Below are 105,148 nucleotides of genomic sequence, written 5' to 3'. Positions count from 1 at the left end.
AAAGTTTTAAGACCGAGGACTCTACAAGGGCACTATGATTATTCTTCTACAGAGCATTGTTTTCCTGTGTTCCTACATAAGACCAAATTCCAGCATCACCTTCTTTGTGTTTACCTGCCAAAGAGGGAGTAAAAAAAGCCTCACTACATCAATCTCACCCCTTTGCTTGCTTGGTAGTCCTGATTTAAAGTCATGTCTCTGTTCCCTAATCCTACTGCACTTGGGAGGGAGGAAGTGAAGCTCAGTGAGGAGTGTGTAGAACTGCGGTTCCCTTCTCCAACCTCAGAAGCAGGACACAAGCATAAACAAAGCAAATAGCTCACTGTCAGGTGCTGAAGGAGTTTACCTTCTCCTGAGTTACATTCTCCTGAGCGGCGAATGCAGTGTGACCTGGTGAGCACAAAGACTAGCTACATACTGTGTGCAAGCATAATAACTCCTTAAATTCCTTCATATTCCTAGGAGAGGTCATTTGGGAAGTACTGTTTTAAGTGATGTTTCTTTATTTTCTGTACCATTGCAAAACTAAGCCTTTTCATTATTAAAACTCTGTGGGTGTTAATGGCTGTACAGACACCTAGCACAAAGTGGTTCCCGCCACAAAGAACTGCCCCATGGCTCATGCTGAAGATGGTGGGACCGCTTCTGCAGTCTTTCTTTTCACTGTGGTGAAGAAACCACTAGCAGTGGTTTTTATGTAAACAAGTCTCAGAAACAAAGATCATTACTCATGGATGTTGCTGTGATACTAGGATCGCATGGACCCTAGTCATTCATGGGAGTGCAATCCCTGAATGTACACTAGAGTTTCCTTCTGCAGCCCACAGGTAAACACAATTCCAGCACTCACACCAAAATATTCATTAAAACGCACCAATCTAATAGTATGTTCATTTGCTGAACCCTGAACAATACCCCATGCTGAAGTAGCGTAGCTGCGCCATATAATGTGGGTCATACTACTGATTTGGGGTTAAAGATTAGAGTGAACATCCATCCTATTTCTCTTCTTTCTACCAGGGTAAAGCTGTAACTACACACCCACCCACTCGTTCCGCACCTTCCTCCTCCCCATTACAGTGGTGCTGCTGGGTAAGTGCACAACCATAATTCCAGGTTTGAATTGTTTTGTGGTCCCAGAAGAATGACACCTATGTAAGGCAGACTAAATGATAACTTCTGATAGTCTAATAAAATGATAATGCTTCCTAATGCTTAGAGTCTACTTCCAGTCCAGCATTTAGGAGAAATTCCCATGGAGTTTAATAGGGAAGGACAAGCTTTCTATAGAATGCTTAGAACAACCCAGAGAGCACTGCAACAGGGATGTAATTCTCCATTCATAGCTATTAGATGATAAATTTCTATGGAATCTTACTGATTTTTTCCTTGTTCAATTCAATAAGACTTTGCCATAGGAAAAACTTGTGCTTTTACTGCAGCCTACACAGATACAAGGCAGAGTAAATCTGTATTGTTTAACAGGAAGTAAAATTGCTACTGTTCTGTTACATACAAGGTGGGAGGTCTCTGCTGCATAAATTCCAAGCACTGATACTCAACAAAAATCAGTTCATACTAAACACAGCTGGTTTCAAAGAAATATCACTATAAGCTAGGCTTAACTAACAGCAACCTAAAAGTACTCCATGGTATTCACAGAGGTCTCTCTAATAACTGTCAGCCTTGATTAGTATTTAAAAAAAAAAAAAGACAACTCTGAAAAAAACAGTGTGAAGTTACTGTACAAACACATAGGAAAGCCATGCTCATTTTAAGCTCCATTAGCAACACAAAGGGATAGAAGCTGATACTCCACTTGACACTAGCAGCAGTGCCAAGGCTTCCTCACATCAGAGGGTCCGGGGCTCCTGCCAGAGGGCCTGCCAGCAGGAAAACTGGTAGTGATGTTGTGCGAACAAGAAGAGCAAATAAATATTAAAAGCAGATACCAGGCCAGAAAAGCACATGAGGCTGTCCTTGTTCTTTGTGCAGCAAGAACTCTGAGACCAATATGCATTTCTCCTGTGTCGTGGAAATGTAATTTAGTCACTCTCCGTCCAGATACAACTGTTGCAATTACTGTGAGCAGTAATTATGTGGCGGAATCTTTGTCTGCGGGGCAGAGTCCTATGATTGCAAATTCATAATTTATAGGCAAGACACTTGAAGAGAGAGAAAAAATTGGTCTCAGAAAAATTTCTCAGCAGCACTGATCCTTACAGATGGTTTTTCCAACCAAAGACTGCCAGATCTATATACGCCTTAAGAAGACTTCCCTCTTTGTCCTATCTTCTCATCTCAGGACACCCCACACGTGCTAAAGTTTGTTTGCAGCCTTGCTTGCGAACAAAGGTGAGGAAGTGGGTGCTCCGGAGCCATCTGAGTAAGGTCAATGTCAACCACAGATTCTTATATACAATACAGGTCCCAGACAGCTTTCCAAAATGGTCCAAAGATGAGCGATGACTGGCAATCTGATTTACTATATATGTAAGATAAATATAATGAAAAGATGGTACATCGGTATTTCAGCACCTCCCAGCCTGGTGGGTGCTTCTAAACTGAATTTTAAACAGAACAGCATCCTTTCTTTTCCTATTGGCACATTGGAGGAAAAAACCCTTAGGATCCCATCGCTGTGTTTAGTTTTGTCTCCTCTCGAATTCAGTCCCTGGTTCTCATTTGTTCCTTCTCTGTTTCTTGTTTTGATTTTGAGTTTGGTTTGTTTGTGTTTTGTACAAACCAGTCATACAGAGAGAAATTGCTTTGTTTGATTCAATGTCTCTTGCTGTAGGCATGCTGCCTTTCTTCACTAAATTTGTATTTTGACTATCAATATTATTGATGGTCCCAGAGGTTTTTGTGCATGGAGTTCAGGGTATCTCACAACAGCAGATATCTCTTTTTCAAGTTCTATGTAAGAAGAAAGATGTGGGAAAAGATCATTTTCATATCATACAAAAAACAGATATTGCAAAATACATAATCAATATAATGAAAAAATGTAATTATGCCTGGTGTAGAGCTAAAATAGTGTAAACATGAGTGTGCAATGGAAATTAACATCATATCTCAGCAAAGAAACAGCAAATGTGATTCCCATAGTGCAGACATTAGGAAAATGGTGAGATGAAGCCTAAAATCATGAAATGAAGATGTCTTCAAGGGGAAACAGGGAGCACATCTCCAGTACAGACTAATCCTTGGCTCATCTAGCTAGTATCTCACAATGCTCATTTAAACCCTGAAGAAGGAAAGAACTGGTCACTCTTCCTTGTACCAGAAGTTTCTCTCCAGCAGACACAGAGTGGTTATTCCAGGGTTTTGGCAGGCAGTTCTGGCACAGAGCCATGCAGTGTTCATCTGGCGTTCTGACAAAAGACTTTAATTCTTCCTGTAGAGGGGTGATTAGCACTGCTCCTTCAGTTAATGTTACTGCAAATCTTTAACCTTTCTCACACAGAAAATGTAGCAAATCGCCTCCCCAAGCACCTATTCACCAGCCCAAGGTGCTGCAATTCCTGAAGTGAAATGCTGCTGCCAGAGTGTCTTGTAATGGCCATGAAAAGCTACTTCGGTAGCTTTAAGCAAAAGTAATTGTTCCAATCTTCATCTATATAAAACAGAAAATGGTGCAGGCCCAATCCTGATCTCAGGTGCATTTTGTTGAATCTGAAGGAACACTTCAATAGCTGTAAAAGGAAGGTAAACTGTAAGTGGTCAGTAGCCTGAACAGGGTTTTTACTGGGACTTCACACCAAGTCAATAAAGCTAACACAACAGTACTTTATTTCATTTAGGAGAAATATTAGTGGCCACAAACATTTATTTTTCATGCTTACAAATATTTCAGTAACAATACGCTTGAATAAAATACAAGCAAAAACAAGAAAAGGTTTCTCAGAAATCTTATTTCTGCTTTTGTGATAATTTTGTGTTGAACCCTAATTAAAAAAGAAAGAAAGAAAGAAAGAAAGAAAGAAAGAAAAATCTCTCCTTTGTTGCCATAGCAATAGATTCCCAGGGTGAAATTATATCATACTGCCTTTCTTCTAGGTTTCTGCTATCTGCAATCACCACCCACTCTCGTTCGTTACAGTCAATAATCAGCAAAACCTCCCCACCCCCAGCCTCTATTAATCTGCATGTTTTGGGGTGGAGAATGTAATAGTTATTGTTTTGACATGTGTAGAGAAGCCAAGTGAATTCTCAGTGTGCTGAGGAAGCACAGGGTGTGCTACCTGAAATGTTTCCAGTCAGGTCCCCTCTGACAATGCCTGTGAGCACCCGTCCCTCTGCAGTCCCCGTCTCGTCTCTTCTGCATATGCACTAACTGCTGGTGTCAGCTCTACAGCACTGCACTGTGTCTGTTTGGAGGGGTGGGAACAAGAACCTATGCTAGCCTGGCACTGCCAAAGCAATGTCAAATTTGAAGTAGAACCCTGATTTTCTTAGGTAAAGTACTATTGCATTAACTCAGTGGGTCACTTCTCCCTTGCACCACAGCAACTTCAAAATTGACACCTCCATAGCAGATCAGCAGGCCAAGAAGAGCTTGCAGAACACACATCACAGTCTGAACACTGGAACACAATGTAATCTAATTTAACAGGCTTGTACCAGGGGAGAAAAAAATAAATCCTGGCTTCCATGCAATTATTCTGAAACAGTGTTCAGTTATCATTCTCACACTGAGTATCTGGCCCCACATTTGGCTGTGTGGATATTTCTCCAAGGTTGGATTCACACATGGTTTTTTTAACAGTAAATCCCCAAGTCATAGTAAGAGGTAAAGTTAAAGAATTAATTTATATTAAATACTGACCTTGTTTAAGTTACCCTGATTCCATTACTTTTGGGGGATCAAACCAATTTATCATATTGATTCACACCAGCTGAAGAACTAGCCCTGGATAACTTTCTGACATTTAATATTACAGAATAGTTTTCACTTCATTTGGAATAGAGGTTAGTGTCCTTTAGTGTTTCTTAATGTTCTCACTACTCATAAAAAGCAATGCAGCTGCAGACTTAGCAAGAGCATTGAAGGGACATGAGTTTCCTCCATCCTCCTCCTCCAATTCCAGTCCTTTTCCATTACCATTGCTTTTGCTCCAGAGTCAGAGGTCCTGGCTGTATAGCTGAGACACCAACCCACCCACTTCCCTCACTTGGATTCAGAACTGCCTCTCCCCTTGAGCAATATTCACCAGATTTTAGTAGTAATTTTGTATATTTAATCTGAATTTCCTGGTATGTCTTTGTTGTTTCTTTCATGTATCCTGCCTATATTTTTCTCTCATTGGACAGCTTCTAAAATACTTTTGTTTTCTAAATATTGATGTGTACTGTTAAAAAAAAAAGTGCTTTAAAAGTGTTTTGCATAGTATTATGCATTAGACCTTTGCAGCAGCATGATAGCTGAAGGTCAAAAAAAAAAAAAACTGCATGGCAGAACTCTCTCTTTGATTGTTGGTCAAATTAGTTGCTAAATACCTGGTTTCAGGTATAAGATACATCATTGTTAATGCATGTCTTTGTTAATTCAGGAATAAGATATTTTTAGTGTTTACTTCCCATTTAGTAATTCTCTGTGGATACAATGGTATCTATTTAAGCAATAGGCATATAAATAAAGTATAATTTTTGTAATGTAGTTAGGAATGAAACATGTCTGAGAATACTAGAATAACATTCTGTATTTTAATGGTGGGCCCGTGCTACTCCCTATGTCTTGAAGTCACAAATCTGGATTTGAAAAGGAGTCACTTTATTTAAAAACATAAGTGACAATTTCACCCATCATTCATCAGGATGTTACATGCTTATATGCTAACCCAGCGGAGTGATTGCAAACTCTCCAGCCTGTAAGCAGTGGTTTACCCCACCAGACTAGGAGTTCACGATGTTGTGTCTAGCAGCTAGAACTCCAGATCTGCTTTGGTGAATCTCAGCTACAGATTCCTGAAAGAAGTTTTCGTCCTAATGGGGGACTGTGACAATCACTAATAAACAATATACTGTTTTTTGCAATACAGCAGTAGCCCCACTTGTCACGCTTATTCTATTTATAGTTGACAAACCTCTACGGTATTTGGAGAAGGAAGGTCCTTGACTCAGGATGTAAAATCCTACTGGGACTGTTGAGTGTGTAGGTATATGACCCCTGCTTTTCCTTTGAAAATTGCATAGAAAGAAAATAATCACTAGTACATATAACAAATAACCCATCATCCTAGAAGCTGAATTCATTAAGTCACTTGTTCAGCTTTATCTGTGATACAACAATAAATCAATTTAAGGGATAGAGCAGTAATTGAGAGATGCTGGGAAGAATTAATTAGGCTGAGAAAAATGGCTTCTGCCCTCCTTTTAACACACCTTGAATCACATGACAGGGAAGTGCTCACTGCTGGTCCTCAACACCACAGGTGCACTCTGTCTTACTTCAGAAATTATTTTTTTGCCCCAGAGTCCCGCCTTCACCATTTTTACTCCCAGCTTACCCCTAGCAAAGAGGTGCTATCAGATAAACTGTCATGACCCTCTGATCCTAGGCAGGTTGTTGTAGCCATCCATAGCAGGGTCGAACATGGTTAGGTTGTGTTACCTTGAGCTAACAATGCAGCTAGGGAAAATAAAGTGGGTGGGGAGGGCCAGGGAAACAAAATTCAGGAGGTGATGGCTTGGCATCACAGCCAGTACTCTAAATGCCAGATAAAGTTAGAGATCAACCTCAGAAATTGGAATTTCATTAGGACAGATTTTTTCCTATACCATAGGTAACTTAACTGACTGGAATACAGTACTTAAGCAATATGCAGTAAATCAGCTCACCAAGATTATGTGTCATTTACATAACAGAAGCCTCTTGTATTTTTTTTTCCATATCCTTTTTCTTGATGAATCCACCAGTTTACAAAAGTTTTGTTGTGCTTCTGCCTAGCTCTCTGCATGGCGCCCTCACACGTATACACACACACAAACACAAAAACACTCTGCAGTGTCAGAGTATGTCATGGGCAGTAGGCTGGCAAAGGAATCACACACAAAGGAAACTGAGTGCAAACTTTCAATTTCTCTCATCAGAAATTAGAGTACAATTGTTTCATTGCCTGCTGTAAGCAAGACAGGCAGATGGAATATATAAGCATAAGGCATGCCAAACATGATTATCTCCCTAACATCTAGATGACAATTCCATGCAACTCCTGTTTGTTGTACATTCATGCTTAGAGTTGTTTTCAGAAATGCCCAAATACACTGAGCAAATGCTGCAAAACGGTTAAACATACATCTTTTTTTGTATGACAATTATTTCACATGTAGGCATTTCATGAAGAGATGGAGAATGCTACTCTTTTAACACTCCATCTATAACTAGTCAGGGTGCCAGGCAGCTGATACATTCAGCCCATTTCATGATTTTTAAACTGCTGCCCTTGGTTCCCCACTATATTGAGGAACCTGGATCATATACTCCAACAAAAGAAATCTCCCACATTTTTACCTTTAAATATCACCTGCTATATCTGTTCTGTCAAGTCTTGCATTATGAGCTATTCTCCAACAAAAATTGTGACAGGCACATGCAAGCACCAGTGTGAAGATAGAGTTTTGGATCAGTGCACAGATTTTGAGATTCTCTTGGCAAATGTTCTTTCAAAATAGAAGACATAATAATGCTAGCTGTAGTAACGAGGTATTTAATGTGGACTCCACAGCAGTATATCTGTCATGCCATACCTACTGAGACAAGAAAAATCTGGGGCAGCATTAAAAGCATTAAATTAATTAAAAGCATTAATGGTTTTACATCCAGATTTTCACAGTGCATCCTCAAAGGAAAGAAACATCATCATGTAGGTGTCTTGGCTCATAAGAGCTGACAGAGGCACTCTTAGAGTCTAACTGGAATAAGAAGTTAAGTGTTAGGATAACATCTTTTTTCAGTCATCATCACTTATTTCAAGTCCAATACTGTGCAAGTCAGACAGATCCTAGAGACATTGTGCATGTACACTTTAGTCACGTTTAGCTGACATGAAAAGAAAAAATACTTTCTACCATTAAATACCATCCTTGGCTTTGGAGCTAAACCTCATGTGCAGCCTGCACTTCCAACGCCTTATCTGTAAAATGATTACGTTAAATACTACTCAGCATTTGTTTCTCAGGATAAGGTTATAACAACCATATTAGCATACTATGCCAAAGGAGTTTGAACCCACAGGTGGCTTTGGTAGGCAGTGAGCCAAGGCCAAGTGTCAGCAAGCACATTTCCCTTCTAACAGCTAACATCAGCAGGAAAGTGGTGAGAGAGGTTTGGCTGATTACGGCACCAAAAGATACCGCCACAGGCACTATCCTACCAACCTGTATCTGCCCTCCATGTGGCTTTCTCTAAAGCTGGTTCTTGTCTCTGATGAGAGCATTGAGTATCTATGCAGTATCTACTACCATAATTACTTAATACCTCACTGTTACAGAGATGTAGCAAAGGATAATTAAAGGAAACAATGTTGGCAAAGCATTGGGGAGCATTGAGTGAAAGTCATTAAATATATTTAATTAGCCTTCTTTTTTCTTCTGTATATATATACTTTGATATTTTTATTTGCCTTGTGACTGGGATTGTAGAGCCTTCCTTGGAAAAATAAAAGAAAAAATAAATTGGCTTGAAGACAGGACAGCAAGAGCCATTCATGCTGTCATCAATTACCCCTGGATACCTAGTGATCTGAGTAAATATGTTTTTGTTGTATCATGTATTACTGATAGGTCTGATGAACTTCTACATTTCAAAGCCTAGTGGCAGGAAATCCAATGCATATTGCACAAAATCTAATGCAAAGCTTATTGTTTTATTATAGCAAATGTTATAAAATATTATTATTATACATACATATCACAATACTGAGATGTCAATCAAGTTATAGTGCAATATACTGAAGAAATACGTCCTTCAATTTCCCTGTAAAATTCTTGAAGTAGCATGGGAATTATAAAGGATTTCCAGCAAGAACTTTCTTGATTTCTTTCTAATGTGGGTGTAGAATATACTTTGGTTTGACTGAAGAAAATTTACCAAACATTCAGTTACATATTTGGTTGGCTTTGTTTTTGTAGGAAATCAAAGTTTTTGAGCTCAAAATTAAAAAGCCAAAAAACCAAAGAACTTACTCATGCTACTTCAAAACATATATTTTTGCCCCATGGGATATGTAATCCTATATGTAACAAAAAGATATACTATTAAAAGTAATATTGTAACTAAATGTAACAAAAATTACCTTACTGAAATTACACATTAGCACAGTCTTTGTCAAAATGTTTTGACTTGAAGTAAACCTTCTTTTCAGAAGGAAACAGTTCTGCCAAAAATTTAATCATTTGCACTTTGTTATTCATTAAATAAACATACAATAACATGTATTTGCTATTTAGCCCTGATTTTGTTTAGTGATTATTCTTGGGTCATTTGTAAGAGGCTTTCATAATCATAGTTCAGCTTCAGGAAAAGACCCAGCCACTGTAGACATGAATTTTCCTTTTTCCATTAACAGCTTGCATACTCCAGTGGAGAAGAGCTTCCCTGTGGAGGCATCATCACAGAAGGAATGGCACACATCTTTGTAACACAGACTCTGTAAATGCTTTTCCCATTACTCCAGGCTTGGGCTTAGTTTCAGAAAGATGCTCAAATATATGCATTTAAGCAGTCAAGTAGTTAATCTACTATTCACTGGTCCAAGATAAGCATTCAATTAATCGACTTGCCAAATAGGGGCTTCACTGGGTTATGTACATGGAGTCCCTGATCAATAAGCAAATGAATTGACAGATCCTAGATTAGCTGTAAGTTTCTTTGAAGATGAAACACCTTTTCTTTTTTTTTTTATTCAGAAGAGTGATGTTGATAATGTTCTATGAACTTGATTTCTATGTGTCTTCCAAAATACAGCAATCAAATGAGTTTTTGCAATTTTAAACAAAATAGTGTTTTGTTTATTGATTGAAAGGCTAGAAAATTATTTTTCTAGCCTGCAAAATTTACTCTCCGCCACTTAGTTGAGTCTGGTTAGAGTGCTAAAAGTATTGCCCTGAGAAGCCACAGGTCCTACCTTTTCAGCAGCTTCAGGTCTTTGTGAGAGGAATTGACGTATTCAGTCTACTTTCTGAAGGATGCCTGACCTAATTGCAAAAGTTACCAGCACATCTGGAGCTCCTTTTGCGGGAAAAGTGCTTTGAGTTTACAAAAACTGAATGGCTCTGTGACACTAATGGTGGCCTTCCAATTCTGGTGTCGTCTCTGATGTCTTTGATGGATAAGGAAGAGCAACTTTCAGGGGCAGTACTAGACTGCCTTGTGAGAAATTAAAATAGGGATGAAAAACCTATGAATCAGCACAGAGAACATCACACACAGCCCAGGAAATTGCTTCTATAGTCACGTAGAAAACAAATGCTGGTCTCTTAAAGAGAAAACTATACACAGAAGAAATAATAGCCAGCCTAAGTAATTTATATTTCTTGCCATATTAGTGTCTTACGTTATTAGAAGAGACATCTTACCTGGATGTCAGAAACTAATCAGACAGTGATTTTGAAAAGCTTTATCCTGAATCAATACATTTAGTATTCCTTCTTGTCTGTTAACTTCACATAGAAAAGGAAAAGATTCAGGAGCAAAGTGGATGAAGAGTGCTACGAACCATTTGACTTGAAGAAACAATGTAGCTTTCTTTTCACTTAACATTGGTTGAGGATACAGATACTCTCTGCAGATTTGAATTTTTTATAATATTTGCTAATGAACAAAATGCTTTTCTACACAGAAGAATGTGTAAGAGGCACTTGACGTAGTAAGCTGACAGGCACAAATCACTCCTTTGAAAATACATTTGTTGTTATAAGTCTTGCTCCTGAGCCTCTTTCACATTGAAATAATTGGTATCACTCCTGATTTACAATGATGTAAGTAAGGAGTTAATCTCACTTTTATTATTTCTGTTCTATTAAAATAAGTGAAAAATACACATTAGCTTGAAATCCTGGAACCATGAAACCATAGAGATTTTGCTACTGAGTTTATTAGGGTTGGATTTCATCCATTCTGCTACTAAACCTGTAAGAGTAAACCACAACCACAATTGCTGTATTGCATTGGACAGAAATTTAAAATTATTTATCCCATTTACTACATGTATAATCCAATATAATTCTCATGAAAGTCTATGAGCATTTTGAAGGCATAGCAATAGCACTGGGTTTTCACCTAGGCTAAGTGTTCCCAGACTGCAAGATGAGTGCCAACAGGAATCAGCAAGCCCTTCAAAAGTTGACTGCATCATACACAATGAGCTGAGTATTCCCCTGCTTCATCTGGCAAACCTCTTCTTTTGTACCTGTGTACCATGGCACGGACATGCCATTCCGGCTGTCTTTACTGGAGTGGGCCATGACTCCTTCTCATGCATAAAAAATTGTGATGTGTTCTGTTGCTGCTGCCACAAGAATATTCGAACATAACTCTCAGGTCCACTGAAGGGCCTGAACAACAGAATTCAGGCATCCCAGACCTAGATGGACAGGTGACAGCTGCAAGTTTTCCCCCTTCAGATATGGTTATTAAATAAAAGGGAAAAGAGAAACAGTTTAAGCAATTAATTTTTCTGTTGTTCCTTTGCATCCTGGTAATTATCTCAGTTATAGTGTATTGATTCCAATGTGCACCTGCTTTACTTGAATCAATAGCAAAATTTCATTTGCTTCAATTGCTTCAGAAGCAGGCCTGGGACATAAGGAGTAATACTGAATTGCATGTATGAGCAATGCTTGCAATGCAAAAGACATAAAAGGTACAGAAAATTTTATTCTTGTATGAGGTCAGGACCACCATAAAATGTACCAAAACAAAGAAGTGAAAAACATCTGAAGATCAAGCAAGGCTAGAGTGCTGGAAATTCCATGGGCTGGCTACAGTGGTTGTCCTCATTTTCAACAAAGGAACGATCTCCAAAACCAAAATGAACTTCTGAACCCATATCCACTGTTTGTTAAAAGCCCTGAGCTGTGTTGAAAATCCAACAGCCTAAAGTGTGTGAGTCATAACTTTGAAAACCTGTTAGCAATAAATGTGTAGAAGATGGGCTAAATGAAAAGCAGAGCATCATACTCCTGCATGTCAGGCTATAAATGAAAGAGGGGTGCATAGTTCTTGATCTAAACTCAGCCTGAAGAGATGCCACCGTACTGCCCTCTTTGCAGGTGGCTTTATGTAACTTCACATCTAGTGATCCACCCAAATACTCTCCATTTTACAGATGACCTCAGTGGAGGCAAAAAAAAATTTTGATGCTTGCTCAAGGTCTGTGACTCACTCAGAAAATACTGGGGATTCTGTTCTTGTTGCCCTGTACCTGAAGAAGGCCGGGTTCTGTGAAGTGCTAAGTCAAGTAAGTGTAAAATCATATGAATGCATTCAAATTTTCACCTTAGATGAGCAATTCTTTTCCTGAGAGACCTCAAGAGTTCAAGTGGAACTTAAAAGCTGCCCTGTTACCTGACATCATGTACTCTTTCAAGACTGAAAAAAATGGATGGGAGGAAAATAGAGCAACCAGGAAAAAACTTGCCTCCAGAATGTAATCAGTACTCAAAGCTACAACTTGGCATGGGTCCAGTACACTACAGAAAACATCACACACTGAGAAAGCTGAGCCGGAGCAGCAATAGCAGCACATGCGAGGACAGGAAACGTTAACAAAAGCCAAATATAAGGTGTAACGCTCTGTTGGATGTATCTTGTATTTAAAAAAAAAAAAAAAAAGGCTCATTATTGTGGCCTGGTAAGCGAATACCTGCAAACGGCACGTAAGCGTTCGCTTTCTGAGGCGCCCGAGCGGCGGCAGCGGCCTCCGCTCGGTGTGCCCGGGGCGGGTGCCTGTGCCAGGCTGCACTGCCCTGATGAGCTCGCCACTGCTGGCGGCGGCCCGGGGGCTCCGGACGGGGCGGGAGCCAGCACTGCTTTTTCGCGGAGCAGGGTGCCGGCAGCGGGTGGGCGGATGGCAGCGGCCGCCAGCCCCTCGGCTGTCCCCGGCCCCAGCCCCCCTGCCCGGCGGTGCCGCGGGCTGCGGGAGGGCGCGGCCGGCCGGCGCGCACACAATGGCCGTATCGGGAGCCGCCCTCAGACCCGCGGTGGGCGGGTCCCGCCGCCGCCGGTTCCCGGGCCGTGCCGGGCGGGACGGCGCACCGGGGAGCCGGTCGGGCACACCTGGCCGGAGCGCCCGGCAGCGGCGGCGGCGGGGCAGTGGCGGGGCAGTGGCGGGGCAGTGGCGGGGCAGTGGCGGGGCAGTGGCGGGAGGCCGCGGCGAGGGGAGGGGGCGGCTCCTCATTGGCCGCGCCGCGGAGCCGCGAGGTGCCTGCGCGCCGGCCGGGAGCGGCCGCGGCGCTGTCGCCGCTTCCCAGGTCGCGGAGCGGCGGGAGTCGCAGCAGGAGCGGCGAGAGGGTGAGTGGGTGGCGCCGCGGGAGGGGTGAGCCGGTGCCGCCAGCCTCAGCCCAGCGGCGCCCAGGGGTCCTCCGCCTCGCCGAGGGTCAGGTGCGGGGATGCCGCGGGGATACTCCCCCTGCAGGCCCGGCGGCACGTCCTGGTTGACCGGGCAACGGAGCCACGGAGGAATGCGGCGAGCGGGCGGGCGGCTGGGCGCTGGCGGCCACCGCAGCAGCTGGGCGGCTGCCGCTACGGGGAAGGGGCGGGGGCGAGGGCCCCTTTCTTCTCCCGGCGCTCGGGCAGGGGCAGGGGCGGCGCCCTCCGGCCCGCGGGTGCCGCTTCCTCCGGGGGTAGGGAGGGCAGGGAGCGCCTCTGGCGTCGGGAGGCACCGCGGGCAGGGCATTCACCTCCGCGCTGCTCCGCAGGGCGCGCAGCCGCGCGCGGGGCGGCTCCGGGGCACTGGTGATGAGGGCGCCGAGCAGAGGCTGAAGCCGGCGGCGGGCGGCGACCATGACGGTGTTCCGGCAGGAGAACCTGGAGGAGCACTACGAGACGGGCGAGGACCTCGGCAGGTGGGTGCGGGGGGGGGAGCCGTGGCCGCTGAGCGCGGCGGGGCAAGGGACGAGAGCGGGCGCGCCCCTGCGTTGCCTCCACGTCTCCTAAGGTGCTCCTAAGGTACCTGAAGACGCGAAAGGGAGTTGGATTTGAAGTTACCGCGTTTGCCTTTTTAATACGGGTCTGATGGGGATTTTGGACCTCGACAGTTCCTAGCCGGTGCCTTCTAAGCTTGATGCCCGCCCGGGTGCTGTGCGGCGCGTACGGACGTCCCTGCTGCCACCGGGCAGCCGTGGCAGTGCGAGCCTTGCTGCTGTACAGGCGGGTGACTGGAAACGTGTTGGGTTTGAAGGAGAGAAGTTTGCGTTGTTAGTAGTGTGAAGGACTCCGTGTGCATTGCATGTTGGATTTTGATTTAATAACAAGATCAGAGAAGTGAGAGAAGCTCTGTATGTCATCGATAGTACTGTGGCGAAGACCACTGTCTGGGCATCAGTGTTGGACCTAGAAATCAGATCACGGGATGTGAGCAGAGCTCTGCAGATGCAGAGCTGCCTGCTTGAACCTTGATTCTTGAATGCTGTGTGGCTGTGCGCTCCTCCGAGCTCGCACTATTAGTCATGCCTTGTTTTTTTCGGTATTTTCCTTGTTTTAAACTATTACTTTAACGCCGAATTGTGTTACGTGCGATTTCTTTTCAGCTTCATTCGCCCATCTCTAAGGGGGAATCCAGTGAAGTTCTACCACACCAGTATGGCAGAATCCTTTTCTAGTGTTTGTCTTGGTGATTTCCAAGCTCAGGATCAAGCTATGTTAAATTAACATAGGACATTCAGTGCACACGTGCTCCGGTGTCTTCCTGTTCGTATATTTCCAGTGAAGGGTCCAGTCCTATCAAATGGTGTGAACAAGGTACTTGAATGGGCAGGTACTTAAAAATCCATCACTATTTCTTAAAGAACTCCCCTCCAAACCCAAAAAACACAACCCAACCCCCCCCAAAAATCCAACCCCACCATGACCACAACCAACGAAAAAGCCCCTCACATTGTAAGAAAGTTAATTGGACTGTATTTAAAATAAACTTCATCCCGTTTTTGTGCAAGCTTGTTGATGTGACTTGATGAATGTGTACTTTTATTTTCACAATAGTGTGCTGGGTTGACATTTTCATACATCTGGAATAACAGGCTGTGTAGGACAGTGAAGTCATATTAACTTACTGTACAACTTCACTGATGTGTTATGATGCTAAAGCATAAATTTATATTGTGTGGTCTAAACATTCTTTTGGGGGGGCACCTAAAATTAATTTATTTGACTTCCAGTCTTTTTGATGAGAACATGTAGTGTTTCAAAATTCAGGTTTACGTTTCTGGACTCTTAAAAGTAAAACCATTGTTGTGCTTACAGGTACTGATTTATACAAGAAAGTAAAGACACGGATATATTGATGGGTTTTTAAGGTTCTTCGGGGAGAAGACAATGTCACTATTCAAGTTCAGAAAGTGTTAAAAAAGATACTTCTCTTGTATTTATTTTAAAGAGAAAGCATCAATGCAAAGTTTGGTCCCCAGTACATGTTTATGACATAGAACAATTGCCCTTAGGCCAATTATCTAAGAAATGTTTAAATTTGTGGAGGTTTTTTCCAAACAAATGTGCTTTGGAAGTCCCGTGTTATCTCTGGTACACAGCACTGGAGACAAGGCATTTCATTTTTACAGTGTGGGAAGTGCAAACACTGAAAATGTTAGGTAGTAAAAGAACAACAAAAAACCAAAACACATAGTGTTGTAAATTAGTAGAATAATAGGTAATGGTGTTCACTTTAAAAGTGGTGTATTAATATGATACAGACAGGGTATTACAGTACTAATCATTCATCCTGATGCTATATAAACTGGGCATGCAGTCTGAACCTGTAATATTTTACAGCTTTTAAAGAATGTTAAAGTCTACTCTAGTTTTTTCTTGAAAAAAAAGTAAAGAAATATAAGAACCTTGTCAATTTTGTCTACTTTTGTGAGAAAATACCAGTGGATGGGAAAACACTGTGAAATGTTTGAGAAGGCTTTTGCTTTAAAAATGGAATACAGTTATTTAAAAGGGCCAAAGCTTTCACTTCAACATCATTTTAAGAGACCAGGACTATTCCACTGTTTTTAACTTATTTTTGAACTTAAATTTCTAGGGTTGCACAAAATACTTTTTTGTGAATCTGTCGTTTTCCATTCCTCTTTTATGCCTTAGATAGGTTTCTGACTGTTAGATTTGCATATAAATGTAGTTACCCCGAGGCTCAAAACTTAGAAAGTAGTGAATATTAAAAACACCTTTGACTTTAAAATTTCCTGTATTCATTAGGGAACCCAAATTGTAATTTAATACTTGAGCTAAGCAATGATGAAGATTAATTTTGCAAAATAAAGCTATTTTCCCCTTATGGAAGAATTCTTTTATTTTTCTCTTACTTAGCTGCAGGCATGAAGCAAACAAGGTGAATAAATTAACAGGCGAGTTTTTACTGACAAAGTTGTGTTCAAATAAAAGGATCCTGAAATTCCTTGGCCGCTTTGCCTTCTGAGAAAGCTCAGTGAAAATGCGAATATTCAAATATTTTAATAATCTTCACTATTTTCCCTTGTAAATTTTTCAAGTCTTTATTACCATTATAATACTTCTGGCATAGAATAAAAAAATTCATTTGAATAAGAAAGGTGTTTTGAAGAAAGCAAATGGGCTATGTAAGTGAAATTTATGATTGAAAGTAATAAAGGAGGTTTAAGTATTGCTTAGCATAAAATCTAGAGTTGTGGGAAACAAGGAGAAGAGAATATGATGTGTCCGGGCTACAAAAAAAAGCATTTTCTACTTTTTTGGTATTTCACAGTGCTTTCGCAGAAGAAGTAATAAACGATCTTTGTCCTTTTACTGAACTGTTTAATTCCATTCTTTGGTTTGTTTTCATTTATGCCTGGGGAGAATAAGAAAAAAGAAACTTGGGATGGTGAATGATGACAGGATCACCCTTATTTATTTTTCTTGCCCGTATGTGATTTCTTCCAACATGTTTGTGGCTGTTCAGGTTGCTTTATCTTAACCTTTTGTACGAAAGCGGTCTTGTGAGACTTATGGATCCAATGCTGTCTTTAGAACATATAAGAAAATTGTGCTGTTGATTAGTGTATGGTACATTGCATACACTTTTTTTTTCATCTTATAAATTTGAAATGATACGTATTATTACTTGCACTGGTCAGATGCAGGCTATCTACAGATGTGTTACATAATCATCTCACCATGATATTTCAAGGAGTGGTAAATGTTATCACAGAAGAGCAAAAAAATTACTAAAGCTATTTTGTCATTTTAATTCTGCGTGCAGTTTCAGGTGGAGTGACTGTGCATTTTAAATACCCTGTTTCAGCGCTTTCACTTCAGTCTGCCCAAAAGGCAGGAGTTCAAGTTGATCAGTTTTAATAACCTCACCATGGTGATAAAGCAAGTAAAGATCTTGAAACCACACCAAACTATTAAAAATATTTTTTTAATCTCCTGTGAACTGGCCTTGGGAATTCATACAGTATTGTGAGAAATGTAGTGTTGCTTAAATAATTTTAGGGAGAGGTACCCAATCAAAGCTATGGTATAGATATATACCGTGTTCGTCTATGTGGATTGAAAGGATTTATTTTCTGTTTTTACAGACAGCTCCTTCTTCCTTCAGCCCTTACTACCACACTTTCCTTTTAGTTGTTTTATTTTCTTTTAAACTTCCATGTGCTTTCTAAAAGAGATGCAGGCTGTTGAAATTAAATTTTGGAATTAAAGAAAAGTATTTGCATTTCACTCTGATTTGTAATTTTTAGATTCTTGTTGATTCAGAAAGTAGGAAGAGGTATCTTAACAGTTTTGAACGTCAAGCTTGTTTGGACCTGTTGGGCTCACTAGGGAAACATTTGCACCTTGTTGAATGAAAGCTACAATGAATTTTTTTTTTTTGCCATTTTTGAAGACTGCTCTGCTTCTGCTTGGGTACCTTACTAAACAGGGAAGTTAGTAGTAAAAAGCAGTGAGTTAACCCTGCTGTCTACTGTACCTAGTTGCTTTATCAGTTGTGAGAGAAAAATGCATAGAAGATGTTGCTGAAGGTGTTGATAAGAGAGAACAGAGCTTTGTGCAGATGTGTGTTTACATTCTGGAAAACGTTCTTTTATGTTTCAGAGTTGAGTGAAAAGGGATTTTTTTTTTTAATTTTTTCCCAGATGCTGGAAAATTATTCCCATAGTAAGCAGGGAGCATGTAGGCTGAACATGCATACTTACCCACATATATATAAATATACACATCTGTATTTATGCATGTATGTACTTTTGATTATTCACATACCAGTTTTCAGTAACAGTGCTTTTTACAAGTGCGGAGGCTGTCCATCATCTACCCAAACACTGTAACCTTAACTACATTGCAATTCTGTATTGGGAAGAAAGTAAAAACATGGGAGGGGAGGGAACCAAACAAATTGAATGGCGGCTAGAATTTGACCTTCATGACACTTTTCAGGCTTGACAACCTAAGCTAATCTTGCTAACTAGCCAGTGTGCTAAAATTATGTGAGTATTGTCAGGCTCTGTTGTGAGATGTACAGAATGTTAAACTCCTTTGAGGTGATACTTCTTTTTAAAATGGTCACATTTAAAACCCATGACAACCATCTTTACTAATATTATAGTATAACATTTTTTCCTATGAATTATCAGATTAGAAATAATACGGAGGGAAGGAGAAATGTGAAAAGTATTTTATGTAAGCTATAAAAATTTTAACTGTGGTACACTGGAATTTCCAGTTTCAGTTTCCTTGGATATTCTTGCTGTAACCTTATTTCTATTACCCCATTAAAAGGCACGTGTTAACCTTCCTTCTCATACAGCAGTTGAATGGTTAAGCTCTGTAGAGACAGAAGGTGCAGACCTCTGCAGTGCCATTTCCTGTGTTATTCTTACAGACACAGTGATAAATACTGCAAGTGTGTGATTCACTGTTTTTATAACTACTTTGTGCAAATTCCAGTAGAACATGATTATTAATTAAATTGAGTGGACTATATGAGTTTTTCAGGGACAAGGACCTTGAAAAGAACTCTAGAAATGTTGGCCCCAAAGCTGCTGTTTGACTGGGAAACATGGTTGATTGGTGTTCTTGTGTGCTCTTTTATTTTTATTTGGAGAATTAAAAATTGTGAAATTCAAATTACAGCAAAGAATCAGTTCAAATTACTGTACTGTTTGTGAACCACATACATGTTTTATCAGTCTTGTTAACTCTCAGAGGAGAATTTGGTTATTCTGTGCTTGTCTGCAAGTCCTGGCCTTGGTGGTTGCATGGGTACTGAAAAGGAAGATTTCTTAGCTGGAAAACATGTTTGAAAAAGTAGGCGTCTCAAGTCACTTTACCTCCCTCAAAATGCCTTCTTTTCACAAATGCATGATAACCTAAAAGCTGGTGATGGCACAGGCTGCAAGAGACTGTTTACCATACAGTGCCAGTGTTGACAATTGCTGATGTGTCGAGAGGCTGGCTTCATGAAAAGCACAGGAAGTGCTGATGCTTTTTTAGGTATAACTTGGTCCTGCTTATTTTATTTCTCACTCTGAGAGAGAATAATGACTGCTTTGTACGTCTTTTAAAACATGGTGTAATAAAAACTACAGCTTGCTCATTATTCTGTGCTTTCCATTTAAATGCACAAATCTTTGTAAATCTAAGCTCATCAGGAAGCAGATAAAAATGCTCATCTGATTTTTTTTTCTGGCCAGGCTCAGTGATCAGTACCAGAGTAGGTATGTTAGGGGTGTGCTGAAACTTTGATTCTGTCTTTTCAGGCTTTCTTTTTTTGTTATTTTGTGTTTGTGGGGGTTTTTTGGTGTTTGTTTTTTTTCCTCCCCATTATCTCCCTTAAGGATATTTGAGTATGTTAGTTTCTCTGCTGGAGCTATGCATACCGAACAGAAGTTGACCCCTTTAGCCTAGGAAAAGGGAGGCTGACACTGTGTTTTCATGAGAGCTTTGTGCCAAGCTCACACCGCACTGTCGGTGGCTGAAAGGACCAGTATCACTTTCCTCTCCTCTGTGTTTCTGTGTAGGTTGGGTTTTTTTGATGTACTGCTACTGTCAAAGGGAAGGAAAAAACCCACCTTATATCTAATTTATGGCAGCAGTACACTCTCAGATCAGCTGAAACCACTGTGAAATCTCAGCCTACATGGAGTTGTGATTGCCTCCATAAATCTACCTCAAGTTAAATATGCAGGAGGGACAGAGATAAAGAGTCACTCTTCCACAAAGGCAGAAGAACATAAACCAACAACAAGGAAGTTTAAGCTGGAAATTAGGAGAACTATGGGTGGTGCAATAGTTCTGTAATCTTCACAAATGATTGTTGCAGTTAGTCAGAGGTATTCAAATGTGTACCAGTTTTTTGGAGGAGATTGCATATATCTTGCGAGACTCTAGCTTAATGTCCAGATGTCCTTCTGTTTTTAACTGGCTTGGTTAGCATACCTGTGCAACTTGGTATGATTTTATATCCTGAAGAAAAGTTGCCAGTTAAAGCAGCTGCTCAGTAGCTTGTTTCCTGGGTGGTGGTGGCTTGTGTAGCAGTTCTGTCTCAAATAAGACTGTTATTCCTCAAACTGTATTTTGACCCCCACGCAGGAAAATAGGTGACACAAAGGAGGATTATCTGCCAAACCTGAAAAACGTTCACTGACTTGCCATGCAGTATAGTAAATCTTACCCATCATGAGTTCATGGCTAAGATAGCTGTCAGCTGAGAGAAGTGTGGACAAAGCCTAAAGATCTTCAAGCCTGAACTGTTTTGTTCATGTTTTGTTTATGTCATGCCAAGTGAACTTTGGCATGACATAAATGGTGTGAAATTTAGCAGAACTGGGCACAAAGGCCTGTGCCAAGGAGTCTAATACAATTGATGTTGTTAAACTCTGACATCTTATCATCTAGGAGGTGATACAGTAAGAGTGAAGCCTGCATATTTTGGTCAATTGCTCGTTGACGATCCTGTTTGTTTTTAATGCAGTTATAGGACAGCCTAATGCCAGAGATGAATTGTAGGAGCAGGTTTCTTCCCATATCCTGGTGCAAATCTTGCTCTGTCCTCCTTTACGTGATACTTGCAGCTCTTGTCCCTCAGTTTCAAAGCGATTGCTGCTGTTCTGTTATAAAATGAAGAAGACATGCTAAGCTAAGGTAGTGAAACTGTGGGGAGAAGCTTCCTAAGAAAGAAGACTAGCTTTGCACCACTAAGCTTGGAGTAGTATGATTTTTTTAATACACTGGAAGAATTAAAATGGTTGGTGAAACATAGAAACTTTATAAACTAAATGTATATTTACAGTATTGTAGTGGTTTTCTGTGGCTGGGTTTTGGTAGCGGAGGGTCTACAGGAGTGCCTTCTGTTAGAAGCTGCTAGAAACTTCCCCTGTCTCTTGGAACCAATGCCAGCCAGCTCCAGGATGGACTTCCTGCCGCTGGCCAAGGCCGAGCCAATCAGCAGTAATAGTAACGCCTCTGTGATAACATATTTAAGAATAGAAGATTGTTGAGCAGAAGAAATTCCAGCCAGGGAAGAGCTAAGTGAGAACATGGGAATAACAACGTAGACACCAAGATCAGTGCAGAAGGAGGGGCAGGAGGTGCTCCAGGCCCCTGCAGCCCGTGGTGCAGCCCATGGTGGAGCAGCTGTGCCCCTGCAGCCCATGGAGGACCATTGGGGTGCAGAAATCCACCTGCAGCCCATGGAGGAGCCCATGCTGGAGCAAGTGGATACATGAAAGAAGCTGTGATCCTGTGGCAGGCCCAAGATGGAGCAGAATCCTGCTGGAGACCTGCAGCCTGTGGAGAGGGAAGCCCATGCTGGACCAGGTTTTTTCCGGGTAGGACTTGTGACCCCTGTGGGGGACCCACAGTGGAGCAGCTCATTCATGAAGGACTGCACCCCATGGAGGAGTGACCCACAGGACAGTGGTTTGGGAAGAGCTGTTGCCCATGGGATGGACTCACATTGGAGAGGTCCATCAAGGCCTGTCTCCCGTGGAAGGGACCCCACAGGAGCAGGGGCAGGACTCCTCTCCCTGAGCAGCGGCAGAAACAACAACTGACCATAACCCCCATTCCCCGTCCCCCTGCACCGCTGGGGGGGAGGAGGGAGAACATGGAAGAAAGGAGGGGTGGGGGGAAGGTGTTTTTAAGACTGTTTTATTTCTCACTCTTTGGCTCTTATCTTGAGAGCAATAAATTTAAATAATATCCCCACTTTGAGTCTGTTTTGCCCATGAAGGTAATCAGTAAGTGACCTCTCCCAGCTGTTATCTCAATTCATGAATCCTTAGCTGTTTGTTTTTTTCCCTCTCCTCTATCCAGTTGCAGAGGGAGAGAGAGAGAGTGGCTTTAGTGGGTACCTGGTATCCAGCCAGACTCAACCCACTTCAAGTGTTCACAGAAGGTTCTGCAGGCTGGAAATTGAAAGGCTGCTTGCCTGAAGGAGAGTGACCTTACGGGACTTGTTGAAACAAAATCAATGTGAACAGGGAACCTAAACTGTATCAAGATTGAGTTTTTAAAATTAGAGGGAAGAATTGCATGATACTGTTCTGGAGAAGGAGAAAGCTGATAAGAGTACAGTCATTGTGCATATCTCAGATCAGTTTTAACTCTTTCAGAGTTTGCAGGCATATTGTAGTCTTTGAGGATGTTGTCCTGTTGTGCTAGAAGTGCTATATTTCTGGTGTGTTGGAGCTTGGTGGGTTTTTTTGGTTGTGGCACACACTGTTGTTGGGGTGAATGTCTTATAATATGTGCTTTTCACACAAATCCGGAATAGTTCATATGGTTTCGGATTGCTGTAAAACAGTGTGCTGATTAATCCACATGATGGTCTGCAACCTTATTCTGTTGGTTTGAGATGTTTTATTTCCTTCCCCTTATTCCTTCCTGTTTTTGCAATCTAATGTGCCAGACAATTTCCCCTTCAAGAGGCAATACTATTGAGGAGGAAGCATTGTTGCATGGCTGCAACGATGTGTGTGCCTTGACCAGCAGCAGGGTCCCTGCATTGCGGTGGTGGGCCACTCTACTAGAGCAAGTCTTCCCCAGTACCATCTGCTTGCAGGTGCAAATCTTTTATATGAATCTTAGATGGTCTTACTTGTGTTTAACTGAAAGAAAACAGCCTGAAAGAAAGCTGAAAGAAAAACAGCCTACTAAGTGGTCACAAACATACGAGGACATAACCAAAGCTTTGGAGAGTTCACAGTCAGTGTAAATTATAACTGTACATTAAGTGAATTTTTTGCTGAATTATGCATAGGAGTGAGCTTTTTGAAAGGAATAAAATTGCTTGTGGCAGTAGCATTCTGTCTGTGCACTTCTTGCTGCTAAAAGCCTGTAACTGAACTGGTGTACTGAAAATATTTTATTTCCACTGTGCCTTTATTTGTGAGCAATTAATACTATGTTTCTAAGTTTTCAAAGGTTACTTAAGGAACCTTGCTTTCTGTCTGGGATATAAATTGGCTTCTGTACTCTTGTACCTTTCCTCAGTCTTCTCTCAAGTATCAGTAAGTGGTTGTTTTAAGACTTGAGGTACTGGGTGGGTGTGCCTGTAGAAGTGTTTACTTAGACTACCTGCTTATGAGCTATGAGAACTGATAAGCAGAGAGACATTTTTCCAGGTCACATAGTCTGTTGGACCTATGGTATTCTGAAGTTGTTAGTTACAGAACAGAGAAAGGCTGCTCATTTTCTAAAATCTGGTGACTTTTAACTGTCTTGTGATTATAGAGAAGTGGTATGGATCGTTGTAGTGGGTTTGTGTAGCTAAATAACATTTCTTTTTCCGGGGAGGAAACTAGGATAAGTCACCTGACTCGAACAGGAAGATATTCCATACCATGTTACGTCAGCTAAAACATAAAAAGAGGAGGAAGAGGTAGCTCGCTCTCTTCTCTTCTGGGGTAGCTGTGTGGAGCGGTCGGGCAGTTCCATCAGGAGAGGAGATCATTGGTTGTGGGGAAGTATCTTTATTTTTAGTTCTTCTCTGCATGCATATTGCTTATAGTGTTTTCTATCTTTGTGTAAATATAAATAATCTTTCTTAGCAGCTCCGATCTAGTAGTTTTTCCCTTCCCTCTTTTCCCTCTCCCCCCCCACCACTTTCCTCTGGAGGGACTTGGGCACAGGCCCAGTGGATACCTAGTGTTCACCAAAAGTAAACAATAACAAATTTGGTGCTGAAACCCTGGAGGACTGCCAAGAAGGATTGTTTATATAAACAACTGCCTTACTTATCTGTTTTTGCTAACCTGGGAACATTTAACGTAAACATGGCTATATGCCCAGCTTTAGTGGCTGTGCCTGTACTTTTACTTAACACTTTTACTGGGATATGGAACTTATCCCCTAAAGGACCTACAGGGAGATAAAATCAATTTTTTTTCCCCTTCTTAATTTTGACATAGAGGGTCTTGTAATGAAGGCACTCACGATCCTTACTAATCCTTACCTGAGCTGTCTGGCTATTTTACTGCTTATAATCAATGCTCTTAAAACAGTGTGGGGAAGGTAGTGGTGTCTTTCTTGCCTTGTGTTAGAACAAAGCCAATTTCTAGAAAGAATTTACTGGGATGTTCTCTAAAGGGGCCAGTTCTTGGATGGCAAGGAATGTGAATGAATTTAGGCAGGTTCTTATTGTGTCTAACACCCCCTGTTGCTTGGGACTTCACACCAGAACAAGTATTCAACCCCAACAAACTGCCACATCATTTAATGGGAGGGTGCCTTGCCTACCCTGATCAAAACTAGCAACTTCTCACCCTATAGTGGGGCCTGGCCTGTGCGTATCGAGCTGCTGTTCAATACTCTAAAAAGACTATGACTGAGACAGGAACCCAAACTACGACATCTGAAGTCATTATTGCCCCTGTAGTGAAAAGGAAGACATGGATAAGGAGATCTACAGGACCTACAGGCCAACCTCTATGAAATTGGAAGGGAGAGATTTATTCGCAGTTTTTGGCTCCAGATCCTCTTTGCTGTGAGAGAAAGGTACCCGTTCAAGGAAGATCTAATGAGCTCCCCGAGAAGGTGGACTACTGCAGAGGAAGGTGTCCAGTACCTGCAGGAATTGCTCATGGTGGAAATGATTTACAGTGACCCAGATGATAAAAACTTCCTAACTCCAGAGCTTGTTCCTTGCATGCTGCCCATGTGGAGAAAAGTAATTCAAGGTGCCCCTGCATCGTATGTTAACTGCTTGTTAACAGTATACCATCCAAGGATGGATGAACCAACTGTGGACACAATGTGTGCCTGGATATGGAGTATAGCAGAAGATACGGAAGCCTCCTTACTCCCACAGGCCAGCCAGTTAGATTTCAGAGAGAGCTCCCATGTCTACCAACGGTGCACTCACACTGGGGAGAGGATGGAGAGGCTTTACAAGTGCCCTGAATGTGAGAATCGCCGCAGAGACAGCCCAAGAGATCTGTCTTGGTCTCCTTCTGTCCCACTCAGAAGGAAAGGAATCCCCCAAGAGCAGGCGATGTGGCGAGCTATGGTTCTTTCTGTGTGACCAAGGGGAACACATGAAGAAGTGGGATGGTGAACCTACCTATGAACTTGAAGCCTGGGTACAAGAATTGAGGGGGAAGAAACCTAGTAAGAAGGCTGTCCATTTAGTTGATGCAGAGGCCCCAGAAAGAGATCAGTGACCTCTGAGACACAGGAAGACCAAGATCAATTCCCATGATCCTGATGAGGGGACTTCTGATTGGGCAATGGAAAGATACCTGGTGTTCAGCCAAAGTAAGCAATATCAATCGTCTCATCTCTTCTTTCCTATCATCTCCTTTTTCTGAAGTTTTTAGACTCATTGAATATTGAAGAGTTGTCTACAACTTGAGAGGATTGGACTTCTTTGCTGAGATGGTACTTTGTAATCCTGTATTTCTAGATGAAACTAAGAGGGCCAATGTTTAAAACTTGAAATCATATGTACCCTTGGTGGTGTCTGTTATTTGGTAACATGCTTACTTTGCCCAGCTGTATAGGTATAACTGGGTGGAGCTAACTTTTATGTTAATTGACAATGTTGTATTCTATTCTGGCATGATTTACAATTAAGTTATTCTGCCAAGTATAATGCATGTTGAGGTGTGGGTTTTCCCCTTTATCCACAGGGGAAAATAGTCGGTGTCTTACTTGGGTCCAACAACTTTGAGGCCAAGAACTCAGCACTTACAATAACTTCATCAACAAAACTGGCAGTTTATTATTTTATAAGAAAAAAAAAGTTCGTGGGAGTCTTGAATTGTAACATTTTAGCCTTCTTTCAATACCTTTCTTCTTACTGACTCAGACTCCTTTATTGGGACACTTGGCTCCTGTTACCTTTAATGAGGGTGATGCAGATGTAATCCCAGAGACAGATATTTCAATTTGTCTCCTTCAGCTTTCTTTATCTTTTGGGAGTTTTATTTTGGTTTAGGGTTGTTTTTGGTTTTGGGGTTTGGGGGTTTTTTTTGGTGTGTGTGGTGGGGGTTTTGTTTTGTTATGGTTTTTTTCCCCCTTCAAACATAGACTTCAAACACTTTGGTATGGGAGTTTGAACTTCGTTGGTATATTGTCTGTCTGGCAGTATTTGCTCATCTCCATAGGCAGGGCCATCTGAATAGAATTGCCATTGATTCCCTGGGAAAGGAAAGCATGTCACAGAATGGCTTAGTTCCTTATGTATCACCTTTTCTCACTGCCTTTTATTTGAAAGGGCTTTCCGATACTATTTACTTCACATTCTTGCCTAAAAGAAGGATCTCTTTTCCTGGTTTTATTGCCAGTTATGACATTAACTGAAAAATAAATCATTCCAGATTCTATTTTACAAAGGTAGTCTACTTCTACTGCCTCTTTTGTTCCTCTAGAAAGAAACCTTTACATTACTGTTTCTTCCAAGGGTGTGTCAGTTCCTAGTCAGTGCTGCCCTTGCTGCCTGCCAGCCCACCTGGGTGTTTTTAGGGTGGCTAAGCCAGCCTAAAGCAAGGGTCAGTGAGTGAGATGGTCTTGTTTCTCACCTGCTGAGCTGCGTTCTCCTGCTGCTTCTCCACTGCTAGTGCTGGCACCATCTTGAGTGCAGCCTGGAAGTAGAAGGGGATTACAGATTGAGCTCCCTGAACTGGGTCACGTGGGCATGTCAGGGAAGGTTCAGTGCCAGCCACCAGTATAGGAGTTCATGGCCAGTGGGATGGGGAAGCCTCTGTTTGGGACAGATGCCGGCTCGGCCTACTGAACCACACTGTGTCCTCCATGCCAGTGCCATGCAGGTGTGACCAGCTGATTATGGAGTCATGGAAAAGCTGCTCTGAAATGGGAAGCAAAACCTGACTGTGATTAACCCTGGACAACAAGGCTGGTTACAGCACAGTCTGTTTTCCTGTGGCAGCAGCTGTAGGGTAGCCAGACAAGCCCTCCTTTGCACAGCTGTCAGAGGCACAACTAGGTGCCCAAGCTTGTATGTGGGAGTGAATAGTCGTGAATGAAAGCTGAAGATCTAGGGAAGCAGACAATTTGACTGTAAATAGTGGCTCATAAAACCATAATGTTTATGGAGGTTACTAAGGCACTTGTTATGAGATTTGTGACAAAAACCGCTTTGTTTATAATGCTGTGTTGTCTTAAAAAGCTGCCTTTAAGTCAAGAAAAAGCAGTATTTTCGCCACTGGTTTAAATCATATGTTTATAGCTTGGTGAGTTTCTTATGTATTTAGCTAAAACCAAATTATTAATTGAAGGAGAAAACCCAGAATTTTTCTACACAAAAAATTATTCCACTATCTTCTGCGGAGCATAAGCTTGAGGTTGTTTCTACTTGTGCACTCATACTGAAAGGTTAGTAATACCTGTGACTTTTATAGTGGTTCTTCATACATGGAAGAAATAGGAAGTAATGAAATACTGTGAAATCTCTTCCACACCTTTAATTTGTATCATTTCTTGGGAAAGCTGAGCCATAATCTGTTTGGGGCTTTGCAGTCCATCCTCACTTCTGCTTTCAGTGATTACGTTTCACCCTTTTTCTGGCAAGCGTTTGAATGTTACATACCCTATGACTTAAAACATTAAATGAGTTTTCAAGTATATGGAAAAAGCAGCATTTTCTTACATTAAACATTGTTTAATGTATCTGACAGGTGCAGCTGTGCTGCAAATATCATGCATTTGTGTGGTTTTATATGTGGCCATGTAACGTAGATATCTTCTGGAGTCAAAATCTGTGTAGGAATGCTGCTTTATAGACATAATGGTATTGCTCATTAAGATCATAGGTCATATGCTATAAAACAGGGAGTTTCTGAAAGGGTGAAATAAATCACCTTTTCATTGTGATGAAAGAGTGGATCACGTAAGTGAGAACTGATAAGAGTTGTCACTAAAGTCTTCCTCCTCACACTGAAGGACAAATACCCACTCAGGCATACTTCAGAACTCATTGCTAAAATGAGAAGCATGAAACTCAAAATACTTTTTATGAAATAGCAGCAAGAACAATCTTTAACATCACCAAAATCAAATGTTTGTTCTGCTCATATATTTTAGTTTTCACCCCAGGCTCCTGGTGTAAGATCTTCTGAGCAAGTGATGATTGAGCTTTTATATTCAGTTCTGAGTTAGATTTATGTCACATGTGTCTTTTAACATTTAGCTAGATTAACTTATGATTTAATGTTAATTGCTGAGCTGGTTTAAAAATTTCATGAAAAGTCCAAAAGAAGGGGAAAATTAATTACTAAACAGCAGTAGAAGCATTAATTACTAAAGAGCAGTAGAAGCATTAAGACTCTACCTCTGGTATTAAGTACTTGTATATCATGTCCTTTATTTATATGGATATGTACTTTGGCATTGATTCTTTTAAGTACCTGTATGTGTACATGTACTTTTTAATACTATACATGGTAGTCAGTGTGGTGCTTTTGCTGTTTACAAGTGCAAATACTTTGCTTTTCATATTATGATTTCTGAAAAGGCTTTAGCAGATGTACATGTATTCAGAACAAAGGGGTTTCTGCAAGCTCTAGCCCAGGCATTGTTAATAGGAAATGGCTGACATCCAGCTGCCTTGGAAGTTTTACAGCCATACACATTCCCCCGGCTTATACATTAAATACCACAACATTTCAGCATGGACTTCACATCGGTATTTTAAACTACCGTGTCTATGAGTAGACTTCTGTTAGAAGTATTTTCTTGAGTATTGCCTAGCTCTTTGCATTCTGTGGTTTGATAATTGGCTCTTGAGCTTTGCAATATGGCTTAATCTCATACTAAAAAGAAAAATTAAAAAAAGTTTGAACATACCATGGAGAAGACTGTTTAAAAACTAACTCTCAGGCTTTCAATCTGTCTGTATGATAGCTGTGCATTTATCTCACATTGAACTGTATTAGACAAAATTTAAGAGTGAAACATAATCATACGGTAAAACGAATTCTCAACAAGGAACCATGAAAAATATTTAATTTCCTGAGCAGTGAGAAGTTTTACAGCTCCTAAAATGCAGAAGTCACAGCACTTAGATATATGCTTTTCCTTACAGGGGAATAGCCAACAATGTGATTTTTTCATTTTCCCTGTTAATGTAATTGCTGTTCCTGCTAGGGAATAACTGGATTGGAGAGCAAAAAAATAGTGTCTGACCATTGCTCAGTCTTTTGTATAAAGTTTCAATGACGTTGATTACTTGCATTTTTTGTCTTATCTGCTGGCATAGTGACAGGCATGCATGTCTGGTGTTACCCAGACTGTACAAGTGAGTGCTGGGTAGATAATATGAAACTAAAGACAGAGCTGAATTGTTTATATACATACAGGAAGCAGGGCAGGTTTTGTCTATGCCTGTCAGTGTTTGCCTCTTACCCACCTATTCTAACCATTCAAAGCACTAGAAAAAGCAGGAAAGAGAATTTAGTCTTTGTTGGGCTACACTCAGAAAAATAATTCAGTCAACTTCTTATAGCAATCTGTAGAGCTCTTAGTATGCTTCTGTTTTGTATCTGCAGTAATTCATGGGTTTCCAGGAGGACAGAATCATCAAACCTTCAGGAATGCTTCCAGCTTTTTCAGTGTGCCTTTTTTTCTGAACATCTGCTGCCAACATAGACCCTGAGTACTTTTCTCATTAAAATTTGCATTCCAAAACCCAAATGTGAATATAATAAAAAGAATCTGACATCAGAATTTCAGCTTATGCAAGAGAGTCTGTTCTTAAAAAAAGAATTACAGAACTCTGTAAAAGCATGTAATCTCTTTGTTCTGGTTAACAGTAATGAAAATATACTTGTTTACCTGACAACTAAGCCACATCAATCCGTTGACAAAAGTATAATTTAGAATGAACAAGACAGTACCGGTGAGCACACTGATGCGAAGGAGTTCCTTTTTGGTGTTGTATACAGCTTGTAACTTGGAACAAAACTTTTTGTACACAGATGCCAGTTTTTCGGTGCCAAGAATGTTTCTTTCATACACTATAAACTTCTAACAGCAGTGCAACTCCTCTTTCTGGCAAGGGCTTCATATGTGCTTGAGAGTTAAATCCTTCTACTTCTTTTCTGCTTCATCTCCTCCCCCACATGCTTTCATTCCTTAACCTTCAGTTGCGCTAAACTAATTTTCAAGAGCACAGTTTGACCTAATTGCTTAGCAGAGTATGATCATGGAGAAATCTCATATATTGTCTGATAACCCTGTGGTCATAACTTCTTTAAAGTCATGTGCTCCTTTGAAAGACGACCACATTGATGGAAGGCAGGGCTCTGTGCTGGTGCTGTCTGTGGAGGATTTAGCTGCTGCAAGACTTTTCCTTTCTTTTTCTTTCATTGTCTGAAATACCATTGTCAGTGCTACCTTTTCTTCTTGAAAACCCATATCCTTCATGCTTCACAGCACTTTAGAAAGACAGAAACTCTCGAATCTGTGCTTGATTGAATCATGAATCCATACCTTCCCCAAATAAAATGTACCTAAGTGTGTGTTTCTGCACATTGTTCCTTAGAAGGCTTATGTGCAGGGATGGTGTACATTTGAAATGCTCTGATTTGGAAGCAGGTAACTAATAAGAGACCAGAAGACAAAGTAAAGCAGGAGACACAATGACAGCTATTAGCCCCCTAGTTCTGAAAATCTTCAAAGCACAGCGCGAAGCAAATGTGGGGGGAATGTGATTGGCTCATGCCAGCAGTGCCCTCCTTACCTGCACCTCGCTGCAAACCTTTCAATACTGGTGGTACTTTCCTACTAGCTTATCAGAGCCATCTCTAAAAAAAAACTGAAGCTGTATGCTGCTGCAGAGTGAATCCTTCACCTGTGTTAGCTGCTGTTGTTCATTACAGTGATGAATGTGGAGCTACACTATGAAGAGTCTCTTCTGGTTTAAGCTGTAAGAGTAACATAAATGAGAGTCAAGTGAAAAAGATGTTTTCTCTGACTCCTTTGTAAAGCAGATGGAAATTACTTTCGAGTGCCTTGTATATGTCTATCTGTACTAAAACAAGTCCCAAATTAAGTGGGGGTGCAGGACTTTTTCAAGCTTATGGAATAGCCTAGTGACAGGAAAATTCATTTGCTAAAAGAAGACCTTCACTGTCAAGTTGAAGTGTTTAAGGATTATTGAAGATGGTGATCTGCAAAGTATGGTGCAATGAAGAACATTGTTTCCTAGCTGCTGTTGGATTCATTAACTAGATAAAATAATTGTAAGCCATTAATTTTTATATTTTTCCTGGACAGTGATTGTAGCTCTGTGAGAGATTTCTCCATCGTTGTGTAAATCCTTCTGAATTCAAAGAAGGAGCTTTAAGTTGTATTGAATTGTATGTGAATTGTAGCACTTAATACTATCCTTTATGGTGTCATCTTGCCTGTGTTTTGCAGACAAAAGGAAATCTGAGGTGGGAGAACTCTTCTGACTGTCGCTTTCAGTTGAAAATTAATATGGAAACTATACTGATTTTTTTGCTTGCAACTTCCGGTATTAGCCAGTTTTTCTGTCTTATTTTGTTAAAAAAAAGTTAGGGACGAGAAGGTGACTGCACTTTTGAGTGTTACGTTACTGCATACCATGTGTTATCAAGGATGTCTTTTCAAATTAATATTATTCACTTCATGCAATTCTTTTGGTCTGTAATTTGTGCTGTGCAGTTTTATGGCCCACAGCCTTTGACCATATTACGTAAAGTACCCCTGTAGTAGGTGTTTTAGAGGTAATGAGAGGTAATGGCAAATGAGAATATATTTGAGAAGGAGCTTACTCACTTCTTTTCTTAAAAATAAGGGGAATGGAGGGAAAGAGGAAAAAGACTGTGCCCGTTTGTGGAGACATACAGGATGTATGGGGTTTGGGTTTCTGTGCTTGTTTTTTCTTCCATTTTTACCCCATAGACTGTACTGTAATTGACAGGTTTTGAGAGGTCTGGTGTTTAGTCAGCTGCATAAAATGACTTAATAATAAAGTTCTGTTCCTTTATTCAATTCTCTTGTTCATTTGGGGGATGACTATGAATTTTTAAAAGACTTTTAAGATGTTTAATTTGAACACAACTTTTTTCTGTCTACTAAGTTATGTTTTCTTTAGTAATGTTTGTGTGCTGGTGGTCCTTCATACTTTCTGTTAAACAGCCGACACAGAGAAAAAGAAGGATCTTTTGAAACAGTTTCCCAACTGCAGCTCGACCTGGAGCACTTCAAAAAGCAAGATAACATAATGTGATGCTCATTGAACTGAGAACTGAATCCATGCTTTAGGGAAAAGGAAAAACTGTATGGATATGGTTACTATCATCCTGTTGGTAGTTATAAAGTGCGCAAGAGTGTGTTTGGGTTGCAGGTACCTGCATAGAGATGGTAGTTAATGCACATTTATCAGATTCACCATGTAGCCTTATGGTGGCGTAAGAGCAGGTTTACTCTAGTTTTACAGTATATATTTGTAATGGCTTTGTCCTTGTATTGTGTGGAACAGCGTGCTTAGTTTATCAAAAGTGAAGAAGAGCTGCAAGTTTCAGGTGCTGCCTCGGGTGCTGGTCTTCACGTTATCTTTTCAATAGCTTCCCGGTATTTCAGGTTTGCACAGGGAGAGAGTGGTTAATCTTTGTAAAGCTCAATCCAGGTTCTTAAGTACATTTGACAGCTTGCTTATATGTGTAGCTTTGTTTAAATCGTGTTTTTCCTATTGTTCTCCTTTCTTCCTCCTTGTACTAAGTTTCAGTTGTTTCTGTACGCCATCAGAAGAAATGTATCACTGCCTTCTGGTCTGTCTTGGATGTTGTCTTTGCTTATATTTGGGTTTTGTCCTCTGCACTTTGGCAGCTAGTCAATCTCAACACAGTATTCACTTCCTGCTGCCTGTTGGATATTTTCCTTGACTTTATCTCCAAGTGTCAAAATGCACCGTGCTGTCATTAATCACTCAAAAAACAGACAAGTTGGAATTTTTCAGGATGTTTATAGTTATGAAAGGTTGGAAACCTCTTCAGTATTTTAGTCTGAAAGCATCTCCTTTGCCTGTGCTGTGCTCTTCGGCTTTCTGGTTCCAGCATCCTGACTGTATTATCTGCCTCAGAAAGTTGTCTTCTGTGGTAACAAGCTCACCTTGATACACTGTGAATTCTTGTCAGTTGACTTTTGTGGTTGCTTTTTTCTGAAAGCAGTCATAAATGTTGTTACCCAAAAGTTATTGTAATATAAAAAAAATTCCAAAAAATGCAAAACTTCAGCTTACAAATCAGTCACAAAACAACAGTGAAGCTGGGATCATTAGAATCACAAGACATCTTACAGTGAATTCTTATATCTATATTAATTTAAACATTGCTAATTATTATTATTCATCTCGGTTATTCGTATGTAACTGTGATGGAAAATTTAATTTCTCAGTAGCCATTTAGAATCTTCATTCTGAAAATTGGAAGGTAACTTTTTTTACATAGGGTAGCAAGATATTCAGGAAAGAATTAATTTAAATATCTTAACATTTTTCACATGCATGTGCTTTTGAGAGGTTTTTAAAGGTCAGTGTACTGTCTCTTCCTTGCCATTTGCAGTAGCTGCATTGCTTTTAACCAGTGCAGCTTTAGGTGTTTAGGATGAGCATTCCATTTTCATTTCTTTTTTAGGTTAGAGGAGGTTAGTCTGAATCTGAATGGAGAACTATTTCAGAGGTCGGGCTATAAGGTGCCCTTTTTATCTGTTCATAATGAAGCAACAGTTGAGTTAATCACTTTTTTTGTTTGGAGACACTAAAGTTTGTCTTTCATACAACTTCACTGTTGTCTGTGCAAGCCTTCCTGGGGAAGTTCCCGACCATCCAAGCTGCACATCAATACTTCCTGGGATAATGATGACACAATAAAGGGGTATCTTTATTATATTAGGCATTTCTATTGGATTGAAAGTTACAGGGACAGTTGTGGGTTTTGACCATTCTGCTCACTTGAAATGGCCTCTATATCCATTGCAAGGTGGCTCTTTTGCTTGTTTTGTGTGGAATTTGGGTGTAACTTGTCAGCAGTGAAAGCTGATGAAAATATTTGGAATTAACTTTGCACTTTTTAACATAGATAGTTTTGGTATTTCTTCTGGAAAGTAGTGTAACAAAGTGTAATCTTTTTAATTCTGTCTTCTCAACTTCATAATTTAGGGAGGAAATTTTCTGACTTGTTTTGTGTATTCTCTCTGTCTTAAATCAGTAAGCTTATATTTAATTTTAGATGATCCATCTCTGTAACTGCCTTGTATAAAAATCGAATTTAATACTTCCAAAATAGTATCCCAAATGTAGCAAAGTAGCTGTAATTTATTTCAGTTTTGTTTCTTAAAATGAAGTAATTAATTTTCTGAGGTTAGAAGAAACTAAGCACTGTGGAAAAGTACCAGAGCTTTTGACTGAACCCCACATATGTCCAAGTAAAACTCTCCTTAGTTACATCGTACTGCATGGCAAACAGCCTTATCTTTGTCTTTGGTGGAAATCTTAAAGGAAATGAAAGTTCAGAAAATTATGCTGCAAAACTACTAGTTGCTGAGAAGAAAAAAAAAAATTTCCTATCAATAATGAAAACAGGAAGTAGAAAAGGACAATTCTAGAAGTATATGCTGACACCCTATCTTGTTCAAAAGACAGGAAGTAGAAAAGAAGTTGAAACAATCTCTGGTATATTCATGTTCTGGTTTGCCTATCCTTATGGCATCTCTTCAGCCTCTTTTAGAGTACTGGCTTTCCAAGTCTAGCTGACTTGATGAAGCCTTTTTGCTCCAGCTATAGGAGGCATCATGCTTGCAGGCCTTTGCCCTGCTGGGGAACTTCAACACCCCGAAATCTGCTGCGAAATTAGCACAGCAAGCTGTAGGCAATCCAGGAGACTGCTGGAGGATAAGTTCTCGAGCCAGGCAATAGACAGCCCTACCAGAAGTGATGTGATACTGGATCTGATGATCACCAAGCTAACTGGGGACATAAGATTGGAGGCAGCCAGGGCTGAAGTGATCATGCACTGGTGGAATTTGCAGTCCTGAGGGATATGGGTCAGGTAAGGAGTAAAGTTAGGATCCTGAACTTTAGAAAAGCAAACGGCTATTTCTTCAGGGAGATCCTCTGAGATCCTATGGAAGACTGCCCTCAGGAACAGGGGAGTGGAAGAGAGCTGGTAGATCTTTAAGGAAGTCTTACAGAGAGCACAAGAGCTAGAAATACCCAAGAGCAAGAAATCAGGCAAGGAAGGAAAGAGACAGACTTGGTTGAGTAGGGACATGCTGGTCAAACTAAAGGGAAAGAAGCAAATGCATAGGCCATGGAAAGAAGGACAGTTGACCTGGGAAAGGCATAGAGATGAAGTTTTATTTTGTAGGGATAGGGTGAGGAAGGCCAAGGTGTGCCCTCCCCGATAAACAATTCTGGAAAACTGGTAACAATGAATGAGGAGAAGGCTGAGTTACTCAACAGCTTTTTTGCCTCAGTCTTCAATGGCAACCTCTCTTCTTAAACCTCTCAAGTAGATGAACAGCAGGATGAAGACTGAGGGAGCAAAGTCCCCCCCCACTTTAATAAAGATCAGATTCTGGACCACCTGAGGAACCTGCATGTACAAAAGTGTATAGGACCTGATGAGATGCATCCCAGAGTCTTGAGTGTCACTTGTGCTCATGTAATTGCAATGCCCCTGTACTTGCAGCTGTGAGAACGCTGTGTTTATGCTTAGATAGTTCTAGCAGTTGGCACCTACAGCCTGAGCAGGGCATGTTATCTTTCACTTTGTTGCCGCTTCAAGGCCTTCTGTCACCTAGTTTGATCGTATTATGTTCCCATGTCTGATAAATTCTCTTCTTTTAGCACCATGGTGAAATAGTTGTGTGCAGGGCTGATCTACAGCTGCACGGTAACTTTTCCCGTGGAGCTACTGCTGTGTTGCATCTTCTAAAGAGACCTGGATTGAGGAACCTTTGCTGGGAGGAGTTTATACTCACTGTGAAGTCAGCTTGTATTTGCATCCCTGACAAAGGATGTGTTTGGCTCTTTGAAGCAATGCCTGTACTTACCCTGTTTATTCTCAAGGAGAAGCCTGGGCCTACGCACATATTGGGATTTCATCTTGTTTACTCAAAGGTTCTTTGATGCGAAGTTTGAAAAAAGCTTTCTCTGATGCTGAAGTTTTTTGTTTTGTTTTGCTTTTTTTTAATTCCATGGTTTGAGAAAGCTTTCAAAAAGAGCAATAAATATCTTCAGTTGTACCTAGTGAGTGCATTGAGAATGAAAGTGAATTTAAGCCTGAAAGCTGTTTATAAAAAAGCTGAAACTCACTGTTGTTGTTGCCAAGATAATGAAAATTGATTCAGAAGCTTTTCTGACTCTGGGTGTGACTGTACAGCTTCAGACAGGAAGGTATTGAAGGATTCTCTGTTCCATTTGACAGATTTCTATGTCAAGCCTACAAGTTGACTTTTGACTGCCAACCCTGCAGTAGTTACTGTGCACTTGAGGCAGCTGAGCTCAGCTTCCTTTTTCTGTCACCATCAACACACTATCGCTTCTGCCAGCTAGACAGTTACACTTGACTAACACCTGTGCAAACTCATTAATTGCTAGAAAAAAATTCACTGGTGTCACTCTAGGAAACAGGAAGAGAGCAGTCCTTGTTTTCTGGCAATCTTTTTTTGTTTTGCCTCCAAAAACTCATTTTCCTTCTGGTACGTTGTCAGCATTCAGCCATGATAAAGCTGTGAGGACAAAGCAGCTCTTGCTGTGAATATGAACGAAACATCTGACCTGTGAGGGAAGGGGGACTTTGACACGTTGCTCTGCAGATGCAAACTTGGTTGCTGCCACATTTTCTGGACAGGCTACTAAGATCATGAGTGTCTTCCGTCAATTATTTTGTGACTGCCAAGGAGTATGCCACATGGTTGCTCGCACCCGGTCAGAATGGTTGTACTCTACAGGTTGCCATAACAAAACAGTCTTTCCTGCAGTGACAGCCAGTCCATCCTGAATGCTATTTGTACACCAGCACATTTACTTTCCTGACATGTTGTGAGGAGCTTCACTTCAAAGCGCAGAGCAGTCAAGAGCACTGTAAGAAACCAAGACATTGTGGAAGTCTGGTCTTACTTTCTTTGGGCAAATGGGGTTTGGTTTTTGACTCCATACTCTAAAACTACACAGCAATAAAGACATTCCCCCTGCTCTGGGAGGCGCCACCTGGCACCAGGGGCCATAGTCTCAAGAGGGTGGCATTGCCTGTGGAGTGCTGCCTGCTGGACACTTGGCTCTTGCTGGCCAAATGCTTTGTTGCATTCCTTGGTGCATGCTGGACTCTCAGCAGTTGCCCCAGCAGGAGGGAGTGATCCAGAGGTGGTACTGACCCCATCTGCAAGTTATCTCCCTTCCGTTATCAGAGGGGCTTGCCTCAAGGCTCCCAAGTCTGTCAGGGGTGGTCTGTAAGCTGGCTTCACCAGCTCCTCAGCAGTGCAGGAAAGAAACTATGATTTCTGGCATCCAGTGTTTCGGAACTTGGTGAAATTGACTAAGCAACTAAAATAATTTCAGAAATACAGTAGGGTAGAGGGATAGCAGGACTCTGGTTTGACTTTTGCGTACCGAACAACTGAGAAGCAGAAATACACAGTGGACTTGAAGCAGGTTACTGAGACATTATTAGCAGGGAGGTAGCCCTCCTAAAAAATACGAGGCTGTCGCTATGCTTCAAGGAGCCATGTTCAAGTGTTGACTTCCTAAGGAGCAGCTACTGCTGCCTTCTCTGACTGGGCATGACACTTTTATGGGAGGCAAAACAAGAAAATGCTACTTGTTCCACCCTGGCAGCACAGGTTTTCTTACCTGGTACAATAAATCCTTCTTAAAAGACCTCTTTCCCTAGAATAAAAAAGGACAATTAAAATTTGCTGTTCTTCATCAAACTATTTTGCAAGGTCATTTGTAGCAAATGCACTACCACATGGGTCTCTTTCTTTATTGTAGTTCCTCAATGACATTTCCGTGTGTAAAGAGCCAAGGAAAGCCCACGTCAGAGCAGTTTTTCTTTGTCTGACATTTTAACATGAAAAAGAAGAAAATAAAGCATGCGGTTGGGGGAGAGCACATTGCGCTGGCCTCCCTGAGACAATTGTATTAGCCTGAAAATCTGGTGGCTGGCAGTAGGAAAGACAGGCTGCTTACAGTTTCACTGGCAGAGGGGGTCCATGCAGAAAGCAATTGAGAGGCACATGGTCATCTGACATAGTGTTTTTATTAGGGATTCATGCTTCTGTGAAAGAAGCAATAGCAATCCCTGCTAAGAGAAACCTTGCTTCAGGTATTATTTCAAGTACATGCAACTTATGCAGATAAATGGTGCTTTATGACAGAAAAGAAGGAAAGAAATGCATGAGAGGCATTTGTGTTCTTTAGACGAAAATAAAATGCCTTTGTGAACTGGATTTGTAAGAAAAAATGCGGCAAAAATTAGTTACAGCTTTGCTTGCACTGCTGGAGCTGAGTCATTTCTATCTGTTTCCTTTGTCAAGAAGGCAAAAGATACAAGAAAAGTTAAGGAATCTGTACTGTTTAATATTTGAAGTCTTTGCTTGAGAAGTCTGTATCTGGAAAATCAAAGACCAAAGTAGGCCGTGACTTGTGAAGTGAAATATTTCAGGATTGTCTTTCATTCATTTTTGTGTGCAAAAGTATGAAGTAACTACAACAAATATATCTTCCATAAGGCAGACTGTCACTTGTGGGCAGTTTTTTTTTATTAGAATACCATATCATACAGAAACACCTGACCAAAACTTTCCAAAACCAGCTTCAGTGCAGAGTTAAAATCAACCAAAAGTCCTTTGTACCTTTCCAGCATGTCGAGACTACTCATACCTAAGCCTAGAAAAAGAGTTAATGCTTTTAGGAAGTGAATTTCTGTTTGAGGAAGTCACAGCAGCAAAGAGGGTGCAATAAAATACCTCTTGAAGAATGGAGAGGGAACTGATGTGCACAGAAAGTTCATTGGAAATACTGAAATGCCACTGGGTGACTGGTTCTGCTTTTTTTTTCCAGGGCCCTGCTCATCTTCAGTTTGGAGGTCCTTTGCTAGGGAGGTCCTAAGTAGAGGCAAGATGAGGAACTGAATATAGAGACTCATTGCTGATGGTAGCAATGAGGAAGAAGCTCAAATTTCCTACTTATATATACCTCTCAGGAGCAGAGCACAGCTGAGGGATGGACTTGGATACTGCTCTCTAGAGAGGTACTATGTTCTTGTTTGACAACTGTAATGAGAACACCAGCTTTCTGGAAAAATACACTTGTTGAAGCTCCATTTAGAAATTAATTTATGAATTCAAAAATGATTGCATATTTTGGAGCTGTGTTGAGACACTTCATTTCTCCACAAAGTGTCCCCAAGTTACCTCACTTGCTTTATCTCTGGTGTAGTGTAGCCATGGTATATAAAGCAAAAGCATGGAGAGTGTCAAGACTGGGTTATGTAAGACAGTTCCAATTCTGCAGTGCAAAAGTCTACAGAAGTGCCCCTTGATTAAAACTGTAATTTCCAAAGAGTTTCCTGTACTTTGTGCACTCCTTTTTTCTCAAACCTTGTAAAAGGGGAAGAAAGAATTTCAACTCTAGTTTGCAGTGACTGTTAAGCTGATGTCCCCATCAGAATAAAAACGCATGAACGTTTAGTCAAAACCAAAGCTAGAAAAAACCCCTCTGTTGTGACACAGAAGCTGAATTTTAGGAAACTACTCTTTTTAGCAATGCTGATATGGACTTGTAAATATTTTTTTCCCTTGTTTTAGTTGTATTTATTATCGCTGTTAATATTTATTGAGCATACTGCTTGCATTAAAAGCATCTGCATTGGTTACAACAGTCTCCAACCTTGTCTTCAGTGTAATCGTTTTCATAGCTTTCATAGAGATCATTGAAGTAGGCATGTGGACTTTGGACTGCTTCAAAATACTGACTTCTGAAGTCAGAAATCGAGGTGGCATTAGGTCAAAGCTTACACACAGGAGAGAATTTCTGTGCGCAGCATCCAGCTGCAGAAGTGAAGTGATTTATATAAAGTATAAAGCTAGAACATGAAGACACCTCTAGAAATCACTTAATCCATTTCTCTGCTTTAAAAGATCAACTCAGGTGCCTATAAAAATAAAAAAAGGTTAATGGTATTCTCTCCATAGCTGATGAGCCTCTAGACTCATTTTGAGTATAGAAAGCCGAAAAGCACACACATTTATTTCAGCACCGGGTGCATCGGAAAAAATCTCAAAGGATGCACCCCAAATCACAGGCTTCATAACTTTATACAGCTCTCTAATTGCAGATTCAAGGATTATCTCACCTGTTTGATTCCATTTTCCACTCACCCTATGCCCCCCTCGAATTGCTTTGCAGGTTGTAAAGTGACCCCTGGTGCCAGGCATCAGTCTCTTTCTTGCTGTGTTCTTCTCTTGATTCCTTGTTTCTGGCACAGTTTCCTGCCTTCTGGAATTGGTTCAAGTCCTAAACCCAGTCTTGTGGATTGCCTATTGCTGGCTTTTTCATGACGGATCAAAGTAAGTGCTTATAGGCAGAAAATGTGTTAAAAAACATGCAAGGAAGATTTGATGATTTTTGAGAGAAGGTGCATCCCACTAAGAATCTGGAACACAAATGGGTGGAATCCCAAGAGATGGTGGTAATGTTGCTATTTTATTTCAAGAAATGAAAGAGATCCAACAGATGAATAAGATGATGTGGCACTTATTTCTCATATTAATTTGATACAAGCTTTTTAACAATCTGCTCTTATTTCTCATTTAAGTTCTGAAAAAATTAGCTAATCAGCTCTCCAAAAACTTGATGTGTCCCCTCTTCTCGAATTCCATCTGGAAATCTAACTGGAAATTTCATTCCTGTTCCACAAGGAGCACTTATGCAAATAAAATGCGTGCTTAACCTGAGCCCATGTAATTATTCAGCAGTCATGCTCCTAATTTGCTGTCTCTAGTGCTGTACAATAACACTTTCAAATCCTACCAGAGGAAGAGAACACTGTGTTTTTAATGAAATGAATTGTTTTTGTTATTGGTGATTTTCATCTATTACTTTCACAAGTACACCGCGATTGTTTGTTAGCACAAAGTTCTAATACAACATATTTCTGTGTTAAACTAAACCAATATCAAAATAATAAAGAGCAGACATGTTCAGTTCAGCATATTTTAACATAAAGATGCATAGATTGAATTGTTACATCACAGGCTCTATGTCTCCTATAAGGGAGTTAGAGAGTTACGTTAGAGAGAGGAATTTGGCTAGAAATTGGTTTTATAAAAAGAAAAATAAAATGCTTGTCACTGTCTTTTTTCTCCCTTCCTCCAGCTATTAAATCTGTACTATGATCTCAGATTGGAGAGTATACAAATGCTACAGCCCTCTCTATCTTTGGAATAGCTTTTGAGAAAAATTTAAATGCTCCGAGTTAGAGCTACATGCATGCAGGAAGCCAAAGAAAAATTATTTTACTGTGTTTCTGAATAATTTTTCCTTTTAGTTCAGTTACGATGAGACTGTTGATACCGATGGAATAATTTGGTGTGGGAGAGAGAGGAGGTAAAAAAATCTAAAGCAAACCTAAAGGAATTATATTTACATCTTGGGTAGAATAGTGGATTATTATTAGCAAAGAGATGTGAAGCTTCATACATAGTAGAATTTATGTTGGCAAATACAGGAACTCAGATGGTTTGTACTTTAAATGAGGCAGTGCTTAAAATGAACTGGCCTAGACCCAAAAGCAAGTGGGTAGGTAAATGTCCAAGAATTTCCTACTGAAATACTATTGCCTAAGGAAAGGAATTATTTTTTTTAATATACATGTGACATGGGGAGGACATGGGGATCGGAAAGGCGGATAGTTTCTATATGGATGCTGGTTATACAGCAAGATTTGTAGATTAATCCTTCTACCAGTGTTCCAGATTGATTGGTAACCGCATGATGTGCCATCTGCCACTTAACTGATAAGTTAAACTTAGTCTTTGTTCATGTATGTTTTTACTTTTTATTTATTCCTTAAAGGACTTGCTACAAGTGTCCTTCAGCTATCTTAATAAAAGAGAGTAAATAACTTAGAAAGTAGTAGATTTATATTTGTAATGAGGTACGTAGAAGCTTCAAATTATTAACTTAGTTTACTGTTTATTCCTTTTTCGTAGATTATAATAAAGAATGTGTAAGACTGTGTGTGTTAGCTTGGACATGCTATGAATCCATACATCCATAGTTGAGAGCTTAATAGGTTCTGAAGAATTGTTTATGTCTACGTAATGAATTAACTCTGCTGAGCATTAAAGGTGCTGGGTAGGTGTGAATGTCATTTTTGAGATGCAGCACTCTGATTAATCCAGATCAGAAGCATAATTGTTAGGGTGGTTTGGAGGTTTTTTTCCAGTTATGTTTCTGGTATACTTTGCCATTTTATTGTGAGCTAGGTTACTTCAGCTGGGTAAGTTGGAAGGAAACCAAGTGTCATGCTCAGGCAGAAAGGGGGTGATTTGGAGAAGGGCATTTATCCTACTTTGTGGGGAGTATTGATTCATTTCTTTAGTAGAGCTTGAGGATGAGATCTGAGTACCTGGCCATCCCATTGGAGTCAGGTGAATGTGTAAAGACAAGGAAGAGAAGTAAAGAAGAGAGCAGGGGTGGAAGTAGTGAGGTGGAATTTGTAATTTTTTGCAAGTTTTGGACACAATGGCTTAAATGCCTAGATTTAGGTACAAGAGAAGGTGGACTTGGAAGTGCTGAGGCTGGAGATGAAGGTGGAGATCATAAAAATCCGGCTAAGTGAGGGAAATAAATGCACTGGACTATCAGTGCTGAAAATCACGAGAAGGAAACCTTTCAGTTGTATTAAAGGAGCACAGTGAATGGGATGAAGAGGGCTGAAGGTAGTAAACACCACAGATAAACAGCCTATGAAACCATGCAGCTTTTTCAAAAGTTAGTGTTTAAAAAAAGGTGAAAGGCAAGTGGTGTTTCACTAGTATTGCAGAACTTTGACCAAGAGAGACTATTAACTATACAGAAAAAAAAAAGTTACATATTTCATTGTCTCATCATTTTGCTACAGTAGGCCACCTGATGAGAGAGAATAAGGCTAGTGTATCCAATGTATTGTAACCAGGAAAACCAGTCACCATTGGAGTGAGAGTGAGTAGTGGAAGGTGGCACGCTCCAAACTCTTTTAACTTTTGGACTTGTCAGGTTTGTTGCCCCTGCCATTATTCTAATCAAGAGGTGCAGTAAACTCATCACATGGTTGCAGCCATATGTTTAAAGCGATAAAACATTTTATTCAAAGGTCTTCATTGGAAAGCAGACACGGTATTACGCTTAACAGATGGGAGCTATTTCCATGAATTTTCAAGTGCTTTCCAAAATAATTCCTTTGTATCAGTGTGAAAAGAGAAATCTACCCAGAGAAATGGTTTGAAGACTTCTGAGTGATTGCTTAAATCTTCTAATGTATCCATTGGCATTAAGTCTTAAACACTTAGATAACATTTTGTGTGAGATTGTTGTATCATGTCTTGATCATAAAGTAATGATTTCATGTGTGTTATTTTTAATGTCATAAAAAATTTGAAGACAACTTGGGAGAACAGAACTTAAATTCAGTTTACAGTTATCTAAATTGAGGGCAATTAAGCCATCGGAAGTTTTTATTGCCCTTAGAAAGGATGAAAAATCAGTAAAAATGTTAAGCTGAATTTAAGGCTAAGTAATTTAGTATATAGAAACACATGATTTAGGCAATACCTGAGGTTGAGCTTGAGGACTTAAAGCAGAGGTTTTAAGATGTATCTTTCTTGCAAAGCATTTTCTTCTGAGCAGGCAGCTTCCAAAGGGCTTAGTGAAATTTCTATTACATTATTGAGTCATCTGCCAATTTGAGTTTATGGGTATTAACTCTTCTTTAAAATCCAAGGTAAACTTCATTGTGTAATATTTTTTAACAATTATGAAATGCCTTCATAAGCCTTGACTGTCTCACAATTAAATTCTTTGTGTGCTGATTCAGTTTAGGTAATAAATATTTGTTGAAGTATTGTACATACAAAGATCCTTATTTGGTTTGTACAGAGCTTTCCATTCTTTGCTATAACTCCCATATTCTTCTTCCACATTATTTTGAACCAGTGGTATCTTTAAAGAGAGATAAATTTGAGTTCAGTGCAGATAAAGTCATCAGAGGTGATGTTCTTCATGTGATTTGTTTATATTACATTTGTGATACATGTTTCTGGTTTAATGCTTGGTTGTAATTTATTATCTTTACGCTTATTTTGGCAATTAAAATGGCCTTGAACATTAATAATGTTCATAGAATCACAGAATATGCTGAGTTGGAAGGCACCCAACAGGATCACGAAGTCCAACTCCTGACCCTGCACAGGACATCTCAAGAATCATTCCATGTGCCCGAGAGCATTGTCCAAACACTTCTTGGACTCCCATCAGGCTTGGTACTGTGACCACTTCCCTGGGGAGCCTGTCCCAGTGCCCAGCCACCCTCTGGGTGAGGAACTTCTTCCGTAATATGCAAACTAAATCTCCCCAAACTCAGCTTCATGCTGTTTCCTTGAGTCTTGTCACTGGTCACAAGAGTGAAGAGATTGGTTTTTGTCCCTCAGCTTCCCCTCATGAGGAAGTTGTAGACTGCAATGAGGTATCTCCTCAATCTTCTCCAGGCTGAACAAACCAAGTGACCTCAGCCATTCTTCTTAAGGCTTCCCCTCCAGACTCTTCACCATCCTCAAGGCCCTCCTTTGGATGCTCCCTAACAGCCTAATGTCTTTTTTATATTGTGGTTGAACAACATTTACTTGTTCCTATACTGTAATCTTCCTATCCTGTAATGGCAGGCTGAAGTAATATACTGTACTGTATACTGTCAGACTGAGAGAGTTGGGGCTGTTAAGCTTGGGGAAGAGAAGGCCCTGGAGGGACCTTTAGCAGCCTTTCAGTACCTGAAGGGGGGCCCTACAGGAAGGCTGGAGAGAGACTTTTCGCAAGGGCATGTAATGAAGGACAAGAGGAATGGCTTTAAGCTGAAAGAAGATAAGTTTAGATTAGGTATCAGGAAGAAGTACTTTACTCTGAGGGTGGCGAAGCACTGGAACAGGTTGTCCAGAGAAGCTGTGGATGCCCCTCACTGGAAGTGTTCAAGGCCAGGTTGGATGGGACTTCAGGCAAACCTGGTCTGGTGGAAGACATCCCTGCCCATGGCAGGGGCATTGGAACTGTATGATCTTTAAGCTCCCTTCCGACCCAAACCATTCTATGATTCTATTAATGTGTGGTGCATCGTGACTCAAGTACTTACCTAAACATCCCTCTAAAGTGGTGAAGCAAACCACAGTTCAGTCATGTCTAATCAAATATGAAAGATGTGGACTACATAAGGAAAATACAAATGATGCAAATGGCCTCTGTTTCAAATAGAACTTATGTCGCTGTTTGTTCAAGTGTTTTCATAATTGTTTTCACATTGAGTCACGTATTAAAGTATCTCTAACTTTTCATAATTCCTTCCACTCTTCTCCCCACTTCAAGGTCATACACCAAGTCTTAGGAATCACACAGAGCAGAACTATTTGCAGCTCCATAGGGAGAATAGGTGTAACGCAGTCAGAACACACTTCACTGAAATCCTGTTCGGTTTCGAGCCCTGAATTGAAACAAAACCATCCTTAAAGGGAAAAAATTCAAAGGTGCTCTCGTTGGATAAAAGAGAGGGCTGCACTCTCATCTGGTTACAAAGCAGCTGTACTTGGCAAGGGCTATGCATTAGCCTTCAGACAAAGTACATCAGCAGAATGCAAATATTGCAGGCTTTCTGACTCTTTTAATTTCTTTTTCAAGGTGCTATATTTCTAATTAAAACCCTTTTCAAGGACAGAAGCTCACTGCTTATGATAAAATATATCAGATATCTATTCATTTCATGATATAGTTCGTATAAAACAAACTAAAACCAAAATACCATCTATTCTTTTATCCTGTTTTTTACAACGCTTATAGTGATGTATAGAGAGATACTGTACATATTTATATGTACACAGAGAGTAGCTGAAACTTGTCTTTTGTTCCACTTCATAAAATTCAGTCTAATTATCATGAGATTACATTTTTTCTAAGCTTCTTGTTTCTAAATGCGAACAGTTCTTCAGTCATCTGCTGTTGATATTTACTGCCAAATCGCTGATACATAGGATCCACTTTCCATCATCTCTGCCTGATGGACTGTACTAGTTAATAAGTGCTTTTCACTTCACCAAATGTATGCACAGGTGTGTGCATACTCTCATGCTTCAACAGTTTAACTTGTTTGACATTAACTATATTGGAAAAACTTTATTGTTGTTCTCTGAGTAGAATAAGAAAATCCAAGCAGATCAACCCCTTTCCTTTCGGTGAGGGTGTTTTTAGGCACATGGAAAGGAGTACAGGTGTGCTTGGTCTTACTTTAAACATATAGGCACAATACAGTGGCTGTCTTTCTTCATCCCCTTTTCCATGAGCCAGCCAGAGCCATCTGATTAATCTGCTCATGCTTAACAGTAATTAGTGTACTGGGGGGCTATGTTCAATGAGATGTGTTCTTGACCCAATCTGTAAATGGATAAATGGTCTGTGCAGTGAGCCTTGGCAGTGGCTGTCACTTGTCTTTTTAAATGTGTGGCCCAGAAAGTGGCTGAATTCTATAATAAACATTAAAATACTTTGTAGCATAGTCTTCCACTCAGTGTTGGATACACTTGCATGTCTGTACACAGATGAAGTAGTAGTAGTCTTTTCATCTCTCTCTTTCCTTCCCCGACACCCCCTGCAATGTAATTATTCTCCTAAAATTTTTCATACACTACTTGTAGTAATATGAAGCACTTAAGAAATAATAATAAACGTAAACAATGTGTATCTTTCAGAGATACCTTACTTAGATCTGTCATAAAATTTTTTATCACGCTGTTACATCCTTCCTTAGGGCTAGTGGCTCCTCTAGGTTTCTAGGAAAACAGTGAAGAAAATCACTAGCTTAGTAAACGTCTAGAGAAGTCTGTTAGCAGCCTAATGAAATTGCGGAGATCTGCAGAGCAACAGAGACCTCAAATTTCATCAGTGTTATGTGCAGAGGTTGACAGCACAAGAGGATTTCTGCAGGAGATAAACACATAGCTAAAAGGCATGATGAGTAACCAAACCACAAAAGTATGAGGCACAAGCTTATAAAATGCTGGAGAAAAGAATATACTGGACAAATTCCCTGCTTCAATGTGTCTGTTTTCAGCTGTGATAGAGTTAGTTTTCTTCTTAGTAGCTGGTACGGTGCTGTGGTTTGGATTTAGTATGAGAATAACGTTGATAACACACTGATGTTTTAGTTGTTAAGTAGTGCTTACCCTGAGTCAAGGACTTTCCAGTTTCCCATGCTCTGTTTTGCAGTGAGCAGGTGAGGAAGCCATGAGGAAGCACAGCCAGGACAGCTGACCCAAACTGGCTGAAGGGATATTCCACACTATGCAATATCATGGGAGTTGGCCATAAGGGGAGGCCGGTCACTGCTGGGGGAGGGATTGGACGTTGGTCACTGTGTGCTGAGCAATTGTACTGTGCATCTCTTGTTTTCATTTGGTTTTATTTCTCTCTCTCTCCCTCTTCTTTTCATTGCTATTATTATTGTCTGGTGGTATTTTATTTTACTTCCTTACAGCTATTAAACTGTTTTTATCTCAACCAATGAGTTTTTACATTTTTTTCTGATTCTCCTCCCCATCTCACCATGGAGGGGCTGAGAAGTGAGTGAGGCAGGGGCTGCACGCTACTTGATTGCCATCAGGGGTTAAGCCACAACAGTGTAATTCTTTACATTCTGGTTCATCCTGCAATCTGACTTCAGTTGTATGAAGTTATGGTAGGTAGTTTAGTCTGTAAATATGCTTGAAAAGATAACGTAGACCACCTGCTTTTTATACTGTTTGAAACCTCAGATTCTGACTGCTTCCCATTGTCATCTGTTATCAGAGTACTTCTATTAATTTAATTAATAAGTTTACAGTTACACTATTCAAACTGTATTTCAGTAGGTAGGACAGTAGAAGTTTCAGTTGATCTATAGAGACAAAAAGGGTATTTGGTAATGCAATGTTTTTTTCTAACTGGAAATATTTTATATGGTAATAAGAGAGTTTATTTTGAAAGTTGGGGGGGGTTTTGCTTAAAATATTATATAAAAGAAGAGGTATTTTTTATATTTCAGATATTTTGGTAAAATAACTTTAAATATTTGATGTATTTACACTGAAGGATAAACAAACTTTTATGATCCCGTACACTGAGTCACTGTAGTGGAATTGGGGTACTTTGGGAACTTGGTAATTAGACACCAAAAGATATTGTAAGTTAGAAATTAGGAAAGGGAATTTAAAAGATGTGAAGTTTATAAGTGTATAAACATATCCGTGAATAACAGGGAACTGAGAAATTGGGAAATACCAGCTGTGAGTACATCTGTTTACTTTATAAATCTGTCTGATTTTCCCCTTTGCTTCCCCTTCCTTACTGTCCTTGCTCTTTTTATCTTTGTTGCCTTTCCAAGATATTTCTAAGGGAAAATTGCAGCTTCATTTTGACTCTGCACATGTTGGAAATGTACTGCACAATTGCCTAACACGTGTTACTCTCCTGCCTTTGTAGTTGCAGCACTACTTTTTATAGTTTCCTAGTCAAATTTAGTTGAGCCCTCATGTTTGCTTTTCTGTAGTAGTAGTACTTGAAAAAAGACAATTCCTAACAGTAATCTCTGTGGTACACCATCAGATTTCAGCTGGCTTATTCTCCTGCTTAGTCACTCATATATCATTTGAGGACTATTTTCTCTTTAGCTCAAATGCTAAAGAGAATTGACTCCTCTTTTGCCTTTTTTTCTTTAGGATTGTGTTTTTCATGTGTCTCCCAAAGTTACTAAGTATTGCTATGCTATGGCCACCATGCCCCTTCCTGTTACAAGATTTTATGCGCAGCTGAAAGCTTATGGTGTTTTATAAGCTTCAGGTGCTTGCAGCTCTTTCTTCTACCAGGAACATCCATGCTGTTCCTTCATGTTACCAAGGGGTCAAGTACTTCGAGTGCTGCCACTTGCACTCAGCTGTGGACTGTGAAAATGCGTTTCTCCACCATGAACAGAAAGCAGACAGTTGCACTAGCAAGTGAAAGTTGTATGTCTGTGTCAGCACTGAATATGTAAACTTGTTACTTACATTGAAAACTGATTTTTTAGAGCTGTTAAAAACAGAAAAATATGTATATAAATAAACTAATCATCTGTTCAGCATCCACGTGTCTTTCAGATACAGCTGTGATGTTCTAATGTTCGTGTTCTTTGCCATTTCTTTCCAAAGCTCTCCAGTGTTTGGAGGCTGGCAGCTAAAAAATTCTTCTGGCATTCTCTCAGCTTCTGTGCTAGAGAATTAAACATTGCAGGGCAAGGGAGGAGCACAAAAATGGTGAGCACAGTACTCCGACTTGCCAGCTTTCAGAGCCTAAAGAAATATGGTAGGAGCTTATCAGTTGGTCCTGCATTCATTCACTATCTGCCTGTACTGTTAAGTTGGCTGCACCATTAAAAATCTGATTTGGGAAAAGTGCCTTTATGTTCCCTAACATGTCCTCTGTGGGAAGAGATGTGCATGCACACTTAGAGAAACTACCTGACGAGATACCTTGCTTTAGGTTTCTTTATCTGTCAAGACAAATGAAGGTTTTTTTCTTGCGGGCATAATCCTAGTAGCTAGCACTAAAGCTGATATTCCATGAAACAGATTCTCTTTTGAGTGTGTTCTACATGAAATACAATTGCTTCCCAGTTTCATTGCTTGGAGTGCTCTATTAGCCTTTTAACCAAGACTTACCCCACTTTTGGAAGACCATAAAGATAGAGGAAGGAGGGCAAAAAGTTTGTCTCTAGTTTGGCTTTGCAGCTGAACTGAAGTTGTTATTTTAGAAGGTTTAGAAGGTAGAGAGCGACTTAATGTAGCTATGACTCTTCATGTTTTGTGGAATAGCCTTCCTTTTCTTTGCAAAAGACTTGGATACTGCTGCCTCACCAGCAGGTTTTGTGAAAGTTAACCTTATGAGCAGCCGTGGCTCAGATGCCTGCAGACACTGGTACATGGATAGCAGTGGGGACTGCAGAGCTGGCTAAGGTTAGGATGCTGCTGGGGCTGGAAATCCCCTGCTTGGTTGGCCTTCCCTGCAGCAGAAAGACAGAAAGTGTCCGCGGTATGCTAGTAAATGTTCTATTGGAGAAAACAAATCACTCTGTGGTTGAGTTGCAGTTTCTTTCACAGGCTAATATAATAGTATTATGTAAATCTCTTTCTGTTGGATTAGTGTAATTTTAAAAAGGAAAGTAGTTGAACAAATAGTGAAAGCAGTTGGATCTGTGTTTTCAGAGTTGTGTACTGAATACTAAATTTTTATAATAGAAAAAAAAAGTTGTCAGAAACATACCAAGACATCTTACTACTCTGATAGCAACATAATGACTTTTCTTTATTCCTATTTCCTTGGAAGTTGACCCATTGCCAACTTCCAAACTTTGTCTTTGGAATCCAGTCCTTAGAAGATGGCATGGAAATTTACGCCATTCTTGACCTATTGTGGCAATAAATACTAGAAAATTTGTTCTTGGGGGTTACTTGAGCACCTCTTTGTCCAGCTTGGACCTTGTTCAAGAGTTCTTGGGGCAAGAGTTTTACTCCTCACGGAAGGAACTATCTGGGAAGAGCTGGTGCAGACAGCTGGCATTGGGAAGAAATACAGGTCTGCCACCCTAATCACTGTGATCAACCTTGTGGAAAAAATGAAAAGACTTTTTTGTGTTTTCCTTTTGATTCTGAAACAACTTTCCTTATTTAAAACTCTCCTTAATTCATGCTAATGAGTAGTTGTTTTGTGATGCCACTAAGCCAGGACCAATAAAGGTTGACATATGGGTGCTTTATTGGTGCTTCCATCCCCTAACTGCATAACTTCTGCATATACATATATGTATTGTAAAGGAAGGACAACGTGTGTCATCTTATGGTATAAAGGGGATGCAGAATTGTCATGATTAGGTATGGGTTAGTACTTGTTCTGAAGCGGGTCTGAATGTGGATGTGGAGGTATGCCTAGTGTCCTAAAAAGAGTTGGTTTAGGATAGTAATTCAATGCTAGTTGAGTAAGAATTACAAGATCACAAAACAGATTACTGTTAACAGAAGTATTTTTTCTCATATCAAACTGTCATCCTGCTTTGCTGTTTAACCTGATTCTGCCATGTGGGACAAAAATTACATCAGATACTTTATGAAATGTGAATTTGTAATTTACTTTGGGGGGGGGCGGGGAGACTAGAGGGGGGGTTGGGGTAATTGTCTCCTAAAACTGCAGTCATTTTTTTACTCTATACACATTAAATCAAACCTACTTAAGAGGAACTTAAAAAACTAAAGGGCTTTTCTGGCTTTGAAGACACTGTATGAATGAATGCTGAATCTGAAACTGTAGAATCTGTGGGAGGATATTACTGGATATTCGATGAGTATTAGACTATACAGAGCTGACTTATAACAGCTTGTCACTGCAGTTCTACAGGGGAAAGCCCAGTAAATACCTTTGATTTACACAACCCCTCTGCTTTTAAAACAGGAGTTTAGAGAGAGTTGTAAAATGGTATGGCTTGGGGATCCTAGGCATGAAATAGCCCCTTTGATTGCAGCTTAAGTGTGATCTGCGTGTACAGCATTTAATAACAAACAACTGATTGTGCAGTTGTGTGCTGAATACCACAACAACAACAATAAGAAGGTTATTTGGTTTATAAGTGGCACTTACTCTAGATAGTTGTTAGTTGATAACCTTCTTACAATCTTGAGCAATGTCAAAGATTTTTGGAACCTCACATCCTATAAATGGTGGATAAGACCAATCTATAAAGTCATGTGCTTTTAAACAATGTATTGGTACTCTGATAATACTTCTATATTGAATTGTGATAGATCAGGACATCCTTCAAACATGTTGTGGATGAAGGAAAAAAGAAAAAGACTGAAAAAATAAATTGCATAGCTCAGAAGAGGAAAGAGATCTGCTTGTCTTATGTGGTCCCCTTTGTTTCAGTAGGTCAGCCTCGTGCTGTAACATCATAGTTGACCCATTGCCAAAATAAGATTAAACAGCCTTAGCCTTAAAGGCTTTGTAAGCATGAAGTGGGTTTGGGGAATGATGTAATTCAAATACGAGTAATACTATGGGAAAATCATCATGTCAATGAAACACCGACAACTCTTAATCCCCACCAACTTTTATAATTAAATCTTCTTGGATATCAAAATATTTTGTATGTTTGTGTAGTTCAGAGTTACCTTTTTACTTTTTTACTCCAGAGCTATTGTTAGAAGTAATTTTGGATTTAATATTTTGGGGTTGTGGTTGCTGAATTTGTTTAATTTGTATTGTGGGGATTTTGTTTTTTTAGGTGCAGGGAGGTTTCTGGTTTTATGTTGGAATTTTTTGGTTCTTTTCGGATTTTTTTTGTTGTTTGTTTTTCATAATGAAGCCGTGAGTTTTGCTAAATTTACAGGATAAGCATTGATAAGAAGGTAATTAGTCACTCAGCATTCAAGCCTATCGATGAGCAGAAACATTTTTCTTCCTCTGTCAGGCAGCTTAGACTTCTAGGCTGAAAGCCAGTCAGATGGTCAAAAGACAAACAGCAGCTTTTTTCTTCCTTGTGGTCCATGAGCTTCAGTACCTGTTCAGAGTTGTAATGATGCCTACGTCTGTCTACTGCTCAGCTTTGTTGTTTCTCTGAAACTGTGAACTTCCTGCAGAGCTGGCTGCTTTTTAAATAAAGCTTTATATCTCTCTGGAGGTGTGCATGCTGTGGGGAAGAGTGTGAGAACCACTGCTTTCTCACAGTAAACAAGGGCCAGAAAGACTGTGTTTTCACTTCTAAGCAGCAGTGCAAATACCTCTATTCTGACTGGCTATCCCACAGTGCAAAATTGCTCAGACCTTGGAGATCAAACTCAGAGGCGCTGTTGCAGGAAGATTTTTTGTGAAGTTGAATTGAACCAAGCAGAGAAGGCTGATGTACCTTAGGTTATCTTGTCTAGCTCTTTGCTGCCAGTTCAGGATGACACAGATATTCCTGAGGTCTATACCTTCTCTGCCAGTCAAATATGAATGTCTTAGGTGTCTAAGAGCATCTCTAATAACACTAGCAGACCAAGTCTGGGCAAGTGAAGCAGGTCTTCCAGCCTACATGTGATAGAGAAGAGGATATGATGAAGCGGGTCTTCCAGCCTACATGTGATAGAGAAGAGGATATGATGTGGTCTAAAGCATACCCTGTCCACTACGGTTTGCAATAATGTGTAGATCCCCCTATGGTAAATCTGACCCTTGACAACTTTGTGCAGAATTGCTGGGGGGTGGAATTTAAGGCAAGGATTTTTGTTGTGCAACATAACATCATCTCAGGTTCATGAACTGATTTGATTAAATAATGAATAATGAAACTTGAATGGTGATGGTAACATTGAAATAAAACCAATAAAACCTCAGCTTAAGACTGTTGATTGCTTCTCTTTGAGTTTACTTCTCTCATGCATGGCAACTGGTAGTGGCTTCTTTACAATCACTTTCTAGGAATTCATAGGGGTCAGCATAGAAATGATGTCATGAAAGGTGTAGCTTCGAGTGATTCCCACTTGGCAAATTGTCATTATGTGATGCCCTTTTTCTGGGTGATGCATCTTCCTAGAGATCTCTCTGTCAACTGTCATTAGTTAACCACTAATACAGGTTGGCTCCTCTTCTGGGTACTGGGTGCAATTATACATGCCTAAATGTTATACAGCTGTTCAGGTAGTCAAGCCTACTAGGGTCAGCTTTGACTTAACTGCTGCTCTAAGTCTGCTTTAGAGAACAGCACTTGCTCGGTTAACAGGGTAGGCTAACTTAAGAAAATTTTCTCATTATTATAATTCAGTAATTCTACCATTTCTTCGTATGGTATAAAAAACAAGAACAGAATTTCTAGAGAATCTTCTGCAAGAGATTAGGGAAACATAAGAGGAAAACTCAGCAGTATTAGAAATCCCGTTCTGGCTTTAGTTCAACTAGATTCCTGGAGATTTCTGATCTAAATCAATGTGTACATCTGGCAACAGCAGGCTTATACATCAGTGATAACATGCTGGAGTTAGAAACTACCTTGAGTTTCTTCTGGTTTGTAACAGAAACATAGGTTTTTGCTTCTCAGCATCTTGGTATTTTTCTTATCTTCAAAGTCATTATCCTTAACAACATGGTACAATAACTGTAATTATTGATATTACTGTATTTAGTCAGTGCTTTTGAAACTAAAAACCAAAGCTGTGTCATGAAATGCAGTGTTGTTTCAAAAACTTTTTAAAAAACAAACTTGAGGATAGAGTAAAGTGAATATTGACAGATCATATTGTAAGAAAGTAAAATTGTAAGAAACTAAAATTGTAAGAAACTAAGAACTTTCTCACTTGCAGAACACACACAAAAAAATCTTCAACATGCATATGGAAGGAGAAATCCAGAAAACATTCTTTTGCCCATTAATTCCCACTGCAAGTATTCGTCAAAAATCCAGTGATGCTCACAGATGTTGTCTTTTACTTACAGACATGCTGAAATGTGTACATTTGTGTGATATAAAAGCCATATCTTAACTTACCTTTTCTGCCTCTTCCAAGGTTTTTTTTTAAGTATTACTCTAGATAGCATAAAAAGCAGTAATATACTTTAGTCAAGCAGAGTTAACAGCTAGTTTTCCCCACCACAGTAAACAGAGGCGGCTCTTAACTCTAAATTTTCTTTAACCAAATATCCATTTTTTTATTTTTTTTTATTTTAGTGGGCAATTTGCTGTAGTGAAAAAATGCCGCGAGAAAAGTACTGGTCAGCAGTTTGCAGCTAAATTCATCAAAAAAAGGAGAACGAAATCCAGCCGGCGTGGAGTAAGCCGGGAAGATATTGAGCGAGAAGTTGGCATACTAAAAGAGATTCGACATCCTAATGTGATTACGCTTCATGATGTTTATGAGAACAAAACAGATGTCATTCTTATTCTGGAACTGTAAGTAGCGCTAGAGACCTATGGAGGCATAGCAGAATATTTCTTTCTTTGTTTTTTTAAAAACATATACTTTGAAAATTGTGTGATTTAATGGAAGTTCCTTATCGTCCCACAAGAAGATAGGTAATAACCTTAGAATTCTTTATTTCTAACTCAGTGTTGTAGCCTCCTGATTTCTACACGTATTTTTCACTCTAAATGCACTACAAGGTTTAAAAAAAAAAAAAAAGAAATCTGTGTATTTAGGATTTTTCTATGCTTATTACTTTAATCATTGTTGATGTTACGGATCCAGAAGAATACCCTGGAACTAAATAAACTAATTTGAAGATAAGACCGGAAGGAAATAGAGATTCTAAGTGGAGGTAGTTTTGCAAATTTTGCTGTGTTTTCATGTTGGTATAAAGTGGCCTCAGTTTTTTCTCTTTTTTTTTTTTAACCCACATTAAATAGAACAGAATTTTTCCAGTTCTGTCTTGTTGAAATGTGAACTGCACTCTCACATTGCTTCATATTGTCTTAGTTCCCGATTTTTCATTCAATGTCATTGCTAGATTGAGGTGAATATGTCAGGAGGGACTATTTCTGCATTTTTTCAAGTCTGCCTTCCAGTTCCTCATAGACTGCAAGTGTAGACCCAAGCATTATTCACCTTTAAGAGTTTCTGAATGCCTGCTGGTGGCATGTGCATGTCTTTACATAGGTTGAATGCCTGACACTGTATTATTGCCATACTTGCTCTGTATCAGTTAAATATGCTTGAGAGTAAGTATTTTGTGCAAGCAAAATATTTGGTACCAGAGTCTTGGGCAGCACTTGTGTCTTTTCCTTGTTCATGTGTTTTTTTCTTTTGTAGGTTATGTTTTCCTGTTTATTAGCTTTGTTAAATGGTATTTCTACTTACCTTGTAAAGATACTTCAGTGTTGTATGCTTTCAGTAGCATGTGTAGATTTGCAGTATAGATTTAAAAAGAAAACTGGTAGGTTCTTCTTTTCTATGGTATACGCATCCATGATGCTGCTTTTTTATGTTTATATAAACATATTTTTACACTTCTAGTTCAGCACATGATGGTTTGCTGTAATACTTATCATCTGGATTGGTTTTTCTAGTTCCAGAAGTATACGCTTCCATTAGTTTGTTACATCTGAATACTTTAAAGTATTTTTTTTAAAGCTAAATTATCCTGTATAAAGTAGAAATTCTTTATATTCTTGCTACTTTTGGTATTTGTTCAGAACTCTTTTAAGTGTGTTGTGCATACACAGCAAAATTAATGTGATGCTTCTTCCTCCCCCCCGGTTAATACTAACTCTCTCATTCTTTTGCTCTATAACCTTATTGTCAGTATATTATTCTGCATCACTTTTTGCTCTGTAATCTGTCCGGATGAGATCAGGCCCATGTCTGTACTTAAAAGCCATGAGGAATATTGGTAATTGTGGACAGTGGTAGGAGTGATGGGACTGTTCCACCCTCCCCACTTTGTACATGAAATAGGAGCTCTTTTGGCAGCAAGGTTGCTGTGTGTGTCAGTGTATACCCACTACTGTCTATTAAATAGAAGAAGATGTCGCTTCTGACAACCTGTGTTAGTATTTCATAAGCTTGATGGCATGAAGCTCAGCAAACTATTTACATTAAAATTTAGCTAATTATTTTGCCTAGTTAAAAATCCCTGTATTGTTTCAATTGGAGATTTTTTTTTTCCACTTTTCCAAACTGCTTTGTGAGTCTTTCAAGTTGAAGAAGTGCTATTTTGGATTTCACAAAGGTAATGCATTTATTTGTTTAGACAGTTGAAGAGGAAAAGATGAGGTTAGCAAACCCTTTGTAAACTGAATATACTAATTGCTACAAAGTTTTGTATCTCTCAAAATCACTGTGATATTATGTAAAGCTATTGAAAAGACAAGACTGTCATTCTAATCTTAGGCTTAGACACTTAAATATGTAATCTCTTTTCTCTAATGTTCTAAATTCATATTTTGCTTAGGGATCTACCCTCTTGACAGTCTTTTTTCTTACGGAAGAATTTCGTACAAACAGAAATAAAGCTGAAAGCTCATTATATAACCTGTTTTGCCATTCTCAGAATCCATCCTAAGTATCCCTTTCCCCTTCTAATTAGAACATCATATATTTCCTGGGAATTGTGTTCCTTTCTGGCTACAATATCGAGCCAGTATACCACATAAAGACACCATTTTGTATAACTGAGCTACTGCCACTGCCCTTTTGTTGCCAGATGTCAACATGCGCAGTCCCAGGGCAACAGGGTCTGTGGGCTATTCACTATTGATTTTAATTTCCTACTTTAGCAAGAGGTTTGCTGTATTGCAAACAGCCTTATAAACATTTAGAGTAGTCAGGGATGTTATCAAAATTCTGGGTCTTAGTAACAGGTGTCTCCTTCTGTGATTTAGAAATAACCTTTGAAATTCCCGCTCAATGGACTATTTCATCATCTTGAAAGGAATGTTACACATATTACATACAAACTGGAAGACAATGTCTTTTCATCATCTAACTTAAAATCTTAATAGTTTTCTTTTTTTTTGTTTTGTCACACAAATAAATGAATTAGTAGTACTTTTTTCTATCCAGCTGCAGCAATTAGAGTCTGTTGTATGTTAGCAATACTAAGCTACTTCTAGTGAGCTCTGCTGAAACCATCATTTTATCAGTCTTCGCAGACTAGGAAACACAGATATCTCTGCACAGTGATAATTATTTTCTTTCCTTTAGCATGTTTTGCACTTACTTGGTTCCCCTTTTGCCAGTCTGGGATGCATAATTTCTCTCTTCAATTTTGCGTTCCCTTGCACTTTATTATGTCTTTATTTAGACTGCAGACCTGCAAAATATACTCAGTTGGTGGTGCTTCGCAGGGCCTTCTTTATAGTTTCTTGGTGCAACACAAAGAAAAAATGCTTTCATCCTAAATTATATAGTAATTCCTTAGAATGTGCAAAAGCAATACAGCTGTTCTCACCTTTTAAAATGGCTTGATAGCAATAGCTGACTCCTTTCACTTGGAAGCTTTGGATGGAGTTAGGTATTCATATTTTTCTCTGCAAACAACATACCTTCGTTTCTGAATTTGAAATCTTAATGTAAGGTGATTGGCTCTTGTAGCGTGGTTCTGAGTGATAACTATCTGGTTTTAAAATTAAAAAAAAAATAGAAAGCTTTGAAAGCATTAGCTCAGAAAGAGAGGAATAACGTTAACGTACAAGTGATTATGCGTTAAATACTGGGATTTATGCTTTATTTAAAAACTTTCTATAAAACTTAGTCCTGTGCATCCCAGTGTCTCAGAGAGTGTTTCCACTTCATTGGTACCTTCATAATATTAGCCAAAACAGAACAGTGCAAGGAGACTATCATAGATCCCTGTATAAAAATTATGACAAAATCATGAGTTTCTTGTTGAAGAGTAAATAAAAGCAAATAATGATGAACTCTGAATTCCTCTTCTATCTTATTGGGGTGTTAATTTAACCTGATACACTGGAAGACAGTAATAGCTTGTTTTCCACAGAAGATTGAAATCTTCACGCTGTTTCTTTAATTTTCAGTTATCTTTTGGTAGAAACAGCTCTGAGATTTTTGTTAATTTTACCTGTAAGTAAATAAGACAGTTGTTTTTGAGTGGCTTTGCACTGAAATTTGAGAGGGGGATTAAATATTTGCTGCTTTCTGGGATGTATCAGCAGATTAGCAAACTGTGACACTAATCTGTAGGTCTTGTGCCACCGTTAGATTTCAAAATCCTAATTCCAGGCCCACAGACAGATGCACAGGGGATGTGTAGAAAGATAAGAACAAAGGCTTGACAGGGCTGAAAAGAAAGACACTAGAGCTGGTGTGACTCTGCCACACACTGAGCACATCTTGAGGGGAGAACTGATGTAATTCTTCTTTAATTTAGTTCATGTTGTTTTGAAATCTAAGCAAGATAAATGTTTCCTCAAGGGGTTTGGGCCTAGGTTTTGGGGCTTGTTTGTGGATTTTTAAATTCACTAGAAATCCTTAGATAATCATTAATTATAATTAAGGTGCTATTACATTAAAGCAATGTGATCATAGCATATGACCGAGTCATTACGAGGTGACCATGCTAACTTTGAAGGTTAATTGTTTCTAAGTTCCCTGAGCCGGTTTCCATAATGACTTCCTCTGAGATCTGATGATCAGTTCTGTTTTGTAGTTAGGAAAGCCTGGCAGCTTGCAAAAGCACTATCCAGAAATCCTATTTCCACAGGTGTGATGTATTTTCTTTCCCAGAGGGAGATATTTGAGTTGCAGTCACATCTGTCAGCCTTCCTTTTGGGAAGGCTGGGAAATGCTTTTACCACTATTGCATTTTATAAAAAAGAATGTAGTTGACCAAAAGCTTTAATTTACTTGTCTCGTTTCAGGAAAACTATCACTTCTGCCTAAAAGTACAAGTGAAACAACGCATAACAGCTTTGCTCTTAGTGAAAATGTTTATACAAAATATTTCTAAAAACATGTGCTCTGCTACTTGAAAACAATATAAGAGGTAGTCATGTTATAAACATGAAAATAGATTTACTCAGCCCTTATGACTTTCTCTGTTATAACATGGTCAATAATGTAACGTCCTTTAGGATTAAGATGTGACTGTCATAAAGCATAAATTCATATTTTATTGAGCAAGATATTTGAACAACCTATTATGACTGCAAAACTATTACTTAATTTAAATGTAAACAGAAAGGAACATTAAAAAAGTAACATTTTAAAGGAAAACAGTACGTGAAGATGAACAGATACAGCCATAAAGGAATTTAGCTGTGACTTGACTTGTAATCAAGCTTCTGTGTTAATCTGAAGGGGTATAGGTTGTTGTCCATCACCTTAGGGCATAGAAGAAGAGACTGGGAAACTGTTTGGTAATTCCTACCAGCAAACAGAGAAATTGAACAGTGAGGAGCTCTGTGCTTTCAGAGGATACCAGGTACAGATACTCCAAAGTGCTCTACAGGACTAAGCCGCAGTGCTTGGTGAACCTCTTGCCTCTGCTCCGTTTAGGAAGCCATCTTTATCCAGCCAGTGGTTGGGGCAACAGTCTTTAAGATGCTGGCTGCGTGTGCCCTTCTGTAGAGCCCCAAGGGCAGGCTGGGAGCAAGTTTCTGTGGCTCAGAAAACTTGTGGGTTGGTCTGGTTTCAGTCAGATTTCAGCAAGGTGTTTGTGCATCTGCAACCCCAAAGCTAACTTAGAAAGAAGACTCTGTTGTAATGGAGGTGGAAACAGTGTACTTCTTGGGAGAAGATGACATTCAAAAAGATCCGTGAAAGGGGCTGTTGTCTCTGCCACCTTCTTTAGATTAACACTGCTTCTGTGTGTGAGATGGGATATACACGGGTACAGTGGTGGAATGGGACTCTCTGCTTGGCTTCTGACTCCTCTTCTGAAGGTGACTATGGGTTAATAAAATGTGCAGAGTTTGTATATTATGGGACTGTGTTGACCTGGCTGAGGCACAGGACTAGACTGGAAAACTCAACAGCATTTTAGGAGGTTTGTAAAGACTGCAATAACTTACATAGCCAGTGTCTTTACTGGATTCTTATAACCCATTTCTTGATCTGCAATATCTGGAAATCCAGTCAAGATCATTTAGTTATTCTGGATATGCAATCTGATTAGGAAATCTCTAAAACCAGGCTCTGTTGATATATCTGAGAACACTGTAATTCCATGAATTAATTCTGGAAATTAAAGTTGTAACATATATGGAGTGTGGACCTGTATTAACACTCCGTGACTCGCTTGAAGTAATTGCCTTGCAGTGATACTATGGTTGTCTGTATACCTGTGATAGCACAGCTTAATATCAGACCTGCCAGAGTCAGCAAAAGGGTAGGGAAATAAGCAGTCTCCTGACAAGCAAGCTAAGAAACACAACCGCCATTACTGATCTCCCATGGGGATGTGGGTCGCAGCCCCTACATGGTGGGAAAAAGGGAGGTTGCCTGGAGCAGAGGGACCTTTCAGGGAAGCCAAGCTTTTCTGAGCATCCAGGTGAAGCTGCTTATGCATGCTAGTTTAACATTTTAGTCATCATTGCTATAGAAACCCTTTTCTCTTATGCCTTATGTCCCTACCAGTAAAAGTAAGCAGCAGGCTCAGCTAGATGCGCACTGTACTTGCCAGCAATGGCAGCACCCAGAGGGAGGACACGGGTTACTGAACTTGCCCCCCACCCCAATTCAGGAGTTACCAGCAGGAGAATTCACAGTGGCCCACTCTCTGAGGTCAGCCTGCATAGAGTCTCAACTGAGACACTAAGGGCAAGACGTGTAACATGAAGGGGCACACCAAAGTCCCATAGACCAGAGGTACTGGAACAAAGCTTTGAATGCTTACAGGCAGTCCCTCCTCACTCATCTACTCATTAAGCAAGGGCTGCCGAGTCACTTAGGGAGGCAATACTTAGGCAACAAAAGAAGCACGCAATATTTCAGAAAAATCTACTGCTTTTGCTAATGAACTTCCAGTTTAAAAAAAACAAACAAAAACAAAACAAAAAACCAACAAACAACATTTCAGGCCTTTTAGCTTCCTTGGCCCCAGCTTCAAGATTTGCAAGCACTAGGTATATTACCTGTGAAATACAGATAACATTTTATTTCATGCTATTATAAGGCTTATGATATAACCATTAAAGAAATGTCACAACAACTAACCTGTGGCAAAGACAGAAGGATAATATTCAGCAGTGCTGAAGAAAAGCTATATGTGATCTGATGCAATTAACTTCACAAATGTCATGTCTTTGATAAGTGTAAAAATGCATATACATCAAACTTGTAATGTCATGCAAACTTTTAGGGTATGAAATTGCACAAATCAGAATAATTGCAGATAAGAAGAAGCTGAAGAGGCTCTTTCCATTTTGCATAAATGCAGTTAAGTTTCTTTTACTAGCTATCTTGAAAAGATATAAACCTTGGGAATTGTATCTTTCTCTTGGGATCTAAAAGGGATGTGTGTAATCAGTGCTGATGTTCATAGGTGACTAATAAGTTTCACAGACTGCATTAAAATGCCAACAGGAGTAAGAGCAATCTTGACCAGCCATAAAACATGTCAATATCTGTGTGGCACTGTCACAGTCTGTTTGAGACTGCGGAGTGGACAGCAGGGTGCTTCGAGTTGGCATTGCTGCAAATGCCTGTCCTGAGTACTTCTCTTGTATCTGTGATGGCTGATGAAGGCTTTAGGCATCAGCTGTTTTAGGCACTTTTGCTGTTTAACTGGGTGGGCAATCTTCGTGAAAAGTAATCTGGATACAGTCTTTTGGTACAGTTTCCGAGGCTTTTCCTCGGCTGAGGATCCAGCTTTGCCGGTTTCCCAGACTGTGGCGGCTAGCTCAGTGCCAAACCGTGCTGAGTGCATAAAGATGCTGATGCCCGCGGCTGGGGCAGTAGCCACAGTGAGTCTGCCAGCTCCACGTGGCATGGGGAGCTCCAGTAAACTGCGTTCCAGTTTACATCCTCCTGGCAACTGCAGCAAGCATCCACTTGTAAATATGTGGAAGCAAGTTTCACATGATGCGTAAGTCCTTTAGTCCAGTAATTGGAAAGGAAGAGAAATGCCAGCACTGTGTCACCATCCAGTGCTGCGTTCAACATCACAAAGTGCTGCAGAGATACAGGCCTTAGCCTGAAAACATCTTCTTATTGTTTTCAGTCAGAAGCAAAGAATGAGAGAATATGCATGTGTGTCTGTTTGTAAGATGCTTCTGACCAGCCTCTCTAAAATAACAAGTTGTATTTAATCATTAGGAATTCCATTTTAATGTCTCTGCAACAAGAAAAAAATTATTGAAATGACCTCTCGTCCTTCCAGTCTATAATTCTTATATTTTAATGGCACTTCATTTCAATAATTGCTTTCATGCAGAAAATACTACAACACAAATAATATCCAAAACAATACTCTCATTATTGTCTAGGCAGTTCAATGACAGCTCCAAGAACTCATTAAAATGCACTTTTCATGCAATTTGCATTACAATAATGCAGATTAAGTCTCTTAAAAAGTAGACACGATAAAGAAGTCAAATATATTTCCAGAAATCTGCCCCAGCTGTTTAGCTGTTGTCACATGTGAATCCCATAATGTTTCATAATCAGAGCTTTAAATTGTGAATAAATTATTTTTTCCTTAGAGAAAAGCAATATAAATTAGGGTACACTTTTTGAATTTGTTTTCAATACAATGCAAAATATAGGGGGGTATTATGACCATCTTTGCAGTCTCTAAGACATTTCTAGAGAATAATTCTGCTTTTATAGATGGGGAAAACAGTTTCCCACAGTGGGAAGTCATCTCCTTATATGTCCTTAAACAGAGTTATTGTCTGTTATTTAAGAATAAGTGTACTTCCTGTTTTCTGTCACTTCAGTATCTCTTATGCTGTTGAGTGAGTCAACAGCTGCTTGTTTGAGCTGAGAAGAGGGTCATCTTCAGTTTGTTCCTCTCTCTTTCACATGCAAAATCTAGATGTGCTTCTGTACCCTCTCTTACCTCTTTTCTTTCTGTCTGTGCAGCTAGAACATGTGCTGGAAATAGTCTTAAGGGCTTTTCCTTGTAAAAAGCTGTGGTAATACAGCATAGGTACTGAATGTATACACTACTTCAAAGAATAGAATATATTTTGAAAGAATAGAATTTATTTTCAAAGATTTAAATGCTTTGAGGAGTTTAGAAACTGAATAGTAGAACAGCTGCCAGTAATTATTTCAAAGTAAGCTTTAAATTTTGTATTTTTGGATGAGGGTGTGGAAATCTGATGTTTTACTGATATGAGCTAATTCATGTTTTATTTTCTAGATAATGTCCCACTACATTAGTATGTTTTGAGTATACTTACTTCACATTTGATTTTATTCTTTTAAATGAGCATACAGAGAGGAGGGGTTTACTTAATTTAAATTTAAATACTGACAACCGTGTTTGTTTGTGTTTTTTAAACTTTTTTTGTCTGAAAATAAAACTCTTTTTAATGTATTCTTTTCAGGGAGAGGAAGGGGAGTTACTAACTATTTTGGGTATTGAATTAAGTAATTTTCATAATCTTTTCTGGTATTGACAGCCTTTAAAGTATATGGATCCTTTTTCAAGGCTGGTTTGAGAACAGCTATGCTAAAAGGAACTTGTTATTAAAACAAGCTTGTCAGTAACTCTGCTTCTGCTCTCCAAGGGTTGCAGGGGGAGAGCTCTTCGACTTCTTAGCTGAGAAAGAATCTCTCACGGAGGAAGAAGCCACAGAATTTCTCAAACAGATACTTAATGGCGTTCAGTATCTCCACTCTCTGCAAATCGCCCACTTTGATCTTAAGGTGTGTTGAGTTGATAAAAACTTCAACAGCTGTAAGCAACATCCGTTAAAATCCTCTGTAATGCTAGCCACAAATCAGCCATCATGCAGATCTCGGGCTAGCTTTGTTTTGCTAGCTTTGTTTTTATGTAGACAGAGAAAAGCTCAGCCATCGGAAAGAAGTTACTGAACTGTAAATAGTTCCCGTCTGTTTTTAATGTAAGATTCTTCAGGGGAAATGGCGGCTTCTGACGGAATTAAACTATTCTGAGAAAACAAACCTGAAATAAAAATGAGAACTATGATTTTTTTTTTTTGAATGAGAATGGGATCTAGATGAAACATTCTGAACAGGATGACTTTTTTAACTGATGGTTTTGGGGTTTTTTGTTTGCTGTTCATGTGAACATGTTCACATGAATGTTATTTATAGGCACTACATTGAAAATGTACATAGTTAAGTACGAAGATTTTTGTGGAGAAGACAGCAGATAATTTCCTCTTCTGGTTTTTTCCTTTTAGGGCTTTAATGTTTGTTTTCAGAAAAGCTCTTAAATGCATCCTTTTTGGTAATGAAAGTAGAGCTTTTTGTATCTAAACTCAGCTACTGCTTTTTAATGTTTCAGAATCTTTTCCTCTGTAAGATCTCTTTCAGAGGTAGGCAACTAAACTTCCCATGAAGTCTGCTGAAATTGGCAGTTATAGCTATAATAGGAAAAGGAGTCATGATATTACATTGAAGTGTAGTTCTGAAAGGGTTTGCAGTGTTTTGGGGGTGAGGTAGGGAAAGGAATGGATTTCAGGGTAAGTACACCTTTTCCAGTTTCCTCTACATTACCTCAGTAATATATTTGGTCTTTGTGTGACAGTCAGCAAGAGAAAAGAATTGTAAAGCTAGTAAGGAATATATTTCTTACAATGTGAAATGTGAATTTTTGCCAAGATGTTTGTAATAAAACAAGTCATCCTTACACTGGATACCAAAAATTTGTAAATTAAAAGAGGCAGCAAAAATTAAAATGTGCAGAACAATAAAAGTATGCAATAGAAATGCAAGGAGGAAGTGAAGAAAATTGCATTTGCACGTATCAGCTCCTGTGTTTGGGAAAGAGAGGCAAAAGAGTGACGAAGAAGAGTTGTCCTTAATGACTTCAGAAGTCCTTAACAATGTGAACAGAATGGATGTAGCTCCAGGACCTCTTCAGAGCACACCATCTTATGGACATGACAGGATATGGAGATTAAGTAGCTCGTTCTGTATGGTAGTTAAAGTGATGCAGTGTAGAAGCAGGCTCTGTTGCTGATAATATTGACATTTTATCTTTTTTGTTCTGGTTTTGCAAATCTTTGGTGTAAAGTAATCTAAAGTCCATATTTCAAAATAAGGTAGAAAAGACAGGACATCCTGCTCTTTTTCCTTTTTTGAAAGTATGTTGAGCCTTAAAATTTGGGAGCCAGACCACTCCAAAAGTTTCCCTGGGAGATCCAAAGGCAATAAGATGTACCTGCCTGACTGCTTATGTGGTGTGAAAGAAAACTCTTCCGGGGACTAATATAAACCTAGCCCGGTAACTAGGTCTTAGTTTCTTGCAAGCTCCCAACACTGCTAGAATGGCTGTAGGGAGGGGCTGTGGTCTTTACTGGAGATAGTGTGTTTCATTTAGGGTCAGTCCACATGAAAACTGCAACTGTGGTATGTACAAGAAGTAAAGTCATGGCTCTGTGGAAATCATAGCACTCCAGCATCAACACGAAGCCCTATTTTACCGTAGTTAATTTTTAGCATATGTTAGATCATAATAGGAAAAGACGGGATTTTTCTGAAGGTCTAAAGGAGGTAAAGAGAAGTGTTCAGTGCTGACAAATACTGATACCTATGTGTAATCTCTCTTTCTTTCCCCCTTCCTCCTTCTCAAAGCCTGAAAATATAATGTTGTTGGACAGGAATGTACCAAAGCCTCGAATCAAGATTATTGACTTTGGCTTAGCCCACAAAATTGACTTTGGAAATGAATTCAAAAATATCTTCGGAACGCCAGAGTTTGTTGGTGAGAAAACTGTTTTTTCTTCAAACTATTTTTTCTCAGTTTCTGAAGCAGAATTTGTGGCTTAGCTTGGCTTACTGATTTACAGATTATGTAATTTGTGTGTAGTTCATGACATTTTGAAATTTAAATAAGCAATGTGCAGCATTCGGTTTCAACTTAGACTTGCATTAAGGTGTTCATCTATCAGCATCTTAGCTTATTACCTGTGACATAGATAGGCTCAGAGTCAGACCTAGATCTGTTCTTTGGCTAGGTACTGATCTTCCTGCTTTTTCCTTTAGCTCCTGAAATAGTAAATTATGAACCTCTTGGTCTTGAAGCAGATATGTGGTAAGTTATTGGACCTTACCTGAAATAAATCTCTCATGGTTATTCTTATGTTCTAACCTTTTTTTTTCTCTCCTCTCTCTCTTTTCATCTGTTTCTCTCTCCTCTCCCACATCCTTTTTTTATTTGTTTTTCCTTCAATCCAGGAGCATTGGTGTAATAACTTATATTCTGTAAGTACCAAAATCTATGGGTGGTTCTTGTAAATGCTGTTGTTTTTTAATTCTGATTCTATGATCTGGGTTTTTGGTGGTGTCTGTACAAGTCAAGCCATTTTGATTGCACATTCTGATTCAAGTTGTATGATAATAAAACCTATAGTGTAATTATTGAAAGAATTGCCATTGATCAGCGTTGAGATAGCATTGGAAACTCTTCAAATCTGTAGGTGACTGTCCTACATCTTTATCTTGACCAGTATTCTTTGAAATTACAGCAAAGCTTTTTGCCCTGCTAGATCACATCTTCCTGAAAGCACGTTTGCAGCCTTAAAGCGGAAAATAGAAGTGTTCACTTCGTGCTGTTATTTGTTCTCAGAGGGTTGAAGCAGCAATGATACAATATGTAATGAGAGAAATGTTCTGCCTTTCTTGCAGTCTAAGTGGTGCATCTCCATTTCTTGGAGAAACCAAACAGGAAACATTAGCAAATGTGTCTGCTGTGAATTATGAATTTGAAGAAGAATTTTTCAGTAATACCAGTGCCCTAGCTAAAGATTTCATACGAAGACTTCTAGTCAAGGATCCAAAGTGAGTTGTTTTACATGCGTATGCACTTTTGCAGCATATGTATCTAGTATTTCAAATTACATGATATTTTGAGATGTTAGTTTAATGAACATAAGGCAGTATATATTTTTTACTGTCTGAACAGTTCTGTCTTTTATTGTCTTAAAGGAAGAGAATGACTATTCAAGACAGTTTGCTGCATCCTTGGATCAAGGTTAGCATGTAATTCATTCTCTGTCCTGGTTTTAATCATTCCTCATTTCATACTATGCATTCACTTTTCAAGTTCCTTAACAACGAAGATTGGCATAATTGTTTAATATAACTTACTGTTTTGGAAAGCTGTCTGTATGAAATCTAACACATGCAGAATGTGGGCTTCATTAATATATGCTCTGTGTAAGTTAGCAATAGGGAAGTAGTCCACCACTGAGTTTAAAAACGTGCTAAGGCAAAGAAGCTAACCTTCAGAGGACATTTTGTTGACAAAGATACATTCTCTGAATCCAGTCCAATGTCCTCTAATTTTTCATCTTCTAACCCCCTTATTTAGATTAGGGAAAAAAGAGCAGTCTCTCTCTTGTCCTTCCCCTTTAGACTGAAGAAAGCAATTGGTGGCCCACTTCTTCAGTGTTTCAGTGTTTGGTTTGGAGCAAGCGGTTGTGGTGCTACTGGGCTGAGAGGGAGAAAATGGCACCTATCATCCTTTTTAATGTGTATAGTAATATCTGGCAGTTAATTTTTTTAATTCCGTATCCTACTCTGATTGTGACTAGTAAACTCCTTCAGTGCCATTGGTTTCCCAGGTCTTGGAGATGCACAGTGGGTATTTGACTCTATTCCACTTCCTAGAGAACCAGTTAGCAGAATATTTATCTGTGTCACAGCTGCTCCAGTTCACAGTACAACATCCTAGAGCAGACATTTCTGCATCAGTATGCCAAACACTACACTCTGCTGAGTTTTTGCTTAGGTAATCTTAAATAGTTGAAATGTGTTGAACATATTGAAACGATATTTTAAACCACTGCAGCAGGAATTGTCCAGGTTTGTCTCTCAAGGACCAAGGCCCACACTGCTGCAAAGAGACAGGTTGTTTTGTACCCTGTTACTTTGCCTTATATCTTAACTTTCCAGGCATTCTACTCACACCTCACTGGTCTTATCCTCTTTTCCCTTTCCCATCACTATCTTTACCTATATTTCCATGGCAGTTAAAACTAGATGATCTTTAAGGTCCATCCCAACCCATGATTTCTCCATAAAGATGACATCAAATATGGGGTCATAAAATTGAAAATTTCATATGCTCCACTAGTCATTGGTTGTTAGTATTAGCCATGAGAAAGTTCAAAGGATGCAGCCTTAGAGCTTGCTGCACTGGTAGGTGTGATATGTTGTTTTTGTTTTTTTTTACTGGGTAGGGGGGTGTTCAGCAGCATCCAGGTGATTACACTGAAACTGTAACAAAGTTTGGCTGCGTTTAAAATCAGCTGGGAAACCTTCCCAGAAGACCAGATTTATCTTAGAAATCAAATACCTCCATCAGAGAGGGAGGTGAAGGACAAAACTGAATGTTCTGATGAATGGTTTTTTGTTGTATTTAAAATGAAAAAAACACGTTTGTGTTTTGTATTGCATAGAATATTCTTAGGTCTGGGTTTCCTTTAGGGTATTTTCTTGGGAAATTCCATCTGTATGCCACACTATACTGTGGATGTTAAAATTATGTGCTTACAATTACTTTATTATTATAGTATGATTAGGATACTATTATACTATGAGCGGAAACCATCACTGAAGGACAGAGTCTTACATACAGAAATTATGGGATATTTTAGAATAGCTTTTTTCTTTTGCTTGTAGCCTAAAGACACCCAGCAAGCACTTAGCAGAAAAGCTTCTGCAGTGAATATGGAGAAGTTCAAAAAGTTTGCAGCACGACGAAAATGGAAAGTAAGTAATTCAATAATGCATCAAAATGTTGCACATACAAATGCAGTAGCATTGCCTGCTCCAGGGAAACATCAGTGCATGTAAGAGTGGAGAAGAAGAAAGAAGCAGCACATTCCTCTGTCATTTGGAATAAATTAAGTGTTTGAGCGTGGTAGTATGGGAGAAGACTTCTTTGTAAATGATCTGCATACAAATGCTTGTGTGTGGATTGTTTGTTTTGTGCTTCTGTTTGGATTATAAATGCCAAAAGAAGTTGAAGTTTCAAATGCAATATACAAAGCAGATGGGGGTGTTGAAGTCAAACTTCAGTTTGTTTTGCTAAGTCCTTTAAAATGTCTGCAATACCATCTTATCACAAGTATCTGTTTTAATTTTTTTACATATGGCTTTTTTCTTATTGTTTTTACAAAGCAATCAGTGCGCTTAATATCCTTGTGCCAAAGATTATCGAGATCTTTTTTGTCCAGAAGTAACATGAGTGTCGCTAGAAGTGATGATACTCTGGTAAGTGTGTTCTTGTATGTTTAGAATGTTTTACTGCAGATGAAATTTACAAGTTTCCAGTTAATAGAAATATTGGGCTATTGAAAATGTACACAATTAATTAATTTCATATGTAGGAAGAAATTGATTTTAAGGCTACAGAGGTCATTTATCCATAGTATGATCTTCTGCATGGCACAAACCTTGAAATTTACCTTATTAATTACCATGCTGAGACTGATAACTAGTGTCAGAAATTCATCTGTCTTGGTTTTGAAATTTGATTCAGGAGCATTTTTTGTACTGTAGCAACTGTAATGTGAGAAAGTGGCATTTGAATTTTACTGTACTCATTGTGCACAGTAAAAGAATATTCCTTATATTTCTTTTTTTTTTTTAACTGAATACTCAAAATCATCGAGTCTCTCTTGAATCCAATGAATGCTAGACAGCAGTATCACAACAAGCAGTTATTTAAGGAGGAAATTTTAAAGTTGGCCAGTATTCAGTTTCTAGCATTATATGTGACTACTAGTGTTGAGTAGTTAAGAGCAACTGCTGTATGTTTTGCAATTGCAAATACTTGTAAATCCAAAAGCATTCTTGCTCCACAAGTTCTAATACACACTTCATAAATTTCCTGTAATCAGAAAAGAATGTGTGTCAATATGTTTAGATCTGGGTAATATCATCTTTTCTGTGCATTGACAGGATCAAACTTCAAAAATTCTGCAGAGCCCTTTTTATGCATATTATCTTCTCCGTGTCCCTTCTGTGCAACTTGGTGTTCATGTTTCCACTTTTCCTTCTCTTTCTGCTTCTGTGCTCTTTATTCTATCTTCTTGCCCTCCCTTCCCTACCCTCTCCCCCACCTCAGCTATCTGTATGTCTTTTAACACTGGATCAGCATTTCACTCCTGTGTTCCAGCAGAAAGGATTGTAGCCTAATGTTAAGTGTCCTAAAAAAATCTGAAACCTCAGGAGAGAGGAGGTAAGACCAAACCAAATAATGGGCTCTGTGAATTTTAGTTCTTTTAGTGTATAGGAGAAAAATAAAGTTATACCTGCAGAGGTATCTACATTCTAGATTTTTAACTGATCCATTTGAATAGATGAAAGTTTGGTCCAAAGTACCTCTCCTGTGTTGTATTCGTGGATGGCACAAAACCTGATACTTCAGTTGGTATTCGTGTACCTCCTGGTTTTTTTAATGTTCACATATATGCATTGAATTAGTTTCCTGTCATGCAAGTATTCTATCTATTGAAAGTCCTAGGAGGAAAAAAAGAGTACACCTAATAAAAGAACCTATTTGGAATCTCCGTGAGTAATGGGGATTTATGTGAAGAAGAGGGAAGCAAATTGTACTAGAAAAAGTGTGGGGGTTTTTGGTGTGGGTTTTCGAATAACATACATACACGTTAGCCATATGTTTCATGAAGGATTACAGCTTGCAACTGAAGCACTCTTTTATAAAAAAATACTTTGAAAATTTTAGGGTTTAATTTTTTTAACGTCTTGGCAACTGTTGAGATAGAGATTTTTTTCTTGAAGCTAAAAATTTTTCTTCTTTCTTATTTAATTGCAAGGATGAAGAAGATTCTTTTGTGATGAAAGCTATTATTCATGCCATCAATGATGACAATGTACCTGGATTGCAGCACCTTCTGGGATCTCTGACAAATTACGATGTCAATCAACCCAACAAGGTAGTGTGGGTCTGTGTTGAGGTGCGTGGGGGACTAGCTATAACCCTGTTGGATAGAGCAACATGGTTGTAAAATAGAAATGTAACACCTGAACTGAAAAGACAAGGGGATGGGAAATAATTCTGCCTTTTTTTTAGGAGAAATTTTATCGTGTTTTGTGTTCAATCTTCTTAAGCTACGTTAAAATGGAGCCCAAAATGGAATTTTTTGCCTAGGCCTTTGAAAGGTTTTACTCAAGTCTGTTGTCAAGAACTGTAGTAAATCAGATATCAGCTTTGCTTTTTTTTGCAGTTGTTGTTTCTTGTGGCAGATGAAGATGGCAGAATATATAGGAATAACCAGACTGCCAAAACTGATTTTGCAAAGTGTTGCTAGAAACAGAAGTTCCAAACTGCAAAAAAAGGTTATATGAGCCTAATGTTAGATGGTAGTGTTCATTTTCAGTAAAGAAATTGCTTGCCCACTGTGGTATTTCAGTGCACTGCTGCAGTAATGGGACTCCTGGAGCTGAGGCCAAGAGACCAAATTTCACGTACTTATTCTGCTGTTAAACCTTGCATAAATCATCTCTGCCTTAATTTTCACTTTTTTTGAATGGTTACACTGACCTTCATTACAAAGTACTTTGAGAAATATTCATGAAGAGCAATATAACAGTAAAGTGTCTGTTATTTTACTGTGTTGAGGTCTTGAACCATTTAAGAAATCACTGTGGTTTTTGTTTTAATGGTGCAGTCCGATTTAACTTTCCTAGATGTTGCTGGTGGCTTTGAGGTGGTATAGTAGCTACAAAGAAATTGCAAAGGGGAATGTTCTTGCCGAACTAGTCTAATGAGAGCTTAACATTAATATTCATAATTTGAAAAGCATACATTTAGTGTGTGATACATCATTTAGTGTGAACTCCTCTCAAAAATATGGAAAATTGCTGTGCAATAATTTTTTTAATAAAGGAATAAATTATTTTCATACAGTTTTTCCTGAAGACTTAATTTGAAAGTGGAAATCCAGAGATAACATTCAATGCTTGCCTTCTCTTCCACTCTTTCCTTAATCCTTCAAAAGTTCATTATATCATTCTTGCTTGTATTTTGTTGTTAGCATGGAACACCTCCACTACTGATTGCTGCTGGCTGTGGAAACATTCAGATGCTTCAGTTGCTTTTAAAGCGTGGATCTCGTATTGATGTTCAAGATAAGGTTGGGGTTCTGCTTTGTCAACTGTTCTTTATAAGGTTTTCAGTACAGTTAGCAGGAGACAAGTAGTTCAGACTGTAGATCAGCTGTAGATCCTGTTTTCTGTCTTCCACAGCAAAAACTTAAAGACAAATCATCGGTAATGTCATTTGTTATGAGTGCATATCCTCTATTTTGATCACTTTATTAGCTGAAGTAATTCGAAGAATACGAATCTTAAAATGTAGTTCATGCTTATAAAACTGCCTCAATTAGTTTGAATTAGTGATTGCCCTAAAACACAAGTGTGAACTTTATTTAGTATGAAATGATAAATACACACTTTAGCCATGGGGGATATCACAACTAAAACTCATATTTGATGGAGGATATGCTTTGCAACAAACTTTTTTTTCCAAATATGCTTTAACAGCCTGGTTTTCATTTAGAGCAAACTCGAAGAACTGTCTACTTCTCCATCTAGTAGATGGCAAAGTAAGCAGAAGAAAGGTTTTTATCTCATGACTGTTAGTTCTAAAAAACTCCCTAACAAGGGAGAAGAGGATTATCCTTGCAAACAGTTAGTAATCCTGTTAATCATCCTTGCATAGAGGTTTTTGTTGTCACTGTTGGTATGTGGGGTTGTTGAACCAATTTGAATTTTTTTTCAGAAGTGAATGTGTTCATATAAGCTTGAATAGCTTTTCAGTGTATCTGTGTACATCTAAGTGCATGTATACCTCAGCTGAACCTCTAGAATTAGGATTCTAAATTCATCAATAACTTTTGAAATCAAATATTTTTGGCAGGCTGGATCTAATGCAATCTATTGGGCTTCTCGACATGGTCATGTAGAAACACTGAAATTTCTCAATGATAATGAATGTCCTTTGGATGTTAAGGATAAGGTAAGAAAATAGCTCCCTTTTCACGCAGAGAGCCTTTTTCTATAATTTGATCTTAGCAAAGAGAGAGGTTGGAATGATTTTCAACTGGGCCATAATTCCAAGAATTTGACTGGCTTTCTGAGTGTGGTTTTCTGAGCTGACATAGAGGGCTGTGATAACAGAGCTTTACAGGAGCTGGATGTACTGATTATTTTCCTGACAAATGTTAGCCAAGCGTGCATGTTAAATATGGTGAGTACATGGTGGGTAGGTGGAGAAGTACAAATCTAAATTAATTTTCACTTGAAGACTAGATTTCTCATTGGAACTAAGGGTGAAATCGTGATTCTGTTTTTCATTCCTTTTGATTGAAAATCACTTTTGTCTGACAAGTAAATTTGACTGTTATTAAGTTGAGTATAAGGAAACCTAACAATTTATAGATGATGAGCACTTACCTTGTCTTCAGCAGTGTTATTTGAGCAACATTTGCCCTAGAAACTAGTTGCTGTTAGTCTTGTACCATAGCAATGTTTTTATACTAGCCAAAGCTCCAGTACAGAAGCAATTAGACTTGTGAAACAGTTTGCTTTGTTGAGGAAACTAGTGCAAGGCAAGGTACATTAGGAAAGTTAGTGTTTGACTCCTGATAGGGCTACAATGAAAGAGGTTACTCTCTTAATAAAAATACCATTTCTTTTTCATATAATTTCAAAAAAGTGTTGTAAATAATTAGGCATAATGACCAAAATGCACCAGGATGTACCAAGGTGTGTTAGGCCAGTTCCTTATATTTGAATATGCAGGAGGGGGTGGAGGTGCATATGGAAATAGTATGAATAGAAATAGGACATCTGTTTCAACACCAATTGTAAACACAGCTTCCTCCTCATATTGCTCAGAAATCCCATTGTGACTGTGATTTGGAACTAATAATGTAGAAAAATAGGTTCTGAAAAAAGAAAGCCTTTGAAGAAATAACTACTTGTCAGGTGGTGGTGTATCATGTACAACTGGTTTGTAAGCTCTGCTGACCAGAGCTGCGCATCTGGGTTATGGAGAGGGAGGAGTAGCCCATGCAGCACACAGGCACTCGGGTTGTACACGGTGTACAGGCAGTGTATATCTAGGGGTGACATATGAAATTACACTGGCGTGTTCTGTAATTGCAGTCTGGGGAGACCGCTCTCCATGTTGCAGCTCGGTATGGGCACGTGGATGTGGTTCAATTTCTCTGTCGCATTGGATCCAATCCAAACTTTCAAGACAAGGTGAGTCATGAACACTGTCTGGGTTTTTTCAACAAATAAGGCTTTGTATGAGTGGTCAAAACTTTAAGTCTTGCCTTGCAGCCTCTGGCATGTTTGCATTTGAAAAAAAAACAACAGAATTATGGAGGTTTTGATAGCTCTTAATAGATGAAGACTATGCAAAAAACCTGCAAGAACCTGACACTGTTACGAAACATAGGTTCTCTCAAAAAATGAAAGCTTAAAGATGGAGAAACTCAGCACTGCAAAGGAATGGTGTCAGTTCAGCTAAAGATTTTTATTAGTTTTTGCCTTGATTTCTGCTTAGTTTTAGCTGCCATGGGATTTTTCTGCAGTGTCAAACTCATTTTTGAAAATGAGTGGAGGGCTTGGGAGAATTTCTTTAAAGCTCTGAACTGTTGTCAAAAAAACAAGAAGGAAGAGCTTAATAGAAAAAGGAAATCTATTTGACACAAACTTAACTGTGACCCAAATTTTAAGCCTCCCCAAGTGCTACATCCTCTAGGACTACCTTTATATTTTTCAAGCAGCCCTAGGCCAAAGAATCACAGGACATGCTCTTTGTCTATTTCTTTATGCTCAGATTTTTACAGAAACCTTGAGTACAGTCAAAGTCTGCTGCTATTATCAGCATCAGTTGTCTCCTTTTGATATTTGCCAGGTACAGAAAGGAGATCCCACTTCTTAGAATTTGATCCAGTTACTTCTTTGGTGGGTTTTAGTCCTCCCTGCTTTTCAGTGGGCTACTTTTAGCACATTTTTGTGAAACATTTGAGTTTCTTAATGGTGTTCCACCTAGCTGTTCTGATGTACAATGAAATTGAAGGGGAATGTTTTGAAGTTTCCTGGGTTCAAGCAAAAACCCTGGTAAGCAGGGTGATCTGCCTCAAACTGCAAGTCTAGTGGGATTTGCATCTCCTTGGTGGTCCATCTGTTTTAAACACTGGATTAGTCTCTCAACACACAGGATGTAGAAGCTGCTTGTGAATTAGGATCAGTTTTCAAGTGAGAGACCAAGACAGTTAGCTTCAGGAGCACCGATACATTTAAAGTAGGTTCGCTGACACGGAAGGTATCATAATCACTTGGTATGTCAGCTGAAGTTATTCTTGCTTTGAGAATGTCAGCATTAGAAATTACAACATCTTTTTATAGGGCTTACTTAGCAGACTGTCTTTTTTTTCATGTCATCTTTCTGCATTTCGAAGCTGGGAATTGTTCTCCCTCATATTTGGTTCAGCTCTGGTTTTTTTTGATTTTCCATGTTGGCAGGAAGAAGAAACCCCACTGCATTGTGCTGCTTGGCACGGCTACTATTCTGTTGCCAAAGCACTCTGTGAAGCAGGTTGCAATGTGAACATTAAAAACAAAGAAGGGGAGACTGCACTCTTGACAGCCTCTGCTAGGGGTTACCATGATATTGTGGAATGCTTGGCAGAACACAAGGCTGACCTTCATGCTACAGACAAGGTTAGTTACGTTAAGAGGTCACAAGTGTCACAGAGACATATCCTGGAATTGCTTCGAGTGTTGCCAAGTCAGCAGTGTTTCTGTGACGTGAATTTTCTTTCTTAGCAGTTCACACAGAGACTGTTGATGGCTGTGGTAGTCTTTAAGGTTGTCCACTGATTATTTTTCTGTGCTTGGGTTTTTGCAGATTGTAGTGGGTTCCTGTAGCTGGGTTTTGGTAGTGGAGAGGCTACAGGAGTGCCTTCTGTTAGAAGCTGCTAGAGGCTTCCCTGGTCCCGTGGAGCCAATGCCAGCCGGCTCCAGGACGGGCTTCCTGCCGCTGGCCAAGGCCGAGCCAATCAGCAGTAATAGTAACACCTCTGTGATAACATATTTAAGAATAGAAGGTTATTGAGCAGAAAGAATTCCAGCCAGGGAAGAGCAGAGTGAGAATATGTGAACAACAATGTAGACACCAAGGTCAGTGCAGGAGGGGCAGGAGGTGCTCCAGGCCCCTGCAGCCCGTGGTGCAGCCCATGGTGGAGCAGCTGTGCCCCTGCAGCCCATGGAGGACCATTGGGGTGCAGAGACCCACCTGCAGCCCATGGAGGAGCCCATGCTGGAGCAAGTGGATACATGAAAGAAGCTGTGATCCTGTGGCAGGCCCAAGATGGAGCAGAATCCTGCTGGAGACCTGCAGCCTGTGGAGAGGGAAGCCCATGCTGGACCAGGTTTTTTCCGGGTAGGACTTGTGACCCCTGTGGGGGATCCACAGTGGAGCAGCTCATTCATGAAGGACTGCACCCCATGGAGGAGTGACCCACAGGACAGTGGTTTGGGAAGAGCTGTTGCCCATGGGATGGACTCACATTGGAGAGGTCCATCAAGGACTGTCTCCCGTGGGAGGGACCCCACAGGAGCAGGGGAAGGACTCCTCTCCCTGAGCAGCAGCAGAAACAACAACTGACCATAACCCCCATTCCCCGTCCCCCTGCACCGCTGAGGGGGAGGAGGGAGAACATGGAAGAAAGAGGGGTGGGGGGAAGGTGTTTTTAAGACTGTTTTATTTCTCACTCTTTGGCTCTTATTCTGAGAGTAATAAATTTAAATAATATCCCCACTTTGAGTCTGTTTTGCCCATGAAGGTAATCAGTAAGTGACCTCTCCCAGCTGTTATCTCAATTCATGAATCCTTAGCTGTTTGTTTTTTTCCCTCTCCTCTATCCAGTTGCAGAGGGAGAGTGAGAGAGTGGCTTTAGTGGGTACCTGGTATCCAGCCAGGCCCAACCCACTACACTGATTCATTAGCTCCTTATCAGTTACCACTTCATGAGTAACACTCTCTGAAAAATGGTAGGAACGTTGGGTTCTGTAATTGGCAACAAACTATCAACCTAAAAGAGCTGGATATGCTGGTTGCCTTTGATTCCTATGGATTGGACAAATCATGCTTATTTCCAATAAGAACTATTTAAAAATATGATTCCATTTGATTCAGAATAAGTATTTGTCTTTCATGGTGTAATCCCAACAAATAAATTTGGAATTTCATTGCTTCTAGTTTTGATATGGTTGTCCTTTTAGCTACCTTTATTGCTCACATTAACTAAATAGTTATTAAAGTGAGTTCAGAAAAAACTTTTTGCTTCTAAAGCAATTAAATTGTTTTTTCCAGTTACATTGTCTCTTTAAGTTGTTACACAGTTGTCTATCTCTAAAATTACTGATCACTGAGCAGATTGCATGACTGGCATCACTAAATTCTATCAGTAAACACTGAAGTTTTCAATAGAACTTACAATATTCATCTGGTTGTTACAGTTGGTCACTATCTCCTAGGAAAGCTGTTAGTAGAGAATGTGTATTTGCATTTCATCCATTCCACTGCAAAGCCCAGTGGCTTAATAGAAATATGCTTTTATTGCATGGTTTATTTGTTCCGACAGATACCGTACATCTCTCTGCCTCCACCTTCAAATTAAAAACCATTGTATTTCTTGAGGCAAGGTGATACATCCAGTTACATGAGATTGATTAGCACTTTGCTAAATTACTTTGATTTTTAGCATTATTAGATTTCACTTACAAGGTGTCTTGTGATTTCAGGATGGTCATATAGCCCTGCATCTTGCTGTGAGAAGATGTCAAACAGAAGTAGTTAAAACTCTCATCAGTCAAGGATGTTTTGTAGATTTCCAGGACAGACATGGCAACACTCCCTTGCATGTGGCCTGCAAAGATGGGAACGTGCCTATTGTGATGGCACTCTGTGAAGCAAATTGTAGTTTGGATGTCACTAATAAGGTAGGTAAATGGAATATGAGTGCTGTACTACATTGTTTAATAGCTCATCTATTGCATTAGATGACCTTTTAAAGTTCTCTAATATGAAAAGGTCTTTCCTTTGATTTTTCTGTCTCTTAAAATGGCCAAATGCAAAGCATTAAATTACTTGCCTCACAAATTTACCTAAGATGTTTCAGTTGAATAAATTATTAAAGATCCATGAAGAAAGAACCCAGGTGAATTATCACAGTATATTTTGCCACTCAACTCTTATGTTGAAAGATATGCCAGCCTTCTTCCCTAGCCATATAACTTTGCTTTATGCAGATCGCATCTAGGTGCTGAAGAACAGATGATGAAATGCATTGCTGCTGGCCTTGATTTCATATGTAACAGTAATTTATACACAGAATTGAAGACTGGTACATTTATCTGAAAAGTCTGCTAAATATTGGAAGTCTAAAAATATTGATTGCAGTGATTATTGGTGGCTGACTGCCAGCTAGAAATGCAAGCAATCCATAATTGTTGTAAGCGCTTCCCAAAAAGAATGTTTAATTACCTGCCCCTGAACTTTGAGATACTAGTGCCTTGTTTGCTGCTTTTCTTGTGCTGGTGCTGCAGTGTATGGGATTAACTAAATGTGATGCTTTACAGGTTTAACATTGTGGCTTTTCTTCTAGAGATCTTTAAGAGAAAAGTAAGCTGTTTCAGGAAACTTTAGTTTGAATAGGTCAAGGTCAGCCACTGAACTCTGCTGACAGGCTGTTGTGCTTAGGGCTTGACATTTAGGTCTGAATGTCTTTCTCTGCCCTATTTAAATTTTATGTATGCTTCAAAGTTTAAAAGTTACTTATAGGGATCTTTATGTTGCTATCTACAATTTGTTTGATTCAGGTATTGTAGCTTCTTTGTGGGTTTTTTTCTGGAAAAGTACATATTCTGGCAATAACACTTTGCTAGTTAACACTTCTATTTATTTCCAAAGCACTGGCAGTTTATTAGCCAGCTAAAAAGAGTAATAAGGCTTTTGGCTTGAGGATTGTCCAGTGCAGTCACTTTTGGTTTCAATAATTAAAATCATCAGCTGTCAAATGAAAAAAGTTAAAACCAGAAGTGGATGCTGTGAGGACATGTTATTAGTGAAGAAATTAATGAAAAAAAGAAAAAAATTGGGGAAGCAATACTTTACAGCACTCTCCCTCTGTCATCAGAAAACCCATAACCTTTCAGGCTGTCTTCTTTCATTCATTCTTTTTATTGCTTTGGATGGAAGGGAGAGACTGCAGATGTGTAATCTTCAGTAATACTTAGATTGAAACAGAACCTAGGGTTTTAAAGGTTAAGGAATTTGTGTTGTTTAAGTGGTTCATATTTAATTAAGAAAAATGCAATTAAATTTTCTGGAATTAGAAAGACATTCTCAAATACAGCCAAAAAAACTCTAAAGGATTCCTCCACAGTTGTGAGGGATTTTGCTATAAAGCTGTTTCTCATTTTCTAAATAGTCATTGTATCCTTTGTTTTTAATTGCACTTTAGGTAGCTGTGCTTAAGATGTAATCAAAAGTACTTTTTCTTGCAGCTTTGCAAGACCTTTGCTTTGTATCAGGATGTATAATTGTATAATACGTTTGATTATTAGTAATAAAATTTGAAGTGAAATTCTTTAGCTAATGTAATGACACTTGTTTCCCCATGTTAGTATGGAAGAACACCTTTACATCTGTCAGCAAACAATGGCATTCTTGATGTTGTCCGGTTCCTTTGTGTTACTGGTGCCAATGTAGAAGCATTAACCTCTGTAAGTATTGCGAATTGTTGTTATTCTTGCTTCTTTTATGCATGACAGTAGGAAATGAACTAACAGAGAGGTGTAGGAAAAGGACAATACATTTTGAAATTAAAAAAAAAGAAGTCTGTTGACTGTCATACCACGTGAGTAGTATATGTTATATCTCAGTTGTCTACTTTTTCCCTTCTTACAACTGAATTTGGAACTGATTGTGGTACAGTACAGCTACTACTTTGTCTACACATAATAATTTCTTCACCTAAGAATTACTTTTATGTATCATTGCATTTTCTATAAGTGCAGTGGGCCACTGTCATTAGTATGTACATCATTTCACATCACATTTAAGATGTATACAAATGCATTGTATGTATCTTAAATATTTTCCTTGCTTTCATGGGCTTAAAAAGATCTATTTTTATGATGGGAGAGTGTGGTTGCATGGATAAGTTAACTAGCCTGCAAGTATCCTTGTAAAACAAATCGTTCATGTCAGATCATCCAGCACTACTGTGGCTTCCAATTAGTATCACTGAAGGTATTTTTGATTCTCAGTAAGGTGAGAAACATCCTCCTAACTGACATATCCACGGCAGGAATGAAGTGTCCTTCATCGTGCATAGCTCATAAACACATGATGCATTATAGACATCATACACACCATTATGTACGTTTTGAACAAAATAGCCATATTTTATTTTCGGATCCATTGGATCACATTGCATTGCTACTCACCGTAACCGGTGTATTCTGATCAGAAATAACTTTTGGTCTGTATATTGAAAACACGTTGTCATTAGATTTTAGTTGAGTTCAAGTTTTTCAGAGCTCTTGTCTAACAAATTAGTCCTGAGACAGCTGCAATGGAGGGGAAAAAGGAGAAAACTTCTGTATCATTTGGTAGAAAATACAAAAATTTTTGTTGTTTTCCTCTAGATTTAGCACTGCAGTTTTTTCCTCTAAGCATGTGTCTTACGTAGCAGGAGAATACCAGTGCACTTGGAATTGTGGCTTAAACAAGTTTAGCACCTCATTACTTTTTGATAACTACTGGATTGTAATTGGCATGTCTCGTATTAATCAGTAGTAATGAAATGTGCATGCAGTGCACTTGGTGAGATGTTCTACAGATTTCCTTTGTCACCTGTTTTTGTCTTTTTTGGTTTTTTGTTTTGGACTATTGTGTATATGTATTTTCGCTACTACATACTGTAGAGATGAGATAAAAAGGCGATGGGGGAATTCTTGAGCTGTTGCACTTCATTTATGTCATAATGGCTGTGTTGGTATAATTGCCTGTGTGGACGCTGCCCTTCCAAGATAAAAATACTTTTTATCTCTTTAGTTTAGATCAGTTTGAAGGAGATAACAAAGTAAATATTGCTGATAGTAAATCTATCAGGAGAAGCAGACTGAATATACGTAATGATGCATTATTCCAGGAGTGTGGTGGCAGAGAGAAGGCAAAAGGAGGGGAGAACAGGAGGATCTTGCATGTTGTGATGTTAAGATTTCGCTTTTGCATAAGTTTGCTAGGTGGATGTTAAACTGTTCTGAAAAGCTTACTAACAACTCCTTCTGAGCCAGTGCAGTAAAATTAATTACCTTTTTCTTCTTTCAGTATGCCATTTCTCAGGAGTTCACTTTTCTGGCACTGTTAAGTAATCGAGCTGTATTCCCTGCCTCCTTCCTAGGCAAAAGCCGATTTTGGGACTACTTTGATTTTGAATTTGATTGCATGAACGTTGTCAGGTAACCTTTGAAAATCATAGAATCATAGAATCAACTGGGTTGGAAAAGACCTCTGAGGTCATCAGGTCCAACCCTTGATCCGACACCGCCATAGTTACTAGACCATGGCACTCAGTGCCACATCCGTCTCATCTTAAAAACCTCCAGGGACAGTGAATCCACCACCTCCCTGGACAGCTCATTCCAATGACTGATTACTCTCTCTGTAAAAAATTCCATCCTAATATCCAACCTAAACTTCCCCTGGCACAGCTGAAGACTGTGCCCTCTTGTCCTACTGCTGGTTGCCTAGGACAAGAGACTGATGCCCACCTGGCTACAACCTCCTTTCAGGGAGTTGTAGAGAGTGATGAGGTCTCCCCTGAGCCTCCTCCAGGCTGAACAACCCCAGCTCCCTCAGCCTCTCCTCATAGGACTTGTGCTCCAGTCCCTTCACCAGCCTTGTTGCTCTGCTCTGGACCTGCTCCAGCACCTCAATATCCTTCCTGAACTGAGGGGCCCAGAACTGGACACAGCACTCCAGGTGTGGCCTCACCAGCGCTGAGTACAGGGGAAGAATCACTTCCCTGGTCCTGCTGGCCAACACTGTTCCTGATCCAGGCCAGGATGCCATTGGCCTTCTTGGCCACCTGGGCACACTGCTGGCTCATGTTCAGCTTCTTGTCAATCCAAACTCCCAGGTCCCTTTCTGCCTGGCTGCTCTCCAGCCACTCTGTCCCCAGCCTGTAGCGCTGCAGGGGGTTGTTGTGGCCACAGTGCAGGACCTGGCACTTGGCCTTGTTGAACCTCATCCCGTTGGAATCAGCCCATCTCTCCAGCCTGTCAAGGTCCCCCTGCAGAGCCCTCCTGCCTTCCAGCAGATAAACACTTCCCCCCAGCTTGATGTCATCTGCAAATTTACTAGTGGTACATTCAATCATCTCATCCAGATCGTCAGTAAAGATATTAAACAGAACTGGGCCCAACACTGATCCATGGGGGACACCACTAGTGACCGGCTGCCAACTGGATGCAGCACCACTCTCTGGGCCTGGCCTTCCAGCCAGTTCCTAACCCAGCACAGGATGCCCCTGTCCAAGCCTAGGGCTGCAGCTTTTCCAGGAGTGTGCTGTGGGTGATGGTGTCAAAGGCTTTGCTGAAGTGCAGGTAGACACATCCACAGCCTTCCCCTCATCTACCAAGGGGGTCACCTGATCTTAAAAGAAGATCAGGTTGGTCAGACAGGACCTGCCCGTCCTAAACCTGTGCTGGCTGGGTCTGATCCCTTGTCCATCCTGCAGGTGTTGTGTGATTGCACTTAGGATGATCTACTCCATAACCTTGCCAGGCACTGAGGCTGCCAGGCCTGTAGTTTTCTGAGCCCTTCTTCCAGCCCTTTTTGTAGATCAGCATGACATTCACCAACTTCCAATCATCTGGGACCTCCCCAGTGAGCCAGGACTGTTGGTAAATGATGGAGAGTGGCTTGGCGAGCTCTTCTGCCAGCTCCCTCATCACCCTAGGATGGATCCCACCTGGTCCCATAGACTTGTGAGGATCCAAGTGGCTCAGCAGGTCTCTAACTGTTCCCTCCTGGATTACAGGGGGGCTATTTGGCTTCCTGTCTCTGTCTACCAGCTCCAGAGGCCAGTTGTCCTGAGGACAACCTGTCTTCTTGTTGAAAACTGAGGTAAAGAAGGTGTTAAGTACCTCAACCTTTACCTTATCTTTGGTGACTATGTTCTCCTCCATGTCCAACAAAGAATGTAGGTTTTCCTTGCCCCTCCTTTTGCTTGAAGTCCTTTTTAATTACCCTAGCACCTCTGTCATTAATGTCATCACTGCCAGCCTGGACCACCAGCCTGGACAGAGGGCTGGATTAGCTCAGGGAGTCTCCTACTAATGTTCCTCACCGTGGCCCAGGGAAGGCAGCAGACTTCCCTGTGGGATGGATCTGGTTGGCACATAGGGTCCTCAGTTCCTGTCAGAAGGGAGTCGCCTATTACAACTACCCTTCTTTTTTTCTTTATAGCTGTGGTTGTAATCCGTCTGGTGGCGTGCATCCGGGAGACCCTCCAGACAGATCCTCTTCTTGACAGCCCTCTGCCTGACTCTCTGGGTCCAGGCCCTCATACCTGTTCTTTAAGGGCACTGTGGGAGGTGATGGGGGTCAGGAGGAGATTCCTTTACCTCTTCAATCAGAGACCTGTTTCCATTCCTCCCCACCTACTTGGTTTGCTCCATTTGCCTGATGGCAGGAGGAGCAGGGCTTCACCATCTCCTGCTGGACTTCTTTTGGGGTCAAAAGGGTATAGACTCCACCAGTCTATTTCTCTTTCACTCTCCCTAATACTTCTTAGCCTCTCCACTTCTTCCTTGAGCTCTACCACCAGGCACAGCAAACCATTCACCTGATCACATCATAGGCAGGCGTCTCTCACACTGTCCTGTGGTACTGACAGCAAGCTCAGACACTCTGTGCAGCCAGAGACCTGAACAGCTGCGTCCTTCCTGGGGGGTTCTGTCTGGGTTAGCACACTGCTCCTGATAGCAGCAGCAACTGCTTTCGCTCATTCGGAAACCACTGCTGGGTTGAGTTGACTTGCAGAAAAAACAAAACAAACAAAACCCAAGCCAAACAAAACCAACCAAACAAAAACGAACCACATCCACACACCTACCTCACAACCCACCAGAGAGAGCTGGGAGAGTGGCTGTGCCCTGCCTGCGCTAACTGCCATGCCACAACCTCAGTGCCATACCACACCCCTGTTTGCCCACTCCGGGTCCCTTGTGCTCCCTGGAGCAGTTTAAATCTCCTGCCAGTGACCTCAACTCCACCCCCTGGTCAGCTGATTAGGCCTCACACGGCATCTTCCGCTCCTGGCATATACAATCATGTCAAATGTTTGAAAATTACCCTAAAAAATTTATTGTGCTCACTTGCTAACTGGCACCATGTTCTTGGCTTCTCCTTATAGAAGTTTTAAAATTATCAGATTGCTTAAAAATTTTTCATGAAGATGTTTGCAAATGCCAGTTTAACTCCTATCCACCTCTTGCAGGCATAGCTGTCTGATTTGCAACATAGGGGGCTAGTCAACAATTGTGATGAAATATTACCACTAGGTGTAAAATATGCTTTCATGGACCCTGTAACCAACCCTTTCTAGATATCAGTTTTGCTTACATATTGCCATTGCAATGCATAGATACTCTATACTTTTCAGGAAACCTTGAACAGGAAAATAACTTGCTATTTTGCTTGTGGATGTAGTTTCTAAATCTTGTTGTGCTCTATAGTGGACATTCATCCTGCAGTAGATATGCAGAGAATTAAACAGCATCATCTTGTTCATAGTTTTGGACAAAAAAAGGAAACTTTGTTCTGTTAATTTCTTTTCCTTTCTTCCTGTCCTGTTTACTGTGTGGACTGGTGACTGTGTACTTCAAAAATCATGCTTGTCAGGCAATGCCTTTGCAAAGGCATTGCTCCATAAGGGAAGGTGAACTGGGAACAAGGAGTAAACAAGGCAAGTAGGGACGATGTCCTCTTCAGAAAGGGCCCCATCCCATAGAACCCAAGCAAGGCAAGCAGAGAGGGTCTAGTGATGACAACCAGCTTCAACAAAGAGTCTGGGTCACCAGACAAGTCCATAACAATGAGGCAAGTCTGTAGTTAAGTCAAGGTTAGGAACTGAGCTCAGTGACCATGATCAGCCAAAGCTTGAGTGTTCATCAGGCAAATCCATAGTGAAGAGGCAGGTTCAAAGTCAAATGCAGAAGTTAGGTGCCAGTCAGAGGGATACATGGCCATGCAGGCATGGCCTGAGCAGCTGTAGTGTTGCTCAGGTAAGAACTAGAGGCAAAAGGCTTAACCTACAAGCAGTATCTGAGCAAAAGGTTTTGTGAAAGCCCTGATGGGTGATCTTCTAAGATTTTCTTCCTTCACAACAGTCTGAACCAAGATTATTCTTGAGTTTGGATACTGTTACAAAGTGTAAGAGAGCTCTGGGTCATGGCCATGCCATCCTGCTGGTACGGGTAGGCTTGCTCTGTGCACACATCTACTTAGATGTTTAGCAATGGGAACCATTCCTTTTGCCATTGTTCAGGTTTTTGGAGCAGTCGCCTCCATCCCTTTACAACCCTGCTCATCGATCACACTCTGGCTGAGCCACTACCACTCACACTCTTTGCTGAATACTCACCAGATGGCTATTTCCATTGTGTTTGTGTCCAAATAGCTGTGCCTGAGCTAGCCAAACGGTGTACCAGAGTACAGCTGTTTAGCCAAAGTCAGGCTTGAAGCCAGAACACCCATGGACCAATGAGATAAAGCAAACAAGGGTGTGAAGTTACTCAAGCCATTCCAAACCAGTTGTGGTGCACCAATCAGGTGTGGGACGTGCTCTGATTCAAAGGGACAGTGCCTATGCAGGGATCTGGCACTGCATATGTGCTTCGTGCTGGAGTTTGCCAGGCCCTCTCCAACCTTATGTCACAACAGGAACATACTGCACTCTGGAAGAGTGCAATGCCAAGGCTGTACCAGTCTGGCTTTGGGGACTTCTCTTAAGAGGAAGCCAAAAATTTCGGGATTGGGATAAAATTCACACTTTAGTTGGTGTAGGCTGCATCCTTTTTCCATGCAGATTCTCAAGAAGGGGACCATGATTTCTCCTCTGTTTGAAGGTGTTTAATTCCCCAGCACATGCCCAAGACCAAAAACTTGGGAAACACCACATGTATTGAAGCAGTTCTGCTGATGGCAGGTGAGCTGCCCAGCCGCTAGACCACTCTTTCTCTCATACAACAGGCACTCAGGATTAACTGGCATTTGGAGGTGAGAGTCAGCACAGACAAAGAGATTCCTCCCCTTTGATACATCTTCTCTAAGGAAAACTAATTTAAAAAAATGTGTTGAGATGTTTCTTTACTAAAGTTGCAATAACATATCAACTATAGTAGGAATTTAAGGGTAAGGTACTGGTGCAAATTTAGTCAGTTCATGCCACCAACTACAATTTTGACTTTTTTTTTGCTAAAGCTCTGGTCCTGTTCGGACTGCACTATTTGAAGTGCCTAACAATTTTTATGGAAGTCTGAAAATAGCTTCTGCGGGTACTGAAGATGTTTATTTCATATGTAGAGATAATAGCTAAAGTAACCTCAGGAACTTCTTAATACAATGCAGGTTTTGCAAGAAAAATTAGTAAAATCAAAGATAGAAAACAAAAGAAAAGAAATCTTAATTTTCCGGTAATGCTACTTAATTATTGAGAGTTCTTATCTGAGAAAGTGAAATAAGCAAAGTGCTCCTAAATTACTTACCTCTAACCAAAATTTAAAACGATAGCATTAATGTTGCTGTAAGAGTCAAAGTAGTGAACAATTTTTCTTTCAATCTTTTTAATATTAGACTTCTGATCTGTGAAACATAGGTAATTAAGTGGCAAGACCAGAAAGATGAAGGCAACTTTGCTTCTCCTTTTAAATTTACTGATGCAATTTAAACTGCAGCTCTTAGAAAGTTTCTGAAATCCTCCAGTGACAGATGTACCACTGTCGGTTTTTATCCATTGGTTAACAAACATTCACCTGCTATTTGTGTGAGTGAATATTCTGATGTGTCCCCTCTTTGTAAACTTCTAGATCTGTTCAGTGGGTAATATCTAGAAATCGCTATCATCCTATAACGGATGTGAAGAAGAGTTCAGAGGGAGGGGTATTGATTTTGCTCTCAGGCTCTGAATTCAAAGTATGTTGTTACAGTGGCATCCAGATGCCAATCTGTAAAAGAAATGTTATTGTTCTGCATTGCACACAGGTTTTTTTGATAAATTAAAAAAACGCAAGGGGTTCTGGTGGAGCTTAATCATTACTGGTTGTTGATTGAGGCTTTTTTTCTTCTCTCTATTTCATCTGCATCTGACAGCAGTTCTGTTACTGTGTTGAGCAGCTACAGGATGTTGTACACAATTTTTTTATTGTGAGCAAAAGGAAGGAACTGCTACTAATAATTTGTGTTTTTAACAGGATGGGAAAACAGCAGAAGATCTCGCCAGAGCAGAGCAACATGAACATGTAGCCAATCTGCTTGCAAGACTTAAAAAGGTTGGGAATGCATGAATTTTAACTGAGATTTTCATGTTTTTAAGATACTAATGAACCATTCTAAAAAGCTGTTGCAAAAGTCCTTACTGGAATTGTGTCTTTTTTTTTAATCTTTTTCATATTTTTAATAGTTGGAGTGTGTGTATTAAAGAAGGTGGCTAAGCAAGTCTGCACCACTGATCTATATCTATTTGTCTCTGACAACGCCTAGTAAAGCATCTAAGGTGTTCAGTAGAAAATAAACTATTAAGAATTAACACATCCCACAACATGACTTATTTCCCCACCATCACCATTTCACTTAGATTAAGCTTATGCAGTATAAGGGTTTGTGCCCTTTATGAAAACTCTAATACCATATGGAATAGTTGCATAAGTTCCCAATGTCATGTTTTAATTCAGCAGTTTCAGTATATCCAAATCTCCCGACAACTAGAACAGAAAGCTGACCTGGGCTTGTTGTCAGGCAGTATATCTGCCACATCTGACACGCATTGATTATTTGGATAGGTGGCATCATTCATGCTGGAAAGGCTCAGAGACTACTTGCCTGGAGATTACAGGCAAGATCCAGACCAATTAAAATAATTGTGTTATAATTATGCTGATGGGTCTGTGGAAAACTGAAATAAATGACCATTTCAGAGTAGTAATAAAAGATGGTATGCACCAGGCATTGCCAAGGTGGAAGTAGAATCTCTTATGCCTGCCAGCAAATCTATACTTGGTAGGATTGTAAAATAGATATCCGTTAAGATGTGAGAAAGTGCAAAGTTCAGGCTTCCTTTGCAATGATAACTTCTGTAAATATTTGTTGTAACAGACTCCATTTTGTATAGTTGTATCCTCACACCAAATCCTTACCTGTGTCTGCATGCAGGGGGGTAAATTTGTGGTTTAGTCACGGTGTAAATACAGAAATACTACAAACTGGCCTAGAACAAAGGGAGAAGATCAGAAAATCTCTTTTGAAAGAGACATTAGTAACTGTAATTCTCTTCTTGATAAGATTATATTATATTATATTATAGCGGAGTATATTATTGAAGGCCTATCTATATATATGTGGGAAAAATGTATGGTAACCATATACTTCATTAGACTGTACTTTGCAACAGAGAATCTGATCTATTGAAATCAATGGATTAGATCAAACCACCAAAAATATTATAGTACTACACAGAATGGTCAATATACAATGTACAGAATATACCTGACACTTATTTCATTTTCAGTGCTTGTGAAGAGTTTTGTCTCTACTAGCACACACATCAGGAACCTACTGTCATAATGGCTCTTGTGGAGGATTCAGTATTATCTGTGAGGGCGCAGTATTTGCATTTAGTTTGCATTAACAAACTAATTTTATGCACTACTGTTTCTGTCAAATTTCTCAGCTCAGTTGCAGCATGCTTATAATTTAGGGGGGCTGTAGGCTCTCATTTAATGATTCATCCTACCTGTTAAATTCAGTACAAATGCAGAGCAACAGAGCTTCTCTTTCAGCTCCCAATGGGGGAGTGAAGAAAGGACAGATGAAGCTAGTTCCTTTGCTCTTCCACATTTCTTCTTTCTCCATGTTTCCTTAAAATTCTCCCAAATATGAGAAGAATAGAAAAAGGTAAAGAAGAGGAGAAACGCACATCAAGTTTTCAGATTACTCAGGTGATAGAAGTCCCAGCAAAATTCTTCAGTGCTGCATGTATATTATATAAGATTATGGATATTGGTTATGCTGAGACTGATGGTAAGGAGACTGGGTACTGAAAGATGCTAGTTTTTCCTCCTTTGACCTCTCCATGTGATTTTCATGAAACATGTGTGATTTTCATGAAACCTCAAGGTGGTTCTTGAGAGAGACCATTGAGCTGTGTCTTGTCTACCTCTCATTGCCCTTCTACCAGTAACTGATTGCTTGAATGATGAACCAGATGAACATCAGTCTGGCAAGAAAGTACCTGTGTTTTGAGTTTGATGGAGGCAGAAGTTTCCCGCCACATGTTCTGATTTCTTCTTTATGTTAAATTTTAGGATACACACCGGGGGCTTTTTATCCAGCAGTTGAGGCACACACAGAATCCACAGCCTCGAATCAAACTGAAGTTGTTTGGACACTCTGGTGCTGGGAAAACCACTCTTGTGGAGTCTCTCAAGTGCGGCCTGATACGAAGCTTTTTCCGAAGACGTAGGCCAAGGCTTTCCTCCACAAGCTCAAGCAGATTCCCCCCATCTCCTTTGTCTTCCAAACCTTCAGGTATGGTTTTGATGAGAAAACATTTGCATGAGAAAACATTTTCCTCTTAGTCTCTTGTAGCTCCTAAGGAAGAACTGTTGGCTGCACTGCAAAAGACAGGACAGCGTAAGTATTTAAGAAACCAGAACAAAGCAGAGGGGGGACTGACTTCTCTGTGCATAGGCTTGTACCTAAAATAAGAGGGAGAGGACCAGCAAGTGTGTTGGATACATGAGCAGTTAAGGTTTTATTTGCTTACATGCTGCGTAAGTGAACTTGGAGAGTGGAGGACAGGACTTGTAAACATGGTGTTTATTTTTCACCAAAAGTCCTAGGCTGTAACTGCCTGTGTCATAACCAGATTCCTTTTTGCTGGAGGAGCTTCAATAAATGGTGTGCAAAATTGAAACAATTGTTACGTCTTTGTGATTTTTAAGTAATAATAGGATTCAGAACTTCCTCTGATGCTTTGGAGTGCTTTTCCATAAGGTACAGGATTGAATTAGCCTGGTTAGAGGTGTCTAAAGTTATCTCCAAACAAGGTGAAGATGAACCTTTTTGTAAACTGAAATAAATGGAAATATTAGGGAAATATATTACCTGTGTAGCACCAGTTGGCCTGTGGTAAGTGGAGAGACCTACAAGATGAGGAGGAACTAGTTAGGTTTGTACTTAAGCATGTACCCAGCTTTGGAAAAACCCACAGAAGGACAGTGGAAAGAGCAGTGAACTATTTGTCCAGGTCCCTTTTCTAATCTGAGAGGCTGCGCAATGTATACAAGCTAAGTGTGTCGAGGAGCTCAAATTTAAACTGATATTTAGTAGTCTTATTATATAAGTGTTAGTTTAGTTGCTTTTTAAAAAAAAAAAAACCAACTTCTGGATAATACTTGTAAGTTTGGGTTTCATTCATCATTTTTAAGTCATGTTAGAACAGTAGTAGCAGTAGATTTCATCTCTACTTTCTCTCTAGTCACCTAAGGAAGCTATAAGGCATTCACAGAGTGACTTAACAAGACAAGATCCTTGGCACAGAGATTGTTATTGCATTTGTTGTTTACTTAATACGAGGGGCTCACATCTGTGACACCAGAATAAAGAACTTGCAGGAAGGTTTTGACTGAAGATTGTTTTTTTTTTTTAATGTTGATTGGTAACAGAACAAAAGGAGAGGTGTTGTGTGCTCACACCATCATAAAATCAGAAAGACTGCCAGTCACATTGGCAAATCAAGGTAGAAGTAATGGTCAGTTTTAAGCATGGACTTGAAAATAGCTTACCTGGATATAAAGCCAGAAAGCTGTGCAGTTCTATACAAACAAAGCTACTATGGTGTTATTTTAACATTTGGAAGTTTCTTTTTTGCTTTTTACAGTAGATGTTCTTTTTGGATGTAAATAATTACATAACATGTAAATGATGTTATGTGTTGAATGACATAATCAGATAAATATTTAAATCAGCACAACTTGATCTATACTTGATCACATTATTTATTTGTTTATGTGTTTTTTAAATTCTGTAAAAATAAGTGTATTTACCCTGTATTTATTTACGAGAGCCCAAATATTTTAAATGTTACAGTAGGAGATCAAACATGAAAGTGTAGTTTTACTGCTAACAGGTAATTTCTTTCTATAGTAAAACCCAAATATTAGAATTTGCCATCTAGTGGAGGAAAGAAATCTTTGCCTTATCCACTAGATGGTGCAGGTCAGTTAAAAAGCCCTTTCACTTCTCATTTACATTCTGGGAATCTGAACTAAGCATGAACTAAAAATATTGGGTATTAGTAGAACAGTTTTGGTTAGGGGCCTGCTTTTCTTCCCCACGTCCCCAGAAACAGTTGTTACACAGTGATATTTTTTATCATTACTTACAGGAATCAGTGATATGAATACATAACATTTCCATGTCAATAATAATAGACCATGCTATGAAATTGCAGCCCTTAGCTAAAAAAAAAACCCACCAGTATATTTTTGCAATATAGAACTTTAACTATTGAAACCATTTGTACACATATAATTCAGGTTTTTCTATCCTTCCCACTCCATGGTATATCTGCTAATGGACGTAAGTGCTGTATGGGATCATTCTAGTATTTTCCTTTTAATCATTCAGAATAAGGATGTGGTTGCGTATGCTCACAGCTTCACAATCATCTCCTTTCTTTGAAGAGCACCTTGGGGTTTTAAATCTGCTTTTATGTCTTGCATACTTGTTTTGAAGTGATCTGGTAGTGATTTTCACATGGTTTGTAATCTCATTTTCTTTTCCCTGACCCAGTTTCAGTAAGTATTACGAATCTGTATCCTGGTTGTGAAAATGTCAGCGTGAGAAGCCGCAGTATGATGTTTGAGCCAGGCCTGACCAAAGGAGTATTAGGAACTTTCGTTTCACCTGCTCATCATTCTCACTTCTCTGCTGATGACCAGTCCACCAAGGCCATTGACATTCAAAATGCGTGCTTGCATGGTAAGCAGAGTCCTAGGCTGGGGTGCCTTAATGCTGCAGAATAGTTTATGCCATTTTGCTTGTTTTTAAAAATAAAAGTGGAAAAAAATCTGACCCGGTATAGTAGTGTTTGACAATGCAACACTGTAAGGACTTGATTTGTTTAGGGAGAAAGTAAATCTGCCTGATATTCTGTAGCTCTAGTATACATAGTAATCACTCGTGTCATAATCTTCATAGTATCACATAGGAACATTTTTGACATGAGTAAATGGGGGAGAAGAAAGGAGGGATTTGGTATAACAGGAGCAGGTTGGCAAAGTGACTGCTAGTGTGAAGGCTCTTTCACCTCTATGTCCTTTGGGAATTTTATCAGATTTAATCTGGTCCCGTAAAGCCAAGTGTCCTCACCATTTAAGTGGTTCCCAGCTATACAAAGGACCTACTGTTCCCCCTCCCTTGACAGGGCTAGAGCATGTTTGGTGAGCCCTGAAGCTCATCAGTCATGGTGAGTGGAGCTTCTGATTTCATTTGTTTTTTTCCAAGGAAGCTAACTGCTTTGCAGTTGAAACCAGTTAGCAGGTTTCAACTAAAGAGAGATCAGTCAAAGAAGTTGTCATAAGTACTTATACGGCTTTTGACTCTGATCACACAAATGGTGCTTATCCTCCACTAGCCATACCAACTGTTATTTATTACCATATCTCTCCCAGTAGGATCTCTTCATTATAAGGAAAATGCGTGTCATACAATTTTGAGGCTGAGTTAGTATTAATCAAGATTTTTATTTTGGAGAGAGAAACCTATTTATGAATGCAATATGTGCACAGTAACAAATGCAGTGACAAAAAACATTTATTCTAGATGCTGAAGAGTTTGCCATGTAGCTAAAGCTTGTTCTTTGTCCAGGCTAATTTCTTTTTTTGAAACCATGTCAAATTCTGCAGGGGAACAGAATTGTGACAGACTGTCAGAAGGGTTTTCTTATATCTTTCTCTGTGCTATCTTGATGTAGAATGAAAGAGTACACATGGGTGAACTCTGAATATCTGTACTCATAACAGTACATTGGTGGCTTCTTTCCCTCTAGAAGTTTGAGGCACATCTTAATGAGCATTTATTTAACTAGAAGTAGTACAGGTGCATCAGACTTCACCATGATGTGAAGTGTATCTGGGAAGTGCCATACAGTGGAACACACTAATACTTTTATCACCTGAAGCTAAAGGAAATGGCAAAAAGAAGCATGGGACTTTTAGGATTCTTAGCATGGTGATTCTTCAGTCCTGGTTTACCAATGCACTGAGAATAGTACAATTCTGTAAAGCAAAGTGGCTTCTTTGAGAATGTGCTCAACTGTTTTTAACATCAGCAATGTCATGTTAAGAAGAAAAATTAATAAAAATATAAAGCTTTTTAGGGGTGAGCAGGAAAAGAATGGGAACTGTTATTCTTGATTTTCAAGGCAATTACATCTGTTGCTGTTGTGCAAGGCAAAACCCAATTTAATGCATAAGACTGCGTGCATATAACACAGGTGCTTCCATGTGGCATCCAGCTGAACGTCCTAGAGAGGAATGTGAGAGAGGAACAGATTATGAGGACCCAGCTTCTAAGCCTCTGAAACTCTACTCCCTTTGTTCATGATTGCTTTTGCAGTCTTGTTTTCTCACATGCATATGGTTTTATCTTTGTGAAAGTTTAAATCAGATTAACTCTTGTTTGTCTTTTGCTGGCTAGATGTTTCTTGTTGATGAAGTGTGATCTCTTAATTGGTGTCTGTTTTTCAGGAGTTGGTGATTTCAGCATCTGGGAATTCTCTGGGAATCCTGTGTACTTCTGCTGTTATGATTATTTTGCTGCAAATGATCACACTGCAATTCACGTAGTGCTTTTTAGTCTCGAGGAGCCTTATGAAATCCAATTAAACCAAGTGACCTTTTGGCTCAGTTTCCTGAAATCATTGGTCCCAGTTGAGGAGCCAATAGGTATGTTCTTCTGCCTGCTAATGAAGTATTAAATGACTGTAGAATAAAGCTTCTTGTATTCCTCTGCAACTTTGTATATCATCCATGTTGCGTTGCTGTTATGTGTCTTCATCCCCATGTATTGAAACAAACTTTACACAAGGTTTCTTACAAAAAGCTAATTTTATCTGTGGAAGAAGCTGGAGGAGTTGTACACCCCACTTAGTCCAATTATAAAGGGTCATGAGGTTCAGTGCAACCTCTTGTGGCACTGGAATTTAGACCTGTACATAGCAGACCAAGTTTTATATCAGATAAGCTGTATGGAAGAGTGTTTCAGAGGGTTGGAACCATTTAAAGCAACACATTACTTAAATTCTGCTTTTATCTAGTCCCAGTTAACAGTGTTTTCAGCATAAACTTGTGACTCTTGTCAGTGAGAACAGGACAGAACAGTATTGTAAAATAGCATTACCCTTCAGTATGTGCAACTTTAATGTGTTTAACTAGAACTGTATTTGGACTTCAAATATGATAACTTCTTGGTGCATCAGGGTGTACAGAAATAAATATTTCTTGTAAATTTCAACTTCGCCTATTCTCCAATTTTGCACAGGGTTTAAGTAATTTTACTTGGTTTATATTCAAGCTTTCTAACACAGTGAACATCACTTGGCAGGCAAACCAATTAACTTTTTTTCTTAAAATATTTGTTAGTCTAGGTGTATATATACTATGTAACCGTTTGTAGCTGAATATTGGTCGGCAGACTTTGACAGTTTCATGGATTAACCAAGCTCTGACATGCGTCTTGGGTCTGTGATCTGAAAGATTATTCCAGACAGTGGACCTAACTTAGCACTCATGGACATTTGTAACACTGCTCGGGATTCACCAGACAAGTGTATAAAATACTTACATAGTGCAAAGAGTATTTCCTCTCTTTCTGTGTTCTGCTTGAAGCTGTATGCACTATCTCAGCCAGATAATGATAATGAGCCAAGTTCAACCTTCAGTTTTCAGTTCAGGCACTGTAATCTTTTATTTTCTCTTTACGATCAAATCTAAGTTTCACAATATGAGCATTTGGATCTAACCAGCAATCAATTGACCCTGGAAGTAAAAGCTCAGAAATTTGCAGAAAAGTGTCAAAGCTGCAAGTACAGTTAATTTGCAGTTGCTGAAAGTTTTTCATGGCTCATCAGTCTAGCAAGGAAACTTAGTTCTTCAGAGTCAGAATTTCAGTTAATTTTTTCTTCTTGCTGATCTGATTATCAGGATTATTTAGATACTTTGCTTAAATCTGTCTTCATACTGATCAGCTCAATTTGGGCACCCATGCAGCTTTATATTGTTACAGATCTCTCGAGTAATATCTATTAACTGATGTTAGCAGAAAAGTTAAAACCTTTGGAATTATTTTCTAGTTATTTTGTCTAAGTCCTTTAACTGCCAAAAAAAAAAAAAAAAAAAAAAAAAAAAAAAAAAGAAAAAAAAAGATAATTACAAAATACTCACCTGGAAGTGCTATGCAGAGATTTGGGGAAATGTGGCTTTCTAAGAAAGAATCAAGATTTTGTAGCTCTTAATTGATGAGAACTGAGCAGTGATGTAACCATATTTATCCCATATGAAGTTTATTTCAGGCTAAAACAGCAGGATTGGGTGTATTGTCTCTTTTGAAAAAAGTCTAATGATGTCTTCTCTTTTTTGGAAAATCAGTTTGAGAAAAGATTGAAAACTCTGTGTTCCGTACTGTCACCTCATTCATGCCATTTGTATCTTTCTTTCTTTTTCATTCTTTTTCATGGTTTCTGCCAGACTTTCCTACTTAACTCTCACATATGTGAGAGGTCATTGTTTGTGTAAGTACTGCAAAGTAGCATTCATATTAACATATGAATGTTGTAGACATTTTGTGTTCTACTTACAATCCTCTGCTCTACAACTCTAGTATTAAGGACCATCCAAAGATTATGCAAAACCCTTTCAAAAAGCTGTTATTTCTGAATATTTTTTTCCTCACACTATCATAGTTTGTAGTTAATAGATGTATCATTAGTGCTATTGATTGCTGGTTTTGTGGAAAAAAAAAACAACTAATGTAATATAACTGTATCTGATGTTATTCAAATAGTCTAGCTATTAATATATAGACAGTCCTATAAGCAGATAATAGCCAAAGCACCAGCAGTTACACTATTAATGGCTATGCTAAGAGTTGGTAAATCCACCATAAAAGTGCTTGATATGAAGAATGTAAAATGTATTTCTGCTTTTCTGGCTCAGTAAGACAGCCATCTCTATAGGCATGTCTCACAGTGAGGGAGTCCTCTTATTTCTCTTCTAGCATTTGGTGGAAAGCTGAAAAGACCCCTGCATGTTGTTTTGGTTGCCACACATGCTGACATAGTGAATCTTCCTCGGCCTACTGGGGGAGAGTTCTACTATGACAAAGACATGTCATTGTTGAAAGAAATCAAAAACAGGTAAGTGGGGAGTGCATTTATATGTAGTGTTTAAACGTGTTAATTGGAAAGAAAAAATACCAAAATGCATATGTAAAAGGTTTTTATGTGGCTTAAGCGTTATGATATTATGATATTTTGAATACGTTCAGGAAGCCTGTATTGTGCTAAAATTGAAATATTTACCGCTTAAATGAGCCAAGTGTTGTCAAAATGAATTGTGGCTTAGAAAGTCTCACCCTGTAAACACTAGGGTACATCCAAAGGCCCATTTCAGCTTTCTTTCTAATGTGCTGGTGTTCAGGTTTTGCACAGTCTCAGGAAAGTGAGCAGTTCTCACCTAAAAATTCTGGATGCAAAAGAGGCAACTTTACGAGAGAACCACGCTTTGCTCTGAAGTGATTTAGGGATAGGTATGAAAAAAGCCTAAATGAGACCTGGAGGTACTCCCTACACAGTTTGCAAAAAGCTGGACACTATAGAGTCACACAGGTGACAAGGTCATCCAAGAGGTACCTAGAAGTTAGGGAAACTTCCAGCATTCTTCAGCAAATATCTGGAGCACGTACTAATGGGAATTTTTCATGAACATGCTGTTGTTTAAAGTAACGATAACTTGTGTTCACAGTGAGCACACAAGTGGGTAGCACGTGCTATGAGAAACCATTCATACCTGTGAGCACAGACACTTGTCTGGACTGTACAAAAAACAGATGTAGGAATTCCAGCACAATACTGGTAGGGCAGTATCTTGATCTATTGAAATAAACTGATAGAAAATACCTGTGTGTAGTCTTTGGTGTTGGAATTCTTTTAAATGCAAATCTCTTCAGAACTCAGAAAACAGATTTGTGTGGTTGAAAAGTCAAAAGCAAGTGAGAAAGAGAGCTGGTGTCAAGAGCAATGACAACTGGACTATTTAAAGTAAGAAGAAAGAAAGCAACAAACACTAAGACCTTAAAAATAATTAATTCCTGTAATCCCTTCTCTAGTAAAACATTTTGGTTTGTATTTCCAAGTCATGTGATGCAGTTACAATTTTCTTCCACATCTTCAGCCATCATCCTGAGAGAAAACAATTTTCTCTCAATATCTGCTTATTTTCAAGACAATTGGAAGCAGCTATGCTGTCTGTTATTATAAAATATCTTAGCACAATCATAACTTTATCATTCCTTGAAGAAAAATATCTCTTGTGAAATTTAAGACTGAAGTACAACTGTATTAAGAAATAATCTGGATTTGAGACTAAATAAACAATAATTTTTGTCTTTTAGATTTGGAAATGATTTGCAAATTTCAGAAAAGTTATTTGTCTTGGATGCTGGAGCATCAGGATCTAAAGATATGAAGCTTCTCCGAAATCACTTGCAAGAAATAAGAAGCCAGATAATTTCTGTAAGTAATGTCCTATGTCCTGTGTTGGATCAGCCAAAATGTGAACATCATGTTTAATAATTTACTGTAAATTTCGAACTTACATTGTGAAGCATCTAGAAATAAGTGCTGTTCCAATATTTTTAGCAGCATGCTTTACAGGTCAGGTGATAAACAAACTCCTGACATCAAAGATTCAGACTTTATTTTGAAAATTGTAGCTGTTTTCAGCAGGTCACCAAAATGCTCTCTACTGAAAGAAAACAATTTGAGATTTTCAGTTCTAAGTCATAGTTTTGTATTTTGATTGGCAGTGATTGGATTCCAGCATTGGCCCTTTTTTGTTCCTTTTTTTTTTAATCAACATTGTATTACAGAGAAACAGAGAAATATATTATAGATATATTTCAGGCAAATACATTTTTCTTAAATTAAACATCAGAGTAGGACAGTTTCCTCAACTGTTATAAAGATAATGAATATGTATTAACTTTTAACTGCCTTTTTTAACTGAAAAATTTTGCAGTTGTATATGTATGTGTAGGTATATGTATATGAGACCAAAAGTAAAGTAACCATGGTTTGCTGTTAGCATCATGAATCCACAGAGACTTCCATACTAAGGGTAACCAAGTCAAATTTTTATGTAGCCTGTGCTAAATGGATTTTTATACTTCATACCAAGGGCCTTCTTAGTTGTGTTACACACTAACAAGATTTTCTACAGCTACTTCTGATAGGTATTTTTTAAAGTTAATTAAAAATGAATGTATTACTGAGTTCATTCTGTGGGTTGAGGAAAATATTTAGTTTTATGCAAAATTCAGCCTACTTTACATTCCCAATGGTCTCTTGATTTAATAGGCTTTCCTTCTCTGAAAAAACTTTATTGTAGCTGTGATCACTGGCTTGAAATCTAAAAAGGGTTTTGCTGCATAAGAAGTGCATGCTGTGGCTTGAGAATGTAGGAAGAAGGTATCAGTGAAGTCTAAGACAGTCAATACACGAAAGTACCATTTTTGCTCCTTGTCTGGTACCGTGCTTTCTCACCTTTTGATGTAAATTGGTCCTGCAGAGGTATTTATGGCTACAAATTTTAAATAAATTTTGATAATTTCAGTAATAAGAGCAACTTAAAAATGCATGAAGGCAACTCATGGTGATATTAGGAAAGTTTGCTTATTTCAGCCTTTCCCAAATCTTTGTTCACGAAGCCTGGCCATGATGATGATGATGATTGCTTATTTCAGTGAAAAAGTGGTTTCTGGAATTAATTTTTTTAAGAAGAGATAAATTGATCTTGTGGAAAGTGAATGCCAGATGATAAAGGTCCAGCGCAAGGGGAACTCTTTAGGTCTAAATATACATTATGAGTGCATTAGACTACCATTAAAAAAACAAAACCAAAAACAACAGCATCATCAACAACAACAAAACCATCAGCACCAAACCAATAGTACCATTATTCTCAAATGGATGTTTTCTGTGCTTCATTTAAGACTTGCCCACCTATGACTCATCTCTGTGAAAAAATAATCTCCACACTGCCTTCATGGAGAAAAATTAATGGACCCAACCAGCTGATGTCCTTGCAGCAGTTTGTGTATGATGTACAGGAACATCTTAATCCCCTAGCAAGTGAAAACGACTTACGGCATATTGCACAGCAGTTGCACAGTATAGGAGAGGTAAGTGTTTTTATCTAAATTGAGTCTCTTCATTAGCAAGGTACTCTTCTGGTAGAATATTGCTTTATGAGTTTAAGCAAATGTCTGAAGTTGGGGCTTTTTCTCTCCCTCTGAAGACATCATAAGAAGTAGAGACTGGTTATTAATGCTTTTTGTTATTATTATTGTCTTCTGGCTTCTATTTCATTCAACATAATCTCTTTGAGACAGGAAGAATTACAGTTTATAGCTACAGCTGTAAGAATATAAGGATCCATATGCCATCACCTTCAATGAAGTGTTCACCGCATATGAGAAATTTATATGTGTCCATTAGAAATTGAATCGTAGAATAACACCTTTGCATAAACAGCTTGCAGAGCATGACTAGGCTTTCCAGCTGTTGGGCTCTAATCATTCCATTACTAGTGGAAATCAAGAACCAAATCTGTTTTTTTTTTCTGAGCACTTGCCAGATATTAAAATGCACTGTTTGTTTTTCTCCCGTGAGCAGTGTTAATCAAATTATTTGGTTATGTTAGGAATGTTAGGAAGGAGAGAATGTGGGCTATTACCTTGTAATACAGTATGTAATACAGATGTAAACAGTAACTTTCATATTTATAAACAGATAAACATTATGCAGAGTGAAACTGTCCAAGATGTTGTGCTTCTGGATCCTCGCTGGCTCTGTTCAAATGTCCTTGGAAAAATCTTGTCAGTGGAGAACCCAAAAGCCCTCCATCACTATAGAGGCCGATACACTATAGAGGACATCCAGCGTCTGGTGACAGATAGTGATGTGGAAGAACTGATACAGATTTTGGATGCCATGGATATTTGTGCAAGGGACCTTAGTAGTGGAGCAATGGTGGATATTCCTGCTCTCATAAAGACTGACAATCTCCATAGGTCTTGGACAGATGAGGAGGATGAAGTGCTAATTTATGGTGGTGTTAGAATCGTTCCTGTGGAACATCTTACCCCATTTCCTTGTGGAATTTTTCATAAAGTTCAGGTGAATCTATGCAGGTGGATTCATCAGCAGACCACAGAGGGAGATGCTGATATACGTTTGTGGGTAAACGGATCAAAGATTATGAATCGCGGAACTGAGCTTTTAGTGCTGCTAGTCAATCATGGTCAGGGTATAGAGGTCCAAGTTAGAGGACTGGAAACAGAGAAGATCAAGTGTTGTTTACTTCTGGATTCTGTGTGCAGCACCATTGATAACTTAATAGCAACAACCTTACCAGGTCTTCTGACTGTGAAATACTACCTTAGTCCTCAGCAGCTGAGGGAACATCATGAGCCAGTAATGGTCTACCAGCCTAGAGACTTCTTCCGTGCACAGAGTCAAAAGGAGACATCACTAACTAACACTATGGGAGGATATAAAGAGAGCTTTAGCAGTATACTGTGTTTTGGGTGTCTTGATGTCTACTCCCAGGGAAGTCTAGGAATGGATATTCATGTTTCCGATCTGAATCTACTTACCAGGAGAAAATTAAGTCGACTTTTGGATCCACCTGATCCTATGGGCAAAGATTGGTGCCTTCTGGCCATGAACCTAGGCCTCCCTGATCTTGTTGCAAAGTACAATACAAATAATGGAACACAAAATTACTTTCTTTCAAGTCCAGTTCATGCCCTTCTGCAGGAATGGAGTAATGCACCTGAGAGTACTGTAGGTATCCTGATGTCTAAGCTGAGGGAATTAGGTCGCAGAGATGCAGCAGATTTTTTACTGAAGGCATCTTCTGTATTCAAAATTAATTTAGATGCTAATGGTCAAGAGGCTTATGCTTCCAGTTGCAACAGTGGCACATCTTATAACTCAATTAGCTCTGTAGTGTCACGGTAAGAGGAAGTGTTTTGCATGGACGTCCTTTTAAACTGCTGAAAGGATAAAAGATACAGTATAAGAGTTACAGTGCATACTAATTTATGAGATTTTACGTCAAAGGATCCTTCTCTAGTGCCACCTTTTATGTGCATAACCTTTCTGCTCCTAACTGTGAATTGTTGCTCTTTATTAAAAAGACTGTTGTACTTCTGGTGGTTTAAAGCTATTCCTGATACAGAATGTGCTGCTTAATACTGCCATTTCAACTGGAAAGTCTTAACTTTTGGATTATATACTGCAACTGTTTTATATAATTCTCCCCATAAAAGGTAGGGGGAGAATAATAGCACATATTACCTTAAATGTGTATTTCTTACACCCTTTTTTTTCTTTTCACTGTGTCCCCCGCTTGAAATTTTTTAATATTTTTAAGGAGCAAAATCCACCATTTGTGATCAATCTGACCAAATCTAAGCGCATTGTTTTTAGCTGAAAAAGCGAGTGCCTTTTGCAGAAGGGAGGGTGCAGTTGATTTGAATGACCCTGCTGGAATTACAAGAACATGCTACCTCTGTTTCACTTAAATTGTCTGCATGCTTATCATTGCAAGTGGTGCTTGCCTGTTAATTTTTCCTGCACTTCTAAGACATTGGTGATGACTCACATAGAGCATTCCTGTGCCAGTACTATGGGTATAGACATGTGATACCTAATCAAATTCAATTACAGTCAGATCATAATGTGAAAATCTCTTAAACTTGCCAATTATCATGCTTCATTATTTCCATGCACCTCAGGTAAAAGTTCGTATCATTACAGAGTTCAAAAAACACAAGTGTTGGATACTGCAGAATAATATTGTCTAGCTGTCAGTTGTAATTTGTGTATAACAAAGGTTTTCTACTATTAGATCCTGCGTTACTTACTTCCTGTACTTGAAAACTTTGATGGGGATAAAAAAAAAAGGAAGCAAGGTTTCTTGCAGTGATAACTTTAAAATTGATATGAGGGAATATGACCCATTCTCTGTTCTAAAAAGCATGTAATTTTCATGGTGCGATATGTGTTTGTTTATATATATTGTATGTACATACATTAAGACTATTTTTTCCTTAATCTTACAATGTAGTAAAATTTTAAAGGACTTTTCTACAAATAAACTGTTGCTTGTTGCATCTTAGTTGATCGTATTCTGTTGCTGAAGAGTACTGAACCTTCTTTTTTCCTTAGAGTCACGATTGTGAAGAGGCATTGCCTGCCTTCTGAAGCTCTGGGAACCTCCTGTTTCACTTCAGAGGGATATCTTAGTACACTGCAGCAATATTTATTTATTTGTTAGCTGCAGAGGTGGTCCCCATGCAGCATAGGGATTTGCATTCATTTTGACAAATGGCAAGGCAAAGCAGATTGGTACATAGCCTTTTTCTTTGTGTTTTTTTACAAAGGAAACTAAAACAGCAGATGCGACATTGTCATCAGGAATCCTCCAGATTATGCTGTGCTGCAGAGGGAAAGAACACTGCATTAGAGCCTGTGCTGCAGTAATGGTCTTTTACGTTAAAGATCCCCTCATCACACAAGGAACTGTGCTGGTGCTGCTTATTTAAACTCCCAGCATCGCTCCCTGATAGCTGCACAGTCTCAATATGACACTTTATGCAGGCAGCTTTGCACAATACCTCTACCCTGTGTATGATGGAAAGAAATTAAGTGGGCCCTTCTTAAAATGCTAGTTGCTGTTTCCCAGTGCCTTTCTTTGCGTATTGTACCCTTGCTTTATTAAATACTTCTCTGGGTATCACTAGGCTCCTTAGTTAAACATTTTTTTGAAGTCTAGTCCTCAGTAAGAGGTATGGTTAATGAGAAGTCCTACCCTGAGGTGTCTGTGCTTTGATATTCTGCCTCTGACAAACTGCATTCAGCA

General features: G+C 39.4%; 1 protein-coding gene across 2 annotated transcripts; it reads left to right on the top strand.

Annotated features, from left to right (window-relative positions):
* The first annotated feature begins 13,416 nt into the window (after positions 1 to 13,416).
* Positions 13,417 to 104,404, top strand: DAPK1 (death associated protein kinase 1). Of its 2 annotated transcripts, none has more exons than XM_027742696.2 (26): positions 13,417 to 13,513; positions 13,921 to 14,067; positions 55,666 to 55,887; positions 65,131 to 65,269; positions 67,166 to 67,295; positions 67,577 to 67,625; positions 67,769 to 67,795; positions 68,219 to 68,371; positions 68,519 to 68,564; positions 70,217 to 70,306; positions 70,718 to 70,810; positions 72,379 to 72,498; positions 73,600 to 73,698; positions 74,484 to 74,582; positions 75,734 to 75,832; positions 77,105 to 77,302; positions 79,388 to 79,585; positions 81,272 to 81,370; positions 89,132 to 89,209; positions 91,241 to 91,463; positions 93,732 to 93,920; positions 95,690 to 95,887; positions 98,217 to 98,355; positions 99,612 to 99,732; positions 101,211 to 101,399; positions 102,010 to 104,404. In XM_027742696.2, the coding sequence occupies exons 2-26, from the start codon at positions 14,006 to 14,008 to the stop codon at positions 103,240 to 103,242; spliced, it is 4,293 nt and encodes a 1,430-aa protein (XP_027598497.2). In that variant the 5' UTR covers positions 13,417 to 13,513; positions 13,921 to 14,005; the 3' UTR covers positions 103,243 to 104,404. The 2 variants fall into 2 exon arrangements, with proteins under 2 accessions (XP_027598497.2, XP_039238037.1); XM_039382103.1 differs by lacking the exon at positions 13,417 to 13,513 and adding an exon at positions 13,586 to 13,603.
* Positions 104,405 to 105,148: the final 744 nt, after the last annotated feature.

This window comes from Pipra filicauda, unplaced genomic scaffold, assembly GCF_003945595.2.
Source record: "Pipra filicauda isolate LSUMZ 115617 unplaced genomic scaffold, ASM394559v2 scaffold256_size1097316_pilon, whole genome shotgun sequence".
In the NCBI taxonomy this organism is placed as follows: domain Eukaryota; kingdom Metazoa; phylum Chordata; class Aves; order Passeriformes; family Pipridae; genus Pipra; species Pipra filicauda.
The sequence above is the reverse complement of the archived record's forward strand: the minus strand, read 5'-3'. Positions and strand labels throughout refer to the sequence as shown.

Coding starts and splice junctions, on each gene's coding strand:
- DAPK1 (XM_027742696.2), top strand. CDS start 14,006: ATGACGGTGTTCCGGCAGGAGAACCTGGAGGAGCACTACGAGACGGGC. Junction 65,270..67,165: donor TCGCCCACTTTGATCTTAAG/GTGTGTTGAGTT, acceptor TCCTTCTCAAAG/CCTGAAAATATAATGTTGTT. Junction 93,921..95,689: donor TCAAAATGCGTGCTTGCATG/GTAAGCAGAGTC, acceptor TCTGTTTTTCAG/GAGTTGGTGATTTCAGCATC.